We start from the raw sequence: 144,179 nt of genomic DNA, 5'->3' as shown, positions 1-144,179 counted from the left end.
CTGCAACAGTTTCGCAAATTTTGGACGGCTATAGAGGCAGCATGGCTCAATATTTCTGCAGGGGACTTCCAACGACTTGTTGAGTGCATTCCACGTCGAGTTGCGCACTATGCCGGACAAAAGAAAATGGTTCAAATGGCTCTGAGGACTATGGTACTTAACATCTGTGGTCATCAGTCCCCTAGAACTTAGAACTACTTAAACCTAACTGACCTAAGGACATCACACACATCCATGCCCGAGGCAGGATTCGAACCTACGACCGTAGTGGTCACGCGGTTCCAGACTGTAGCGCCCAGAACCGCACGGCCATACCAGCCTTGGCAGCCAAAGGACAAACACCAGTAGACATCCATCTGAGAATGAAGAATGTCTGTCAAAATCCGCCGTTGTGGAATGGCGCGTAATAAGGGGTGCTGCTGCTGCCTCATGATAATGCACGTCCGCATACCCCAAATGTCATAACGCAGAAGTTACACCAAGTCATGTGGGAGCTACAAGAACACTCGCCAAATAGTCTTCTCCATGCGATTACCTCTTAAAAAATGCCTTGAAGAGTCGACAATTTCTGTCAAACGAGCAGTGCAGCAGACAGTTACTGACCTCTTCACGCAGTAGGACACTGTGTTTTACCAGACGGATATCTTCAATCTGGTGCGTCACGGTGATGGTTGCTTCATTGATCACGGTGAGTTTGCCTGATTGACATACCGATTCCAGATTATATGCCTTTCGAATGGAAGCTGTTCTATCGCCCCTTATACTTTTTTATTACCAGGTATGTACTTAAGCGAATCCAACAATAGGTCATATTTTTCTTATATCTTTCGTGTCACCAACTTTTTCCACTTATGCACCACAATTTCTTGCCATTATCAGTACGTGTTATTGCTTCTGATTTCTAATGAATCCAAATAACTGTGATTTGAAGTGTCCCGTTCATCTTGACCCCCCTAAATAACTGTTTGTCAAGATGCAAATTACAAAATGTTTCAAGCAAATGTTCTTTAGCCGTCTGGGGGACATCGAGCAGCACGATTGCCTTCGTTGTAGCTTTGTTTTTTACAAAGATATGAACAGCGGTACGACCTTTTTAAACGGCACCCAGTATTTTTTATTCGGTAATTAATTTCCTCTCCTAAAGACCTATTAAAAATGTATCAGAGTGTACCATTCACTGAAACACAACGTTATTAATTACATAACACAACACTGACTTTGAGCCCGGGATCACAAACTCGTGCACTTGCTGGAGTTGTCAGAAAACAAAATTGACTTTGACTCTCCTGTACCACTGCCCTGGAGTAGAACATTCAAAGGTGCTCAAAGTGGTGACCCTGGACACCGATATACTGGCGCACTCCTTGAATGAAAAAAATTATTTACTGCTTCCAGTGTTGCCTGCTGAAGAGAATTACAAGCAAGCACGATGCGTTCCTGCATCTCCTCTGGAGTTATTGGAATATCGCGATAGACAACGTCTTTAATGCATCCCCAAAGAAAAGAAGTCCAGAGGATTTAAAACAGGAGACCTAGCAGGTCTAGTAACTGTTCCTCCTCGACCATTCCATTTGGCAGAATACCTTCGGTTCAGAACACGACGTGCAAGGAATGCATTATGTGCTGGACGTCCATTGTGTTGATACTGCATAAGGATTCTGGTTCTTAGCGACACTTCATCCAGAAGAGCAGGTAGAATTCGTCTGAGCAAGTTGACATACGCTGTTCCGTTCAGACTACCATTGAAGAAATAAGGGCCAATAATTGTAGTACCAAACATTCCACATCAAACGTTAACTCTCCATTGACGCTGGTGTTCCATCTGTCTAAACCATCGTGGGTTGTCGCTGTACCAATAATGCATGTTCCTTGTATTTACCTGTCCTTCATTTGAGAAGGAACATTCATCGGGTTGGCGAGGATTTGCTGCTGTGTTCGCTGACAGAACTGTACACCATTCTGTAAATCATTCCCATGCAATCCTTGATGTAGGTGTACATGGTAAGGATGGAACCGGTGACGTGTAAGAATACGATGTACACTGGTTTTTGGAATGCCAGTCTCGTGTTCAAGCTGTGGTGTGCTCACATGTGGATTCATACCAACGGAAGCGCGAACAGTAACTTCGGCAGCTCCGTCTGTGCGAATGCTAAGACAATTGCGTCGTCATGGGTTGAAACTTCCCGTTTCCTGAAGCGACGCAACAATACGAGAAAACATCCGTCTGGAAGGTGGGTTCTTGTCAGGATATTGCTCTCTGTACAGTTCCGCTGGTTGCGTAGCATTTCGCCTACCTTCAACAACAACAACAACAACAACAATAAAAGAAACGTTATGTCAATGTAGTTTGTAGGAAGGACAGCCTTTACTGTATGCCTACTCTACACAACAGTACTTCAACGGACTAAACTACTGTACTAAATTTACCCGTACGTAAGGAAACAGTATTGCAATTACTGTTCTGCTAACTTACATTCCCCTTAGATGAATAGCATTCTACCTTCTATTCGTTGGTGTACATTCTACTCACACAACTCTTCATCTGACTATGGTTGACGATATGATGGATGTGCACTCTACTTACGTTTACAATTGCCCTCTGTCACCATCAACACGTGGATATGTTCCATCACCCCGAGTAGCTACACTAAGTGCTGGCAGCGTCAACGTCAGTGTTGTGTTATGTAGTTAATAACGTTGTGTTTCAGTGAATGGTACACTGTGTTACATTTTTGAATAGGTCTTTAGCAGAGGAAATTAATTACCGAAAAAAATACAGGGTGCCATTTAAAAAAGTCATACCGCTGTTCATATCTTTGTAAAAAACAAAGCTACAACGAAGGCAATCATGCTGATTGATGTCCGCCTGACGACTAAAGAACATTTGCTTGAAACATTTTGTAATTTGCATCTGGACAAACAGTTACTTAGGGTGGTCAAGATAAATGGGACACTCTGAATACAGGAAAAATTGTGATAGGACACTGTTTGTATACTGGAAACGGTGTTAACAAGACATGATAGAATATTGTTTGAAACTATGTGTCATTAAGAGGCAGAGCGTGCAAATGAACTGGAGTAACAACGAATCTACAATATCAACAAAACCGCGAATCCGACTCAGGTAAAAGGTGATACACTGCTGCAACCTTCAGGCAACTAATACAGGGCCAATGAATCTCGAATAATCGGAAGCGCCAAATCATCTTTGTCGACGTCGGATAATCGAAAGTTCAGAAAATGTGTACTTGGATAACCGGGATTCTATTGATCTGAAACAGCCCCAGTGTGACTGCGTTTGACGGTTCCCGCTCTGAGAAACAACAATGCAGCAGCGGCCGGCCGACGGACAGAACATGTTTCTTGGCCGCCGCTTCGTGCGGAAAACCTGTTCTCAGGCACCTGGAGAGCTGATTCATACTGAACGAGTACAAGTGGTTTCAAATTTAGGCCCCAAACGTTAAGTTATGCTTATGAGCTTTCTTAATGTAAATCTCCTGAAAGTGACAACATTAGCACGAAAATGAATATTACAATCGGCTGACTGCCTCCCATTTCACATATTTATAGTGTGGCAACTGGCTTCTGACTTGTTGGTATCGTCTGTGTCTAAAGTGTTGGTGTTTTCTGTTGGCGATCACTATAAAGAGTGGCTGTTACCGAAGTCCACTGGGAGCGCCTCACATTTTCTTTGCTGCCACAGGAGTCTGAAGTTTCTCCCTTCCTCTTTTGCAGTTTACTTGCTTGCGAGAATGAAGTGCTTTGTGTGGGATGGTGCTTCCCGTACAGGTGCTGCGCACTCACCTGCCGCAAACATTAGGTCCAAAGCTGTGTGCTATCATTCCTCGACAAATGCAACGCGTCTCTTTCGAATGGAACAGACAATGAATATGTTGCTAGTGTACTGGACAAGATGTGCAGAGTACCGCTACACAATACGAAGGTGGAGAGAAACGTTTTTAAGCGAAACATCAGTAATGCCAGTTTACTGTATCATCTTGGTTTACTAACAGTCGCCAGATCATGAAAATATACCTTCTACAACTACGTCTACATCCACATGCACACTCTGTAAGACGCCTTAAGGAATCTGTTGGAAGGTACTTTCTACATCATTGTCACTTCTCTTTCCTGTTCCAGTCGTGAATAGCGCATGGGATGGACAATTGTCGATAAGCGTATGAGAGTGAATTTCAAAGGTCGTGGCCTTCGCTACAGGTTACCCACCTCAGTCCCATAATCCTTGCCACGAAGCACATCCGTCGAATGCTCACGAAAAAGTGGGAACATAGAAGCCAAAGCAAAAGTAAAATTTCTTTGATGTAGTTGTACTACAGACAAGTCTCACGACAAATACATCAGCACTAATTTGAAAACCGAGGAAGAGGTGATGTTAATGGATAGTTTCTCCTAAAACTGCTTTGTAATCTAATTAATAACCCAGTATTCAAATTAGACTACCAAGTCAATTCAAATTACGAGCGACACATGAAGATATGCGTGTAACTCAAACAAACACCAATGATTGTGTATTTAATAAGTACTTTTTCAATGCATGTCTACAGGGTGTTACAAAAAGGTACGGCCAAACTTCCAGGAAACATTCCTCACACACAAAGAAGGAAAAAATCTTATGTGGACATGTGTCCGGAAACGCTTACTTTCCATGTCAGAGCTCATTTTATTACTTCTCTTCAAATCACATTAATCATGGAATGGAAACACACAACAACAGAACGTACCAGCGTGACTTAAAACACTTTGTTACAGGAAATGTTCAAAATGTCCTCCGTTAGCGAGGATACATGCATCCACCCTCCGTCGCATGGAATCCCTGATGCCCTGATGCAGCCCTGGAGAATGGCGTATTGTATCACAGCCGTCCACAATACGAGCACGAAGGGCCTCTATATTTGGTACCGGGGTTGCGTAGACAAGAGCTTTCAAATGCCCCCATAAATGAAAGACAAGAGGGTTGAGGTCAGGAGAGCGTGGAGGCCATGGAATTGGTCCGCCTCTACCAATCCATCGGTCACCGAATCTGTTGTTGAGAAGTGTACGAACACATGTTCACATAACATCTTTTCTTTATTTGTGTGTGAGGAATGTTTCCTGAAAGTTTGGGCGTACCTTTTTGTAACACTCCGTATAAGCCCGTGAGAGCTATTTGCAATTTGTATGTGAGCTGAGCTCGCTGGCTGACTGTGAGAACGCGAGAGCCACAGGGGAACAATAGCATACGGGTCGTAAAAGTGTCTGGTAAGTATGAACTGAGCATTAGGCGTCGTTGGGCGTGGTGCTCGGAACCCCGAAGACGGACACAGCAGGGGGCAGGAGGCCGAACACGACGGACTGTAAACTCACAATGAGAACACTTTCTAAAATGACAGTTATCTATAAGGGGATGGGAAAACGCGAGACAGAGCGAAAGGAATCTGCTAGACGCAAAGGTCAGGAGAAGTTGATGTGTAAGTATTGTAAGGGAACCAAGCACTGGCTCACCAAAATTATTTTTGAAGCGGGTATGGAAATCCACTATTGACTACGTGCAATCTCTATCATTAACCGAATTGTGAAACCAACCTTATAGTGGGAGAGAACTTCTGCTTTCTGTCCCGCTCTAAGAGAGAATTTCTTGTTACTGTTTAACCACAGCAGATTATTTAAGAGGAGGGAGATTGCTAGTATTTTTATGAAATTTGCGTTGGGCAGATCTCGCAGGGTTCACAGTGACTGGCTAACGAGAAGCCGGTGCTGGCAGAATCTTCAGGATTTTTAGAAGGCGACCACATAGGGACTTGACTTTAGAGCTCCAGTGATGGAGGACTTCCAGCAGACAACACTTTAGCTGATGGTCGTTTTGAGACTCTGGCTCAGAACCTATCACAGATGCTGGGGCCAACCATATACTATAACTTTCACCTACCACTGCTGCCATTATCTGCATCTGAGTATTAGATTGATGGTAGGCATGTGCTGCATTTGCATATGACGTGTGGAGACGGATGCGAAATCTTTGTTTCGAGTTAGAGTCTTCCATTTGTGAATTAATTCACGCACTCAGCTAACTGACCTCAACCTATGGTTGGGCAAGAGAACTACTACACATAGATACTTTTCTGGGTCTTCACTTTAATCCGTCAGCTACTTCAACAATCATTAGTGCTTCACGTCATTATTGTTATTTCCTTTCTAGTTCCACCCTCCTGTGCCAAGGTATTGTCTTGATGTTTAATAATCTACTTGAACCATTGTATACTTTATAATTACTTATATTATGTAATCAACATTTGCACTCAAATCCATATGTTTTAGCAATAAATAGAACTGTGATCTTCAGCTTCATTCAACAGTTACAGGAAACCTTTTCTCATTATATCAGCGCGACCTCTGGCAACCACATTTCATGTTTAATTGAGCCACCCCAGTTGAAATTCAAATGTTCGATAGTATCCGTTGTGCCACTTTCTCTTAACACTACACATGATGTTATGGGAGCAGCCTGTTTACAGTATAGGTCATCAGGTAGAGTTCTTGATAGCTTCACAGAGGTATGCTTGAAGCTCAACTGTAGCCTCATACAGGCCCGAGAGAGTGAAAAGTCAGAGCGACAAATGGGCTCATACCGTCAAATTCTTCGTAAATGTGACTCGATTTTGTACTGACGTCAATAACATCACATACTTTCTGATCCCATGAAGTTTCATTCCATTTCCCCCTCCCCTTTATTTTGTCAGGGAAAAAAAAACTAAAATAAACTCAGCTGAATATAAGAAAAGTAGTGAGAAAACAACGTTTATTCTCCATAAAAGAATTTTCAGACTTAGTTTAGCCGTGGTTTCTTTAATCCATTTGAAGAGAATATCGAAATCACTCATTTGAAAAGGACTTGGCTGGTCCGAGCTTGTGTTCCTTCTGTAGTTACCTTGTGTCACCCGAACATTAGACCTTCAATATTTCGTTCATGGTTTGTGACACTTGCACGGAGTCACACTTGTGTGGAGAGGGAAAGTGTTGACATTTGCACGGAAGCCACGAAGACCAGGACACTGTAGACACTGGACAGGGTGTTCCAGAAGTAGGGTACATTAACCTGTCCGCCCTGCAACGTATTCTGGGAAGGCCAAAGGCCATTTCTGCACCACGTCCCCTGTCCTCGCATCTGTTCGTAGTGTGCGTGGCTTTCTCCCAGAGTTAAGTACTACCGTTCATCTCTGATGGCAAGTAGTGTTCTAGTGCTGAGTTAATGGAGTTGATTGAGACCACCAAAGAGAAACTTTTACTGATTTACAAAGGGGCATAGTGCATAGTGGATTATACAAACAAACAAAAAGTGAGTTACTGCCGTTGTGTAAGTTTTAAAGAGAGTAAGTGCAAAGGAAGACTATCCAAAAAAAACGCAGTTTTAGGGGAAGGTATCCCTGTTTGTATTCCAGATGAAGCAGCAAATGAAGTGTGAAAACATTTTGTCAGCGCAAAGAGGCGAGGAAAAGAAACGGATGCTAAAGTTTCATTACTTTATGTTGAAGAAGTAGGGCAGCTCTTCAATCGAGGCTACAACTTAGTAACATCTTTACCATTACGCAGAAGTGTGGAAGAATCGTTACATCGCTTTTCGCGGAAATACACTCCTGGAAATGGAAAAAAGAACACATTGACACCGGTGTGTCAGACCCACCATACTTGCTCCGGACACTGCGAGAGGGCTGTACAAGCAATGATCACACGCACGGCACAGCGGACACACCAGGAACCGCGGTGTTGGCCGTCGAATGGCGCTAGCTGCGCAGCATTTGTGCACCGCCGCCCTCAGTGTCAGCCAGTTTGCCGTGGCATACGGAGCTCCATCGCAGTCTTTAACACTGGTAGCACGCCGCGACAGCGTGGACGTGAACCGTATGTGCAGTTGACGGACTTTGAGCGAGGGCGTATAGTGGGCATGCGGGAGGCCGGGTGGACGTACCGCCGAACTGCTTAACACGTGGGGCGTGAGGTCTCCACAGTACATCGATGTTGTCGCCAGTGGTCGGCGGAAGGTGCACGTGCCCGTCGACCTGGGACCGGACCGCAGCGACGCACGGATGCACGCCAAGACCGTAGGATCCTACGCAGTGCCGTAGGGGACCGCACCGCCACTTCCCAGCAAATTAGGGACACTGTTGCTCCTGGGGTATCGGCGAGGACCATTCGCAACCGTCTCCATGAAGCTGGGCTACGGTCCCGCACACCGTTAGGCCGTCTTCCGCTCACGCCCCAACATCGTGCAGCCCGCCTCCAGTGGTGTCGCGACAGGCGTGAATGGAGGGACGAATGGAGACGTGTCGTCTTCAGCGATGAGAATCGCTTCTGCCTTGGTGCCAATGATGGTCGTATGCGTGTTTGGCGCCGTGCAGGTGAGCGCCACAATCAGGACTGCATACGACCGATGCACACAGAGCCAACACCCGGCATCATGGTGTGGGGAGCGATCTCCTATACTGGCCGTACACCACTGGCGATCGTCGAGGGGACACTGAATAGTGCACGGTACATCCAAACCGTCATCGAACCCATCGTTCTACCATTCCTAGACCGGCAAGGGAACTTGCTGTTCCAACTGGACAAGGGACGTCCGCATGTATCCCGTGCCACCCAACGTGCTCTAGAAGGTGTAAGTCAACTACCCTGGCCAGCAAGATCTCCGGATCTGTCCCCCATTGAGCATGTTTGGGACTGGATGAAGCGTCGTCTCACGCGGTCTGCACGTCCAGCACGAACGCTGGTCCAACTGAGGCGCCAGGTGGAAATGGCATGGCAAGCCATTCCACAGGACTACATCCAGCATCTCTACGATCGTCTCCATGGGAGAATAGCAGCCTGCATTGCTGCGAAAGGTGGATATACACTGTACTAGTGCCGACATTGTGCATGCTCTGTTGCCTGTGTCTATGTGCTTGTGGTTCTGTCAGTGTGATCATGTGATGTATCTGACCCCAGGAATGTGTCAATAAAGTTTCCCCTTCCTGGGACAATGAATTCACGGTGTTCTTATTTCAATTTCCAGGAGTGTATATGGGAATACACAAGATCCCACCAATTTTGGAGGAACTTTCTCCCAAGAAAGTAATGTACACATGAATGATGGTAACAATTTTTGACTTGCAAATGACAACAGGGGACCGAATGCCAGAATAGTGGTGTTCGCCAGCGAGAAGGGAGAAGTACGTTTATCAAACTGCGTATCAGCCTTTGTGAATGCATCGTTCAATAGTTAGAGCAAGCAGTTTGGACAGTTGTTTGTACTCCATGCCGACCTTTATAGATCTTACAAGAAAACAAACACTATTCCAGTTGTTTACGCTTTGCTGCCAAATAAAAAACGAGAAACAATGAACGTTTTTTTCAAGATATGAAAACTAACGTACTTGGATGAAACTCTGCATCTCTGACGATGGACTTAGAAATTACCGTCGTAAAAGCAGTTAACAATGTGCTTCCTGGAACAGAGATTACTGGTTGCAAATTATCGTTTTAATCAATGTTTGTGGAAACAAGTTCAGCCTATAAGGAAATCTAGGAAATACGTTGTCGTATAAGAATATGTTCTGCTCTAGCACATCTTACCCTGAGAATGTTGGACGATGTTTGGCCGTGTATTCAGGAGAGCACACCTGAGAACCTAAAGCTTCAGTACTTTTGTGAGTATTTTTGGATCAGTGGCTCGATAATAGAAATATTCCAAGAGAAATGTGGAATTCCAGTGGATGGCGCCATCGCAGTAATAACGTCTCAGAAGGATGGAGCCGAGGAATATTATTACAAAAATTTCATCCGAATATTTACTCGTTAGTAAAAAATATTCGAGAAGATGCATAGAACCAAAGCCTCCAGTTTGACCGACTAGTTTTAAACTTTGCTGACTTTTTTTCTTCCATCCCAATCAAAGAATGCTGACGAAACGATTGCAAAATCATTAAGGAAACTCCAAACTAAAGGGAAATTAAAATCACTTCTGACTCGTGTTGCATAGGAACGGAAGTTACAGTGGTGACGAGAACGTCAGAATCATTGAAAAATTTGTAAATATTGAAAAGTGGTTTCATTAAACCATTGGCAATCTTGTAAATAAATTTAATGGGGGGCTGAAAGAGACTACCTTCTCGTTCAGTTCCCTGGAAACGGCACAAAGTCGGCTAAACGTCTCTTGAAATTTGTGAAATATTTCCTAATGAATACCGGCAAGACCAAGTCGTTTCTAGGGAATAATCGCAGCATTCGCCTTGAGAGGTCCTTAGAATCAAAATCTGTATGGGTAGACACTGAATACAAAATGTTTACAGCGGAAACGCAGATAAATGTCATGCAGCTAAATCCATACTTCCTCCCTCCGTTATAAGATGAATAAACCAGCATGAAACAGGCAAAGACAAAATAAAATATAGAAAAGTAACTGATCGCAAGGTAGGAACATACAGTACATACGGCGCAGTGCTTGAGCGAAGACTCCACCCAAAAATTTAACTCCTCTTCTACTTTGCCAGCAGAACCAAATTTTAAAATCGTGTTTATATTATGTAAAGATGTAGCAATATCCAAGTTTTGAAGTCCATAACCTTTTTTGAATATCTAATCTGATTTTAACGCAAACCAGCTTTTGGTATTCAGACCACAAGTCGCGCGGAGTGGCCGCGTGGTTTGAGGCGCCATGTCCCGGAGAGTGCGGCCTCTCCCGCCGAAGCTTCGAGTCCTCCCTCGGGCATGGGTGTGGGTGTCGTTCTTAGCATAAGTTAGTCTAAGTAGTGTGTAAGTCTAGGGACCGATGACCTCAGCAGTTTGGTCCCTTAGGAATTCACACATATTTGAACATTTTCACATCACAATTTTCATATGCCAGAATTTGTAGGTACATTCACAAGACACATTTCAATGGTTCTGTGCATTCATTTTGTGAGAAATATTAATGACTTGTTTCCAGTGTTTATTTCAAATATAAGCCTTAAATGTACTTTAATTATCGGTACATAAATGTGATGATAAAACAAATAGCCGGCCGAAGTGGCCGTGCGGTTAAAGGCGCTGCAGTCTGGAACCGCAAGACCGCTACGGTCGCAGGTTCGAATCCTGCCTCGGGCATGGATGTTTGTGCTGTCCTTAGTTAGTTAGGTTTAACTAGTTCTAAGTTCTAGGGGACTAATGACCTCAGCAGTTGAGTCCCATAGTGCTCAGAGCCATTTGAACCATCTTTGATAAAACAAACAAATTACATTTTCGATAATATTAATTCATAGTAGTATGCAAACACATCAAGACTACTTCCTGCAATAATTTCATGCAGATTGGTTAATATTTACGATAAAAAATGTTGACACTGAGCTTAGAAAAGCTTGTGGCCAAATTGATTTTAACATTTTATCAAAAAATGAATGTTACTACAAGACATATGCCCATTATAATTCACCGGCACCCTTACTGTTTGTTTGAGGGTTCTTCTTGTAATTTCAAGTTCAGGATAGCCTTTTTCTTGAATTTTCTGAATAAAAATCTCTCACTGTAGTCTTGAGGAGTTACAGTGGTAGTGATATTTCATTGTAAGACAGTGCCTATTTCCTTGGAGGTTGTTGATTGTACTGAACTGGACTTCAGCGTGTTCCTTAAATTTACATTTACACAGTCTACAGGCAAAGTAATTGAGTTCCAGCGAATGGCTGGCAATTGTTTCGCTGCAGTTTCCCTGGAAATCTAGCAACTTGTTTTTCCCAGTTTGAGTTTATGACAAGTTTGGAGTAGAGATGGTTTCTGTTTGATGGTGATAGAAATCAAAAGTTATCTTTGGCATCTTTCGGTGTGCCCCTTATGCAGTCCGTATTTCAAACATTTCTTAAACGTACTTGTAATTCGAATACAGCGAAATCGTTTTGGGATCTAAGAGCAAACACTATAAAGATGTGAAATAGCCATTAATACAAAAAAATTGAAATTTTGTTTAGTGTCTCCCTCTAAAATGGAGATTAGCTGTTTTTAAAGGAACGATAAGTAGCATGATGGGCTGGTTAGAAACGTCAAAGCGATCAGACAAATCAACATTAACCTATCAGTGCAAGAAGCCTGGTTTTTATATTTATTGAATGAGATGGTCTCTTGATACGATTAGTGTTCTATTAATGTGCTTCCAAATTTTGAACGTAACGAAAAAATTCAGTTTACAATACCATTACAATAGATTCTATACGAATGACTGAGGACAGATGCAAGGTGAACGGCGTGAAGCCGACGAGCAAAAGTTAAAACAAAAAATAAATAAAATACGCTTTTAAGCGATATGAGTGAAGAAAGTATTTATCATATGGGAGCAGCAAAATAAACATTTTCAGTGTGAAAATATGTTTTTTTATTTTCAGGAGAAACACTCGACCAATGAATCTGCAGTTAGATCAAGCTGTCATACTACTTTTCAGTTTACAAAGGGTTGCACAGTTCCACTTGTTTTCGGGTTATGTTGACAGTGTGAAAACTCGGCTACAATTAGAGCTTGTATACCTACTGTGTGACGTTTGCGCTATTACTTTTATAGCAAAATTAATCGTGTAGACCTCTGTTTCATCAATTAAATTTTCACGACATTCCAGTTCTGCAGGTACGATTATGTCGATGTTTAGATTTATATGTACTTGTTGCTCTTTTAACAATGAAAAGATCGAAATCCACCCTCAGAAGCTCAATGGCAGACTTCAACATAACAGCTTGCCTTCGAATTATTTGAACTTGAACTATGGCGCAGCAGCAGAGTGCTGTAGCGGCAACAGAGAAGAATGAGAAACATATTGCATTAAATCTTCGTGAGATGTGGCGATCATATTCTGTAATAAAGAACTATCGTCTTGACCATAAGAATTTATTATTACAGTTCTTTCATCGTTACGTGATACAGCATTATTCCATTTTGAAAAGCACAAACGAAGTATCATATCAAGATTAACCACATCAAGCGAAATTTAAATCGACATATATATATATATCATGTAACGATGAAAGAACTGTGATAATAAATTCTTATGGTCAAGACGATAGTTTTTTATTACAGAATATGATCGCCACATCTCACGAAGATTTGATGCAATATGTTTCTCACTCTTTTCTGTTGCGGCTACAGCACTCTGATGCTGCGCCATAGTTCACATAAATCTCATCTGGAAAATCAGCTCATCGTAACCAGAAGTTGCTATTCATGGAGCCAAAAAAATTCTGCTTGGAAAAGGCATAATTCAAGGATATTAAGACAGGTCCTCGCCCATTGTACATTACAGAGTCAAAGAAAGTGGTACACTTGCCTAATATCGTGTAGGGCCCCCGCGAGCACGCAGAAGTACCCTCAGCGTGGACTCGACTGATGTCTGAAGTAGTGCTGGAGAGAATTGACACCATGAATCCTGCACGGCTGTCCATAAATCCGCAAGAGTACGAGGGGGTGGAGATCTCTTCTGAACAGCAGGTTGCAAGGCATCCCTGATATGCTAAATAATGTTCATATCTGGGGAGTTTGGTGGCCAGCGGAAGTGTTTGAACTCAGAAGAATGTTCCTCGAGCCACTCTGTAGCTATTCTGGACGTGTGGGGTATCGTATTGTCCTGATGGAATTGCCCAAGTCTGTCTCAATGCGTAATGGACATGAACGAATGCAGATGATCAGACAGGACGCTTACGTACGTGTCATCTGTAGAGTCGTATCAAATCAAATGTGTTTAAAATCTTATGGGACTTAACTGCTAAGGTCATCAGTCCCTAAGCTTACACACTACATAACCTAAATTATCCTAAGGACAAACAGGCACACACCCATGCCCGAGGGAAGACTCGAACCTCCGCCGGGACCAGCCGCACAGTCCATGACTGCAGCGCCTGAGACCGCTCGGCTAATAGTGTAGAGTCGTATCTGGACGTATCAGGGGTCCCATATCACTCTAACTGCACTCATCCCACACTATTACGGAGACTCCGCCAGCTTGAACAGCCCCTTGCTGATATTTCATGGGTTCATGGCTTCATGAGGTTGTCTCCATACCCGTACACGTCAATTCGCTCGATACAATTTGAAACGAGACTCGTGCTACCAACCAACTGGTTTCCAGTCATCAACAGTCCAATTTTTGTGTTGAAGGGCCCCGGCGAGGCGTAAAGCTCAGTTCGTGCAGCCACAAGGGTACACGAGTGGGCCTTCGGCTTCGAAAGCCCATATCGACGATGTTTCTTTGAATGGTTCGCACGCTGACACTTGTTGATGGACCAGCATTAAATCTGCAGCAGTTTGCGGAAGGGTTGCACTTCTGTCACGTTGAACGATTCTCTTCAGTCATCGTTGGTCACGTTCTTGCAGGATCCTTTTCCGACCGCAGCGATGTTGGAGATTTGATGTTTTATCGGATTTCTGATATTCATGGTACACTTGTGAAATGGTCGTACGGGAAAATTCCTACTTCATCCTTACCTCGGAGATGGTGTGTCCCATCGCTCGTGTGCCGACTATAATACCATGTTCAGACTCAGTTAAATCTTGATAACCTGCCATTGTTGCATCAGTAACCGATACAACAACTGCGCCAGACACTTGTCTCATGTAGACGTTACCGACCGCAGTGCTATATTCTGCCTGTTTACATATCTCTGTATTTGAATACATATTCCTACACCAGTTTCTTTGGCACTTCAGGGTAGCTAGGTTCCAATAAATAATAAGATGCTTTACATCTACAGTTAGGATGCAGATGCGATACTTGGTATATCTCGTTTTGCTTTGGATTATGTGTACTCTTATTAGAAATGACTGTCATCAAGACCATACTGTAAGTTTTTTCTTGCTGATGATATCATACATTAAATTCCGTCGGTGGTCGTTTTCACCCGTACAGCTAAGGCAAATGATGAGATCGGTAATTTTTTTGCATGTAAAATTTGCGCGATACCTTACTTGACAAAAGTTATCAATGCGTTGTTAAGTTCATCGACATGCTGAGAAAGTACTGTGCATTTTTGGTGTTTTAGTTCAAAGATTCTGTCCTCTGCAATTTAAACTGTAGGCTAGACGAGCCGTTTTGTTGGATCGCAGAAAGGCAAGGACTACGCATTAGTAAACAACTGCCTTTTGAAGTAACGCATCAGACCATTTGTCCGCCCCCGGTTGCTGAGTGGTGCCAGCACGGTCAGAGGGTTAGCTGCCCTCTGTAATAAAAAAAACTGAGTTAATGGATCAACAACGAACTGAAACGGGTGTCTTGCGACGTCCGCACCGAACAGATGAAACGAACGAAGACGAACAAAATGAGATTTAAAAAAAAAGTGGTCAGTGCGACAGAATGTCAATCCTAAGGGCCCGGGTTCGATTCCCGGCTGGGTCGGAGATTTTCTCCGCTGAGGGACTCGGTGTTGTGTTGTCCTAATCATCTTCATTTCATCCCCATCGACGCGCAAGTCACCGAACTAGCGTCAAATCGAAAGACTTGCACCCGGCGAACGGTCTACCTGACGGGAGGCCCTAGTCACACGACTTTTTTTTTTTTAGACCATCTCTTGCGACTTCATAAGGTAGTGTAGTAGTGCCCCAATAGGAAATGCATTCACCAAAAATCAGAGCGAAAAATTGTCGCCAATGGTGAAATAAACGGCTATGATTAAAGATTTGCATTAAAGTGAACATGTGTATCAACTATTTCGCAGTTTTCGTGGTGCTAACAATCTCCTGGATAAGAAAATTTTCTGGCTTACGACGGTGAGCGCCGAAGCACTGAACTGAGACATTTGTGGGCAGGGCAACACAATAAATATAAGCTAAACAGCCGATAAACATAAACGTGACTGCAGTGCAGAAACGTAGAACATCCCATACCAGAGACGGGAGAGAAAAGTAATTTTGTGTACTACGATAAAATGTTTTAAAATGGTTTGGTTCATTTCAGCCTTCATACAGAAATTATGAGATGCCGAGCAGAAACAATGCGTTTCTTCCGTAAAACAAACCTGATGTTGAAGCTCCCGGAAATTACACAAAAAGCTTTGTCACTCTCCAGTTTCATCATTGCCAAGATACCTGTTTGTTCTCTGTGTTGTCAAGAATCTGTCACGCGGCATTATTGGCATAGGGCAGTCGCTCTACAGTTTATAGCGTGTAGCATTTGTAAGGGGGAATTGTGTTAGTAACCACTTCATATCATATCGCCTTATACCCTGCGGAGCGAAAATATAATTATTCCCTATCTAATAGTGTGTTGGCCAATCTTTGGAACCTAACAAAGCAGCGACTATACATCGTATTGATTAGACAAGTCCTTGGTAGGTACATGGATCTATGTAACACCAGATATCTACGCACACTTCACGCAACTCCCATATATCAGGATAAGTCCTTGGTAACTATACTGGCTTATGTGAAACCGGATATCTATGCACGCTTCAAGCAACTCCCAGGTATCAAGATAAGTCCTTGGTAGCTATACCGGTTTATGTAAAACCGGATATCTATGCACACTTCAAGCAACTCCCATATATCAAGATAAGTCCTTGGTAGCTATACCAGCTTATGTAATATATACTGGATATCTATGCACACTTCACACAACTCCCATATATCAAGATAAGTTCTTGGTAGCTATACAGGTTTATGTAAAAACGGATATCTATGCACACTTCAAGCAACTCTCATATATCAAGATAAGTCTTTGGTAGCTATACCTATATCTACGCACGCTTCACGCAACTCCCATACATCGAGATAAGTCCTTGGTAGCTATACCAGTTTATATAACACCAGATATCTACACACACTTCACGCAACTCCCATTGATCAAGATAAATCGTTGGTAGTAATACCGGTGTATGTAAAACCGGATATCTATGCACATTTCAAGCAACTCCCTTATATTACGGTTGGTGGTTTGTGGGCAAGCTAACGCCGTCCGATAGAGTCCAATATGCGTTCCCTCAGGCGATTTAGTGGCCCAGACATCAACGTGAGTTTACAGTCATGCTCCTCAAACCAGTGCAGTACGACTCTCGCGTTGTTGCTGGGGTATTTATCTTGCTAGAAGATGTGACTGCCATAAGGGAAGACTTCAAGGATGAAGGGGTGCACATGGTCCACAATAATTTTCACGTAGTCCATTACTACGTAGTCGATTACTACCTCAGGTCCCGTAGAAGCCCACGTAAACGACCTCCACAGCTTAACACTGCCCACAGCGGACTGTCCCCGTGGCCCAGGACATGTTGCGATCATCCGTTCGCCTGAATGATGGGGAATCCAGGCGCGACCATCGTCCTGGTGATTTTTCCGACCAGCCGACACGTCTCCATTGATCCGCTGTCGTATCTCCATGATCCCGTACCGGCTGCTATCCGAACTTATTTGGTCGCTGTATCAAAGTCGGAACACGTACGACGGCATCACCTGCGGAGCCCGTTGTTGTACAGCTTGCGCCGAACATTGCGCTCCGAATCACCAACATTGTACCATGTCACCAGATCTGCACAGATCATCGCATATCATTTGACGCTGCTTCTCTACCCATAACTTTCAGACACACTTGATAAAGGCTTACTATAAAGGCCGACACTGGTCCTGCGAACTTAATGAGGTTTTTAAAAAAAAGCAATTGGAGCTACGTTTCCGAGAGCATCAAATGGTTCAAATGGCTCTGAGCACTATGGGACTTAACATCTGAGGTCATCAGTCCCCTAGAACTTAGAACAACTTAAACCTAACTAACCTAAGGACATCATACACATCCACGGCCGAGGCAGGATTCGGACCTGCGACCGTAGCGGTCGCGTGGTTCCAGACTGAAGCGCTTAGAACCGCTGGGCAAAAGCGGCCGGCTTCGAGAGCGTCATCCAGACATGGAGGAACTAATAATTGGAGATCAAGAATTAGCTGCTTGGCCCTCTTTCAAAGTAATTGTGAAGTCCGTTTCTGGCGACAGAAGAGATGGTAACTATGTTTCCATTGTGAATAATGTTTTACACTATTACAAGAATATCAGGTGAGAATGTCACGTTACATTTACGTTTTACATTCCCACCTCGATGTCTTGAAGGAAAATTTGGGCGCCGGAAGCGACAAGCTAGATGAACGCGTTCACCTAGATATCCACACGATGGAACACCGCTATTAACGTCATTCAAAGCCTCCGATGATGGGCGGCTATTGTTGCGTCTTGTTAGGGCGAGTGATGTAAGAGTAAACAAAACAAGAGCATTGTCGTCACATTTTTCGACTACCAAAGAAAGCTAAAGTTGAAAATTGTTTTGAAATTTATTGTTTTTGTTAAAGTTGAAATTTAGACCTTCTACTGGCGTCATGTGCATAGATGTATATTAAATAGTAATGAGTTCCAAAGCTACGAAAGTGTATTTTTTCTTTGTTGTAATTCCGTCAATGTTTACCAGTACGTTTTTGGAAAAAATTTCCTCCATTTCACTGTTAATTGTTCATTTATTTTACACAATAATTATTCCGGGTTTGTAGCCATTTTCAAGTGCATGTTCGATTGTTAAAACGTGTATTGTCTACCTGTGATATGTCATCGTCGAAAAAACATATTTATCGTCTTATGTATCAACATGAACGTGAGAACGGCTGCAAAACCGAAATCATAATTGTGTATAATAAATGAACAATTAACAGTCAAATGACGGAAATTTCTGTTAGAAACTTCTATATGACTGTGGTCCCCACGAAGGGAAGATCATTTACCAGTACTAGTTTCGATCCTGCTGTGTACCTAGGAAATGTGACGCGACAGAGAAAAAATAATTTTACCAATGAGTGCAGCTCCCCAAAATTAGGTGTGCTTAAATCCACCCATTAGCAAACTAGACGCTCGAAAAAGCTTAAATTTTGTTCACAAATTGCGACATATTCGCAATAATGTTTCACAGCGTTCCAAGAAATATTTGTTTTCTTATTACTTCCGTCATGGACCAAAAAATTTCACTAACCAGGTGGTTGATTTTGGTCAACTACGACCATCTTCAGATCTGGGTGAATCCAGTACATGATTTGTGTCAATGCTTATGTAGATGGTATAGTCACATTAATCAGATTCGCCATAAAATAAAAAAGAAATTCCGAGTACCATGGATACCTGTTGACTAGCACAATCTCATACATGTTACCGCAGGGCCAGTTCAGCAATTAAATTTTGCAGCACTATTGTAAAAACGGCTAAATTGTGAGGAGGAGAGATTTCTTTGTCAGTACCGTCTTTTTCTGCGGCACCTGGTGCCATAATTCGAGTCAGACCCAAAGCCATCAGTGAAAACGAGGTATGTGCTCCCCACCAAAGACAAAACCGGAGCCGCGCCAACCGGCCCCGACTGAGTTACGACTGTCCTCTTTGAATACAAGGGTCCGCAGCTTGTCGCTTTATTCGAGCAGAATAGCGGCCCACAACGAATTAGCAGCGCCGTGAAGATACTACACAGGCTGTGACGTGCTATAAAGCTGAAATTCCTTGGAATGCAAACCAGTGGCTTTGCCTTTCCCATCCACTGACTGGAAACTGCTGAGGGATACGCATCACGGCTGTGACAGGGAAATAAATCCACGTCATGTTGAACAGATTTGTTGCCGTGTGAATCTTCACGCCCATTTAGCCTGAAAACGAAAAGAAAATAAGAGCTGCTGAGATCACTTTTAGATGGATGAGGACATGTGTAATTGTGTATTGCTGGAAATTCTTCAGATACCTAAGAGTTACAGGAGATGGGACGAACCGTTTGACACATTGTGAATTACACTCAGAAACTGAGATCTGTCTTGACCACTGTATTTGATGATTTTATACTACCTTAAGCGTTTCGGCCTTAAGCCATCTTCAAAGGCTCTACAAGAGAAATACCTGAAAGGGTGTCAGTGAAAAAACATTCGTGCAGTTACATAAAACGCACTTCGTAAGAACGGAAGAATCAGGTACTCAGAAGAAAAGAAAATTGATAAAATACTTGAAATGCACATCGTAAAAAATGAAGAAAGATAGAACTCACCAAAATATCTATAACACATTCTCAGGTAAAACCAAACTGTATTTGTCGAACATGGATACAACGTATCTGGTCCACATTCTTTCATGATATAGTGCAAACTGACTCACTGTACAGATTGAAGTACTCGTATTAGGTGAAGAAGTCCACCAGATTGCAGTATAACACGACGTTTATGAAAGTTGCATCTTTTGTAATACAAACGTACTGATACAATTGACTGATACAATGTAGCTGTAAATGACAAATAATATTGTATTATATCTATTACATACCCAGTTTATTATGTAACAAATATCCATCTTGCGCAAACAGACGCAAAAATTATCACCGCAAGATGGCCTCAATGTATAGAAATGTAGTTTGAACAAGTAAGCGTCTACCTGTCCAATAAAATGGTAAATTACAACGGTTGCGTAATTATGATGGAACCAGCAGTACATAAGCGCCAAGGTAACAATACGTATAACTAAGATACAACAAAAATAGTAACAATATGCTGCGACATGTAAGTCTGAAGTGTTAATTTTTTTTCTTTTCCGAAATTGTTGTCCGTATCATTTAATAAATAATCTAATCGTTGTCTTGCTGAAAGCTAACCGTGGAAATATGGATGTTTCACATATTAACTAACAGGTGCGAAAACAAAAACATGTTTGCTGAGTGATAACATTCTGCAAGTGACTTGTATATTTGTTTTATCTTATGCTTGGAATACCAATACATCGATTATGCATTTGTTATAATTTATTATATATTATTTTATTGAACTGCTATATGTTCACTTATTTTTGATTATATTTTTGTACACTGACACCATCTTGCTGTGATAATTTTCGCGTCTCCTGCGCCATGGATATTTGTTAGATAATAAAGTGGGTGATGTAATAGATACAATGTTATATAGTTTGTAATTTACAACTACATTGTACCAGATTTCATTGTAGCAGTATTTCTATATTTCAAAACATATAATGCTGATAAACGCCATATAATACTGCCATCTGGCGGTCTACGTCACCTAACACTTTGATGTGTACTGGCAGTCAGTTTTCACTCGACTGTCAAGGAATGTAGACCAGATACTTTGTATCCATGTTTTATAAATTCAGATTCCTTTTAGCTAAGAAGGTGTTATAGATAATTTAGTGAGTTCTTCCGATGTTCATTTCCTGTGTTTTATGAACGTTTTTCCGCTAAGTGCTAGCTTCTTTCCTTTTTACGAAGTACGTTTTATGTAAATGTACCAGTGTTTTTTCACTAAAACGTTTTCATGCATTTCTCTTGTAGATCCTTTGAAGATAGCATAAGGCCGAAACGCGTTAGGCAGTACAAAACTCAATAAATACAGTGGTCAAGACTCATATCGGTTTCTGGATGTTTTAAAAATAGCCGAAACATCTCGCAGAGCATTTACGCATCTTGCTGCTGACACTGGTATATATGTTGCAAAACTGTTGAGACTCCATTTGTGATAATAAGTCTGGGATGACGCATTTGGCCCTGTTAAGTTTTCGATAGGCTAACAATTTTCTGTGACCCCGTCCCTGATCTACAACATGATATGTGCGGATCTTCGTTTAATAAATAGTACAATATTTCATATCCACTTTCACCACGATTTCCTGTTTCGAATTACGCTTCAGAAATTTCATTCTAGATTACAGTGTTTCATCTACATTTTTACTCAATTTCCTTTTCAGACTGAGCATTGGGATAATATTGAATGGAATTTGTAGTTATCTGTCTGTAGATAAGAAGAACTTGCTTGACAGACCTCGTGAAAGACATTAATTCACGGCTCTCTGCAGACAATGAGAGCGGCTGTGTTTACGATTAGACCATTGCCTACGTTCAGCAATAGTGACCCACTGAAATATTTACTTTTGCATACTTTAATTTCTTGATGTCATAGAGGTACTTCGAGCCAACAAATAACGTTTTGCCCACAGAAACAAATGATGGTTAAATAGAAGGATTTCATACTAATTAACACCCGTGTACTCAAAAATGCAAAATAATACTTCATCATGTTGCACAAGTGCCGCATCTTAAGTGGATTCTTTAATGTTCAGTGTGCAGTCATGGCTTCACTTTGGCATTAATCTTTAATTCACGTGACTAATGTATTATCAAATTGTTCGTTTCTCTAAATAGCTGTTTTTTTATCTCTAATTATTTTTTCTCGTGTAATATTTGTTATTATTTGTATTATCAACTTTTCGTTTCTCCACATAACTATTTTCATTTTTAATTGTTTTTCTCATGTAATTTTGTTAATTATTGCATAAGGTAGTCTCACTTCTATCCTTAATTAGCAACCCACCATCATACTTTAGTTGTTATCCTCATAAGTGCAATTAATATCACACTCTGTCATAACGTGCAGATTACTCCCGTTGTATTTAGCGAAATTCCTTCCCCTGCCAGCCCACGGCTACTTCCATAGCCGTTGCAGACCTCGCTGACCTTGGCCGCAGATCCCGTTGCCTCCCCGGGGACCTACCCCCTCCCCCTCCCGGCCGCTTTCACTGCACAGAACTGGGAGGACACTCCCTCACCCCCCTCCTTCACACGCCTTCCGCATTCCTCATGCCAGACCCTCTTGTCACCGCCAACCACGACCCGCAAACATCGGTCGGCAGCCTCCTCGGGCAATCAACACCCGAACGCACCAAGCTGCATATTGTACATGCAAATGTCCAGTCTCTGCCAGCTCACTTCGACGAGTTCAAATATATATTTCAAACTGCTGATGTACACGTAAAAACAAGTGGAATATATGTTCATAGAGATCAAATCACTTAACAGAAAGTGCTTAATATGTGTCCTTTACAAACCTCCTAAAGTAGGTGGGTTCGCCTGCTTCGAAACTGCCCTCTCTAGTCTCGAATCGTCATATGAACATGTAATTATAGCTGGTGACAATAACATTAATTTTCTGTGCAATAGTCCTTCCACTGGGAAATTTAAGAGGATGCTTTCTTCCTCAAATATGACGATACTTCAGCTGGCACCTACTCATCACACGACTACCAGTCACACTTTCATAGATATATTCGCAACGAAATCCCCGAACAGAATAATCCGCACCTCTCAAATATCTGCGCCTGGCATGTCTGCCCATGACATCATTTCCATGACGTATTCACTAGAATGCCCTAGAAAGAAACAAAAACTGTCTACATACCGATACCTCAAACGCATAAATTTGCCTGAACTCGAAACTGAGGCACAAGAAATAGTTTGGGGGATGACCTCTACTCCCCTCATGGACATAAACGACAAACTCCACGATTTCACTAACAAAATTACTCAACTATATGACAAATATGCTCCAATAAAGACCAGAAAAGCAAAAAGGCAACCTGCACCTTGGCTGACTGATGAACTAAAACAGCTCATGAATCTCAGAGATGCTGCACATCGAGCATACAAGATACACCCTACACCTGAAAATCACGCTGTATACAAGCAGAAACGAAACAAAGTCAGTCAAGCGGTGAGAAACGCTAAGCTCAGACATGCCCGTACATTAGCTGACAATAGATGTAGACCAGCTATCCTGTGGAAAAATCTCCGTAGTCTCGGTTTAGGCAAAATAAAAGTTGCAGAAAATCCCATGGTCCCAGCTGAAGAACTAAACCGATTCTTCACATTACCTGCAACCAAAATTGATCCGCAAAAAAAACAGAGAATCATTGATTACTTCATTGGGATGAACGACTGTAGCAAAGAAAAATTCTATCTACAGCACGTCACTTGCAGTACTGTCAAGAAAGCCATAATGCGGATTAGATCAGCATCTACTGGACATGATGGTATCACTATCCAGATGGTAAAACTTATTATTGACCAACTACTGCCCTCTATAACAGACATTTTCAACGATTCATTAATCACAAGTGTTTTCCCTGAGGCCTGGAAACTGGGACAAATTAAGCCACTGCCTAAAAAGGACATCGCCACAGCAGCCTCTGACTACCGCCCCATCTGCCTTCTTCCTGCACTATCAAAGGCCTTAGAATACATAGTTCATGACCAGCTCACCAACTACCTAACTACTAACAACCTATTAGACGAATACCAATCAGGTTTCCGTAAACATCGAAGCACAACATCCGCTCTGATAAAGGTGACAGATGACCTGAAACTTGCCATGGACAGACAAGAAGCAACTATCATTTGCTTCTTAGATTTCAGCAAAGCATTTGATACTGTCGACTTCGACATCTTACTAGCCAAACTTAGCGGTCTAAATTTCTCACCAAGCGCAGTGCAATGGTTTCGCTCATACATGACGTCTCGTCAGCAACGCGTCCTGTCTGGGGATATAAAATCACAATGGCGGCAGGTAGTGTCAGGCGTTCCCCAAGGCTCAGTATTAGGTCCTATACTCTTCTCTCTTTATGTCAATGATGTGTCATCGGTCCTGACCTATTGCAAATACCATATGTATGCTGATGACCTTCAGTTGTATCTAAGTGCGAAACCAAGCAATCTCAAGAAAGCTATTGAAAATTTCAATACTGACCTCGACGCACTGTCAAAATGGGCACAGGACATAGGTCTAAAACTAAACCCATCTAAAACCCAAGCGGTACGTGTTGGTCACTCTAAGCTCATTAGCCCAAAACATCGGGAATCCGTACCACCTCTTATCCTAAATGGAACAATTATTAACTTCTCGCCCTCAGCAAAGAGTTTGGGAGTAATAATAGATGAAAATCTAAACTGGACAGAGCACGTAACTGCAGTGTGCAAAAAAGCATCAGCATCCCTTCATGTCCTACAAAAATATAAAAAACTCTTCTCTTTCGATCTGAAAAAGAAATTAGTACAAACGCTTATACTCCCAATCATTGACTACAGCGATATTATCCTACAAGGCCTCTCTCAGGAAAATTCCCGACGTCTAGAACTGGTCACGAATGCCTGCGTCCGATATATCTGTGACGTTCGACTTTTTTATCACATTTCACCAGCATATGCAAAATTGTCCTGGCTGCGTGCAGACAAACGCAGAGATTTCCATACACTCTGTCTCATCTACTGCCTTATAAATGTACACTGTCCCTCATATCTCTCCTCGTCCCTAACACTCATGTCGGAACAACATGACAGAAACACACGTTCCCATCATAATAAAATCCTCTCCGTTCCACTGCATCGCTCAGTCACCTTCTCCAAGTCCTTTACAGTAGCGGGAACCCGACTCTGGAGTAACCTCCCTCGTTATGTTAGAGAACTTAAAAACATGACCGGCTTCAAAAAACAGTTAATGACGTATCTACTTAAGCAACAGTAATGCCTTCCTCTGTACATGAGTGCACTTCACCTCATTACTTCCCTCTCTCCCCCTCCTTAAACCTCCCTTACCCAAAACTCGCTATACTAGTAAACATCTACTTTACACACCAAAATATTAATGTACATCTGCACAAACCTTCATTACTATTGCGAATCTTTCTCATGTTTGTCATTATTATTTGATTTTTTTTTACTGTTATTATTATTGCTTTCACCATAATCTGTATGTATAGCACCTGATGTAAAAATACTGCCAGCATTTACTTTATTAGGTCTTAGTCATGTTTATCATTATTATTTGATTTTTTGTTTTACTGTTATTATTATTGCTTTTATCATAATCTGTATGTATAGCAACTGTTGTAAAAATACTTCCGCATTTACTTTATTAGGTCTTAGTCACTAGTCTTTATTCATATTGTCACTAGAGTAAGCTAATTTTCTCATTTAAACTATGTTCATGATGTTACTCTGATGTGTGAAATGCTGCATGTGTGGAACACTGGTCCGATGTAAGAGAGGGCCTGATGGCCCTAATCTGATCAGGTTAAATAAATAAATAAATATAACGAAATTTTTCACGGTCATCATGAATTTCACATGTTGATATCGAACATGAAGCCACATATCCACCGAAGTTTTATCTGTGCTTTTGGCTGAATGTTTTGAGAATTAAGAAATTAGGATATAGAATTTGTGCAAATATATATTTACTGACTTTAGTACCTGACGTACCTAGTTTATCTGTGAGAGTAGTGGTTAACTGTTTTGCTCTAACTGTGTAATTGACGTGATTTGTGCAGGAAGGATGGACAGGAAGGATGTGTTCCAAATCGTTTTGGCAAACAATACAATAACAAATTTCAAATGCACTTCTGAAGACTACTCTAAAAACAAACGGGAAGGATTGTTGCAAGGAATACACTGATCAGACAAAACGATGTGACCACGGCCCACGGCGTCGTTGATTGCCGTCCGGTGACGTGGGAGCGGAAGTGTGCAAGCGGTGCAGAAACGGACGGGGATCGCCGTAGCAAATAGGGAAATCCACTGAGATAAGCAACTTTGACAAAGGGCAGATGATTATTATTACGCAGAGCCTGTGAACGAGTATCTCGAAAACGGCGGAGCTGGTCGAGTGTTCACGTGCTACTGTCGTGAGCATCTACTGAAAGGAGTAGAAGGATAGTGAAATCGTCACCAGGCGCTAAATGATTGTATGTCCACGACTCTTCGCAGAATGTCGGGGTCGAAGCCTTGCCTGCTCTGTAAAGCTGGATAGATGGTGATCTGTGGCGTCTCAGTCGAAAGAGCACAATGTGTGCTGGTGCTCGCACACTGTTCATCTTACATTGTTGAACTTGGTGCTCCGCAGCAGACTATCTCCTGTGTGTTCACATATTGACCCAACGACATCGTCAGTTACGATTACAGTGGGCACGGAACCATCAGGATTCGACTGTCGATCAATCTAAACGTGCCGGCTCTTCGGTTTCGACTGTCGATGAATCGAAACGTGCCAGCTCTTCGGGTGAATCACTGTTTTGCTACACTAGGTCAATGGTCGTTTTCACAAACACCGTCATCAAGGCAAACGGCGGCTCGAAACGTACAACGCGCCACGGAGCAGGCTGGTGGGAGCAGTATTGTGCCGAGGGAGACATTCTTCTGCGCTTGCAAGGGACCTGTGGTAGTAACTGAAAACACGCTGACATCTGCGAACCATTTGCATCCCGTCTTGCTTGATGTCTTTCTCGACGGCGATGTCATGTTCCAGCAGTATAATCGTCCTTGTCTCAGAGCCAGAATCGTGCTGCAGTGGTTTGAGAAGCTGATGTCTCGGAGACCAGATTCGCCTGATGAAAATTCTATGGAACCCATCTGGGTCGCTATCGGACCCCATCACCGCTTACGCAAATAAGCGGCTCGTTATTTACGGGAATTGCGTGACCTCCTGCGTAGACAACTATGCCACACACCCCCACAAACCTACCGACAAACTGTCGGATCCCTGACACGCAGAATCAGTGATACATTTCGTTCGAAAGACGGACATACAAGCTATTACGCAGGTAGTCATAACGTTTAGGTTCATCAATGTATAAGTGTAGAAGTAATAGGATGTTACTTCAAAGAGGAATTACTTATCATTAGTTTCATCTCTCACAAACTTCAGAAGCATAATTAGACGAGGCATTAAAAAGAATCTATCAAGAAAGAGGGATAAAAAAATGGCTCTGAGCACTATGGGACTTTACATCTGAGGTCATCAGTCCACTAGAACTTAGAACAACTTAAGCCTAACTAACCTAAGGACATCACACACATCCATGCCCGAGGCAGGATTCGAACCTGCGACCGTAACGGTCGCACGGTTCCAGACTGAAGCGCCTAGAAGCGCTCGGCCACACCGGCCGGCGAAAGAGGGATAAGATAAAGTTCTTTTCAGAAGGAGACATCATTTCAGAAGTTACGAGTTTCGTAGGTAGCCTTACCTGCGCGTAGAAGCTTACACCGAAAGAGATGGCACACTGACAACACTCAGGATCCGTATATTGGAGGACAGTGGCATTAATCCCTTCCTCCTCCCCAGATTTAGATATTTCCATGGTTTTCCTAAATACCTTAAGACAGTTGAATACCTGCCGGCAAAAACGTTGTAACCCTCACTTTTCTAAGAAACCGGTTTATCACGTATAAACGTTGTATGTGGCAAGAGTAATGCGTGTATGAAGTTATGTTGGCAAACATGTACATTAAGCGCCATTTTTCGTTTGTTTCCTATTCTTCGCGAGGCGCTCGGATGCAGAAACGTCGTGAAAATGGAGCAGGAACGTTATGTGACGTTAAGTCAGAGCATGTGCGAAGATACAAATAGGGGCCGGAAACGGAAAATTAAGTATAGTAAATGGAAGAGGAATGCGAAGAAACACAAACGGAATTCGGGGCAATCATATTTGGCCCACAATAGCAAACCAGTACCTGGGAAAACCCCTGCTCAACAAGTGGGTACATAAACGTTGTATGCCAATCTAACACAATATTTCTGTGAAATGGGAGATTCCATAGGTTATTCGCAAACATTATATATTGTAATGCGCTGTCATAGCATTTACCTTTGATATTAATGTGGTTAACTATACTTATCATTACGTCGTGCTCCCTTTATAGATTGCTACCTGCAAATGTAGATACCAGTGTAAAACACTAAAAGTTGAGGACAACAGAGAGCTGTTTCAAGAATTCTACGCTTTAGACTATAATGCACAAACCAGACATTTGGCTTTGTCGTGCATTGAAATAGTAGACATGAAACGCAGGGAGACTGAGGAGACCATTTCGCACAGACACTGCATATTCAAGTACTTTTTAAGAAGAGGAGCAGAAAAAATTCAGGTATGTCAAAAAACGTTGTGCATGGTATATAGGATTACAGTTAGACGTGTACAAATGCCCCAAGGGAAGATGAAATGTGGCGTGCCGTTATAAGACGGAAGGGGTAAGCATGTGAATCGTCCAAATAAGCTGCAGGACAGCTTGAAGGACTTGATAAGAAACCACCTTGAGAATCTACCAAAACAAGAAAGCCACTACTCAAGACATAAGAATGAAAAGCTCTGCCTGAGATCCGATTTGAATATTTGTAAACTTGCCGACTCGTTAAAGAAGACAGTACAGTGCAGTGAAAGGGCTTACAGAGATATTTTCAGGGGGCGATATAATTTTCGCTTAGGAGAATCACGTTAGGATTAATGTGGGTATTGTGACAGACTGCTCCTGCAGTTAGTTAACAGTAAAAATGAGGGAAAGAAAATGGACGAAGAAAGAAAACTGCACCATTTACATGCGGAAGCAGCGTATTCAATGCTGGAGAAGGATATAGCAAAAGCTAAAGCAAACGAAACCTATGTTGTGATATGCACAGCCCTCCAACAGGTGCTGTATTGCCCTACCCTTACCCATTCTGTGGTTTTCTATCAACGTCAGCTGTAAACCTACAATCGGGCAATACATAATGTTGGTGACAATAAGGTGTGGATGTGTGTATGGAGTTACCGTGTAACTCGTAAAATTGAATTCACTGTGGAAGAAGAGAAAAATGGTGAACTGCAATTTCTCGACCTAAGTATTAGGAAACAAAATGGTAGGCATGTTTTTAAAATATGTCGGAAACCAACCACAACTGATGTTTTGATACAAGATAATTCCTGCCATCCTAATAGCCAGAAACTTTCTGCTTTTAGATCTTTGATAGACAGAGCCTTTAGAGTCCCTATGAATGAAGCAGACAGAATGACTGAGCTGAACATCGTGAAACAACTAGCCAGAGCTAACGGATATCACCAAAACGTTGTCAATACATTAATACGACAGAAAAAGCGCGCGAATGCAAGGAAGAATACCGCAAATATTATTACGAGAGTCACAATACCATACTTCGGTGATATTTCGCAAAAAGTGGCTAACATTTTCAAACCTTTTAAAGTTGATACCGCTTTTCAGACCAATAATATGCTGCGATATAAACTAAGAAATAATTTACAGCAGGAAAGCGATAAATATGAAAGAGCTGTTAAATTCAGTGTAACACGTGTAGGCCAAACTGGTAGGTCCTTTATAGTACGTTACAAAGAACATAGCGATGCTTTCCGGCTCAATAATTTCGAAAAGTCAGCTGTAGCCACGCATATGTGGGAAACGGGACACCCCATGTTGGGAATAGATCAGGATCTCGTTTTTTTTTACATAGACAGGACAAAGGCAAAATTACGATACATAGCGTGGATAAGCAGAACACACTGAATGAACAGCTAACCGGTGATACAAATAACTTATTCAAACATTTCACTGGTTTCTTTTAGTAACTACATTTTTAGCAATTGGCAGGATACCATCATTTCATGCGGTCCTTGGAACATGTATACGTTATCTGTTTGTATAGACATCTCTGTGACTTCATTGTTTACTTGTTCGTGAGCTCACTCGCGTTTCAGTGTCGTGTTTGGCTACGTGGTGTGTGGTATCAACGAAGACGCACGGGCGGTTTACGACGATAGAGGAGAGAGCCATGTGGTTAGATGTTGAACACCATAGGCGACACCATTTTAGATTTTTTGTATTTTGACGACTATGTGGAGATGCACCTTGGAAGACACGGCTGCAAAAAGGGAAGTAGCCATGATGTTTTAATTTTATTATCAATTTTGTTGTGCCTGGTGCATGTTCCATTTTAGCGAGTTTTAACAGGTTCTTTTACTTTTTATTATTCTGATGATGGAAGCTTGACTTCCGAAACGCGTCAATCTCAGTGTTTTACACTATAAACAAGTGGTTGAGCCGATATATTTTTTAACATTGACATTCACAACCACGACCTCCAATTCTGTATGGATAAAATGACTCTCGTTAGTGTTACAACGTTTTTGCATGGATGTCGAACGAAATTCTGTAACATCTTGCTTTTCAGGTCACGTACTGCCACAACTTGTACACGTTAATCAATAATGGACTCATTTCAAGTGATTGTGAATGCTTGTTCTGCCGTTCGTAAACCTGTTGCTTAGGTAATGGTTTTTCGCGCCTCTTGTACAATTTGTATTTTGAGGATTACAACGTTTTTGCCGGCAGGTATTCAATAGTCGGGATGATTTCTTTGAAAAGGTAATGGCCCATATCCTTCTGAGTCCTTCCCGTTTCCGAGCCAGTGCACCGTCTCTAACAGTCTAGCTGTCGACGGTACTTAAAACCCTAAGCTGATTTCTGCTTCCGTTCTTCATAAACTTCCGCGTCAAAAACTTTGACTTACAGTTTAGCAGCAGAAGAAGAATGAAGTCTGAGAGAGGAATGCTAAAAATACAGTCGACAGAGGACAGTATTAGAAAGGAAATATCATTAAGCGAGGGAAGAAAAAGAGAATCTTGATAGTGACAGTTGACGAAGAGATAGGAGATGTGTTATCGGCCCTTTGCTCCAACACGATACTGAAGTCAGCTCACCGCTTTGCTACATCTAGTAATGGTTGATAGCAGCACGATACAAGGGTAACTCATAAACTGCCCGAGAATGTCAGCCTTCTTAGCTGGATGGTAACGAGCTTGCCTCCCGTGCAGCAGGCCCGGATTCGATTCGCGGCCAGGTTGGAGATTTTCTCCGCTCGTGGACTGGATGTTGTGTTGACCTCATCATCATTTCATTCCCATCACCGGAGTGCAAGTCACCCAATGTAGCGTCGACTGAAATAAGACTTGCATTTGGCGGCCGAATGTTCCCGAATGGGGCCTCCCAGCCAACGCTCATTTCATTTCATTTCATTTGCCCCAGAATATGCTGTGTTGTCTCTTTGAACTGCCTACACTACCTCGCGATTGAGACGAACGGATTATAGATGGTGAATGAGTGTTTGGAGACTTTGCGGAACTCTCAAAGAAGAACAGACCTCTACATCAATTCTCCACAAGCCACCTGACGGTGTATGGCGAAGGGCGCTTCTGGTGCCACAAACTTATCTCCTCTTCCCTCTTCACTCACGAATGGCGAATGAAAGAATGATTATCGGTAAGCCTCTGTGTTAGCTTAAATTTCTCGAATTTTCTCGTCATGGTCTTTTCGCGAGATTTAGCTGGGAAGAAGTAGTATCTTGTCCGACACTTCCAGGGAAGTGCCCTCTTGAAATTTCAATAATAGACCCCTACGTGATGCGAAACGCTTCTCTTGTAACGTCCGCCAATGGAATTAGCTGAGAAACTCTGTAAAGCTCTCGCGGCGACTAAACGATCCCGTGACGAAACATGCCGTTCTTTATTGGATCTACCCTATCTCTTCTATCAGTCCTTGCTGTTACGGTTCCAGATTGGTAAAGAGTACTCAAGAACCGGTCCAACAAGCGCCTTGTAAGCCACTCCCTTCGTGGATGAGTCACATTTCATTAAGATTCTTTCTATGAATATCACTCTGGCATCTGCTTTCCTTACTATTTGTTTTATGTGGTCATTCCACTTAAGGTCGCTCTGAGTAGTTACTCTTAGATATTTTATGGTGGGTACTGTTTCCAGCAATTTATCATCAACAGTGTAGTTGTACAGTACCGGATTTCTTTTCCCATGTATGCGAGTGTGTTACATTTATTTAAGTTCAGTATCAATTGACAGAGCCGGTAGCAATCATCAATCATCTGTAAATTGATACTGTCTTCTACGAAAAGTCTTAAAAAGCTTCCGATGCTTTCTACTAGATCATTTACACACATTGTAAAAACTAACTGTCTTATCACACTTCCTTGAAGTACTCCGAAAATTACCTTTATAATCTGTCGACTCTGTGCCGTTAAGAGTAAGATTTGCAAGAAAGTCCTGAATGCAGTCGCAAATCAGATCCGATATTCGGTAAGCTCGTATTTTTTTTTCACTAAACGGCGGTACGGGACAGTGTCAAATGCTTTTCTGATGTCAAGAAAGACGGCACAAACCGAGCGCCGTTGACTACAGCGGTACGGATCTGATGGAGGAACAGAGCGATCTGAGTTACTCCAGGCCACTGTTTGCGCAGTCCATGTTGACTTTTGTAGAGGAGATCTTGTTTCTCGAAAAGCGTTGTAAATGTTGGGCGTAAAACATGTTCCTTATTTCTACAACAGACTGACGTAAACGATGTGGACCTATAATTTTGTGCATATTTCCTACGACCATATTTGAAAACGGGAATGAGCTGCGCTTTTTTCTATTCGCTAGGTACCTTTTTTTACTCCAGCGACCCGCGGTAAACTGTTGCTACAAGGGCAGCAAGTTTTCTTACATTATATTTGTAGAATATTATAGTTATCTCATCTGGGCCTGATAGCTTTCCACTACTAAGCAATTGTAGTTTGTTTTCTATTCTGCGATAGGTCGTCCAGTACCTGCCATTTCGATGTTCGTGCGGTGATTGAGAGGAGGAACCGCGTTACGATCTTCCTCGTGGAACGATTTTGAAAGACCGAATTTAGTGTTTCGGCATTCTCTCAGTTATCTCCCATTTCGGTGCCAGTGTGATCACTAAGTGAATGAGAGGGGATTTCGGACCAGTTGCTGATAAGACAAATATCTCTTAAGATTTTTACTATGATCGGTTGTCAAAATTTTAGTTTCAAAGTCATTGAACGCTTCTGTCATTTCTCTCTTTATGTTCATCATTGCTTCATTTAACTTTTGTTTGACAGCTAGGTTTTGACGTCTATTGCCTCTGTGATGAGTATCTCTTTGTTAACGTAAGAATTTTCCAGCACGGCTATTAAACCACGGTGGGTCTTTCCCATCCCTTAAGACCTTGCTCGGAATGTACCTGTGCAAGGCATACTGAACGATGCTTTTGAATTTTTTCTCTTTGTGCTCATCTTCCTCCTCAGCGCTGAGTATTTGATGCCGACTTCTTAGATATCCTGCAATTTCTATCCCGTCATTCCTGTCGAAGAAAAATTTTTTCCTAACATTCTCAACATTTCTTGTGAAACACGTAGTCATAGTTGCTATCGCCACTATAGATCAGTGGGAATTTTTGAATTCATTGTAGTGCGGCTTCGAAGCGTTTCCGAAACAGGTTCATTAGGCAGAACTGTGTTATTAAATAAGGAAGGGATTGCAAATAAGTAAAGTGTAGGACTATCGAAGGACGTAGAAAAAGAAGAAGAAGAAGAAGAAACCAAAGCTGCTGGTGCTGTTGACGATGACGATTATACTGATGAAGAAAACAGGAGTGGAAAAATCGAAGCCGCGGCAAGTGCATGACACTGGACATGTCTAAGGCATCCAACAAGATTGCAAATACTGCAACCGATGATGTGCAATGCTGGAAGAATTAGGTCCCACGCATGATGTAAAGAAAATGGATGAAATTAAATAGCAGCAAAGAGACGCAATTAACAGAGGAACTGATGTTGTTTGATGAACTTGGTAACTCAGCAAATTGCCACAGTTGCTGATTATGCGGAGACATCACCGCAGCAAGGGCAACGTACTCTGCTCGAGGCTTATGAGATACGATTTCTGAGAGAATCAAGTGGACCAGCTGCTGAGCACAAACTATGTTGACGAGAGGGGGACGGTGTGATAACAGCCTTGTCGGGGGCGGGGATTAAATGCTTTATCTTGTAGGATCAGTTATCATTCAGCAACGATAATTCAGCACATGATCACCGTGCGTAGGCTGGGTAATCCAATGATTACCTCCCTTTAATCAGCTAATGGAAGCGGCCTATGAAATTAACTGGTCGCTCGTTTGTTATTTGTGCCCTATCTCCTGCACTGTTCGCTCCAGTGCTCTCCCGGTTATTATTTGTTGACCACTTCCCCTCTTCATGAGGTTGAATTCAGTGACTACGAACGTTGGGAGCGTCGCCGCTTGCTAATCTAATAAATTAGCAATTAACAGTTATTTTCAGTTTTATTCAAGTTTAATTTACCAACTCTATTCCTATAATTACAACATTGAGGCAAGAGAGAGAGAGGGAGAGAGAGAGAGAGAGAGAGAGAGAGAGAGAGACCAATCAAAAATGGGTGCGAAATGGTATGGGACTTAACTGCTAGGTAATCAGTCCCTAAGCTTACACACTACTTAACCTAAATTATCCTAAGGACAAACATACACACCCATGCCCGAGGGAGGACTCGAACTTCCACCGGGACCAGCCGCGCAGTCCATGACTGCAGAGCTTTAGACCGCTCGGCTAATCCCGTGCGGCAGAGACCAATCACTCGGACCTATAATGACTTGTCCTAATATAAGTACGGATACTTCCACATGCTCGACGTCTAAATGAAATGTCTTCTTCACTCTAAATGAGAGGTTAAATCCTCAGAGAGTTTTCGTGATGTACACTAAAACTATGTACCAGAGCCGGATTGGAGGCCTTGAACGAAGGTCTGCCATCCAAAGCATTCCAAAATGCTTCAGCCGGCTCTATATGGGGAGAGATAGAATTTTGGTCTGCAGGCATATTGAAGCTGCGGGTAGAGCCGTGAAGCGTTCTTGGACGCTACATTTGCCAGAGTGTTGATTCATGTAGATGAAACTCGGACAAAGAACAGTGTTGCTCAAGTTTTATATTGGCAGGAAGATACGTTCCCGGAGGATCTTCACTTCAGAGAATTCACTGAGAAATCTGCAAGAATTTAGCTTATGGATATACTAATAACCGACAAGGTTCGAAGACGACGTAGCTGGCTTAGAAGATCTGTTGAAAGGAAGGGACAAAATACTTAGCACTGATTATAGCTAAAGGATAAGGAAAGAATAGACGAGTTGTAGCAAATACAAAAGAGAATAACGACTTGCTTAATATCAAAATTGGGAACGACGTCATAGTGGAAGGCGAAAAATACCCTTCTATATCTGATGTTAGCTAAAACAAGATGGATCAAGCGTGAAAGATATGGGACATAGACCGACAGAGATGCTGGAAGTCGGCCTTAGTGAAAGATCTCTGCCTGTCTGAGATATTCATGCTAAAATGTCCCCGAAACTTTACCAGCAGAGCACTGTATGGTAATGATACGTAGACCATTATAAATCCTAAGAAGAAAATGGAAGCATTTGAAATGGCTGTTATCGAAGAATGATAAAGAAATGCAGAAGTACTGAATAGAATAGGCGAGAAAAGAAGTCTAAGAAAGATTCTTACCAGCAGAAAGGACATATTATCAGGACATCGCTTGTGACATCCAGGAACAGCTGACTAGGCGTTGGAAGCAACAGTAAGTGGGAAAAGCAGTAAGCGTAGCAAATGCAGACTTATGCAGGATGTTGGGTGCTATATTTACCTAGAAATGAAGAAGTTGGCACAAGATAGCAAAAGATGGAAGACAGCACTTAACCATTCAAGAGATTGGCTTAAAATAAATTTCTTTTAAGTTAAAACGTTTACTTACACAGCAATCTTTAGAGAAAGACATTGTGCGCCAACCGGTTAGGCTATTGTAAAATTTCCAAAAGGAGATATTCCATAAAGAATCAAACAACACATTAACGATACGTTGTCGAATACTGATATTACTGAAGAACTATGGCTACTGTATGACACAAGGTTTTAATGGCCTACACCATAAATTGCCAAACTTTGCTTTTGGTTTACTTTACTGAAAAATCACCGTTACCTGTTTCGAATTTCATCGGTACATCGCCAGATGGCGCAAACATTTATCAAAACTGGGGTTGTAGAAAAATATCCGCAACCAGTCACAGTAACAAGTTGTTTATTTGTCACACGACTGGTATCGGCCTTGCGCCCATCTTCAGGTGTTTATACATTCACTTACATGTTTGTACTGTAGGAGATCACTGTATAAATACAAGAAAAATTATTTGCTGGTGACTACACAGATACAAGTGGGACAATTGGAAGCGGTAAGGCAGCATTTGACGAAAATATATCTGTACTTACATAAAGATGAAGCAACATTATTACAGTTATGCTGTGGTGATAGTTTTGCCACTTAGTTACACACTAATGGTCATTTTCATGTCCATATCTAATATGGATAAAATTCATTTATCAAAACACATGGTATCTTGCTCACTACTCACGGAGAAGGATTAAGAATAACATGAAGATATTACACTTGGCAATAAGGGAGTCACTATGGTTGTACTAGAAGAAATACAGGACACACACATGCTCGCGAGCGCTCGTGCATAGTCACACACACACACACACACACACACACACACACACACACACACACTGGTACACAGTCTTCCAGAAGTTACGTTCCAGACTGCAGTGCAAGAATACTTCTCCACCTATCTCCAGATCAAGTTTCTAATCTTATAATACGGAATGTCTGCTGAAGCCAATACGTATTATAGCATACGTTTTGTTGCACTTTGTATGGATTCAATCTCTATGTATAAAAGTCAGTGTGGTAACTGACTGACTGCCTCATCATCGCCCAACCCAAGCCACTTAGAATAGAAACTTGAATATTTGGAGAGGAGTTTAAGAAGGGAATTTTCGAAATTCCAACGGTAAGTGGATGAAATGTGGGATGAAGGGTATTTTTGAAAACTGTCGCTATTAAGGGAATCTTGAAGCTAGACACACGAAAACTGGTATTTCGTTTTTCGCTCAGGAATAAAGAAATACGTGTTTCAGCATTTTTGGAGATTTAACTCAGTGCGGGTGAAACGGGAGATGAAAGTGTTATGGAAATATTTTATTGTGCAAGCAATTTTGAAGCTAAATCTATGAGAATTTGTATTTGGCTCCTTTGTTAGAACCATGCGCGTGTCACTGTTTTTGGAAATTCAAGACTGACTCATAATCGCCCAGCCCTAAACGTTAAGGATAGAAAACTGAAGTATGGAGAGGATGTGGATCTTAAACTTTAGGCAACCTTCAAGAAGGGATTGTCCAAAACCCCACTCCTAAGGGGATGAATTAGGCGATGAAAGACTTTTAGAAAATTTGTCACTATTAAGAGAATTTTGAAGCTAGAACTAAGAAAAGTGGGCCGCGGTGGTCTAGCGGTTCTAGGCGCTCAGTCCGGAACCGTGCGACTGCTACGGTCGCAGGTTCGAGTCCTGCCTCGGGCATAGATGTGTGTGATATCCTTAGGTTAGTTAGGTTTAAGTAGCTCTAAGTTCTAGGGGACTGATGACCACAGATGTTAAGTCCCATAGTGCTCAGAGCCATTTGAACCATTTAAGAAAAGTGGCATGTGGTCTCCCAGTCAGAAAAAAAAAAAATGTGTTTCAGCATTTCTGTAAATTCAACCACTAAGGTGGTGAAATACTAAGTGAATGTTCTTTTGAAAATAAATAATTACTAAAGAACTTCTAAAGGATTTTTAAGGCTATATCTATGACAGTTGGTATTTGACTCTGCGGTTAGAAATTAAAAAAAAATAAGAAAACGTGAAAGTTTCTGGCAGATTAAAGCAGTGTGCACACAGTTTTAATCTGCCAGGAAGTTTCATATCAGCGCACACTCCACTGCAGAGTGAAAATCTCATTCTGGAAACATCCCCCAGGCTGTGACTAAGCCATATCTCCGCAATAGCTAGCTAGATCTGTAATGCCTGCAGAAGAGCTTCTGTGAAGTTTGGAAGGTAGGAGACGAGGTACTGGCAGAATTGAAGCTGTGAGTACGGGTCGTGAGTCGTGCACTGGTAGCTCATTGAGTTACGTTTTAGCCGCGCTAGCGGGTGGACGTTGTTTACTGCTGCGCTGTCCTTTCTTGTTTACATCTTGTGCATCACCGAGTGCTGTCCGGCCATGGTTAACCATGGCTACAGACCTCAGAGAGAATAACGTTGTATTTGCTTTCGTCAAGGAATCCCGTCCTATTCAGCCGACATCCCTGGAAATAGATGACTGTATTACACAGGTAATTGGTCTCAATTCTGCAACCGTCCATACCAGGCAACTGGATCATGAAAAATAGTGTGTTTGTGTCAAGTTATTCGGCGCTGCGACTGTTGATAAAGTGTTACGAAAGTGAGGCTATGAAGTAGATTTTGTGCATAGAAATGGTTATAAAATTAAGGTTTTCATCTATAGAGCTGACATTGCTTACAAAACCGTTCGTGTCTTGAATCTTCCAATTGAAATTGAAAATGATAAGATTAAGGAAGCTCTTTCAAACTACTGGGACGTTAAATCAATTGCAAATGGAACATGGTCGCCTCGCTTTAAACTGCAGTGTTTCAACGGGGTCCGCTGTGGAAAGATGGACGTTAAGACAAATATTCCGTCTCACATAACTGTTTGTGGGTAGAAGACACAAATTGTTTATACAGGTCAGGAAGCTACATGTCATATGTGTAACGAAACCGGCCACTTCAGACGGGAATGTCCGCGGCAAACTGTTCTTCTTAAAAGTAATTTGAAACAGCGTTAGAAACTTACCTTAAATGATCTGTTACCAGAGAATAGCCCGGATAACAGGTTGAGGATGTTAACGCAGCGGGCCACGCTTGTATACCCCCTCATGATAACAGTCAATTTCCCCCGTTAAAAACAGAGGGAAACCCTGTTACCACTACTTCTGAAACTGAAATGCAACTGAAGAAACGACCTCTGGAGACAACTGATAGTTGTTCAGAGGACGAGCTGTCCTGTCCAACTCCCTCACTTCGCAATCAAAAACAGTGCGATGAGGCGGCAGAGGATCCGGAAGACAGAATGCGAATGGAAACTGATGTAGAGAAAGATAATAAACATACGTTACCAGAAAATGAAGGGGGTGTAGTCAGTATTAATTTGCAAGAAACAACAGGTGAAGTAATTGATTGCAAAGATGAGCAGCTGTCTGTTAGTAAATAAATTCAGCGAGAGGATGCAAAACTACCGTCTCCGTTTGTTTACCCCGATCAGGAAGTAAGTGATATTAATAAAGAACAGGGAAGTGGTGGCCAACATGAAATCACAGTCAACACCGCAGGGCAGGCTCCAGCAAAAGATATTGAGAAAGCGTCTGCTGCTGCTCCAGATGAGCGGCGAAGTAAAATAACAACGCAACCAAACGTGAATGAAGCTCGTAACCAAGGGAAGGGAAAATCCGGAAAGGGCGATCCAAATCCAAAGAATGTTCGGTACGAACCGGTCCTACACGATTCACTGGTGGAAAAATCAGAAAGTTTAGAAGGAAATCAGTCTGCTATCGGTACAAGAGACAACCTCAGAAGTGAAAGAAACGGGACGATAACTAATAAACTGATTGAAGTGTAATTCCATGTTCAGCCTTGCGAGAAAACTGTTAATAGTTTAACTGAACCCTGAACCATAGGAAACTAAATTAGTTCCTCAAAACAACTACATAGTGACAGCACAATGACGCAATCTTATTCTCTCATCACTATAAACTAAATAAAATTACGTCCGGTTTGAAATTATCAGCACTTAAGGAATTTTTATACGACTGATATTGCCCTGTTACAAGAAGTTCTAATGTCGGATTTAGTAATTCCCGGTTATGTCAGTTACATAAATGTGTCTCACGAAACAATTGCTGGAACAGCTGTTTTGGTGAGGGAAGGGAATCCAGTAAGTGAGGTGGAACGACTGTAATCCGGAAGGGGAATAGGACTAAATATCTATGATGTGACTATCATTAACTTGTATGCCCCTTCAGGAAGTTCTCACCGAGCTGACAGGGCACGTTTGTTCAAAGATCAACTGATATACTCGTTAAGGGAAAATCCAAGACAGTTATTACTTGGAGGTGATTTTAATTGTGTTTTAAATCGAAAAGATCAGTCACCTAATTTTAATTTCTCAAGTGAACTAAAACAACTAGTTACTGGTTTAGAATACAGGGATATGTAGGAAAACAAATATCCCTCCATTGTTGAGTTCACTTATGTCACGGCATCTTGAAAGTTCCGTGACAAAGGTAGAAACCATTCCTACGTACTTTACAGACCATTCAATTGTCTTGGCTTACATAAATCTAAGAAGACAGCCAGTTCGCCGATTCAAGAATCAGTCTAATTTGAACATTTTCTTGTTAGTTAATCATGATTTAGAAGACCAGATTGATGAAGCATGGGCAATATGCCTGCGTGCCAGTGCTGTCGACTGGTGGGTTAAAATAGCGAATCCCAAGTTGAGGAAGGTTTTTACTCCGTACAGTGTCCAGAGCGCAAGAGAAATGCACTATAGAATATTACCATTCCGTTTTGAGAGATCTATATGATCAGGTCTCAGCAGGTTCCTCACTTCGGATAGCAGACATCAAAAAAGTCAAAGCCAAGTTACTTAATATCAACATAAATCAAGTGGAAGGGTTGAAAATAAAATCGAAGGCAAATTTGGTGTCAGAAGACAAAACTAATTCCCTGTATAATTTAGTGAAGCATACGAAAAACGAAAGAAGGACTTTTATTGATGAAATTAGAACAAAAAACACTACGATTCTCAGAACCCAGCAGGATATCATGGACGAGATTTATCGATATTATTGCGAGCTATATTCTGTAGATCAGTGATGAGTCCTTGGAAGAAATTCTTGGCATCCTAGCCCCACAGCTGACAGAATATGACAACGAAAATTTTCTCGAAGTAGTCAGTGAAGACATGTATGAGACACTGTGCGCCTCACCACCAAAAAAAACCACCAGGACCGGATGGTCTGCCAGCTGAGTTTTACATCTGTTACTGACCAATAGTGGATGCGAAAATCACGGACGTTGTAAATGAGGTTATTCAGGGTCAAATGATTCCGGCTGAGTTTAAAGAGATTAAAATTGTTCTTGTGCCAAAAACAATGGAAACAAAGTTTTAAATAATTTTTGTCCAATTTCACTGCTGAATTCTGATTATAAATTCATAGCTAGAACAGTAAACAAGAGAATTTCATACATTACAGATGAAATTATTAGTACACATCAGAACTGCGCGCAAGGCAGAACCATTTTTCAAAATCTAGCAGAATTCAGGGATATCATTGCTATGACTTCTGTATCAAACATAAAGTGTGCTTTATTTCTTTTTAGATTTTTATAAAGCCTTCGATGTAGTAAATCATGAATATCTTCTACAGACGTTGAAGAAAATAGGTTTCAACGATATGGTCATACACTTGACAAAGAGCGTAGCCACTGGAATAAATGCAAAAATAGCGCTGAATTATCAACAGTCCAAGCCGATACAAATAAATCTAGGCGTTCCTCAAGGGAGTCCTCTGTCCATGTCTCTCTTCGCCATTTCACTGGAACCTTTCCTCCGACATGTCCATGCTAGATCAAAAGGCTTAACATTATCAGGAATGAAAACAGTTATAAGAGCCTATGCTGACGATATAGGGGTCATTATAAGGAATAATGATGATGTAACCACAATAGCAACAGTGATTGCTACGTACTGTAGAGCATCTGGAGCCAATGAAAACGAAAAAAAGTAAGATATTAAATCTCAGAGGTTTTGATAATATCAACGTCGAGTGGGCAAAATTTGCCCGACAACATAAAACACTTGGGGTCACCCTGACAGCCTGTCCCACGAAAATGACGGCTTTAAATTGGAAAGTTGCAGCAGATAAAGTACAAGGAGCCATTATAGAGAATTTAACTAGATATATGAACCAAGTTGAGAGAAAAAGTATATCAACTCATGACCCCTTGTTGAAGCGTATTATACCGCCCAGCTGTTTCAAATACCGAAAGTGATAGCGAGGAGAATAATGTCCAAAATCACAAACTTGAAAAGTGAAATGTTTAGAGTACCTGCTAAAGTCGCCACTTTAGATCCTAAAAATGATAGACTAGGATTAACTGATGTAACGGATAAAGCCTCTGCACTTTTTATCAAAAGGCAAGTTAATTTAATAAGAAACTCGCGAGAAAGTATAACTAAACAACTTTTCGAGATCATTAAACCTCGAAGCCTGCTTCTCACGATTGACGTGCAGAATATCAACAGTTGTTTACAGCATGTGAGGGTTTTCTCTGTTGAGTTCAGTTATGTAAGTGCCAAATTCAGACAATCACGACACTTCACATTAAGAGCCATAATGCGGGAACGAAAGAAAAGCGAAGGATGCAACAAAATAGAACGACAGTTTCCAAACATTGGTTGGACTGAGATTTGGAAAAACATTAGTTCTAATGTGCTCACGTCTATTATAAAGACGTCGTGGTACAAGACAGTTAACAACATAGTTAGCGTCAACGAAAGACTGCACGCAATCGGATTCTATGAAACAAATTTATGTCAACAATGCCATCTAGTTGACACAATAATTCATAGATACACTTGCAGCGGTCACATGAATAGTTGGAAGTGGATCCGAGAGAAAATAGCTCTGATTACAAGGACATGAGAGTAAATCGCTGTCATTGATACACAGGGTCGACCGCTATGACCGAGTGGTTCTAGGCGCTTCAGTCCGGAACCGCGCGCCTGCTACGGTCGCAGGTTCGAATCCTGCCTCGGGCATGGATGTGTGTGATGTCCTTAGGTTAGTTAGGTTTAAGTAGTTATAAGTCTAGGGGACTGCTGACCTCAGATGTTAAGTCCCATAGTGCTTAGAGCCATTTGAACCATTTATTTTTTGATATACAGGTCTGAAGCATGCTATTTCCCAGTGGCAAAAAACGCTGTGTACTGGTTGCTCGGAATTTTTGTTAATTACGTCATTAACAAACTAGGATACGACAGCACCATAGAGTTCAAAGTACACATGCTGTGTGAATACTACAAAATTAGAAGGTATTTGAGTCCCAAGAAAAAGTTCGGTAATGTGTTAAAAATTATATTTGGAAGAATGGGCATTGGTTGATATAAAAAAAGAAGACTGTGTTGACAGTGATGTATTGTAGTTACCTTAAGGATATTATTTAAATTTTACTGCAAATTTTTGGTGTGTGCTTTTTCTACTTCAGAAAGTAGTTTTTGAAATTATATAAGCTAATGATAAGCTAATGTACAGAACTTACGTGACAGTCAGATTGTGTGTCTAATAGTGTCAAAACACAAAACATTAAAGCTGCATTATTGGTTTACAGAATAATATGAAAATTGACAGTTTTTTATGGAAATGTATTTATTGATTGGTTAAAACCATAAGATTGTATCTGATATAATGTAATATTCAATGTCTGGCAAATTGCCCCGTTAAATTTTGCACTGTGATGTGTAAGCTAGTTTTCCAGTGAAAGATCTATTATATAAGACTGATCACTGCAGATAATTAACATTCCATTAATGTCCAGAAAATGTAGTTGGAAGGCTAGTCAACTTTATAGCATTTCTTTTCCGGCTTTCTCAAGTATTAAAGAGCTTGTGTAAAATGATTATTAAATTTACTAAATGGGAAACAAGCAGTTATACGTATACAGGTGGATACAGAGCACTATTATTGTTTAATATAAATCTACAATTATTTTATAGCATAAATCAGATCACTTACTTAAGCTCAAAAATGCGAGAAATATCCTTTATCACTGCATCGAGCGTTTCCCACACAAGACACTGACGCAAGGAACCTCCAGACTGACGAGTGCTTCACACTATTGGCAGAGCGAAGCACTATGAATAAATATGCATCGCACCCCGATTGCCACTATGCCCCTATCCAATCTGTTAAGAAAAGAAGAGGTGCTGAAAAAGTCCTGCGAATGAGACACTGATAAACATACCCTATAAAAACCACGTCGTTTATCAGGTTACATTCATCCATCCATCTCAACTGAGCAAACAATGAAAGCTTACGTGTGCAAACCATACACAACACGTGTCTTCTGGAGATGTAACTATTTGCGCAGCTTTCAATGAAGTCAGATTACTAGAGATTAGGCGAGATAATATCTCCAGTAGATTTATATTTAGGTATAGATATTTGTTTAAATTTTTAAATTTCCTTGTAGGCAAGAGAGCTATTCCCTGCCTGCTGCATCTCTATCCGATTTCGACGGTCTTCTAGTGTTCTTTCGAGATTTTGTACGTCTTTTGATGAATCAGCGGGGCATCATCTATGAATATAATAGACGTTACTACACAAAACTGTACATTTCTCAACTTTCTGGTGATATAAGAATAGCCTTCGATTTTTGTCTCAAATTCCAGGTTTTTGCCCATCTTGATGTTCAAAAAGAAAATCATGTGGGAGGCGGTGGAAGCGGTATCTTGGGGATAAAAATGTCTTATCATACGAATGATAGTTACAAGAATGTAAGGGATGACAACAACGGAATCTAATGAGTGTATCTAGATTTCCGTTACAGCATATGCTGATGAAAGTACAATTAGCGAGATGAAAGTACAAGTAGCGAGATGAATCGTTTGTTCGTTTTATTTTCAAACAGCTACTCTTATTAACATTCAGTGGAAACTGCCCATTGGCACTTGAGTTTTAATATAAGAAACTGGTTTTTAATTAATACCTTGGTGTGACTACATAATTTTTTAGTTCATTAACCCCTCTCAAGCAGCGTTAATTTTATCTGCAGCCTAATTAAGGACCCACAATTAACATGCGTAATTGATGAGGGTAACTAATGCACGCTACCACAGACCAGCTGAGAAACAACTGTCTCCTTGGAATTGCGATGAATAAGTTATACATTTGTAGAAAAATAATCCGCAAGGGCAGTTGTAATGAAGGCCTAGTAAAGAATAGAGTGGCCTATATGGTAAAATCTGGAAGAAAAAATCTTATACGAATGGGTGGATCGGAAAATATTTGGCTACTTTTAATTCACTGGTGAAATACGTACACTAAAAAAATCTTTTCATAATGTGGTACCGTATCTGGTTTACAGAATTCTGAAAATTTCGAATAATTTCAGATTGCACATTATTATTATCTCATTGAGAATACCAGCAATATTGTTGTTATCTCCCTCTCGTGGATACAATGAAAGACTTAGGGCAACTAAGTTCCAGTTTACAGAACTAACTGTTAAGTTAAGCCTCGACAAGTAAAATAGTGTACTGGACAATTTTGCTTTGCACACGTGATAAAAATTCCTTTGATCACACAAATTAATCTGAAACAAGTCAGCAGCCAAAAGTCATTCCTTATATCGGACAATATCTGCATTAGCTTTCACAACGGGCCGGGACATACAGAACGATCATAATCGAAAGTGTAAAGGAAAGAGGCTTATAACTAAGGTAAGTCGAAGTTCGCATAAAATCGTGTGTCCTGCCATCAGAGGAGAACGTGTTATATTTCTGTTCAAACAGTTGGTGACAGTTCTGCAAAATTAATCAATATGTACCAAAATGACTGTATACATATTGACCTGAGTCCCATGATTGGTTCAAATGGCTCTGAGCACTATGCGACTTAACTTCTGAGGTCATCAGTCGCCTAGAACTTAGAACTAATTAAACCTAACTAACCTAAGGACATCACACACATCCTTGCCCGAGGCAGCATTCGAACCTGTGACCGTAGCGGTCGCTCGACTCCAGACTGTAGCGCCTAGAACCGCACGGCCACTCCGGCCGGCCAGTCCCACAATTACCAGTATGTCCTAAAGCTCTGTACGTAGTGACTATGAAGTGACTTTCATCCTTACAGTCCACGTAAGTTCGACATAGATTACAATGTGGGAACAGTTTCCAATGGCGACCAGTTCGAATATATTTGTGACCAGACCTCAGTCACATATTTGACTATAGCAACCATGAGCACTGCTGGACTCACGCTCAGGGGAGCGAGATCCAACAAGATCTAACCACTAACACGTAGGTTGTCCATGGTTTTCCTAAATCGCTTAAAGCAAATGACGCCACGATTCCTGTGAAACGACACGGTAATTTCTATTCCCATTTTCTTTAATTCCGAACTTATGGTTTATAGGCAGTGATTTTTATGTTTACGGGACGTAATTATAGTTCGTTTTCTTTCTTCGGAGTATATGTTCATGTAGACACAAGTAAAGGAGATCAACTGAGGTGGCGCTGTAGCCAAGGCACCTGCCTTTTATAGGAGCGGGTGTATGTGACTTCCGTTGGGTATGTACGCGGCAGCTTTGTTTCAGACTGAGGACTGCAAGCGCGAAATTATTAGTGGCAGCTATCAGCATGACAAGAGAGATATGTCACTGTTTGACACGACAGCTACGCAGACTCTTGATAGTGGGTTGCGATAGCGTTCAAGTAAATCGATAAGCCCGCCACGAGTGAAGAGCCCTCAGCGGTTAGGGTTCAGAAAGAACACATTTCTTAGACGCTGACAAACAACGACCAGTTTACGAAGTGCGTGATGAGCAAATTGTGATGACTGCGTTAGTACTACGCAGATGGACGGAACAGTTTAACGAAAGGCTTAATGAGGATTTCAGTGCACGACTGCCTCTGGTCCATGAAATTTTAGAGAACAGAAGCGCACTGGAAAAAAAAGAAATAGTCACTACGAAACTTCAGGGATGTTGACTACTATTTTTCACCTGCAGCTCCAAATAGTCCCAGATATTTTCTACGAGATTAAGATCGGATGCCTTAGCCACCCATTTGAGTTGCTGCACGATGCCTGAGTATTCATCGAACTAGGATTGTGTGCATGCGACCCTTTGAGCGCAGAAATTGTCAGCTTGGATGACTGGAGTACCCATTGCATACTCATGAGAGGATGTACATTGAATCCAACATCGTCGATCATGTTCAAGGCAATGTGAGATGGGAGACCGAAGTCATGGTACGAAAAAGATTCCTGACAAGGTGAGAACCGCCACTAGCTAGAACTACATCTTGCAAACACTGTGGGTTAAATGTCTTAATGGGTCGTCACTGATAAAATCGCAACTCGTCCGACTACCCTGTACGCTTCCAGTCAGCTGCTGTGCAAATTATGAGTGGGCTGGGGAGGAACAGTTCGGATTTCGAAGAGGGAAAGGAAGAGGAAATGCTGTTGGATAGTTAACAATCGTAGGAAATGTGTTGAGAAAGATAGAGAAATTTATGTTGTTTTGTTGATACAGAATAAGCTTTCGATAGAGTTCAATGGAACAAGCTGATGGATATTTTGAAGAGATTAGGAAGGGGAGACGACTGGTACGGAATCTGTATTTACAGCAGAGTGTAAGAATTAGGCTTGTAAATGAAATGTCGAAAGGAAGCAACACTGGGAAGCGGCGTTAGACACGATTATTGCCTCTCCCCTTTACTGTTCACCATATACTAGGAAGAGATTACTGCGAAGGGGCTAGACGGAAAAAGAGGAGCAAGCATTGGTGGAAAGAGAATAGAATATACTAGGTGGGTGAGAAAAGTTGGAAAGAGAATAGATTGTACGATGTATGTGAGAAAAGTAATGAGACTGATATTCAATCTACAAGTTTTTATATTTTTTGCAAACGATATCGTCCCCTTCAAAGTTGTTCCCTTCGGCAGCCATACACCGGTAGAGTCGTCGTTCGAAGTGTTGGCAGCAGTGCTGGAAGGCTTCAACTGCTAAGGCCTTTTACATGTCGGTCACATTCCTTTGAATGTTTTCCAGAGTCACAAAATGACGTCCTTTTAACACTCTTTCCATTTTGGGAACAGGAAAAAATCACAAGGACTCAGATAAGGCTAATAGGCAGGCTGTGGAGCAACAGGATTGCCTTTTGAGATAAAAAAAATTAGTGACAGAAGTGGCCGTGTGATATGAGGCGTTGTCAACACGCAGCATCCATTGTTTGCAGTGTTTGTTCTCACTCGATTCACCCTTTTCCTGAGTCTTTCAAGGACATATTTGTAAACCTCCTTGTTGACAGTTTGTCTCGGTGGAACAAATTCTTTGTAAACGATACACCTATCCTTTTTCATCGGTTTTTGAAGCTGAAGTTCTCCCTGAGCGAATTTCACCTTCAACGTGTTTTCGGGCTTCCAAAATTGGTATGTAAGCGACAAACTTGGCCTCCTGATAAGGAAAGTTCCGCATAGGCCTGTTTCAAACTTTCAATGGTCACATTTTAGGCTTCCCCAAATTTAACATAACACTTGATTGCATAAACGTTGCTCTACATTCCGCTGTTCCGTTTTCGTAACGCACAACAAAATGACATCTTCACTGGTGGAGCTCTCAAAAAGCACCTGATGGGGGTTCAGAGCTGAAACTAGGACTGAGCATCTGGAAGGGATGAGCACTCTGGCCTGCACAGGTAGAACAACACGGAGTTACCAAATAATTCGAAGTGTGGTCAGTCTCTTTACTTTTACTACACACCTCGTATACGAGTTGCTGATGACATGGTATTAATGAAGAAAGTGAACGAACTGTAAATAAAATGCTAAAGGATTTGAATGAAGCTCGTGTTGGTTAGGGGATGACAACCAATGCAGCAAAAACAAAGAGTTATTATTAGCCAGGTAAGAGCATTTAAATATCTTGGACGCACGATCACTGAATGTTTCAAATGTCTTTAGGAGGTCATAACTCTCACTGGAATAGTGAAGGAAGTATTCAATCGAAAGAAGAGGTTATTATGTGGCGAATTAGATGAAGGTCTGAGGAAAATGCTTGGCAAATGTGTTGTTTGGAGTGCTGTACTCTTTGGAGTAGAAATATGGACAGTGAGACGAAAGAATGAAGAGGTTAGAAGCACCTTAGATGGATGTGGAGGACATTGGAGAGAACAAGCTGTCTGAAAAGATGGGGTAAAGAAGGAATGTTGGAAGGGTTAGTGAGAGGAGAAGACTGCTGCAGGTTACAAGAGAAAGGAAGAATTGGATGGTTCATTTGTTGAGACGGGAGTGCTTGGTAACGGACGCTTTGCAAGGAATGGTTTGTGGGGGGAGATTTAGAGGAAGGAACCGGATTACAAAGATTTTGTTCTTAATTTCTAACTGATTTGTACTATTCTTTTATATAAAATATTGATCCCACTTTTTTGATAAAATATATTCTGTGTAATGGGTTATTTGAAGAAAGAGGGCACAGTGATGCCTACGTAATGTACAGATTTTTGATGCATGTGATTATCAGCTGCAATTTTGGAAATTTGTGGTAAGTCTTATGGGACTAAACTGCTGAGGTCATCGGTACCTAAGCTTACACACTACTTAATGTAACTTAAACTAACTTACGCTGAAGACGACACATATACACCCAGGCCCGAGGGAGGACTCGCAAAGTACACGTATTTAAAAAACCGGACAAAAATGCCCTTAACGCCTTTTTAAGAGAGAGTCTCCACTACTTCCGATCTTATCACGTAAGTGTAGAAAAGATGAATGATTTCAAAGAGATAGTATCGACGGTAATTGAGAGATGTACACCACATAAATTAGTAAGTGATGGTGCTGATCCCCCTTAGTACACTAAAAGGGTCAGATCGCTGTCGCAGAATCAACGAGAAAAGCATGCCAAATTTAAAAAAAAAAAAAAAAAACAACGCAAAACTGCCAAGATTGACAAAGTTTTGCAGATGTTAGAAATATAGCGCGTACTTCAATGCGAGACACTTTTAATAATTTCTACAACGAAACTCTGTCTCGGAATCTGGCAGAAAACCCAAAGAGATTCTGGCCATATATAAAGCACACCAGTGGCAAGACGCAATCGATACCTTACTGTCACTGATGATAGTTCCACTAAAGCAGAGTTATTAAACACGGTTTCCCGAAACTCCTTCAACAAAGCAGACGAAGTAAATAGTCCTGAATTCCAATTAAGAACAACTGCCAAGATGAGAAACATAGAAGTAGATATCCTCGGTGCATCAAAGTAGCTTAAATCACTTAATAAAAGCCTCCGGTCCAGATCGTATACTAGTCAGCTTCCTTTCAGAGTATGCTGATACAATAGCTCCATATTTAGCATTTATGTACAACTGCTCGCCCATAGAAAGATCCGTACCTAAAGACTGGAAAATTGCTCAAGTCACACGAATACTCAAAAAGTGAAACAGGAGCAATCTGCTGAATTACAGGCCTGTATCACTAACGTCGATTTGCAGTAGGGTTTTGGAACATATAGTGTATTCGAACATTATGAAGTACCTCGATGAAGACGATTTATTGACTAATAGTCAGCACGGATTCAGAAAATATAGTTCTTCTGGAACACAACTAGCTCTTTATACTCATGAGGTAATGCGTGCTATCGACAGGTGATGTCAAACTGATTCCGTATTTTTAGATTTCCAGAAGGTTTTCGACACCGTTCCTCACAAACGTCTTCTAACCAAACTGCATGACTATGGAATATCGCCTCAGTTGACCGACTGGATCGGTGATTTCCTATCAGAAAGGTCACAGTTCTTAGAAATAGACGGAAAGTCAATGAGTAAAACAGAAGTAATATCCAGCGTTCCCCAAGGAAGTGTTATATGCCCTCGACTGTTCCCGATCTATATTAACGACATAGGAGACAATCTGAGTAGCCGTCTTAGATTGTTTGCAAATGATGTTGTCATTTACATCTTGTAAAGTCATCAGATGACCAAAACGAATTGCAAAATGTTTTAGATAAGATATCTGTATGATACGAAAAGTGGCAATTAGCCCTGAATAAAGAAAGGTGTGAAGTTATTAACATGAGTACTAAAAGAAATGCGCTATATTTCGATTACGCGGTAAGTCACACAAATCTGAAGGCTGTAAATTCCATTAAATACTTAGGGACAAATACCCTAAACTGGAATATGGTTGAATGTATAAAGAATTTTACATGCCAAACGAGATGTCAATAGCACAACTGGCAGTATGTGAAGAAAAACCGCCGGCCAGAGTGGCCGAGCGGTTCTAGGCGCTACAGTCTGGAACCGCGCGACCGCTACGGTCGCAGGTTCGAATCCTGCCACGGGCATGGATGTGTGTGATGTCCTTAGGTTGGTTAGGTTTAAGTAGTTCTAAGTTCTAGGGGACTGATGACCTTAGAAGTTAAGCCCCATAGTGCTCAGAGCCATTTGAACCATTTGAAGAAAAACCCCACATGCACACGCACGCGCGCGTGCAATCACACACACACACACACACACACACACACACACACACACACGGGTGCGCGCACGCGCGTGAGCGGAATGCAGTCAATCAACTCAGGCACGTATATGCATAAACATCAATAACAAACAATCCGTACTACTATTCCACATAGACTTGCACACGTAAACTTTTCTCACAGATGAATTATTTGTTGCCATGGGACGACAGACCAAATTTCAGTTGGGATTGTCTACCACATGGTCTTACACCTGAATGATTACATAGCAGCCGACATGCTGAAGTTGAGACAGAGCACTACCAACATCACCAACATCGATCGTTATAGCGACTGAGACAGTACAATGCACACCCTTAATCTGACTTTGGTACCTTATCGACCTGAGACCCACAAGCTGCACAGTCTGTGACCCGTTCGCTTCGTCTTTCTTCAGGCTGATAACATTACTGTTTTGAGGCGTCATGTTATTAGGGTTACTGTTCTCACATCCAGACGTGTTGAATACGTCAGGGTGGCCCCATATTACTCAGTATGGATTGGAGCTTTCCACCCAGTAGATGAAAAGTGTCTCTAGCCATAAAAAGCAACTATGGACGAAGGAAATGAGGTTTCGAAAACTCATAGTGAAACTGGTATATGTGGAGCTTGGAAAGGTCCAGTATACACTACTGGCCATTAAAATTGCTACATCACGAAGGCGACGTGCTACAGACGCGAAATTTAACCAACAGGAAAAACATACTGTGATATGCAAATGATTAGATTTTTCAGAGCATTCACACAAGATTGACGCCGTTGGCAACACCTACAACGTGCTGACATGAGGAAAGTTTCCAACCGATTTCTCATACACAAACAGCAGTTTACCGGCATTGCCTGGTAAAACGTTGTTGTGATGCCTCGTGTAAGGAGGAGAAATGCGTACCATGACGTTTCCTTCTTTGATAAAGGTCGGATTGTAGCCTACCACGATTGATGTTTATCGTATCGCGAAATTGCTGCTCGCGTTGGTCGAGATCCAATGACTGTTAGCAGAATATGGAATCGGTGGGTTCAGGAGGGTAATACGGAACGCCGTGCTGGATCCCAACGGCCTCGCATCATCAGCAGTCGAGATGACAGGCATCTTATCCGCATGGCTGTAACGGATCGTGCAGCCACGTCTCGATCGCTGAGTCAACAGATGGGGACGTTTGCAAGACAACAACCATCTGCACGACCAGTTCGACGACGTTTGCAGCAGCATGGACTAGCAGCTCGGAGACCATGGCTGCGGTTACCCTTGACGCTGCATCACAGACAGGAGCGCCTGCGATGGTGTACTCAGCGATGAACCTGGGTGCACGAATGGCAAAACGTCATTTTTTCGGATGAATCCAGGTTCTATTTACAGCATCATGATTGTCGCATCCGTGTTTGGTGACATCGCTGTGGACGCACATTGGAAGCGTGTATTCGTCATCGCCATACTGGCGTATCACCCGGCGTGACGGTATGGGGTGCCATTGGTTACACGTCTCGGTCACCTTTTTTCGCATTGACGGCACTTTGGACAGTGGACGTTACATTTCCGATGTGTTACGACCCGTGGCTCTACCCTTCATTCGATCCCTGCAAAACCCTACATTTCAGCAGGATAATGCACGACCATATGTTGCAGGTCCTGTACGGGCCTTTCTGGATACAGAAAGTGTTCGACTGCTGCCCTGGCCAGCACATTCTCCAGATCTCTCACCAACTGAATACGTCTGGTCAATGGTGGCCGAGCAACTGGCTCGTCCCAATACGCCAGTCACTACTCTTGATGAAATGTGGTATCGTGTTGAAGCTGCATGGGCAGCTATACCTGTACACGCCATCCAAGCTCTGTTTGACTCAATGCCAAGGCGTATCAAGGCCGTTATTACGGCCATAGGTGGTTGTTCTGGGTACTGGTTTCTCAGGATCTATGCACCCAAATTCCGTGAAAATGTAATCACATGGTCCGGCCGGGGGTGGACGAGCGGTTCTAGGCGCAACAGTCTGGAACTGCGTGACCGCTATGGTCGCAGGTTCGAATCCTGCCTCGGGCATGGATGTGTGTGATGTCCTTAGGTTAGTTAGGTTTAATTAGTTCTAAGTTCTAGGGGTCTGATGACCTTAGAGTTAAGTCCCATAGTGCTCAGAGCCATTTGAACCAGAGCTTCGACCAGAAGTGCTTACCAGGCCAAAGTCCCACACCTGATTGCTTTGCACCTCTCCAGGAAAAAATTCCGTTTTCCTGCAAAGTGCACAAACGACACTGCCTTCACCCCATCTTGAGGCAATCACAAGGCCTTATAGGTGCTAAATCGCCCATCCCACATGACAGCACAAACTCATGTTGAACCAGGGCAAGAGTTAAAAAACCTGCATCTCTGAATAAAAAGAAACAGCCAATTACTGGCTTTTTAAAGTTTTGCGGAGGGGAAGAGGTGACTTTCTCCAAAGTCATGTCTCTTCCCATGGCAACAAGCGAACAGATACTATCTCAAAGATCTTCATCTAAATCGCCTGTGCTTTGGAGCTTGTTAGTGCTAACTATGAGGTGTAGTAAGGAATCTATCTCTAAACGGTTCGCAGATGCTGGTATTTTCTTATACAACCAGCTGAGGGAAGTGGTTCATTGACCTATTTGCACTATTGGTGAACATGGACACATGTGAATTTTTATTACGTGTGACTCTGCACACAATGCCCAATTTAAGACTCCACTGTGTAGACGCATTCCTTTAGGCCGTCGCCCTAGCCCAGGCTTCTTCTGGCGCCATGGCAGGTAGCACGGCATTGTTCTGCTGGAACCCTGTCTTGATGAGGGGCTGCCCTGTCTGCCCTGTACAGCTATTGGCCTGTCCGGCAAGATTTACTAAGGGATGGGCTTGCCACCAATTGCTTCCAACTACCAACATGCCTCATTCTTTTAGCGCCCTACCAAGCTGCATCAATGTCTGCTCAGGCCATCAACTTTCTAGAGTCTCGCTCAAGGAGTGTCAGGTTGTAAAGAAATCCTTAATTATTTTCCATATGAGTAACTTGTCCTCTCTCAAAAATTATCTGCGATTCAAATTCAATACGAATGTCTATTGGTTCAAGTTTTACAGTTACGATTGATGTTAACTTCTTAAATCACTATGGGCTGCATGTGCATCCAAATTCATCGTCCTCATAGTAAGAAGACCATAAACTGATATTATTACTATCCCAGTCAAGCTGTAGATAATCATATGGGCGAAATACAGAATTCAGACAAACTCTAGCATTGATTAGCTTACTGTTGTTGAGTACACTGGAATCATTTTCCAGAATAATAAATCAAGCTATTTGTAGTTGAACTGTTGTTTAATGGCCCATGTCTGTCTGGATATTGTTGGTGGAAATAGATATTCATACAGTTCCCATGAAATTAATAGCAGTTCCATACCTGATTTCAATACATGCCAAAAGTTTCAGACCCTTCCCAGCTTACATAGAGGCATGGGACATTTTGCACACCATTTTCTCCAAAACATTTATATTCTATTTTAGCTCTCCTTGAATGTATAAGTTATTGTTTATCACACTTTTAACCACAATCAATTTTTGTTTAGCATTCGTAATGATGAATCCATTATTCTCAACTTCTAGAGGGGCACAAACAAAATGATAACATATCGATTCATCTATGAACTACCCTGCATTTTGGAAACCATTCAAGTTTGAAGTTAATTTGTATGTATGTTCTGAGGGGCGATGTGGTACCAACATTTCTTGTGCAGTGTACCTCTACACCATTACGTTTGCATCATATTTTTTGCAACAGAAAGATGAATGCATTATGTGCAAGTCCAATGATGCTGTAGAACTTCGATTTTTCTTCATAAACGTTCCTGTTGCTTATGATTGTTAAATCATCTTGGTGTTGAATGAGATTCAAAAGGTGAAGATATATTTCTGGTGAATGATTCGCTCACCACATTCAGTTGGGGCTGTTTTATTGTGTCATTGTATTATTTCAGTACTATGGACTCATGGCACTTTTCACTGTCCTTTTTCATCATGTTGTATTACCACAGTGAAGTGATGTATTGATGACTGTATGCATCATGTTCACACTATATACCCATGCTGCTTCAAGTGGAGAAGTACAATGATTTTCTCTTCACGAAAATCGGCTAAATTCCTGTTCTGCTCCACAATGTAGGAGATAGTCACATGTCTGAACAGTCACTGGGAGGTACATGGGATTGCTTGGCACTTCAGTGAGTTTAAATCTTGATCCGACTGTAGGGAAGAATCTGTAGATTGTATGAATCAGTCTGTCACTGAGATACGAAGTCACGCAATATTACAACCAATATGAATTATGCCAGCTAGTAGTGTACCAGTGGTTGATCTGACTTGCAAACTTCAGCAGGATGCTTCCCAAACCATGACTTCTTGAAAAACTCACTAGTGGTTCTACTGAACCTTCTTGGCTAAAGTTCATTGTCTGGTTTGTCGTTTTTATCACTTTTTTAAACTGTTAATGTTTGCACATAACCCAAACTCTTTTACACATCGTTTTATAAACACTTTAAGTCGTCAACATCGTATGAGCCTTGGGTGTTTCCACAACTTTACCATTTCCTAGATGAATTTTATAATTGCTCAGTGATATTAGGAGTGATATATGTTTCCAGACAGTCAATGCTTAGATCGTTGACGGAACGTAATTTGTACATAATATTGATGATAGTACTTTTAGGGTTAGAGTGTATGACATCGTATCTAAGTGTCAACTAACGTAGTGATGTGCATGCTGCTTGTTTTTATGCAATCACCAGGCGGAACATCTGAATTAATAGTCACTCATTATTTAAATAAACCTATCGATTTTGGTACTGTGTTCTTCATAGACACTCTAAGAAATCATGTGGTTTTTATATATATCAACAATGCAAGCCCATTATTGTGTGGCTTCAAATGTAGTCTTTTCCCAATACTAACAGTTTTCATATTCCTATAATGCCTCTTTGCCTCATGTAGTGCACCTCTGCACTTTATACAGTCGTTGCTGTTCGGGCTAAAATATGTAAAAAGCAAGTAGCTAACAACTCCACAAGCGATGGAATTAGGAATGGGATAATTCCATTTTATGTCTTAGGTATTGGTAGAAACCCCGGGTAATTAAACCCATTTCCGTTGGCTGCTTCCTGCTTCAAGGCGTATTTCGTCGCTGACTCTGCAGTGTCGTCGGGAGAACTAAGTCCCATGGCAAAGTTGGTACCTCATGACAGGAGGACAATCGGTGCCTGACAAAGCAATGAATGAGAGACGTTGGCACAGACAAACCTTCAAGATGCTCCATGTACCACCACTCCTTGAACATTACAAACATCAGAGTGCAGTGCCACTCAGCCTCAGTCTGCCGTCATCATTTACGATGAAAGCATTGTCTTACTTCAGATCCAGCAATGCGAGATGTATTAGAAGTCAAGGCTGTATATAAGTTTATAGTCATTTTTATTCTGAGAAGAGGCTGTCATTCTGTATTGTGTCAAGTGATAAGTTATAGAGTTCAGTAACAGTAACAAATATGTAAGTGGAATCCCTGTAGACATGGATTGTCTCCATGTTAAGTATTTTATACCGTTCAAAGTTTAATAAAGTGATCTAACATTTCGTGTGTAGTGTAGTATCTACTCGACCTCCTCCAGCAGTAAATCTAGATTGTTAGAATCCGCTATAGTGCCAGCGCGAATTTCAAGTACAATTTTCTTCCGACACATAGACACCGCCAATTGGATGCAATTTTTTTTAAACATTCCACAAATTTTTTCTTCTGGTTCTTTAGTTTATGATGAACTGAATTCATAGCATGTCGGAAATTTATTCCTGCGCCCAATTTAAGTTTGGCATACATTTCTTTCACCAGGAAACAGGATTTGATGCCAACAGAGCTACTTTCTGCAGGAGCTCAACACTTACGTTGGAGTGGGCATTAAATGATGCAAACAAATGGAAAACCTTCTCTTCTAATCTGGTGACAGAAATAATGAACTTCACCAAACTCAATGGATGCACTGTTCTGGAAGTTAAAACATTATATATTATCTCATGGGGACTAGAAACAGATCCTCTGACAATGCTAGGCAACCGGTGGTGCAATCCACCATGGTTTTCAGAAGGTGACCAGTCGTGGCCACTGGACATCCCAGTTCCAATTAAATCAATGCAAGAGATCAAAACCTGAACAAATGTTATCCTGGTCACCATCAGGGAACTCTTATTCAGCATCGCAGAATTCAATTCATACTGCCAGTTACTGCATTTATGTGCCCTTGCATTTCGATTTATCGAGATAAAAAAGAACAAGATTAGAAGTGTTGGCAATCTGAGGGCTCTGGAAATACAAAGCGACCATCGGATCAGAACAGTTCGACAGGGAATATTCACTGTCGAACCATCTGCATTGCGTAAAGGGTACAGTTACCAAAAATATAAAAAGATTGCTCGACACAGTCCTTTCCTGTCTGATGACGTGATTTGGCTGTGTAGTAAACTACAGTGTGCTGCATAATGCAACACAGAAAAACTCCCAGTCATCATGGGCAGACATAATCATTTCATGGAACTTACAATAAAACTTTCACATTTATATCTCATTACCTTGGTGCACCCGTTGTGCCCGGATAGCTACGTGAAGAGTATTGGATTTTGAGAGGACAAGTTCTTTACTTTCGCCAGCCCTGCAAGATCATCGATACCCGTCGTTGTGAAGAAATTGAGGCTCTACTAGTACTGTAAGGACTTGGACCCGTAACAAGTTCATAGTGACAGATATTGATTTCGATGGTTCCCCGTATGTTAAAACTGAACACCCAACCGAGAAGTCATAAATAGTCCCATTTACACGTTGGGTATGACGTGCGCTCCATATCGAGTTCGTCACTGATATGTCAACCGACAGATGTTAGATGGGCATACAGGACTCACTACATATTCAGACACTGTTACTGCATTCCACGCAGGAAATACAGGACTCCTTAAAACAATCCAACACAATGAAATACAGTGCTACTGTACCAGTCGTGGAAGTACATACCACTATGATACCAGCATGATGGGGAGCCTGGTGAGCTCCGTAAACGCTGGTTGAGATAGGTACTTGGTTGCTATGTCGCTATTAACTACTGTTTAAAAGAACTGAAACTCAATAAACCACAGCACACACAATTTCACAGCCTCCATCACCACAGCGTCACATCGCCAATTTTGTATTCACTGTGTCCTGAAGCTACCATGAGCTTGATGAATGACGTTATTTATCTATATACACTCCTGGAAAGGGAAAAAAGAACACATTGACACCGGTGTGTCAGACCCACCATACTTGCTCCGGACACTGCGAGAGGGCTGTACAAGCAATGATCACACGCACGGCACAGCGGACACACCTAGAACCGCGGTGTTGGCCGTCGAATGGCGCTAGCTGCGCAGCATTTGTGCACCGCCGCCGTCAGTGTCAGCCAATTTGCCGTGGCATACGGAGCTCCATCGCAGTCTTTAACACTGGTAGCATGCCGCGACAGCGTGGACGTGAACCGTATGTGCAGTTGACGGACTTTGAGCGAGGGCGTATAGTGGGCATGCGGGAGGCCGGGTGGACGTACCGCCGAATTGCTCAACACATGGGGCGTGAGGTCTCCACAGTACATCGATGTTGTCGCCAGTGGTCGGCAGAAGGTGCACGTGCCCGTCGACCTGGGACCGGACCGCAGCGACGCACGGATGCACGCCAAGACCGTAGGATCCTACGCAGTGCCGTAGGGGACCGCACCGCCACTTCCCAGCAAATTAGGGACACTGTTGCTCTTGGGGTATCGGCGAGGACCATTCGCAACCGTCTCCATGAAGCTGGGCTACGGTCCCGCACACCGTTAGGCCGTCTTCCGCTCACGCCCCAACATCGTGCAGCCCGCCTCCAGTGGTGTCGCGACAGGCGTGAATGGAGGGACGAATGGAGACGTGTCGTCTTCAGCGATGAGAGTCGCTTCTGCCTTGGTGCCAATGATGGTCGTATGCGTGTTTGGCGCCGTGCAGGTGAGCGCCACAATCAGGACTGCATACGACCGAGGCACACAGGTCCAACACCCGGCATCATGGTGTGGGGAGCGATCTCCTACACTGGCCGTACACCACTGGTGATCGTCGAGGGGACACTGAATAGTGCACGGTACATCCAAACCGTCATCGAACCCATCGTTCTACCATTCCTAGACCGGCAAGGGAACTTGCTGTTCCAACAGGACAATGCACGTCCGCATGTATCCCGTGCCACCCAACGTGCTCTAGAAGGTGTAAGTCAACTACCCTGGCCAGCAAGATCTCCGGATCTGTCCCCCATTGAGCATGTTTGGGACTGGATGAAGCGTCGTCTCACGCGGTCTGCATGTCCAGCACGAACGCTGGTCCAACTGAGGCGCCAGGTGGAAATGGCATGGCAAGCCGTTCCACAGGACTACATCCAGCATCTCTACGATCGTCTCCATGGGAGAATAGCAGCCTGCATTGCTGCGAAAGGTGGATATACACTGTACTAGTGCCGACATTGTGCATGCTCTGTTGCCTGTGTCTATGTGCCTGTGGTTCTGTCAGTGTGATCATGTGATGTATCTGACCCCATGAATGTGTCAATAAAGTTTCCCCTTCCTGGGACAATGAATTCACGGTGTTCTTATTTCAATTTACAGGAGTGTATATACGAAGAACATTCAATAATTAAAGAGACAAACTGATATACAAAAACAACTGCATCTTGTTGTTGGAGCCAGTTTTCCATAAATAACCTCTTCGTTGTTTCTGAACTGCTCTTCACATAATGTCTCCTTCTGTGGTCCAAACAAATGAAAATCCGAGGGAGCCAAAATCTGGGCAGTGGAGAGGATGACGTAGTATCTCCCAACAATTTTTTTAAATATTTTCTTGTGTCAGCTGAGCAGTGTGAGGATGAACATTGTCGTGTAGGAATATAACGCATTTTCTTTGAGGTCTCTCATTGCTGTCTTTACTTTGTTCCTCAACATGCCTGAGTAGTAGGTACTGTTCATCGTACGCTGATCATTCAAATAATAAAAAAAAGACGACACCTCAGGCATCCCAAAAGCCAGTCGACATCACTTTTCCCGCTGATGCTTGCGTTCTTAATTTCTTTCGGACAGTGAGCTGGTGTGCCTCCATTCCATGCTTTGTCTTTTGGACTTAGGTTAAAAATGATGAATCCAAGTTTCATTACACGTTAAACTCTTGTTTAGGAAATGGTTGTCTTCCGTTTCATAGCTTTCTATAAAGTCTGACGGACTTTGTGTCTTGTTTCCTTGTGTGGCTACGTTAACTCTTTCGGGTTTTGTTGTGCTTAATTTTTAGTGTTAACATTATGAACAGTGCAAACAGTTACTGCGGCTGTTTTTGGTATATGTCTTCGCGAATAATATCGTCGATGTGGGTTTCAAGTGAAAGAGTTGACACTTCAACTGGCCACTCAGGACAATTCTCATCAGTCACTGAAGTCTGACCGTTTATGATTTGTTATATCGACCTATAAAAATTTCTGCGGTTCGTACAACTTTTACCACACAGTAAAATCACTCGAGAAATGATTTTAGCCGATTTTTCATCTTCAACGTTATTCGACAAATGTGGAAGCTTCAAGTGGACATGCCATTGTTAAATGCAATACTGGGTTTATTATATATCAGCTGTTCTCTGCTCATCTCAGTGATGCCAATCGAAAGACATGAAAGTACAAAAGTCCTCCAACAAATTGTTTCACTTCTACATCAATTTGTCTCTTTAATTATTGAATGTCCGTCGTACCAGCAAGACTGCTTGTTTGTTTTTATTTTTGCTACAGCGGTATGAAGCTAGAAGTTCACCTTCAGCCTTGGTAGAAAATATACACAATTATACAGTACATAATAATGTATGGTATGGATTTCTGGATGTGATTATAATTGAGCCGTAGTAAAAATTTGCTGTTATGAAGAGCGCGCCGCTGCGCGTAGTGTAAAGCAATCGCCTCCGTTTCTGGCGGTGGCGCCGCTGTGGCAATCGCAGCTTTGGTGTCTCCTCTGGTGGGAAAGGGGAAAAGTTGCCTGTTCACGTGCATTTAAGGGGCGCTATGAGCTCGGCAAAACTGTCAGTTTGAGTCGGCGAGTCTGGTCAGTTCGTAAGCCAAGTTAGTCTGGGTCTGTCTCTCGTCCGCATTGGTGAGGCGGTTAGTGTAGTGTCTGTCTGTCGTCCGGAGTGTTAGTTGTGCTAGGCCGCCAGTCTGCTCGAGTTTGCTCAGGCAATGGGCATCGGCAGTTAGATCGATCGGTTGGTCGTTCGCGCACAGGCACACAAGATGACTTGTCCGCCTGCAGCGTCGGCGCATGTGAGGTCGCCACTTGAGTCCAGTGGCCACGCCGTATAGCGAGGCGTTGTGGCTTTGCGGCCAACACGGGAGCAACAGGAGTCAACCCAGGAGATCGGTCTGACAGGGGCGAGCTGCGACGCCGTGACATGGGAGATCGGAGCGCCTTCCTGCGTCCGTTGAAGCGGCTGGCAGCGGACGGTTCGGGAGCCCGTTGGGGGTGCTGCGCCAGGTCTTCGCCAGAAATTGCAGTTTATTAGAAGTTAACTGGTTCGAGATATGTTGTTTCATTTACTTATTAAATTATACTTGTTTTCTTGGTGAGGTCACTAGCCGCTTTGTTTTGGAGTCGTCCCACCATTCTTCTCCGTTTGCCCACCGCGGGAAGGTGGTTATTTGTGAATTGGGTGGTCCGTTTTTCCCTTGTGGAATTGGGGAGGTTTAGAGCAATCTGCTGTTCGGGTTGTTTAGTAACCTCCCCCCCCCCCCCCCCCCTCCGGTCAATCTACCGTGCGTTAATAGCTGCTTCTGTCATGTTTGTCGGATTCGGCGTTAACGAATTTATAGAATTAAGGTAAAGGCCGAATTCCTTAAATATGTTTTTATCTTTCCTATCACCTTGCGAGGCGATATATGTGTAATGTAGAGCATGTTGTACACTTTATGTAAGTCTGAATTTCATGGGTTTTATTTAAATAGTCATTTTTATAAAGTTGCCACCCTTCCACCGTAAGAGCCCTTTTTAAAACAAATTGCACTTTTGGTCGCAAATAATTTCTTTGTGTTAGTGTCTGTACCATTTCCATTCCTCTTACGGGGTGCATAGTTAATGTGTTTGTGTGAGTTGCTAAAAATTTTAGTTTAAAGTAATCTGGTGTGTTGCAGATTTGCACCAGTGTAGTTTTTCAGAGGTCGTTGTGAGCGGCCGTGGTGAAATGCAGCGGAAGCTTGTCAGCCCGAAGGCTCCTACTGTAACAAAACAAATTTTTGTTACTCTGCCTCTGAATAATTGTAATTGATATTTAGAGGGTGCTTTCTGATTGTCATTTTAAATCTGTCTTTGAAAAGGCTTTTAGGAATAGAATTCTCATTTGTTAAAGGTAATTTTATTTTCCATCAGTTACTTCCTGACAACTACTTCCACGCTCACCTAGTGTGATTAAATGTGTTAATGTTCTTGGTGAATCGCTAGTAAATAAAGTAAATCCTTTAAGAAAAGATTTGCAAAGGTAAACTCATGGTTCAATAATAATGTATGAGAATGCCCAGTGCATATGTGTATTTTGCCTTTATGCTCTGATAGGACGACTGCAGAGGGTTTTGGAGATTTTAATTTACTTTTTCAGCTGGTTCACGTAGTTTTGTGGATGAGGCACGTAAACGTATCTTTCAATAACCAATGCTACAGACAAACCATGTTCGTGGAATTCTAGCAAATATATTCCTTCATAAAATTGGAAATGGTTTCTTCAATAAGAACACGTAATATAACAATATAATACAATAGTACCTAAACTATGTTGGCGATACTATAATTTAATCAGTGGAGTAAATCGAGAAATACGTACATTCGATTCACAGTTCAACAAATTACTTCTATATAGAGTACATCTTCGTATACCATTGTAAGGAGAGGTGAGCTACAGAGTGTTGTGCCAACTGTCGTTGTAGGAAAACAGAAGTGGAGCAGAAACGATTAGTGAAAAAGTTAACACACTAAAACTTGTATTTCTCCAAGCATACGAAGAATCATTACAAATATTGCAGCTAGAAATAGATTCCATTTATCACAATGTGAGTTGGGATGATTCTCTCCAAAGTAAGCGCGAGTTATTGGGACTTAGCGAAGCAGCTCCACGTGCAAGTGGGTTGAGTGGCTTCCGCCGGCCATCCTACATCGCGGCAGAAGAGGGGCGCTTGCATTCCGGAACCGCGGGGGGCGTATACCATTGGTTCCATCACATCCCGGTCAGCCACTATCAGCGTAAGTAATTCTGTTGGTATGACGCCCATCGGGTGATATCGATCCGTGATACAAGGAAATGGACAAAGAGAGGGGAAGGAGGAGATGAACTGGAAGAGGGGGAAGCAAGTGGTGGACAGAGAGACAGGTCGAGGACATGAACAGAGAAAGGTTTAAGGAGGAACTGGACAGAAAGAGGAGGGGAATGTGTGACACACACATATATGTGGACAAAGCCGCAGGTAAAAATATAACCCCTGCAGCAACTGTTTAGTACATGATCGACGAACAATGTTTTTCTGTTCGCTTTCTGACACTGTTCACAGGTTCTGTATAGTGCTACTCATGCAATGCTGAGGCTTTAGGGACTCCATAGCCATTTTCTCCTCGTTATAATTTTCATCAGCATCTACACCCGGAAATTTGGAGGACTCTACCATTTTCACTGACTCACCTTAATGTTCTACGTTAAGTTGTGGATTTCGGAGGTGTCGAGAAATAGTCTGTGATTTTGAGCACGTAAGCATGAGTACTAAATGCAGCCAGAAGTCGTAAAGGTAACTCATCATACCGAAAATACTCGCGAGGTGGGAAACTAACAAGAGAACTTGTAAGTGCGAAAATTTTAACAAATTTGTATGTCTCTATTGCTGGGATATGTAACTGAGTTGAATTGTAATATTTTGTTTAGCTAGGAAATTATTAACTAGTAAAAGCTTAAATTTGCGTAACGATTTTCTGTGTGTCCCAGAGAGAGAGAGAGAGAGAGAGAGAGAGAGAGAGAGAGAGAGAGAGAGACGGGAATTACATAATGTAGTTTGGTAGGTACGGTTGTATCTTTGGATCATTTAAATTTTGATGTAGCTCTTTTATATTTAAAATTACACTACTCGCCATTAAAATTGCTACATCAAGAACAAATGCCGATGATAAACGGGTATTCATTGGGCAAATATATTATACTAGAAATGACATGTGATTACATTTTCACGCACTTTGGGTGCATAGATCCTGAGAAATCAATACCCAGAACAACCCCCTTTGGCCGTAATAACGGCCTTGATACGTCTGGGCATTAAGTCAAACAGAGCTTGGCTGGCGTGTACAGGTACAGCTGCCCATGCAGCTTCAACACGATACCACAGTTCATCAAGAGTAGTGACTGGCGTTTTGTGACGAGCCAGTTGCTCGACCACCATTGACCAAAAGTTTTCAGTTGGTGAGAGATCTGGAGAATGTACTGGCCAGGGCAGCAGTCGATCATTTTCTGTATCCAGAAAGGCCCGTACAGGACCTACAACATGCGGTCTTGCATTATCCTGTTGAAATGTAGGTTTTCGCAGGGATCGAATGAAGGGTAGAGCCACGGGTGGTAACTCATCTGAAATGTAATGTCCACTGTTCGAAGTGCCGTCAATGCGAACAAGAAGTGACCGAGACGCGTAACCAATGGCACCCCATACCACCACGCCGGGTGATGACGAATACATGCTTCCAATGTGCGTTCACCCCGATGTCTCCAAACACGGATGCGGCCATCATGATGCTGTAAACATAACCTGGATTCATCCGAAAAAATGACGTTTTGCCATTCGTGCATCCAGGTTCGTCGTAGAGTAAACCATCGCAGGCGCTCCTGTCTGTGATGCAGCGCCAAGGGTAACCGCAGCCATGGTCTCCGAGCTGATAGTCCATGCTGCTGCAAACGTCGTCGAACTGTTCGTGCAGATCTACATCTACAGCTACATACATACTCCGCAATCCACCATACGGTGCGTGGTGGAGGGTACCTCATACCACAACTAGCATCTTCTCTCCCTGTTCCACTCCCAAACAGAACGAGGGAAAAATGACTGCCTATATGCCTCTGTACGAGCCCTAATATCTCTTACCCTATCTTTGCGGTCTTTCCGAGAAATGTAAGTTTGGCAGCAGTAAAATTGTACTGCAGTCAGCTCAAATGCTGGTTCTCTAAATTTCCTCAGTAGCGATTCAAGAAAGAACGCCTCCTTTCCTCTAGAGACTCCCACCCGAGTTCCTGAAGCATTTCCGTAACATTCGCGTGATGATCAAACCTACCAGTAACAAATCTATCAGCCCGTCTCTGAATTGCTTCTATGTCCTCCCTCAAACCGACCTGATAGGGATGCCAAAAGCTCGAGCAGTACTCAAGAATAGGTCGTATTCATGTTTTATAAGCGGTTGATGTCTTGCAAACGTCCCCATCTGTTGACTCAGGGATCGAGACGTGGCTGCACGATCCGTCACAGCCATGCGGATAAGATGCCTGTCATCTCGACTGCTAGTGATACGAGGCCGTTGGGATCCAACACGGCGTTCCGTATTACCCTCCTGAACCCACCGACTCCATGTTCTGCTAACAGTCATTGGATCTTCTCGACCAACGCGAGCAGCAATGTCGCGATACGATACACCACAATCGCGATAGGCTACAATCCGACCTTTATCAAAGTCGGAAACGTGATGGTACGCATTTCTCCTCCTTACACGAGGCATCACAACTACGTTTCACCAGGAAACGCAGGTCAACTGCTGTTTGTGTATGAGAAATCGGTTGGAAACTTTCCTCATGTCAGCACGTTGTAGGTTTCGCCACCGGCGTCAACCTTGTGTGAATGTTCTGAAAAGCTAATCATTTGCATATCACAGCATCTTCTTCCTGTCGGTTAAATTTCGCGTCTGTAGCACGTCATCTTCGTGGTGTTGCAATTTTAATGGGCAGTAGTGTATTAATTTCTATCGAGATTGCGATGACCGTTAAATCAATTCGTTAGTATGGAGGAGAGTGTGACGCGAAATAGCTGGCAGTTAGTGTCCACCGTAAGGAACTTCGTGCTAGTCGCAGTGTTGGTGAATTTGTGTACTGAGAGCTGGAGCCTCTAATATATCGTTTATAGCGGGACGTTCATGAACCGTAAACACCGTAACCTTCGTCAGAGAGAGGTGAACCACTTACCCGCTGTCTGCAGCCACATGTCGAGATACCATCGCTTAATGACTAAGACTAGATAAACGCACTACCTTATTCCATAGTCCCTCCTCATTTCTTTTAATTCTCTCTCCTGCTCTTCTCAGTCCCACAGTGCATTTCTGACTATCAGAAGATATTCATTTTGTAGCTTTTTCAGACTGACGTCATTGTAAGCTTGTGAAAACTGATTCAGTACTGGGATACTCTTTTCGTACTATTTAATAGTTAAAATTTGTTTGATTAGTAAATGTAAATTGATCTAGAATGTGTTCCAATTATTGTGACAAATTTCGGCTTTTCCCCTCGTTGTGGTTGTGGCACGAAACTTACTGGGCGTCACATTAATATGAAATATCTTCATTAATCATGGAAGCACTTTACTGTTCGCAAGAAATCATTGTTCGGAATGGGCTGTACATAAACTGTGTTGCACGCGGTGTTATGAACTGTCTGTTCATATTCGAAACATATCATATAAATGTTTCTATGTGGTTCCATGCGTTGCGGCATGTTGCTTAAAAATAATCTGTATCTTCCTTGATGATGACTATACAGCGAAAATGGTTAACAGCAAAAAGACTGAAAACTGTAAAGCCCACAACGGTCAATTCTTTCTATTGAAAAATAGTCTATAGGAAAAAATATAAAAAAACCAAAAAACGACGCACCACGACCGAATTATCTGAATGGGACGGATATTGTTAGATATGATGTACAAGTAGAAACAAACAAATGATTACAATTTCAGAAAAAAATGGCTTGATTTATTCATGAGAAAGAAGTTCATAAATTGAGTGATTGAACAGCGCATTGGTCCACCTCTGGCCCTTATGGAAGCAGTTATTCTGCTTACATTGATCGACAGAGTTGTTGGATGTCCTCCTGACGGAAATGGTCCCAAGTATTCTGTCCTACTGGCGCGTTAGATCGTCAAAATCCCAAACTGATTAGAGGGCCTCCCACATAACACACCACACTTTCTCTATTCGGCAGAGATTCGGCGACCTTGCTGGCAAGACAGCGTTTGGCAAGCGCGAAGACAAGCGGTACCAGCTCTTTCCATGTGTGTGCGGGTACTATTTCGCTGAAATGTAAGCCCAGGATAGCTTTCCAAGGAAGGCAACAAAGCGAAGCTCAGAATATCGTCGACGTACCGCTGAGCTATAAGGGTGCTGGAGATGGCAACTAATGCGGTCCTGCTAACGGCACCCCAGACCATCACTCCGACGTTGTCTGGACGTATGCTTTCCGTGGTGTCTCCAGACACGTCATCGCTGATCAACGGGGCTCAATTTGAAGCAGAGGTGGACTAAAACACTTTCTCTTGAATACATAATTTTTCTGAAATTGTAATAATTTGTTTTTCATTCACGCCTGCAAGTAGGATCAATTATGCTTTAGAGTCTGTGCCGAACGAAATATCTTTCCTTGCGTTCAACTGTTCGCCTTCTGCTCACAGAGAAATTAGCTTTTGGCCTTCTGTTTAACAGCTGCTTATTATTGATAATGCTTCTCTTGCAACTTGTATCTCTGTGTAAAGCACTCTCATCAAACCGCCAAAAGCGAAATCGAGTAAGTAGCATTTTGGCTATTTTCTTCTGTCGTTGTGTTCATCTAATCTCGAACCAAAGCTAATAGGCAGTCTGCTGTTTAACAGTTGGCGGCAGTTGTCACTTGTGCTTCACAAAGTGGTTCGTTTTGTAAATTTTTGCCAACTCTTCGCCAAAAGGAACGTAAATGTATACCCATGGATGTAAAATGTAATTAAATTGGATTATCTGTTCTGTAGAACCAGACTACTGTCCGAGATTCCCGTTACGTGAATTACAATTAGTGATACCACACCGTAACATCTGCTGTAGCAAGCGTAGTTGTTGATTTTTTGGCCATTGTTAAATTTGATGAAAATCTATTCGCAAGGTAAAAAATAGATCATCCTCACCTACGGGCTCTTAATTTCGCAGCTAAGAAATTATTCTAACGTTCATTGACGAAACAATGTAAGATGGTATTTCGTGTCAATATGAGAGCAGGCAGTCTTTCGGTTTGCCACACAAACCGTCAACATCGATACTTCTGCATGGGAGAAACAATCAAATATAGAACAGGAAGAAGCGTGTCACAGTGGAAAAAGATAACTAGAATCTCTTGCTATTCGAAGCAGTTCAACGCCATTCTGTGGGACAATTGGTATTTCAAAGCTAGTCGCATATCCTAGTTGCACTTGTGCTGTACGTTTTGATTTATATTATCTTCCAGACATGATGGAGTGGCGGAACACACGAGCGCACCACTTTACTCGTTTAGCGTGTTATGCAGAGGCGAATAAGTCTTTCAACGTGCATAATCGCCAAAGGACAGGAAACCATCAAGGTAAATGGCATCCGCTGCTAGAAATGTATGCATATTAATTTTAATTGCTTCAGGATCAGATTTACAGTTCAAGTCAGTGCAAATGGTAACAGATTGCTCTTATGGAGATACCGCAATTAATATGACAACGCTAAGGGTCATAAATTGTAAGTATTCTGGCTGTAGCGAGCGGGGTGGTCTTTCGATGCCGCAGATTTACAGCAAACCCAAGTTAAAAGATTTTTCGCATACATCAAAATGTTTGTGACGCACGACACCTTGGCACGACACCTTTTTTTGGTATGACAGAAAATGTAAATTGACCTAAGAATAAAACGGGGATTAATACAAGAAATAAAATTCTTGTTCTACTTCTACACTCAGAAAAGCACGTTGTAGTGCATGGCACAGGGTACTTCTCGTAGTACTACTTAGGAGGGCCTCTTTCTGTTCCATTGCCGCGCGGGATAGCCGTGCGGTCTCGGGCACCTTGCCACGGTTCACGCGGCTCCCTGCGTCGGAGGTTCGAATCCTCCTTCGGGCATGCGTATGTGTGTGTTGTCCTTACCGTAAGTTAAAGTTAGATTATGTAGTGTGTAAGCTTAGGCACCGATGACCTAAGCAGTGTGGTCCCGTAAGATCTTACCACAAATTTCCAGGATTTCCTGTTCCATTTGCCTACATTACGCGGGAAGAGTGATTGCTCTGTGCTCACCGCGGTTAGTCTAATCCACTCTTCTTAGTCCCTATGGGAGCGATAAGTAGGGGGTAGCAGTAGATTCCTAGATTCCTCACTTAAAGATGGCTCTCGGACGCTTGCAAGTACGCATTCTTGAGATACTTTGCGTCTATCTTCAACCATCTGCCGTTCAGTCTGTCCAACAACATCTGTGGCGCTTTCCTAGGGCCATCCGAATCTGTGATCACTTGTGCTGCCCTTGATTGTATACGTCTAATATCCGCCTATTCGTCGTATTTGGTACAGGTTCCACGCATTTGAACAATATCCTAGGATGGATCGCACGAGTATTTTATGATAGTTCCCCTTCATATATGTACATACTGTTCCGTCCACGTATTGGTATGAAATTACTGTTTCCAGTTTGAGACTCACTGGTATTGTAGTCATAGGAAACTAACTTCTTTTTCTGCAACTTACAGTTTCACATTTCCTAAAATTTGAAGCAAGTTGTCGATCTTTGTACAAATTATGAAATCGTTTCATCAGGACGGGTCTGAATATTTGCGCAGTTTTTTCGGACAGCACTTCATTGTAGATAAATGCGTCGTCTGTGGTTTTATTGTGTCTGCAAGGTAATTAACACACAAAATGAACAGCAAGGTTCCCAACACACTTTTCTGGGGCACACCTGAAGTTACTTCCAGCTCTATCAATGACTCTTCATTCAAGACAACATGCTGTGTATTTCTTGCCAACAAGTCCTCAGTATAAATGCTGATAATAACCACTGCAGCCATAACCTTCTATGACAAATTGTTACGACGGCCATTCGCGCCGGCCGGGGTGCCCGAGCGATTCTAGGCGCTACAGTCTGGAACCGCGCGACCGCTTCGGTCACAGGTTCGAATCCTGCTTCGGGCATGGACGTGTGTGAAGTCGTTAGGTTAGTTAGGCTTAAGTAGTTCTAAATTCTAGGAGACTGATGACCTCCCATAGCGCTCAGAGCCATTCGAACCATTTGAACCATTCGTTGGTAGTGTCACCTGATGACGTTCATTGAACGAAACCGGTCGTCACATAGTAAATTTAGCTTAATACACCTGTAGTGGTTCTCACTAACATTAAGATAAGTACGCTTTGGATACCAACATGAAAATTAAATCCTCAGTCCAGTTACGAATTTCGCTTACTTCCTCATTCGATCGTACTTGCGATAGCAAGCATCGAGGTTGTACTGTATCAAATCCTTCTCGGAAGTCAAGAAATATTGCATATAATTGCTCTGTAGATTCAAACAGTGGTTTTTACTTTTTTATGCCAGAATGATATTGATTTATTTCGCTATCGCACAGTCGGTTCTCGTTGTTACTGATTTAGAAAATAGAACTTTGTGTTTCATCACTCTAAACTGTTATTTTATTGCCTTGTAGTATGTCGTAATTACATAAGTGTCTATTATACATAGGGTTAAGAACAAAACTATTGCGATTTCAGAACTCCATCAGCAACGCATTAATCCTTCAGAAGCTAGCATATATTTTAGGGTGGGACAAAATATAAGCTCGGTGCCTTACCGTTTGAATCTTCAGTTTTATGTTATTTTATATTCGTTTGGTTTTCTTTAGTTTGTTAACAGTAGTTCCCAATGTGCGAGGGCGTCCAAGAAAGTAATACCTCCTACATCCGAATTTTTTTGGGAAAACTCTTAAAGCTTTTTAAATAAAACAACCGTGGTTAAACTATCAGTATCTGTATTCTTCATGTCAACATATTTACGCTACTGGCCGTTAAAATTGCTACACCACGAAGATGACGTCCTACAGACGGGAAATTTAACCGACAGGAAGAAGATGCTGTGATATGCAAATGCTTAGCTTTTCACAGCATTCACACAAGGTTGGCACCGGTGGCAACACCTACAACGTGCTGACATGAGGAATGTTTCCAACCGATGTCTCATACACAAACAGCAGTTTACCGGCGTTGCCTGGTGAAACGTTGTTGTGATGCCTCGTGTAAGGAGGAGAAATGCGTACCATCACGTTTCAGACTTTGATAAAGGTTGGATTGTAGCCTATCATGATTGCGGTTTATCGTATCGCGACATTGCTGCTCGCGTTGGTCGATATCCAATGACTGTTAGCAGAATATGGAATCGGTGGGTTCAGGAGGGTAATACGGAACGCCGTGCTGGATCCCAACGGCCTCGTATCACTAGCAGTCGAGGCATCTTATCCGCATGGCTGTAACGGATCGTGCAGCCACGTCTCGATCCCTGAGTCAACAGATGGGGACGTTTGCAAAACAGCAACCATCTGCACGAACAGTTCGGCGACGTTTGCAGCAGCATGAACTATCAGCTCGGAGACCATGACTGCGTTTACCCTTGACGCTGCATCACAGACAGGAGCGCCTGCGATGGTGTACTCTACGACGAACCTGGGTGCACGAATGGCAAAACGTCATTTTTTCGGATGAATCCAGGTTCTGTTTACAGCATCATGATGGTCGCACCCGTGTTTGGCGACATCGGGGTGAACGCACATTGGAAGCATGAATTCGTCATCGCCATACTGGCGTATCACCCGGCGTGATGGCATGGGGTGCCATTGGTTACACGTCTCGGTCACCTCTTGTTCGCATTGACGGCACTTCGAACAGTGGACGTTACATTTCAGATGAGTTACCACCCGTGGCTCTACCCTTCATTCGATCCCTGCGAAAACCTACATTTCAGCAGGATAATCCAAGACCGCATGTTGTAGGTCCTGTACGGGCCTTTCTGGATACAGAAAATGTTCGACTGCTACCCTGCCAGTACATTCTCCAGATCTCTCACCAACTGAAAACTTTTGGTCAATGGTGGCCGAGCAACCGGCTCGTCACAAAACGCCAGTCACTACTCTTGATGAACTGTGGTATCGTGTTGAAGCTGCATGGGCAGCTGTACCTGTACACGCCATCCAAGCTCTGTATGCCGGCCGACGTGGCCGTGCGGTTCTAGACGCTTCAGTCTGGAACCACGTGACCGCTACGGTCGCAGGTTTGAATCCTGCTTCGGGCATGGATGTGTGTGACGTCCTTAGGTTAGTTAGGTTTAAGTAGTTCTAAGTTCTAGGGGACTGATGACCACAGATGTTAAGACCCATAGTGCTCAGAGCCATTTGAACCAAGCTCTGTTTGACTCAATGCCCAGGCGTATCAAGGCCGTTATTACGGCCAAAGGGGGTTGTTCTTGGTCTATGCACCCAAAGTGCATGAAAATGTGATCACATGTCATTTCTAGTATAATATATTTGCCCAATGAATACCCGTTTATCATCTGCATTTCTTCTTAGTGTAGCAATTTGAATGGCAAGTAGTGTATTTCTCAATCTAGTCACCCTGGCAATGAACACATTCCTCCCAACGAGAGACGAATTTGTGAGAGCCTCACTGTCATTTGACTTTGTTAACGGAGCTAAAACCTCACCTCTGCTTACAGTGCTTCATCGCTGTCAAACCGAAGTCTTCTAAGGTCTTGTTTAAGTTCTGGATGCAGATGAAAAAGAGATGGTAGTCGGGAATTTGTAGAGTACGATCGGGGACAGCAAGCCCAAGGCGTCGGTTGTCGCAGCTCTCGTGTGTGGTGTGGTGGTGTCAAATTGACATAAAGGTTGCTCCATATGTGGGCGAACTCATCCAATTTGAAACTCGATTACAGTAAGCTGTTTTTCATGCACCGACACAGTTACGTTTAACACCACCACGTTACAAGCTACAGTTCGGAGCCCTAAGTGGCAGAGGGCTGCAAATATGTAGGCATGAAGAATAAAAATTTATAACGTTAACAACGTTTGTCGAAGCTTTAAGAGTTTTCAGACAAAAAATTCGAACGCATTAAATTTCAGCAAGCCCTCATGTACTGTTCTGTAAAGCTTAAGGATGAAATAGGTTACTTATTGACAACTCGGTAGAAATGAATAAAGGTGAGGGAGCATGTTGCCAGAGCTCTCCCAGTCGTGCTCAGACAGTTGGACTTCACATGGCTTGAGGTAAGCGTGGTTATGCGCCAATTACGGCAAGCCTCGCAGCACGAGGGAGTTGAAAGAACGGGAAAACACATTGTGCGTCAATCAGCGACCACTTATGGTGCGATGTGGTGGTGTTCTTAATTACAACATGACCTGGGTCACTTCACACGACGAAGAATCATCGAGAAACTTGAGAAAGGACGAAATGTGACGAGACTGACCCAGGTAATGCTCACAGCATCATTCCACATGAATGGGAAGCGTTCCGAGCAACAGGCAGTGCTACCAAAAGGAGAAGAGGGCGACGACCACAATCAGCTCCAGCTGCAGACGACCGCTATACTGCGCAACAGGCAGGAAGGAAACCATGTGAAAGAACAGGTGTAATTGCAGAAACAGTTAACGGGACTGCAACGCATGCGCTGTCATGCTCCACAGTGGTATGGCGACGCATGAGGGTTGTCTCTCTGCCCAACGACCAATACGTTGTATCCCCCTGACACCAGCAGTTTTCGATGGTGGCAAGTGTGGCATCATATATCGGTACCACACCAAGGGCGTCATTACGTTTACAAGTCACACGTGATCTGGCAGAGGCAGTGGTGCCACACCTGTAGCTCTTAGAGAGCCTATATGGGGAGAGAGTGGTCAATCGGCCCCGTGGGCGCCATGTTTTTACCAGATTGTGCGCGGGACGTGCAATTAGGTAGCGACGCAGGCAGAAAGCTAGCCACTTCACGAGTAAAATAAGGCATGTCTTCGACACATGAGACCAAAGCAGATCTTCTACCTTAATACTCGGTACATGATTAAAACAAATGCCATTCGTCTATGTTTACATAGGCCTAATAAATTTGTGAGAAAATGAAAGTATCGTGAAGCAGTATGTATGTCTGCTTAATTTCAACAGCTGTATTTTATGATGAAATATAACCATTGACAACTGATTAATAAGAAAAAGAAGTTTCATTTAATGTATCTCAGAGTACATGGTGCTATTTCAGATTTTTCCGTGCGGATATTCATCGCTGAAATTGGTAAACTCTTGTCTCTTTCCGTCCCCACGTAAAGCATTTTAAGTGTGTGTCGATCTTATAACATTTTCTTATGCTGGCAAAGCACTTCATTGTATACACACTTTTAGGAACTCTATACCACAGGAAATCGGAAAAATATCAGTACTTAGGTTCTCTACTGAAACAGCAGAAAGTAATTCAAAATAGGTAACTGAATATCCACACGATAATTATAATTTACAGGAATATGAATAGCCAAGACTACAGAGCCAAGTGCGAGTCGCCACTCGAAGTACGTAGACTTAGGATTCCGCATACATGTTAAAACACATCGTGTAGCATCCCCCCAGGGGGTCCACAACTCTTTTGTGGACACGTGCGTAGCGAGCACGGGACCCCGAGCTAATGTGGCCCTCCTTCCTTTCCGGGCTGCATACCTTCCCTTCCCTTCCCTTTCCGCATCCCTCCCCGTCCCCCATCTTCGCCAACCCCCTCACCTCTGGCTCTTTCCTTCCCCTTCTCCCCCTCTCGGAGTATGGTTTGTGCATACGTCCGGAGACGGACGCTCGAAACTGTTCCAAATTCCTTGCTTTCTACATGTGCAAGTCCCCCCTGCGGGTTCGGGGGTAAGAATAGGCCCGCGGTATTCCTGCCTGTCGTAAGAGGCAACTAAAAGGAGTCTCAAATGTTTTGGCCTTAATGTGATGGTCCCCCTTGGGGTTTGACCTCCATTTTTCAAAATTCTACAGAAGTACGAGCCTTTTGGGGAAGGACACCTTACATGGTGTACCACTGGTCCTAAGTGCACTAAGACCTTGGCACTCAGCATTGCACCGGCGTTGTCACCATACCCATTATTCCTCAAATTGGGCCTAAACGCCTGATGGGTTGTCCAAGTTACGCCCATAGTGCATCTCCATCTGCACCAGCGATCATGATGGACTTTCCATGGCACCAGACATCCAGCACGGTAGCCAGCCCGTTGTGGTGGGGTCGTCATGTACCCTCTAGGTTGTAGCCCCCTGACAACACAGGGATCGTACTTCCGATACCTGAGCTGCACCCTCCCCACGTCGGCCAAGGAGTAGATGCCCGTCTCCTTGGGGCATCAGGACTCCCGGCAATGGTCATCCTGCCAGGTGGCCCTTGCTGCGGCTGGGTGGCGCCCGTGGGGAGAGCCCCTGGTCGGAGTGGGTGGTATCGGGGCGGACGTTTCGCACATGAAACGTCAACACGTATCAGGTCGCTCTGCGGCGGAGTCTTCCAAAAGAAAAGGTACCGTTTCTAGTTCTGGTTCTCCTGCCCTTTCCCCCTTGGCCACTCCATGGGAGGAGGGACAGGCCCGCCGGCTTGGGGCGAAGTACTTCCCCCGCTATTTGGTCTGTTCTCGAACAGATGGGGGGACGTTCGCCACCTCCAAGCCCATGTTCTTTGTTCAGCACATTGAGGACGTCTTCGGGGAAATCGAGGCTCTCAGCAAGATGCGATCAGGGTCCGTTCTTATCAAGACCACCTCTGCCACACAATCGGCGGCACTCCAGGCGTGCGACCGCCTAGGGGACATCCCAGTCTCCATTGTCCCACATCTGGCACTAAATAGGACGCAGGGGGTTATTTTTCATCGTGACCTCCTGCTACAATCTGATGAGGAGCTCAGGGCCAACCTGGAGCGCCGCGGCGTGCATTTCGTCCGGCGAGTCCAGCGCGGCCCCAAAGACCGTCGCATCGACACCGGGGCCTTTATCCTCGCCTTCGAGGGGGACGTTCTCCCGGAGAAGGTAAAGGTGATGTGCTACCGGTGCGACGTGCGACCTTACGTCCCGCCTCCTATGCGCTGTTTTAGGTGTTTGCGCTCTGGGCACATGTCGTCCCGGTGTGAGGCTGAGCCCCTTTGTGGCGACTGTGGACGTCCTCTTCGTGAGGAACATACTTGCACCCCACCACCTCGGTGCCCTAATTGTCCTGGCGTCCACTCGCCTAGGTCCCCAGACTGCCCCGCCTATCAGAAGGAGAAAAAGATACAAGAAATCAAAACTTTGGATCGGCTCTCTTATTCTGAGGCCAGGAAGAAGTATGACCGCCTTCATCCCGTGTCACTGGCCACTTCGTTTGCCTCAGTTGTGTCCACTCCTCCCGCTGTATCCTCACCTCTATCCTGTCCCCCCTCCACCTCCTCTGCCCATCAGGGGGCTCTGCCTCCGCCTCCCACATCCCTCCCTTCCAACTCCTCCTCCCCCGCGGCCCCCACCCCCCCTGCCCCAGGGGCCACCCTTCCTCCTCCTCCTCCTCCCCCCACGCCACCTGAGAAGCGATCCTCTTCTCAGGCGTCCATCGGGGAAACGTTCCGGACCCCAGCTTCCGAGGTCCGGCGTTCCAAAACGGACCCCGCGCGTGAGGACCTTCTTCGGGTCCAGCCCACCATCCCTGTGCCTCCTCGGCCTTCCAAGAAGGCCTCCAAGAAGAAGTCTCTATCCCCCTCTCCACCCCGGCGCGTTTCATCTGACGCTTCATCCGTGAGTCGCTGCTCCCGGCCGTCCTCAGTTTCGCCGGAACGCTCTGCTGCCAGGCGTTCCGCCGGCCTTTCGTCGGCAAATGATGCGGCCCCTCCTACACAATCAGGGACAGCGGCCGCAGCTGGCGACGAGTCGATGGAACCGGATCCGCCTGCCGTCAGTTGTAGCGTTGTTGCCTCGCAACCTGGCCCTCCGCGGCCATCGAGGTGACCAGCTCTTCCCCGTCTCGTTCCCCCAACTTTTTGACTAGCAATGGCGTTGTTTCATTTGAACATAAGAGGTATTCGATCTAATCGGGAGGAATTACAACTGCTCCTCCGCCTGCACTGTCCGCTCGTCCTTGGTCTCCAGGAAACCAAGTTGCGCCCGACTGACCGTATTGCCTTTTCCCACTATACCTCGGAGCGGTATGACCTCGCCCCTGTGGACGGTATCCCAGCTCATGGTGCGGTCATATTGCTCGTTCGGGACGATGTCTATTACCATCCCATCCCATTGACCACCCCACTCCAAGCAATAGCTATCCGCATTACTCTTTCTGCTTTTACTTTTTCAGTTTGTACCGTCTACACTCCACCGTCATCTGCTGTTAGTCGGGCTGACATGATGCACCTGATCGATCAGCTTCCCCCGCCGTTCTTATTGTTTGGCGACTTCAATGCCCATCATCCCCTTTGAGGCTCTCCTGCATCCTGTCAAAGAGGCTCACTCTTGGCGGATGTCTTCAACCATCTCAATCTTGTCTGCCTCAATACCGGCGCCCCGACTTTCCTCTCGGACTCTAGTCATACTTACTCCCACTTGGACCTCTCGATCTGTTCTACCACTCTTGCCCGTCGGTTCGAGTGGTATGTCCTTTCTGACACCTATTCGAGCGACCACTTCCCCTGTGTCGTTCGTCTCCTGCACCACACCCCATCCCCACGTCCTTCGCGCTGGAACATACTGAAAGCTGACTGGGGACTTTACTCCTCCCTGGCGACCTTTCCGGACCACGATTTTTCCAGTTGTGACAGTCAGGTCGAATACCTCACGGCTGTTATTATCCATGCTGCCGAACGTTCCATACCTCGTACTACTACTTCTTCTTCACGTCGCGTTTCCGTCCCCTGGTGGAACGAGGCTTGTAGGGACGCTATCCGTGCTCGACGACGTGCTTTACGCACCTTTCGCCGCCATCCTACGTTGGCGAATTGTATTGAATACAAACGACTCCGAGCGCAATGCCGTAGAGTCATCAAAGACAGCAAAAAAGCTTGCTGGGCCTCTTTCACGAGCTCCTTTAACAGTTTTACTCCCTCTTCCGTTGTTTGGGGTAGCCTGCGCCGGCTGTCGGGCATTAAGGCCCACTCCTCAGTACCTGGCCTGACCTCAGGTAATGAGGTCCTTGTTGATCCTGTGGCTATCTCCAACGCCTTTGGCCGCTTTTTCGCGGAGGTTTCAAGCTCCGCCCATTACCATCCTGCCTTCCTTCCCAGGAAAGAGGCAGACGAGGCTCGGCGACCTTCCTTCCACTCGCTGAATCTGGAAACTTACAATGCCCCCTTTACTATGCGGGAACTCGAACGTGCGCTTGCACTGTCCCGGTCCTCTGCTCCGGGGCCAGATGCCATTCACGTTCAGATGCTGGCACACCTTTCTCCGGCGGGCAAAAGCTTCCTTCTTCGTACCTACAATCGCGTCTGGACCGAAGGTCAGGTCCCCATGCGTTGGCGTAACGCCGTTGTTGTTCCTATACCCAAACCCGGGGAGGATAGACACCTTCCTTCTAGTTACCGCCCCATTTCTCTTACAAGCTGTGTCTGTAAGGTGATGGAGCGCATGGTTAATGCTCGGTTAGTTTGGATTCTTGAATCTCGACGACTACTTACTAATGTCCAATGCGGCTTTCGTCGCCGCCGCTCCGCTGTTGACCACCTTGTGACCTTGTCGACATTCATCATGAACAACTTTTTGCGAAGGCGCCAAACGGTAGCCGTGTTCTTCGACTTGGAGAAGGCTTATGATACCTGTTGGAGAGGAGGTATCCTCCGCACTATGCACAAGTGGGGCCTACGCGGTCGTCTGCCCCTTTTTATTGATTCCTTTTTAACGGATCGAAAGTTTAGGGTACGTGTGGGTTCCGTATTGTCCGACGTCTTCCTCCAGGAAAACTGAGTGCCTCAGGGCTCCGTCTTGAGCGTAGCCCTTTTTGCCATCGCGATCAATCCAATTATGGATTGCATTCCACCTAATGTCTCAGGCTCTCTCTTTGTCGATGACTTCGCGATCTACTGCAGTGCCCAGAGAACATGCCTCCTGGAGCGCTGCCTCCAGCGTTGTCTAGACAGCCTCTACTCATGGAGCGTGGCAAATGGCTTCCGGTTCTCTGAAGCGAAGACGGTTTGTATCAACTTTTGGCGATATAAAGCGTTCCATCCGCCATCCTTACATCTCGGTCCCGTTGTTCTCCCATTCGTGGACACAACTAAGTTTCTAGGGCTCACGTTGGACCGGAAACTGTGTTGGTCTCCACATGTCTCTTATTTGGCGGCCCGTTGTACACGTTCCCTTAATGTCCTCAGAGTTCTTAGCGGTTCATCTTGGGGAGCGGATCGCACTGTCCTGCTTCGCTTGTATCGGTCCATAGTCCGATCGAAGCTGGATTATGGGAGCTTCGTCTACTCGTCCGCTCGGCCATCCCTCTTACGCCGGCTCAACTCCATCCACCATCGGGGGATACGTCTTGCGACCGGAGCCTTCTACACTAGTCCTGTCGAGAGTCTTTACGCTGAAGCTGCCGAGTTACCATTGACCTACCGGCGCGACATACTGCTGTGTCGGTATGCCTGCCGGCTGTTGTCTATGCCCGAACACCCCTCTTACAAGTCCTTCTTCGCCGATTCTCTCGACCGTCAGTACGGGTTGTATGTGTCTGCCCTGCTGCCCCCCGGAGTCCGCTTCCGTCGCCTGCTTCGACAATTGGAGGTTGCCCTCCCTACCACCTTCAGAGAGGGTGAGAGCCCGACACCACCTTGGCTCCAGGCTCCGGTTCGTATTTATCTCGACCTCAGCTCACTCCCGAAGGAGGGTACTCCGGCTGCAGTGTATTGCTCACGGTTTGTCGAACTTCGTGCTCGACTTGCTGGTCACACCTTTATTTACACCGATGGCTCCAAAACTGACGATGGTGTCGGCTGTGCCTTTGTCGTCGGGACCGCCACCTTTAAATACCGGCTCTTTGACCAATGTTCCAGCTTTACGGCCGAGCTTTTTGCTCTCCATCAGGCCATTCAGTATGCCCGCCGCCACCGCCATTCATCGTATGTACTCTGCACTGACTCACTCAGTGCTCTTCAGAGCCTTGGGGCTCCCTATCCGGTCCATCCCTTGATTCAACGAATACAGCAGTCCCTCCATTCTTTCGCTGATAATGGCGGTTCTGTCAGCTTTCTGTGGGTCCCCGGACATGTAGGAGTGCCTGGGAATGAGGCTGCGGATGCTGCAGCCAAGGCTGCAGTCCTCCAGCCTCGGCCAGCCTCCCATTGTGTCCCGTCATCTGACGTTTGTGGGGATGTATGTAAGAGGCTTGTGTCCTTGTGGTGGGATGCTTGGTCATCCCTCCAAGGAAACAAGCTCCAGGCAGTAAAACCGCTCCCAACTGCTTGGACAACTTCCTCCCGACCATCTCGGCGCGAGGAGGTCCTTCTGACCAGGTTGCGGATTGGGCATTGCCGGTTTAGCCACCGCTACCTGCTCTCTGGTGACCCAGCCCCGCAGTGCCCTTGTGGTCAGGCATTAACGGTGCGCCATGTTTTATTGTCGTGTCCCCGTTTTAGTCAATTTCGTGTTGTCCTGTCCCTGCCATCTACCTTACCGGATGTTTTAGCTGATGACGCTCGAGCAGCTGCTCGTCTTCTGCGTTTTATAACTTTAACTGGCTTGACCAAAGACATTTAACCTTTTTACTTATTTCATCTGCATCTTTGTCAGGTCCTTTTGATGTCCCCCCATCCCCTTGAGTTTTAGCAGGTTCCTTGTGCTCTAACACCAGTGACTGGGCTCTAATGACCTCAGCAGTTGAGCGCCCTTAAACCCTACCAAAAAAAAAAAAAAAAACATCGTGTAGCATGAATTGTGACTCAGGAACCATTAAAAGTCTAGAAAATAAATTCAAAAACACCTGGATTGAGCAGAGTTCGAACTTACGACCTTCGGATTACAAAGTTAAAACTCTGCCCCTGTGCTACAAGGTCACACTAGTAATACGGAGGTGTTCAAAAAATGGCTCTGAGCACTATGGGACTTAACTGCTGTAGTCATCAGTCTCCTAGAACTTAGAACTACTTAAACCTAACTAACCTAAGGACATCATACACATCCATGTCCGAGGCAGGATTCGAACCTGCGACCGTAGCGGTCACGCGGCTCCAGACTGTAGCGCCTAGAACCGCACGGCCACTCCGGCCGGCTACGGAGGTGTTCATTTACTTATTTTTCGTAGGCCTTACTAGCAGTATATCACAGGGGAAAATTACTTCACACAGAAAGGAACAATTTGTTGGTTTCCATTTTTCGCCTTTACGATTCCCGCCTTCTCGGTTGACTTTCACTGCCCATTGTTTACGTCTTTCTTCATTTCTTGGGAAAACGAGCATTATACTGTATACCCATCTTCACCTCGGTTTTTGCACCCAACAGCGGAGCAACCAGGCATTCCTCTTGACTGTCCTTGATGATTCATGTTATTAGTGACACTCAGTAAACCACTTTCAATAAAAATTTTGACTCTAAAATGTCTGTGAAGTTCTAAAAGTATCGTTACAGATCCGACCAACATAGTGACTGTAACGTAATTTACGTAAATAGAACCGACAGAGAAGATGCAAAAGTCCTTCAATACCTACCGTATTACAACCTGTACGTAACTGTACAATGGAATTGGCGTTCGAAGCGTTGAAGAAAACCAATAGTACCGAATCACACACAGTATCTATATTTATACTCGTACCAAGTTAGCGCCAGTTTGGTAAAAACATGGCGTCCTCAGCTCTCAGCCAATCAGCGACGCTATCACCATTGGCCACACTCTCCCTGTATATAGGCTCTCTGGTAGCTCTGTACTTCGAGCGCCCTCTGTCGCCGCAATATAGGACGGCCGGCGGCAGCGACTCAGCCCACTCGTGCCTGGAGCCACTTCACTAAAGGACCCCATGCAGACGCCACCTAGTCGCGGCTCCAACATCGTTGTTGTTGTTATTGTATGAGCTGGACTCCTTTTCTTGATGCATTATTTGCATTGAGCCTTCTTACGTCTGGAGAAAGTTAAGTAAATCTTCTGTTCAGTGTGTTTACTTGTTCGTTAATCATTTCTACTCCTGTTGAGCTTTCCTATGATGACAGTTGCTACACGACTCTGCAGTCCACCTCTGCTTATCATTATGTACGAAGTAGTACGCCTCGTGGGGTAGCCGTGCGGTCTGAGGCGTTTCGTCACAGTCCGCGTGGCTCCCCCTGTCGGAGGTTCGAGTCCTTCCTCGGGCATGGGTGTATGTGTCGTGCTTAGCGTAAGTTAGTTTAAGTTAGATTAAGTTGTGTGTAAGCTTAGGGACCGATGACCTCAGCAGTATGGTCCCATAAGACCTTACCACAAATTTCCAATTTCGGAGTAGTACATACCATATGGCTACGAGTTCAAATGGTTCAAATGGTTCAGATGGCTCTAAGCACTATGGGACTTAACATCTGAGTTCATCAGTCCCCTAGACTTAGAACTACTTAAACCTAACTAACCTAAGGGCACCACACAAATCCATGCTCGAGGCAGGATTCGAACCTACGACCTTAGCAGCAGCGCGGTTCCAGACTGAAGCGCCTAGAACAGCTCGGCTACAGCGGCTGGCAAGGTGACGAGTCACTGAGCCTGTGTGTAGCAGTCTTCAGGTCTCCACATTGCTTTCTTCCTTTTTTGTCGTCATTTTGTTTGGTTTTAGCTGTTCTTGCTTACCCGTGTTTATCTTCCTTACGCTCCTTATATACTAGGTTTTGCAGTTGCTGCAGTTGCACCAGATTTTGCTTTCTTTGCGCTCATTTGTCTTGCTATTTTTGGTTTTCGCTGTTTCTCTTACTCCATTGCTTAATTCATAATGACTACTGCGCCGCATTTGTCTGTGGCACCTGCAGTTGCTCAGATTCACTTTATTCAGTTTCAGAGTCAACAAAAATGGCGCAATTGCTTGATGTGATGAATCGCTTCGTGACGGCGCATATGACATCACACAAGATGCAGGACCCAACGGCAGCGCCACCGCCTGCTCACGTGCCGCTATTTCGTGAGTTTGACGAGACGAGAGCAAGCGTTCTTATTTCTTGGCCATAGTGTGAGGACTCTCTATAGAACTTGCATCAAAATTTTTCCTACGTCCCGCCCTGAACTACTGGAATAAGAGGAACCATTACAGGCGCACATAAGGTATTATGAGGACAAGGTTCCAGTGGCAGCTGCCTGTTCCAAATTCTATAGGTCGCGTAAGCTTAAAGAGCAAACATACCGTCAGTGGGCGACTGAATTGCAAGGCTTTACTAGACGGTATCGATTCAAATGTGACTGTGACTAATACAACAGTCATGCATGATTCGTGGCGCTATCACGCACAGTGTAGCTGACTCTCAAATTCTGGAGCAGATTCTTAAACACCTGGACGCTTCCTTACAGATTCTAGGCTATAAGGAGTCCTGTGAAAGTTCAGCAGACAGTTTTGAGGTTGTGCCCATTTGTTGTGTAGATAGCCGCTACAAACAGGCTTTGCGCCGGCTCGCAAACAGCGGCCAGCTGCCCACAATCACAACGTTTGAATAAACAACACAAGGCGCGTCCGGCGCGAGGTGTGAACTCGTGCCCTCGCTGTAATACGGCACACAATCGCCGATCTTGTCCCTCTCGTGAATCGGCGAACGGGGACATTTACAGTCTGTGTGCTAACAGAACCGGGAGACACCTCCTTCTGCTACTCCTTGGGACAAATGTAAATCACATACATAGTGTAGTGTGTTTTCATAGCCCCACAGGGTAATTATTGCGAAACATCAGTGCAGCAACTGCTTAGAAAAGCCTCCCAACTTGTCAGCATTGCTACATGAAGACAAGTTTCTTGTATCCCACTATTGCTGGACAATCACTCCGTTTGCAACGTGCCGCTTCAGTGACTGCTTAACGGTAGCACTTAAGAACTTCCTGGCAAACCTAAATCGTGCACATTGCACCATACGCTGACGGCGTGTAACGGCCAAGACATTCCTGTGTTAGGCACTTGTAGCCGTCCTGTAACTTTCCGAAATTTAACGAAGATAGTGACATTCACAGTGCTTTCCTCTCGAGACTGTGCTACTATTATTGATGTACAGTACTTTTATTTCTTTGGGATAAGCATTCAGGACAATGTACGCTCTGTTTCTGCCTTTGATCCTTAGGACTGTGTTGCTAAGTTATGTGCCGAATTTCAAGATTTGTTTTCTGAGGGTTTAGGCAAATCCAATAATTTTGTCGCCTATGTCACAACAAAGAACAATGCACAGCAACGTTTAGTTAGACCTCGACCTTTCTCCCATGTTATTCGAGAACAAGTGGTTCAGGAAATTACTACTTCACAAGACAGTGTGATATTAGCGCCCATTACTGCCAGTCAGTGGGCTTCGCCTCCTGTTATTCTAAAGAAACCATCCGGCAGACCGAGCGAGGTGGCGCAGTGGTTAGCACACTGGACTCGCCTTCGGGAGGACGACGGTTCAATCCCGCGTCCGGCCATCCTGATTTCGGTTTTCCGTGATTTCCCTAAATCGGTTCAGGCCAATGCCGGGATGGTTCCTTAGAAAGGGCACGGCCGATTTCCTTCCCCATCCTTCCCTAATCCGAGCTTGTGCTCCGTCTCTAATGATCTCGTTGTCGATGGGACGTTAAACACTAATCTCCTCCTCCTCCTCCTCCTCCTCCATCCGGCAGACTCCGGTTATGCGCCGATTTTAACAGAACTGTGAATCCTCATTCAGTGACTGACGTTATCCCAGCCGTGCCCGGAAGAATTATGCATAAACTGGGTGCGGTCCTTACTTTTTCAAAATTGATTTGCGCGACGCTTTTGAAAATCCCTGTGGATCCGTAGTTCCTACACATATTTTCATTAACACTCATAACTCTTCAAATTTTTGAGATTGTCGTTGGCATTGCTTCCGCACCCGCCACATTTCAGTGTTTGTTGGAGGAGCTGACTGCAATCCTTTTTACTCCAGTTATTTAGATAGCATTTGGTGTATCTTTACCGCTGCGCACCGAGGGCGTATGTGTTTGTTTGCATGGAAATAGTGGTCCACTCCTGTCCAAAACCAGGAGTGGAGGGTGAAGCTTCGCTAATGCCAGCCACTCATCCTGGCGAAAAAAAATCATCAAACATACGTCTACCGAAGAGCCCGAGACAATTTTGTTTTAAAATCTGTCCCTCACTGAACATCGTTGTCGTCATATTTGTCTCAAGAGTTCGTAGTAATTCTGATCAATTGTCTCTCCTGTCACGCCTATTATATTTATCAGTCACAATAATATAATTTTTTTTTGGGAAACAAGGATTGAAGAGTGTCTTTCTTTAAGCGTTTTTTTAGTACAGTGCTTATGTCTAGGAGATTTGAATAAATCACTTATAGTAATCTGGACTTTTCATTTCATCAGTTTCATTTAACAAAGTATTAAGACTTTCAGTTTCATTGTTTGCAAAATTTCACCATCTCTATTCATTGGAAAATTTCAAAACATTGTACGCATTTTTTCTGCTGTGAGACGTTATTCATTCGCAGCGATTTCTTTGTAGGCGTCTCCTTTGTACTCCTTTAACGAAAATAAGCAGTAGACATTCTGCAGTGCAGAAGAACAGTAACTGCTGCTGTACACAGGTGATCGTAACAGGGCAAGTTATACTTCCCCGGTCTGGCCCTTGACAGCTCGTGCGGTTAGATCCAGTATTTGGCGCTAGTAAAGATATTTCTGACAGGTAATATGCTGCATTTCCTTTAACAACGGTCTTACGTCGCAGAGATACGGCAGTAAATCTGCTTACGTTGCCAGCTACATTGGTTCAGCTGTGTTTCTTTTGTTTCCGTCCTGTGAGGATATATTTCATCTATGGTTCTCTGCAGGTGGGAATGCCTTAACTTTCGGTATCAGTGGGCTATTTGTCACGTTAAGCGATTGGGCAAATACACCACCTGACTGTAGAATCCTGTTTATCTGGTTTATAGCTCTTCTCTTTCGCGTGAGGTGGTTTCAGTACTCTTTAGGCAGCATAGGATTTCACACAGGTTTTGTGAGCGGTATTGTATAACTCGTTAAAATGTCATGCCTTGAAACTTTAGCAGAGGACAAACGAATCTTTCGGCTGATGTTTCTGTCCCAGTATATTCGGCACTGAAACGTGTATTCATTGTCTCTCAATCCTGTAATCTCCCCAGAACCAAGTTAATTAGTGTGGGATGGATTAATTTATGTCCTCCGGAAACAGCTCCACCTGTTACTAATTTTTTCCTGAAATTTTTCTCGGTTCTAGCGTCAAGAAATTGTTTCATGTTGTAGGTGTCTTCTGCATGCAGTAAAGAACCCACTGAGTAAATTACGGAATCAAGTACATTTATAGCAGCGAGGTAAGCTACATTTTTGTCATACGGTCAAAGGTATGACCGCTGAAAACATTCTTACCAAGTCCCGTAAGAGTTCGGCGATATGTGCGCATCCGCACAGAAGAAGGAGGTCGTGGCCGGTATTGCCAGAACTATAGACTTATATGGATATGGTGTCTTTTCTTTTGGACGTGACCCGTCTCGGGACTTGGTAAGAATGTTTTCCACGAGTAATGAGTGTGTTGGGGTGGGCCACTATGAATGTAGTGTGTGGAAATACAAGGTGAGAATGTGGGTCTCGCGGGAGGCGTGCGCGAGATAGTCCCTGCAGTCGCACTATCGTCTGTGCCCTCGGTGGCTCAGACGGATAAAGCGTCTGCCATATAAGTAGGAGATCACTGGTTCGAGTCCCGATCGGGGCATCCATTTTCGCCTGTCCCCGTTGATATAAATCAACGCCCCTCAGCAGCTGTAGGTATTAAATCAATTCTAATATTCAGGATGTGTAAGATGAACAGCCAACGTCACGGGCGGGCACACTTCATTAGAGTGCCTGATGGAAAATATTCAGTAACCATAGTCGAAACATTTGTTTCATATTAGTCCCAAGAATTTTGCCGAATGAACTACATTGGCCATAAATTACCATCCACCTTCCAGTATTTTCAACACGAGTTACTCCTTCTTGGTTTACCTCCCATGTTTATCGAGTTCACTTAATAGATATGAGTTACTAAATACATAGTTAAATAATTCTATACCAATAGGTATGATTTTGGAAGAGAATTTTCTATATGTGGTGATGGCGGCCAATGACGCCTTCAGTGCAGATGCACACCAGGTCTTACGGGAACCTGCGAGATGCCGTGAGTAATGAGGCCAACGAGCAGGGGCGCTACATCAGTAGTTTGTGGTATGGTGCGACTGTGGTGACCACTGTGTACCGATGGCATAGTAGCCAGTGCATGTTCCTAGTAAACGGGAGACTCGGGTTCGAAACCCGGTCCGTCACAAATTTTCTACTTACACGTTGGTATAAAGTAGTACCCACATTTTTAGCTTGCACCATTGATACAAAACAGTGCACACTGCCAGCTAATGTCGTTAATTCCTTTGTGTCTTGAAGAATTTTCTGCTGGACATTTTGTTTTATGTCACATTTAGTTATTTGGTTAGCAGGTTGTTTTCTTTTAATATACCAAGTCCCATTCCAGTCAACTGCATGAGATGAATACATTGTGTCATACTAGTTAGAGACAGTTAGTTTATACATTCATTTATCTCTTGCTGGTGGGGAGGGGGGGGGGGGGAGCAAATCCCAGCGTTTTTAAAATGGGCTCCTTTGATATGCCGTGTAAAATTCCTCATAGAACTTTCTGAAATTGTCTGTGCAAAAAGTCTTCGGACTCCCTTAGGTTGGCTTAGCAGCCCACGCTTTTTAGCGGGCGTCAGGAGTTCGTCACTTGCCTCCCCCCCCCCCTTCCCCCGCCCTCCGTAAACAACTAATCATAGACACTGCATCCAGGGTAGGGTTTTTGTGGCTTTTCGTTAGTCTCGTACCCGAGCAGCTGGTGAATACACATGTTCTGAGGGAGCGTGGAGTTACCTGTTGAGTCGGATTGAGATATGCCAGTTAGGATGCGATTAAACCTGCTGGGATCAGCCCATCGAGTAACTCATTTTACTTGCCTTGCTGTTGCGTGTGGATTACATCGCTTTGAACTTGAACTCATATGTTCAAGTTGTTGCGTTGGCTTGGTCACGCTATGAGATTACTGATTTATTGTGCACTTGTTCTTGTCCCGAGAGCCTCACATGTACCTAGGTGCTCGAAGAATTAATTCCGTTCGCTTTAAATTGATTGCTAAGGGAATTTTCAGAATTTTCTTGTCACGGTGTCGGACGACATGTGGTCACTGGCCACTAAAGTTTTGATTGTCACTCTCTTAACTCAAGGTCTTGTCTAACGAAAACCCATGTTCATCACACGTATAATTTGCGGCTTCCTAGATTTATCTTATTATAAAATGAAGGGATCTTCTCTGTAGCTAATTTGTCTGTCTGGATTCCCTATGCGAGAGTTCCTCTATAGATTAATTTCAAATTACATCACTATCCCAAGTCTACAGGATTCTCGCGCTGAATTCCCATGCAAAACTGATGAAATCCACACCCTCTTTGTGTATACGTAAGGGGCTATAATGGTGTAAGAATATCTTTACAATAAGATCACGATAATTCAGCACTCGTTAATCTGCAGGACACATTGGTCCTGCATGCATGAGAAATTTCCCCGTGTTTTTGGCTCAGCGCAGGTGGCAGTACAGTCGGGTATCTCCGAGCGCAGTTTTAACATTAAAGACGCTATTGTCACTGTTCTGGCGTAACCACGAGTGTCAGAACGAAGACGCGGAACGCAAAAGCAGAGAAGGCGGTGTAACACCCCAAATATAGAGCCCCTAATTACATCCCTTTTGACAGCAAAATATATAAAAATTAGCAATCCTGACCTTGACGGTAGCTACTGGCAACAAAATATTGACACTATTGAAAGTTTGACCAACAGAAATACTAGGGAATTAACAACATGGATTCCACGGAAAGAACTAAATGAAAGACTATCAGATGATCACTTAATCTACGAAGCATGAATCTTTGAATAAAGAATTCAAAATATACGCTTTACGAAGGTTAAAACCCAGACGAGATAAAGTGATCAGAGATAACATTTATCCAAGAAAAGAGTCGTAGCCGCATTGATCTGTAAGTTCGCTGAGACTACAATGAAAAACTTCAATGGAGATGTTAATTCGCTCTCTTGTAGACGTCGCGATAGAAGCACGCTTATTGACAGATACTAGATTGTTTCACACCGATTTGGAATTTTAAAGTTTTTCAAGTATCGTGCTGACGCATTAGTCAAAGTTCTGAAGAAAAGTGATAGAACATTTACCGTTTAGCCAGACAATGGAACAGATGTTACACGAGAGGGAAAAGTAACTCGTGTGACACTTAATCGATTCTGAGACTTAGTCGTCGTGATCTGTGATTGTCACGAACATTGAAGGACACAGCAATATACCAAACGCCGACATAAACTCTACAAATAGACTTGAGTACGAAACATGTACACGCAATCATGAGAATTGACAGGTACGCCATGATGTCGGAAGCTGTAGTCAATGTCAGAATTGCTGATGTAAATCGTAGCTTCAATTCCTTTGGCCGGCCGAAGTGGCCGTGCGGTTAAAGGCGCTGCAGTCTGGAACCGCAAGACCGCTACGGTCGCAGGTTCGAATCCTGCCTCGGGCATGGATGTTTGGGATGTCTTTAGGTTAGTTAGGTTTAACTAGTTCTAAGTTCTAGGCGACTAATGACCTCAGCAGTTGAGTCCCATAGTGCTCAGAGCCATTTGAACCATTTTTTTTTCAATTCCTTGAATAACAGATCGATGTGATTTCTAGTGCAGTGGTTAGATAATTCATAAATTGAATAAACTCAATTATAGCTTTAAATCTTCGTGTCGTCTACATCATTTAATTGAACTTTTAACTGCGAAATAATTATTTTCTTGATAGAAGACGGAAGCAAAAGGTGATTGAGTGACATTATTAACAGGGAACAGTAATTGAACATTTTATTACGACGCTTCTGTACGTTATTTAGAGAATACATCATCTCTGGATTTACGACGTAGGAATTGTTGAATCAGCACCATAGCGACGCATTAACGACACTACAATACTTCACAAATCAAGATCTTCGCAAGACTATAATACGGCATCGGCTTGTTTGGTGGAACTTATAATTCGAGATATCATATTATCTACGTTTGAACATTCATTTGCAAACCGGGCATAAAAACTACTGTTATCAAGTTTCACGTAAGCTTTTAAGCCCGTCGCGAACACGCGAAGGATATTTGGTTTATTGTTTCAGATAAATGGAGTTGTTGCGGTACCGAGTGGTGCAGTCGCTGTATGTAGCAGTAAAGAAGACAGACATCCTTCGAACACCATTGCTTCAATTATAAGCGAGGGTCGCTTGTACATTTCGGCGTGCTGCTCGCCGACGTCTGTTAGAGGGAGATAGTATCTGAAACTAACCAAACAAAGCGAGGAGTTTGTTTCAACAGCTACAGATCGGAGTTGTCGCGGTCGATAGACGTGTCGAACTGTGTCAACCAGACTTGAACAACCATCCCCATCGAGCCGACACACAAACACACACACACACACACACACACGACAGCGGTGAGTATACGGCGGCCAATGGTGCACGGACCTGGACAGCGCCGCGCCAAGAGCGACACCTGGAAGAAGGGAATATAAGCGACGCCCCTGCTATCATTGGCCGCTCAGATCGGCACCGGATCGCGGCCGTTAGTTATCAGTGACGTGTGTGAACTTACCTGAACAGTTCACATATCAAGGACTCTAAATTATATTGCAAGTCGCCCCTCGCCTGCGACTACTATTTGCAAATCTCCAAAGTTAAGAATTGTCAACTGCTTTCTAGAAATAAAGCTACTAATGTTATTTGTTTGAATTGTTGTATAGCATTTCGAGAACGCTGCATCCCGTAGGCACCCTTTTAGTGAGAGTGGGCAAGACCCCACAACTGGCGACGAGTCTACAAACAGACCTAAGTGCAGACGGCCACGAACTTTTATTTTTTTCTTGCTGGCACCTTAATTCTCTCTTGCCTTTACTCTGCAGGGGCGTTCGCTTTGCTTCAACAGTTTCTTGTCGTTTTCGCTAATTAATGTTTTCATGTGGGCATTGCAGAACATTTTTTTGGTTTTGTCATAATTTTTATCATTTTGTTGCATTTGTGTCGTTTTGGCCACACCACCTGTCCCGCCCCTTGCTCAGGAGCCACAGCCGCAAGCGTCAGGTACAATACAGCTAATGCAGTTCTTTCAGTTGCAGACGAACCAGATTTCTACCCTGCTCAACACGATGCAGCAGTTCGCCAATGCTGCGCACCTAACACAACAGCCACTGCCTGCTACAGCTGCTATACCACCTTTCCGACAGTGTAGTGAACAACACGAGGAATGGCTCGAGTGACTGCACCTTCAATGCCCATATGGTTGCTCACAACACCCCACGTACTGTGAAACTTCCTTATTTATTATCCACGGTAGGAAGTGCGGTGTTCACATTAATTCAAAAACTCTTTCCTAACGCCACTCCGAGTGAACTGTCATACGAACAAGTAATTGCTTCGTTAACAACCTATTACGATCAACAAGCGCATGAAGTAGCAACTAGATATCAGTTCTTTAATTGCAAAAAACGGTCAGAACAAATAAATCACGAGTGGGTAACATATTTGCAGGGTATGACAAGAAAATGCAAATTCAAATCTGGTTGCGGCTCTTTATATTCAGATGTTATGTTGTGTGATGCGATCGTGTACAATGTACCTGATGTCAAAATGAGAGAACAAATTTTGAAACAGTCCGATCCATCATTTCAGCAGGTGCCTTGTCGGCTCATACATTTGCACAGTCAGCTCTTTGCTGGAGTGAGTCCCTTGGTTGTGATCGCCCCATTCTGCACCAGCAGCGTGCACTGGCCATGCCAAGTAAACAACCTTCCATGCTGTATAAGCAGTTCGCTACACAGGCAAAAATGGCTCTGAGCACTATGGGACTTAACATCTGTGGTCATCAGTCCCCTAGACTTAGAAATACTTATACCTAACTAACCTAAGAACATCACACACACCCATGCCCGAGGCAGGATTCGAACCTGTGACCGTAGCAGCAGCGCGGCTCCGGACTGGAGCGCCTAGAACCGCACGACCACCGCGGCCGGCGCTACACAGGCAAACAGAATTAAGTCTTATCCAGGGTGCTATACACGGCACAAATGCCAAGACTGCAGCTCCCAACAAGCTCAGTGAAACGCTTCTGGCAGGAAAGGCCATGTGCAATCCATATGTTTGCAGCAGAACACACATAAGCATTCAGCCCGCTCACAAAACTCTAATCACAAGGCCTATGTGATTAATGTAGAATATTCTAAGTCTGCAAGCAGCAAGTGTGCAGTTTCTACAGTGATATGTCAGTCAAACTAACTTTTTCTTCGTTTACTTATTTGTGGGAAACAAGTGAAATTTCAGTTGGACATGGGTGCCCCTGTCAATTTGGTCAATAGTCACATATATGAAATGTTAGGCTCCCCATACTTGTCTAAAACTAGCACGCAAGTGACGGCTTTTAACTGACATTTCCATTCTCGGAGCAAGTACTTTGCCTGCAGTGTATTGCTCGCATATGCGAAGACTTACTTTTACAGTGCTACAATCACGTGAGTGTGAGAACGTTTTTGGTCTTGATTCTTTGATTTGTTTGGCTTTAACATTCAGGACAATGTGTTGTCAGTGTCTGCATTTAGTGCAAAAGACAGAGCAGCTACCTTGCTAAAAGAATTCCCGGAACTCTTTTCTGAAGGTTTACGCAAAGCTAACAATTATGTTGTACATATTATGCTGAAAGACAATGCTCAGCTGAAAGAACTGTTCCCATTGCATTACGGGACAAAGTCACGGCTGAACTTAAAGACTTGAAAGATACCGGAGTTATTGCGCTCATATCAGCTAGTCAATGGGCAAGTCCACTGGTTTTGCTCCCTAAACCATCAGGTCGCATTCGCCTCTGTATTGATTTTAAGTCTACAGTCAACGCACAAACGGTCACTTATCCACTGCCACGCCCTGAGGATCTCATGGACAGATTAGGCGCTGGGCGCTACTTCTCAAAAAATTGATTTGCGCGACGCGTATCTTCAAATACCGCTCGATGCAAAATCTCAAAAAGTGTGTATAGTAAATATTCATTTGGACTTGGTTAAATATTTGCGTTTACCTTTTGTCAGTGCCTCCGCACCAGCCATTTTCTACTGATATTTGGAACAGTTGACTGCACAAGTGCCACACTGTTAAAACAATTTTGAAGACATTGCTGTAGCAGGTCGTACACTTGAAGAACATATTGCAAATTTACATGCTTTGTTTTGTGTGTTCTCTGAGGCAAGCCTAAAGCGTAGACCCGACAAGTTTGATTTTATAAAACTTGAATTGCGGTATCTTGGTCGTGTCATAAACAGTGAAGGTGTCCATCCTCTGCAGTTGCATTCGTTAGCCATACGATACTTGCCAGTTCCTCGTAATATCACACAGAATTGCAATCAGTTTTAGGACAAATGAGCTATTATATTCTGTTCATACCGAATGCTGCCCAATTTGCAGCTCCATTGCGTCGCAAGCATGTCCCCTTTGTTTGGACAGATGACAGCCTAGCTGATTTTCAAAAAACTTAAGGGTGCGTTGCTCAGCGATATGTGCTTTTTTTTTTTTTTTTTTTAGATCTCATTTTGTTCGCATTTGTTCGTTGCGTTTGCTCGTTGCAAGACATCAGTTTAACTTCGTTGATGATCGATTAACTCAGTTTTTTTTTAATTACAGACGGCACGTAACCCTCTGACCGAACACGCTGAGCTACCGTGCCGGCGTGCTTAGTTAACTTTGAACCTGAAAACCCAGTTGTGTCGCAAGTTGACGATTCCTCTTACAGAATCAGTGTATTGCTTTCACACAGAATTGATGATAAAGATAGACCTACTGATTTCGCATCAAAAGCGTTGTCCAAAGCTCAGTGTAACTATTCACAAATTGAAAAAGCGTCATTTTCTATTACGTATGGTGTCACCAAATTCCACAACTATTTGTATGGCAGAAAATTCTACATAGTAACGGATCACAAGCCTTTCCAGTCCTTGTTTAGACCGACGAAATTGGTTCCTGTACGAACTGCCCAAAAATTGCAAAGATGGGCTTCGTTGTTATCTCAATACCAGTACGAGATCATATGATGGTTGGAACTTTAATGTCGGCAACTATTTATTTATAGCTTGTACAAAATAGATACCTGTTTCAAAGTTTTCCTGACCTTCAAAGTAGTCACCAGCATTGTGTGTAACCCGTTGCCAGCGATGTGGAAGTCGTAGGATACTCTTAGCAGTGCCAGTTGTGTTGACAGTTCGAGCGGTGCGGTCTATTGCCCGACGAATTTGTAGCAGTTCTGAAGCGAAAGACGTGAAGTGTTTCCTTCAGTTTAGAAATCGAGTGGAACTCACGAGGGCTTAAGTAAGGGGAGTGCAGTAGGTGGTACAGCACTTAGCAGCCCCATCAGTCAAAAAAAAATCAGTAACAGCTTGCAGTGTACGTGCTTGAGCATTGTCCTGCAATATGATGGTCACGTCCTGCAGAAAGCGTCATCACTTCTGTCTCTATGCTGTTCATTTTTGGAACACATCCTATGACTAGCTTAGAGACACTGAATAGCATAAAGAACCCTGTAGTGTGCCTGTACTTTACACGTTGGCGTAGCCTCGGTGTACAGAACGGTGTAATTCTTGTTCAAAATGACAATGGACAGTTACGTGTGTTGATCCCTAAAACTTTGCAAAAAGAAGTGTTGCAGATACTTCACCAAGAACACTGGGGGTTGTTCGAACGAAACAGTTAGCGCGTCGACACTGTAACTGGCAGGGTATGGACGCCCAAATAGAACAGATAACATCACAGTGTCACGCAAGTGCGGAAAATCAGGCCGCTCCGTCACAAAAGTTCTCTGCTCGGCCCAAGTCACAATCGCCAAGGCAATGTGTGCACATAGACTTTGTGGGACCCTTTTGGAACACTCGCTGCTAGTTGTGGTTGACTCGTATAGTAAGTTTCCTTTTGCTGTCTTAAATTAGAGTAACATAGAATTTTTGTTTGCCGCTGGAGGGGCTGTTGTGATATTTGGAGAAAGGGCCGAGGGAGACTGTTGCTCAGGACTTGATGACCAGTGCCGTCTTCTCTTGGGTGGAACAGTGTCTCATTGCTTATTTTAATAGGTACCACAGCCTGCGTGGGATGCAGATAGTTTTGAATGATTTACTATGTTACGAAAGTCGCCCAAACGAGATTGTCCCACAGATTCTCGATTGGGTTTATATCCAATGAGTTCGGTGGCCAGGGTAAACTTATTTTGATGATCTTCGAAGCATGCACATACACTGCGAGATACATGACACGTTGCACTGTCTAAAGTCATATACTACGGTGCCCAGGAAAAACAAATTTCATGTAGCGATGGTCAAGGTCCGCAAGGATAGACGCATACTTGAGTTGATCCATTACGCCTTCCAGAATGACGAGATCACTCAGGATGTGCCACGAAAACATTCCTTAGACCATAACGCTCCCTCCTCCAGTCTTGACCCAACCTTGCATGGTTGTTTGCTTTCAGATGTTTCATGCCACACACGCCAACTGCCATATGTCTGATGGAGCATAAAATGTGGTTCACCTGAAATGGCCACTGTCGCTACTCATTGGAAGTCCACATGCGGTGCTGGCGTTAAAGTTGCAGGCCTCGTTGCAGATGAACAACAGTCGGCATGGGTGCATGAACCTTGCGCCTGCTGCGGAGGCCCATATGCAACAACGTTCGCTGAACGGTCGTTGACGACACACTGTTGGTAGGTCTTTAGTTCACCTGGGCAGTCAGCTGCTTAACAGTTGCACGTCTTTTTTAAACATAGCTGCGCAACAGCAACGGTTCCACGTAATAAGATTAAAAACAGCCGACCAGTTGCAATGGATAAAGTAATCTTTACCTAGGTTTCGACAGATTTAAATCTATCTTCTTCAGAAGGCGGCAGTATTACATTAATATGGAATGATATGTCATTGTCGTTTTTACAAATATCTGCATAGATCCATTAGTCCAAATTAATTAGTCCATATTAATGTAATACTGCCGCCTTCTGAAGAAGATAGATTTAAATCTGTCGAAACCTAGGTAAAGATTACTTTATCCATTGCAACTGGTCGGCTGTTTTTAATCTTATTAGTTGCACGTCTATTCGCGGGTACACATCTCCATAGCCGTGGTTCACCCCTGCCATCTATGGCCCATGGTGAACAACAGTTACCTCGGCACCGGTTTCGGATGTCGCCATTTCGCTGAGCACTGTCTACTTTCAACCACGGAGGCACGATACCAGTTTACAAACACAGCCGTTGCGTGAGCGCTTCCACCCTTGTCCCGAAATCTAATTATTATTATTAAATCACTCCGTTTCTGCATTACGAAACAACGGCACTGTTTTCAAAGTCCTCCCTTCGACACACTTCCACTGCTAGTGCTGCCACCTATTGTCTGTGAGTGGTTATTTGCACGTTTACACAGGTTAGTTGTCACATAGATGTGACTGGATCATGTAGTTTTTTTGCTTATAACCATGCTTATAACCACCTTTCCTGTCTTCACTGAGTTGTGATAATTACGTATTTTGTGCCATAAAAAATCAGGAATCCATATGTGTGAAGGTATCGAAATTGTGGTGACATTAATTTTCTCGCTTTGTTCTCTTTTCATTTATATTATTATGAGTTTCGGTTTATGATATTTACGTATTCTCTTTCAAATTCAGCAGGTGGCCAGGCAGTGGGAGGTTATCTGCAACCTGTGTGGAATCCAGACAGCAGTTAAAATGGTCGTTAGATAGGGATGCGAAAAAAATAGTGGAGAAGGATGTGAGACAAAGTTGAGTCCAGCCCTTAGTGTTTTCCAGTCTGTCAACTGAGCAAGCTGTGAAGGAAATCAAGGAGACATTTTGAAAGGGAATTAAAGGGAGAAGAATTTAAAACTTTGCAATTTACTGATTAGATTACTTTAATACTTGTTCCATAGATCATGAGTACGACACTTCGTAATGACGCAGAGCGTTAAGGTTAGCAAAAGTTTTTTACATGTCATAATTCAACTTTTTTTAGTTGTGTGGCTACTAATTTAAATTTAAAAATTAATGTCTTGACTAGAAGGTGTTTTCCTTCATAAAGTTTTTTAATTTGCTTCTAAGTGCTGGTTGGCTGTCAGATTTTGGATACCTTCTTGTAAGTGACCAGACTTATGTGGCAGCACAATTAACCTCTTTCTGTGTCAAAATTAGATTTAACCCAGTACAGTGAAGATCAGCCTTTCTGCTAGTGTTGTTGCCATCAACATTGCTAATGCTTTCGAAATAGGATGGGTTGTTAAAATCAGATTTCGTAAGTGAATATGTATATTTTGAAGAAACTGTAAATATTCGTAGTTTCTTAGATAAAAATGATGTTGGGTGGGCTCCAGATATTATTCTGATTACACGCCTTTTTACAATGAATATCTTTTTCCTGAATGATGTATTACTCCAATATGAAGAAATACGAAAACAGTGAATGAAAAAAGGCATAAAATGGTTCAAATGACTCTGAGCACAATGGGACTCAACTGCTGAGGTCAGTAGTCCCCTAGAACTTAGAACTAGTTAAACCTAACTAACCTAAGGACATCACAAACATCCATGCCCGAGGCAGGATTCGAACCTGCAACCGTAGCGGTCTTGCGGTTCCAGACTGCAGCGCCTTTAACCGCACGACCACTTCGGCCGGCAAAAAAGGCATAGTAAGTAAATTTACTGAAATGTATATCACCAAAATTTCCGATAACCCCAACAGCATAAGTAGGTGAATGCAAACATTTCAGTAGATCATCAATGTGTTTCTTCCGACTGAACATTTCATCAACGCACACACCTAAAATTTGGAACATTCTGCCTTAGCTACAGACTTTTGTTCAAATTATACATTTATTAATGGTGTTATGTCACTGTACAGAACTGTATATACTGTGTTTCATTAAAACTGAATGAGTGTCCATTTGCTGAGAACCACTCAATAATTTTCTGAAAGACATTATTTAGAGTTCTCTCAGCCAATCTTGTTTGTTGGATGTGATTTCTATACTAGTTTCGCATCTTCGTGAATATAGAGTGGAAAGTCATTAATATAAAGAACAACAAGGGAGTGAAGACTGAAGACTGTGGGACCACTTTCTTGATACCTCCGCAGTTTGAGAAGTCTATTGATATTTTCTTCCACATTGTGTGAACTATTTGTTTCAACCTTCTTTACTTTTCCAGTTAAAAATGAATCCAACCACTTGTCCACTGTTCCACTCGCACCGTAATATTTAAGCGTACCCAGAAGAATTTCATGATTTACGTAATAAAAAGTCTTTGAGAGATCATAAAAATCCCAATGGGTGACGTTCGGTTATTCAAAGCACTAAATATTTGATCAGTGAAGGGCATTTTCTGCTGAAAAGCATTTCTGGAAAGCAAATTGACACCATTCAGTCATAGGCGACAAAGGACTTGGCAGATTAGTTGAATGGGCCGCGTCTCGAAAACAGGTTGTATGACGAAAAACAAAAGTAAAAGTAGGGTAATCCAATGTAATCTAATTTAACCTGTGCGACGCAGAGGGAATTGGAATAGCAAATGAGATACTAAAAGATACGGCTGAGTTTTATTGTTTTGGCAGCTCAATGTGTGACGATAGCTTAAGTAGAGAGGACATAAAATGAAGACTGGAACAGAAAAAAAAGCATTTCTGCTAAACAGAGATTGTTTAACATCGTATTAAATTTTAGATGTTAGGATGTCTTTACTAAAAATACACATCTGGACTGTAGTCTTGTACCAAAGAGGAACGTCGACGATAAATAGTTCGGAAGAAAAATGGAAATGAAGCATTTTAAAATGTTGCTACAGAAGAAAGCTGAAGATTAGGGAGGTATGTCGGCTAAACAACGACTAGATATTAACTGAATTGGGGAAGAAGTAAATTTACTGATCAACTTGACTAAAATGTGGGAAGGTTAATAAGAAATGTCTTCAGGCATCAAGAAATTGTCAATTTGGTGATACAGGGAGGTATGAGCGATCAAAATAGTAGAGGGAGACTAAGACTTGACTACAATAAGCTGGTTAAAATTGATGTTGGCGTAGTGGCTATACGGAGATGAACCCGCTCGGACACGATAGTCAAACGTGGACGTCTAAATCAATCGGTCTTTGTAATGAAGCCCACGACAAAAACAAATACCCGCTTCCTTTATAACACTCGTTATTTTATTGTGCTGAATTAACTGTTATCTTCATTATTGCATTACTGAAGCCATCATCATCCGGGCCAAGGAAGTAAAAGTTGACCTGGACGTGGACGGGATGTCCAACCTCATGACACACAGTGCCAGCATCACATGGGACGTGTTAGTTAACGTGATTTTCGACTCTAGCTCTCTCCTGCGGCAGTTATATCTGGTTCGCATACCTCACAGTTGGTTTACGAAAAAGGACTCGTGTAAAAATCTTACATTATTACTATTAAATCACGTATATCCTCCCTTTTCCACATGATACGTTTGTTTTTCCGTCTGTGATATGCATAAATAAAAAATTAAATATCCGTGAATAATGTTGCAAGGCAAAAAGAGAAGTTCCATGCCCACTCAGTAAGGACATCAGCTTATATACCTTTTCAAAATAGGACAAACTCATTCCTGAGAGATAGCGCACTTAATATTTGCTGGGCATCCAATTCTACAGAAAATATTTCTATTAATTGAAAAAGGAAATTCCACAACCGTCTAGAAAACGTGAAAATGAGAAAAGAAAGTTGGGATACATCAAGACGCAAACCCACTAAACATTGTTTCGTAACGCCGTGCCCCCACGAACTACGCTACGTTCAGCTTGTACAATAAATGACCTATTTTATCTTACGATCTTCTAACGACTTTAATAGCCGACACGCTATTAAATGACAATTATAACAAATCCTACATATATATTCACACTATGTAAGTTGTAATAACCCCCCCCCCCAAAATGGGCTTCAATTGAGAGCGACAAATACAATATGGCGTCTCGCAAGTCCTGCTTGTGCCGAAATATCGCAGAACTTACTTTTTCACGCTAGGCAGTGGCTCCTCAACGTGAAACAGGAAGTGATGTCACAAAACTCGTACAGCTCCACATCAACAATAGTTAAACTATCCCGTGTGAGACTGACTTAATAACGCTGAATAGAAAATAAGAGGAAATTCACTGTAACAAATGTGTTTCACGACCTGCCTTTGTTACACAAAAGATCAGGTTTTCAAGAAGCAAACAGTATTAAAAAAGTAAACGACAGCAGTGGGGTGAGATCCTTTGACCATTTGGAAATAGCAGGTGGTCCCCAGTCCTTGTATATGTGTGTCGGCGGGGCTTTAAATTCCATTGTCGCTGTTCCGAAACAATTGACCAGACCGCTCGCTGGTGTTTCAATGGGCGGCTGTCCACCGCTCCTGTACAAAGATGTTGTGTGACGTCCGATCGCTTGCAAAACAGGTTAACAGGCTCCGCTGAGGTGGAAAGCACCCGCATTTCAAGTGCCTCCTTAAAGCCAGTTTCTCATTCAAATGAGCAGAAAATAGACTAAGTTTGAATTTTTTTAAGATAATGAAAAGACATCCAAAGGAACTGTTTGGGCTTTATGATTGATCGTACTATGAACTATATTTTAGATTTTTAGTACAAAAACAAAGTGGCACACGTAATTATGATTTGATCAAGGGCCATCCAGTTTGAAGTACGCGGACTGCGTGCAGTGTAGCCCCTCAGGAATTATCTGAAATCAGAAATGGATAATGTAAGTCGATACTAAATTAACTTTATGGGAGCTTACACCTAACCACAATAAAATAACTTTAAATTTAACGGTATAGTGCTAACGCGACCTTTGAGTTCGATTTTTGGGCGTTTGTTTCAACGTTTACGGCTTTACGAAAAGATACTAAATATTAACATATTCTATGTACAATATTATACGTATAAGCTCTCAAGAAAAGTGTTTGCTTTTTGGGCTCAAAGTTAGAGGTTAATAGGTTGAACTGTTTTTATCGTTTCTCGAGGAAAACCTGTTTAAAGTTTAGGGAAACTTTTAAATATATTAATACTTCAATTTGCATAAACTACATGTCATTATATATTTTTGTTGCCAGAAAACACGAATCTGAAGCTATATTTTCAAAATTCAAAATGGCTAATCCAGAAGTGCGGACCAAAAATTGTTTACCAATTTCGAGCAAAATTTGATAAAAAAAGTGTTTTCGTTACTTACATTTATTCTGCAGTTCCAGGACCCTATATAACCCTTCATAGAACTCGAATTGTTTCTGGGGAGCAGTTTCCTCGTTCTTGTTAGCGAAGAAAGCCGATCTGGCTTGAGCTGTATATGCTGCGTTCGGCAGCCTGCTAACGTTCGTCAATTTTCTTGACGAATATTTTCTCATGCATACTGCAGTAAAAATCGTTTTGTGATGTGCGTCACGGCACAAGTTTTCTACCTGAGCCTGGCGTCTCCGGCGGTGGCGACACTGCTTCGAACAATGCTGTAGAAACTTTTGTACTGCATGGATTAAAAAAATCTTTTCACCCCAACATTCACATACACATTGGCTCATCTGGGCCAGAACGCGGAGCTCTGCTATTATACCACAGTCCGAGTTCTTATGCCGTGTCATCGGGGGTCATCGACTTTTCGTTGTTGAATTCTCGCTTAAATTTTCTCCTGTCGTAAAAAATTCAGAGGTAGTAACTGTGATGAGTGTGTAGACCATTTTGTGTTCCTCGAATAACCGATTCAGCTGTCTACTAATATCCTGTCGGTCCCCACCCACCTCTGCCAATGGCGTTACTGGATGCGGTATGGAGGGCCGTGTGATAGGAAAAACCGCTCTCCCGGTCGATGGCGACTTTCTCGTCCGCTACCAACCTGATCCTTGGTTGGCCACACAGGGCTGAATGCACCCCTTACCAGTTCCCCACCAATGAAAAATATCTGTAATCGCTCTTGTAGATTCCGACAACTCAAGAGAGCGAACTTACACTAAACGTTCACGTGCAGACCGTGAAAGTTCCCGACCGTGCGACTACTGGCATGTGTCCTACGCAGCGCTCTTATAACCTTGTTCACAATTCCCACCAAAATACTAGCATTAAAATGAGGTCAAATGACATGAACATTGATTTAATAAACAATCGATTTATTATGCTTATGTCACAAGTCATACGCCCCTTTGTACCTGTATTTTCGCGCATGTTCTACAGTCACAGTCATGCAATAAACCCTACCTAGTCTGAGGTAGCAGTTGCTGTCCGAATTAAGTGACACTTCCTGGGCTACTGGGCCCGGCTTCCCGGGTTCGATTCCCAGCGGGGTCAGGGATTTTCTCTGCCTCGTGATGACTGGGTGTTGTGTGATGTCCTTAGGTTAGTTAGGTTTAAGTAGTTCTAAGTTCTAGGGGATTGATGACGTCAGAAGTTAAGTCCCATAGTGCTCAGAGCCATTTGAACCTTTTTTTTTTTTTTGCATTCCGACCTCTGTTTTCCTCTACAGTTTATAGCCTCTATAGCTTCTTCTAGTGCCATGGAAGATATCCCCTGATGTTTTAACCAGATGTTCTGTCATCCTTCTCCTTCTTGTTGTCAGTGTTTTCCACATATTCCTTTTCTCACCTTATCAGTCCATCTGATTTTCAACATTCTTTTGTAGCACAACATGTCAAATGCTTCGATTCTCTTCTTTTCCGGTTTTCCCACAGGCTGTGCTACTTGACAGCACAAAATAATGTGGCATCCCTGAATTTCTAATGTATAGGCAGCACCAGACTGTATGCAACCAACATAGAATAGTTGTTCAAAATGGCTCTGAGCACTATGGGTCTTAACATCTGTGGTCATCAGTCCCCTAGAACTTAGAACTACTTAAACCTAACTAACCTAAGGACATTACACAGATCCATGCCCGAGGCAGGATTCGAACCTGCGACCGTAGCGGTCGCGTGGTTCCTGACTGTAGCGCCTAGAACCGCTCGACCACCCAGAATAGTTGTATAACAGTACAGTCATCCGACTATACACAGTGGGTACGACAAAAAATTACTAGAGAACACTGCTCTTTATGGCATTATGGAAGCATACTAGAGGCAGAGTTTCTACAATACCATCATACAAAAGAAATACTAGAAAACAAGTTACGAGAGATGAAACAGTCCTTAAAGTTTGTAAATTAACTTCATTACAATGACACTGCAAAAGTCTTATCACACTCATTAAACAGGATGACGAGTTATCGTGATCCGAACTTGCCTCTTAGAAGTGACCACGAAAGGAATACAATAAAGTGTGAAACGCCATGAAGTAAAGTTATGGTGATGGACGGGGAGTAGAAACCAGTGCCTATATGAACTGTTCACTAAGCACAATCAGAAGTCAGTTATTAAATATGTTCGCCAAGAGCGTGATATTGGAACCCGGAACGACGGTAGATATGATTTATACCTGTCGGGGATTCTAACCTGGCAACTATTACTATTATCTTTTAGTTACGAATAGATATGAAATATTTTTTTCTTTACCAGTAGCGAGATGTGTATATGTTCGGCTAGAGGTAAGGCAGCGAATATTTCTCTGGTGCCTGGGACTCCAACCCAGTGCATATCGTCTTTGTTGACCCCACACGAAGAGATATCAACTATGAAATAATCATTCACTTGTAGTTAGGATTCCGCCGTTCTTAGAGATCTGGAGGAATTTGGCCTCTTGAGGAAACAACGATACAGTTGGACAGTATCGTCTTGAAGGGTTTAAATTCAGAGAAAAATTGGAATCGGAGCTGGAATCCCACTCCCGTGCAAATATACTCAAAATCTCAACGTCACTTAAAATAAGAAATGGAGGTCCTATGACATTACATGACTATTGGTTCGTGAACTAAAATAAAATTACTAGTGTAAGAAAGCTTACTAGAGACAGAGTTTCTACAAGCAGCGACTTCAGGCAAAACTAATCCAGCTCTGTTCCAGTCAGTAGCGAATGGACATGTTTTATGTTGATTTGTAACCGCGGCACAGTCCTGCGTTCCTTACTTGGTGATACTGGAGATGAAGAGGGCATGTTCGTGGCTGTTCAAAATTGGTACCCCAAGCGCGAATCGAACTCACACCTTAGCCATTATAAGCTAGCCTCACTCCATCCATCCATCGAATTTCACATGTGTTAGGATCATGTTTTTGTCATAATGGAGTACGCTGAACGTGGTATGAGCCAGCCCTTGTGGCCGAGCGGCTCTAGGCGATTCAGTCCGGAACCGCGCTGCTGCTATGGTCGCAGGTTCGAATCCTGCCTCGGGCATGGATGTGTGTGATGTCCTTAGGTCAGTCATGTTTAAGTAGTTGTACGTCTACGGGACCGATGACCTCAGATGTTGAGTCCCATAGTGCTTAGAGACATTTTTTGCACGTGATATGAGAAGAGTTGACTTCCACCTGAACCTCTGTGAATAAGCCAGTCGTGGTCTAGTAGTCAACGTATGCAGTGCGAACGCAGTGCCGTGATATAGAACCCATTCTTTTATTTTATTTTTAAATCTGTATTCCTGCAGTCTGGCAGAAGGTCAGCGACAGATTCGTTCATTTTCTGAGCAGCCAGTAACAGAAAAATCTTGCTGAAAAATGTTTGTGAAAGGGCTCATTTGTGTGACATTGTAAGACCAGTTTCAGCACCGTCAGAAAGCGTCCGCTTTATACAGACCGGCGCCCGCCCAAGTGTTTTGCGACGCCTTGGGGCATAGAACCTATGATCTCCAGCGGACTTTTTTGCGCTCAAACTAGCAAGTGCAACATTATGTAACATAGCGTACAATACTATGTTTCAGCACGCTCCGTGGTGATTCCGTATGGCATTTTGTTATAAGCGTTTTTAATTGTGGTCCTGTTTCGTTCAAGTTTATAGTACAGCTCATGAAATAACATCTTGAATATATCCAGTTTTTGAAGTTATGAGGACTTTCGTTTATGCATTAGAAAACGGTGTATAAACTGGAGAAAAGTCGAATATTTGTGACGTTGTGTTCTCTTGTGGGGCGAAAGCAGTGGATCAATTCGAAACACCTGTGCCCTGTATGGGGTGAGAGTCAAGTTGTATCATTTCAAGCACAATCGCTTTGAGATAAATTAATCAGCACATTCAAAAACACAAACAGGTATTGATGAAGGACTTTTCTGCGATTACTACTATGATCGATGATAGTGTGTCTGATAATCGACAAGTCTGACGACTAGTTAACCCTCGTGCGACACTTCCCTTCAGCAGTCATACTGAGATTAAAAGAAAGGAAAGAGGGTTTGCGGTACAACGTATTCTCGAAAACGAGATCGGAACCGAAGCAGAATCTCGAACTGGGAAAGGACGGGGAAGGAAGTCGTCTGTGCCCTTGCAAAGGACTGATCCTCAGATTTGCCATAATAGATTTAAGGAGGTAACTGTAAACCTTCGTCAGTGCAACCTGATGCAATTGGAAGTACCGTATGGTAACTTCATAAGGAGAAAGTAGAGGGTAACCCATAAGAAACATTATCTCAAACGATGGTCTATAAATGTCTACAAAATGTATAGTTATTGATATTCATGAGGTGACACAAAGAATAATTAACGAAAAATTGCGTTAAAGAATACACTCCTGATAAATGTAGTTACCACAAAATATTTTGCCTGGCTAGCAATGGCACGACGCAGGAAACTATTCTTTCTTTTAAGCATTCCGTACTAGGTCTCGCCTAAACAAAACACGTATTCTACCAAGATAATTAAGAAGACTGTAAAATTGGTGGGAAAGTTGCCAAATAACTGTGTATACATAAAGTATAATTCAAATTTTGAGCACTTGTAAAATGTATTCACTGTCTCTGAAACGAAATGCTGCACGGCGGAAATTATGTTCCGCGGAGGCACTTCATTTACATCACAGTGATACTGGATTACTCTGTAATTCACAGTTATGTGTGTCCTAAAGGGTTCACAAGATCGAGTAAAACTAATTCTAAACTCTTTGTATGAGTTCTAATTTCTCCTATGTTATTGCAGTTATAATATCACCCTTCGTACAACGGTGACAAGAGAAACTGTATGCATTCGGAGGAGAACGATAGTGGTTAAAATGCCGTGGAAATAACGCGCCACAGTGAAAAAGCGTTTGTTTTAATACTGCTTCCCCAACTCGTCCCCCTCTCCTTCCCCTCTAACCTAAAGGAAAAAAAAAGAATCCGTGACAATCTCTCCCCTAATTCGATGTGCTACAAAATCATTTGATTTCTTACAACAATTTCGATGCCCTCCATCAATCCCGTCAGCAAATGATCACACGGCGCTCACCAGTATTCAAGAAAGGGTCGAACAACCGGAAGTCTCCTTACTAGACTTCTTGGGTTTCTAAGTGTTGTGTTAATAACCCAACACTTCTTTCATTTTAGCCACAACATGTGATATTTTCCAGTTACGTTGTTTATTTGTAAACCGTAGGACTTTCGTTAGATCGGTAGCCCTAAAATTTGTTTTACTTACGGATTTATCGAAGCTTGACGAAACATTCTTAGTAATCACGTGGAGAACCTCACACATTTGATTGTTTAGGGTCGGTTGCCACGTTTTGCATCGTGAAGATATATTTCCAGCATCATTTTGCAATTCGCTTTTCTAGTTTACTAGATGGCACAAATCTAAGGGAAATATTGTGATTATCGGCTAAATAGTTTACATATATTAGAAATAGCAGAAAGTCTACATATCTTTTCTTGGCGAATCACACTCATCATTTCCATTTCACTAGGTAACGTCCTGTCACCTCCTGCAGACTGTGGCCTTTCGAGCAGGAAATCACGAATCCAGTCACATAACTGAGGCTATAGCCCATAGGAAAACAATGTGATTGGAAGTCGCTTATGAGGAATGATATCAAAAACTTTTTTGAAACTCTATAAATACAGAATAAATTTTAGAGACCCTGTACCTAGTACATCACGCGAATAATGTACCACCTGTGACTCAAAAGGGCGATGCTTTCAAAATCCATTCTGATTTTATGTCAATTTCGGGGTGTTTCACAACGTTGGAACAAAGTATTTGCTCACACGTTCAGCTATATGTCGATGTCGATGAAATGGATCAGTAACTCAATGGATTATGTTTATTTTCTTTTGTATGAATAGCGGTGGTCTGTGCAACTTTGCATTCTTCGGCCTCACCAAAAATACTAGAACACTTTTCATGACGTCCTGGGAAAAGTAATGATGCCGCAGCATCGTTGATGTACAAGATGCACTCCTAAAGTGTTAGCCCACTCAAGAAAGACATTGCCTGTAGAAACATTGATCGTCCTGATACGGCTATGATAGGGTCACAGCAACATAGTGCAACATGTCCGGTGGCGCTGTAATAGTTTTGTTACTTCCTGGAATAACACAGAATTATCTTACAAGACTCACTTGATATATTCGTTGTATCAAAGATTCTGAATGACTTCTACTTTGGTGTGTCATTGATGTGGTGTCGCCGCCAGACACCACACTTGCTAGGTGGTAGCCTTTAAATCGGCCGCGGTCCGGTAGTATACGTCGGACCCGCGTGTCGCCACAATCAGTGATTGCAGACCGAGCGCCGCCACACGGCAGGTCTAGAGAGACTTCCTAGCACTCGCCCCAGTTGTACAGTCGACTTTACTAGCGATGGTTCACTGACAAATTACGCTCTCATTTGCCGAGACGATAGTTAGCATAGCCTTCAGCTACGTCATTTGCTACGACCTAGGAAGGCGCCATTATCATTTGCTATTTATCTTGTGATGCATGTACCGTCAGACCGATGTTCACCAATTATGGATTAAAGTTAAGTATTCCAGCAGCTACGTACTTTATTTGCTAGTCTCAATTACTTTACCTGTTCCAGACCTCACGCCAGCCTGCGTGAGTTTAAGCGCGTGCCTTTCGGCTACCGGTCATAGTGGATTGGCTGTCTGGCCAGTCCACAACAATCGACTTATCAAATATGTGTTTACAGACATGGGAGCTTACTTTCACGTAGCAACTACAAACTAATTCCCTTGAACCCCACGTATTGGCCAAACAGCTATTTGCGTTGAGGAGAAAGATTAGAGAGGCGATAGAAATAGCAGAATGACCTCCCCCAACATGAATAGAGACGAAGGGTATGGACTTCCGACGTCCTGGCTGCCATCAGTGATGGCGCTAAGGAAGCACAGCGCGTGCAAAGCAACTCAACACAGCCGCTGTGAAACCGCGGTTGTAGTATGTACACACAGCGCAGGCACGCCGCATTTCGCACCTGGCGACAGCTACACTGCTCTACGTCACAGCTACCACTTGTTTCTAATTTGCCTGTTTCCACTAATGTCAAGAAATAATGTAAACAATAAGCAAGCGTTTCTTTATCCACCAATGACAGGGAATATTATAAAGACGAATAAAGAACGCCTAAGCTGCGCTGGGTATCCGTGTGGTCTAAGGCACCTTGCCCCCCCCCTCCCCCTCCCATCGATTCCAAGTCTTGCCTGGACTTGAACCCTTCAAAACGATACTGTCTCATTGTTTCATTGTTTCCTCAAGGTGTAAAGCTCCTCCAGTTTTCTACGAACCGCGTAATGCTGACTATGATATGATAATCTCATAGATGACACATGGGTCAACAACGTTGGGTCAACAACGACGATATGCACTGGGTTGGAGTCCCAGGAAGCACATAAATATTCGTTGCGTTACCGCTAGCCGATCATGTACACATCTCGCTTGTGGTGAAAGAGTCCCAGGCAGCACAGAAATATTCGTTGCGTTGTCTCTAGCTGAACATGTACACATTTCGCTGCTGGTGAAACAACAAATATTTCATCCCTATAAACTATAAGACAATAACAAAAGGTGCCAGGTTCGAATCCCTGACAGGTAAAAATCATTTGTGTCGTCGTTCCAGTTTCCAATACCACACTCTTGGTGAACATATTTAATACCTGACATCTGATTGTGCTTAGTGAACATTTCATGCAAGCAATGGGTTCTACTCCCCGTCCATCACAACTTTACCACATGGCGTTTCAAGTTTGTGCATTTGTCTTTATTACATTCCTTTCGTGGATACTTCTCAGGGACGATATATGCTTCATGGTTTTCCACGTGCAGTGCTAAACGTATCGTTTTTCGTTTTCTGGTTTGTACATTTGGGCCTAAAACTGATACTGGTGAGTACTTCAATATTTTGCGTCACTTTACGCGTAGTCGAGTCACGATCAGACATGCAAATTTTGTTTGGTTGGCAGTAGGTACACATTCTGATGACGAACAACAACTCGTCGTGTCATTTAATGAGTGTGATAAGACTTCTGCAGTGTCACTTACTGTAATGAAGCTAATTTACAAAAAAATGGTTCAAATGGCTGTGAGCACTATGGGACTTAACATCTGAGGTCATCAGTCCCCTAGAACTCCCCAGAACTACTTAAACCTAACTAACCTAAGGACATCACACACATCCATGCCCGAGGCAGGATTCGAACCTGGGACCGTAGCGGTCGTGCGGTTCCAGACTGTAGCGCCTAGAACCGCTCAGCCAAAGCAGCCTGCGAACTATCAGCTCATAGGCTCGTGGTTCATAGATAGAACACAGAACGCGCACAAGTATCGCAGCATCCTAAGAAACCACCTTCCACGGATGCTAAAAGACGTTCCTCTGGAGACTGGAAGGAATCTGTGGTACCAACATGATGGCTGTCCACCCCATAATGACTGAAGAACTACAGCATGTCTTCACAAACTGTTCTCCAAACTGTTAATTTGGACGCTGAGAACCCGTACCTTTGCTGGCCCGTTACGCCTGTTTCGACGCCTGTAGACCTTTCTCAGTAGTGAACGCTGAAAGACCGTTTCTACAAGGACGTACTGACTACACCATATTACAGTAGCCTACTCGGACATATCCACTAAAATGCTAGCACGTCAGTGGCAGTCGCTCCATAGCAGATTGTAAGCGTGTATTACCACTATGAGGGTCATTTCGAGCACAACGTATGTTGCTCAATTGTCTCGTTGCTGCTCAAAATCCACTTGTGTTCTTTACCTCACAAACTATGTAAGAGGTGTATATTTCTATTGCCTATTGTCAACTCACAATTTATGAAAGATGTTTATATTTTATTAATAGGATTAAGTAGGAATAATTAATATTTGTCATGTTCGAAATAATTGTGGTAGCAGGGAATGTCTGCACCAAAGTATTGTTGACAAGAGAGACTGCAAATTGATACAATTTTAAAAAGGGCGGGAGAGACCGCGTTTGGATACATTTAAGAAAAGAGCGGGAAAGACCGCGCATTGATACATTTTGTAATGGTAGCAGGGATTGTCTGCACCAGAAAGCATTGTTGGCAGGAGAGACCGCACTTTAGCGTTCGTAGGAAGTCAGTAGTAAGAGAAATGTGAAGCGAGTCGGTAGCAGGTCTGAAGCGAGAGGTTGAGAGGAACGGTGTGCCTGCCAGCCACCAGCTGTGATTTATAAGAGATTATAAACGGATGTACAGACACATCAGCTAACTATTATAATAAGAAGAACTAATATTATTGAATTATTTTTTCTGAGAAACTCAAGACTACTGAAGGTATGTTTGCGCAATGCTAGTTGTAAGATTATTGTAAAAAGTAAGTCCCATTTGAACGTTTGTAAAATCATTTCATTCAGAATATAATTAATTTTTGCCAGCAATATTGCATTTCTGATTATAATCCACCCCAAAAACCATCAACGCAAAACTTTGCAAAATTTTATTGTTGTCAAGAAAAAGTTTATTCTTTAATTACTTTGACTTGAGTAATTCATAGTTAAAGTCAGCTTTGATATTAAAGAATAACGTCAGCTTTGGTAATAAATATAGCCACTTATTATGACAGCCCACCAGCAGCTAATAGAGTATAGTAAAACAGAGTAAGTATAGAGTAAGTATATTCATGTCGCTGTTCGATGTAGCAGTCAGATGGCGATACAGTAACAGTAACAGTAAAAAGGTAAGGAACAGTTTTGGGTTATAGCAGGTAACGACTGAGGGCCACGACGACGACACATTCTATGTTTCGTCGAAATAATTAGCACATCACTTTTAATAAGCAGCATTTAAATTTGTATGCGAGGATTGCATTTATTGTTATTGAGAAAGAGAATAAATTTCAAAGGGAAGCTTTCAATTGTTATTATTAAGCAAGCGGTAGAAATCCTAAGGGAAGGTTTCATATGTTATTGTAAAAGGGAAGATTGCGTAACAAAAGAGATATAGAGGAGACGGTTATTGCGTAACAAAAGAGATATAGAGGAGACGGGAAGGTTTCACTCGGCGATATCCAATCGGTAAGACTTTAGTGAATCTACAGTGAAAATGAATATAGTGACTCTGACAATTGTATGAATAAGCTAATGTTAAGTGGCGCAACGCTTACATTAAACTGTATACCTTTAACTCACAGCCCATCGGCAATTCTGTTTGCTCTGTTGATTCTGCGTTGATCAGTGTTTGTTCAGTGTTGAATCCGCTTTAAACACTGATATATTTTGTTGCGTGTGCTAATTATAGACAACGTCCTGCAGAGTTATTACTCGATCTCAAAGTGATAGAAGTGTAGAAAATAGTGACGAGAAATTCTTTTCAGCAATAGACAGAAATAATAAGTGTGAAAAACCTGATAGTGAAACGTTAGGTGAACAGATATTCGAGAGTAGTAATAATATGGAATCTTTTGACGAACAATCAACTTCAGATATGCCAACTAATAATGAGACGTTAGTGCAAAATAATTTGTTTTTAAATACAAGAGACGCTACACAGCCACAAATTAGGCGTAGCAGACATAATAGTTTCAGTAACGAAACCACTATAGTGCAGTCAAACAGTGTGACTCCATTACGTGCCGAAACAGATTCAAACGGTACACAGCTACACAATCTGCGTAACTGATACCACAGTTTTATTGACAAAAATTCCGAAACCACGGAAAAGATGACACGATTACAATCGTCTGAGGATGTTCAAATGAATACAGATGTACAACCTTTAACAACGAATACAAATACAGACAGAAGTCAATCCGAAACGGATCCAATAATGGCATTTTTGCTACAAATGAGACAAGACATGAATCAAAACTTTAACAGAAGGGCACAAGAATCAGCAAACCTAAAAAACGAAATCAAAGCAGAACGCACACACACAGATCAGAAATTAGACAAAATGTACAAAAATCTAAAACACGAAATCAAAGTAGAAATTCAAGCATTCGCTGAAAAATCAAACCAAGAATTACACGCCAAGATTCACGAAATAGCAGATAAACAAGAAGCATTCGCGGTAAGCATACGAGAAACAATGACAGAACTTTTCTAAACAAAACGCTCGCATTGATGAACGTTTTAACAATCACACAGAAAACTGTTTGATACGTCACCGCAAACTGGTGCGATCGCAGGATAAAGAACGAAAAGAACTACCACGATTAATAAACAGCGACAGGACGACAGAAAGAAAGTGCTTGCTCCGGGAAAAACTTACGTGGACAATCACATACACTCGATTTCGGAAGAAATCGAAACGGTTAAGGAGACAAATATTCAAATACAAGAGAGTCTCACGGAAATCCAATCACATACAATTGAGGCGAAAATTTCTACACACACTGAAATCCGGAATATTAGGGATAAATTAACAGAAGAAGTTCTGACACTAACTGACAAAATGAAACACACAGAAATCAATCGAGACTCAGAAAATTTGAAAGCAGTTTTTAAGAAAATAACCAAAAGCAATCGTAAATTACGAAACGAATTGACAGAAAAGATCAACGAACTCACTACAAGAATAGACCTGTTAGATACTACCAGTGGCAGTAAATCAGATGACAGTACACCAGTCTCAGTTCAACAGATTTCTAATAGTAAAGACACGCAAATTACAAATGTGCAACAAACAATCGCAGACCTAGAATCACGTAATAATTTGTTACATCCGAAAATTATTTCTTTACAGCAAAGGATAGCTGATACACAAGAAACAATTGCAAACAATCAATTCCAACAGAACACACACCATTACGACATGCCTCAGATGCACAATACATATAATGTCGGTAGACTTCAGATAGTAAGAGTTCTTAACCAGGCAGAAATACACACAAATTCATATTCACAACATTACGAAAATAATTACACGCAAACATATGACGGTTTCGACCACAAGCATTTCCTTTCAGCGAGAAAGTTTAAAACATTTACAAACAACTGGACGCAAATACATCCACTGGACTGGATCCAACAATTCAACGCGGCACTCCCACCATCATGGCCAGTTAAACATAAGCTAGAATTTATTATTAGTTTCCTTGAAGGGGAACCAGCGAGAAGAATGCGACCAATTGCTAGACAGTGTTTTTCAGTAGAACCATTCCAGGAAGCATTTCTAGCAGCATATTGGTCAGATACCACACAGAGTAGCATTAAAGATCTGCTAATTAGTCTCCCAAATTTCGAGAATTCTACTTTCCCAACAATCACACAATTTTTCGAGTATGTGGCTGATCAAAACCAATACCTCAATCAGCCATACAGTCAATCCGCATTAATACAGCTGTGTATTTCAAAACTCCCCAGAGCATTAAAAGTGTCATTATTAACAGGCCAGCAAAATGACAGTGTGTACGCATCTAGAGACATCCTGCAATTGCTAGAGGTACACCAAGCAGATTATGCGTTTGTTAATAAGAACTTTTCACAACATAACGCAAACCAGACAAACAATGCTAATTATGAGCAAACACGATTTGGCAGTAACAATCGTAATAAACGCTTTCGCAGCGAAAATGAAAATTTTAATCGAGAATACACACAGTGATTTAATGAACAGCAGTATAATAACAATGTACATTACAATTCAAGACAGCAACAAAGCCTCCAAATAACACGACACATATACGACAGGAAATGCCGGACCGGTCGAACTTTCACGTGACTCATCGCCCAGAAAATGCGACAGGTGCAAGACATTACAAGGGTCAGCCGCAAAATACACAAAACGAACAAAGACAGCCTTTTCAGAGAAACACGCGTGCCGCCGTATAATGACAGAAGGAGAGAAAACAAACACCGACCGCAAAGGACATTCTACAATGATAATTCTTATAGAAATTCAAACTGTGCACAACAACCAAGTCATCGTATGAATGTACCAGACACAAGATTTCATCCGCCACCTACCGTTAATAATCAAAACGGTAGAACAGTACAGCTCATAGAAAACACACAACACTCCCCGACAGAAAATGAAATGTCAGAACATTTATGACAAGAGATAGCCTGTGATGAATCTCTAAATGACGACACTATGGATAAGGACAGAGAAAAGATAACGATAGGAAATGCCATTACATTCGACGACGTGCGAGACACATTGTTACACGAAAAACCGATCATGCAGAAAACTATATGCCACCCAATAATCCAGATAAATTTAAAGTCACAAAATAGTTTAGCAATAATTGATTCAGGCTCACCAATGTGCCTGATTAACGAAGAAACATTTAACAGATGCAATAGCAATAATGATTACCCATTATTCCCATTACACAAAACTAAAGTTAAGGGAGCATTTCCAGGAAAAGCATTGAAGTCAAAAGACAGATAGAATTAACGTTTGTTTTTGCAGGGCAAACTTTCCACAGCAATTGTTGGATAGTTCCACATTTAACAACTGATATGATATTAGGAATGAATTTTCTCGTACAGTACGACGCAAAGATTGACTTTGAATCGTCATACCTAACATTACAGAAGGAAGACAGTGAAGTGGTAGTGAGATTTCAAAACACACTATCCCTAGAAGAACAAAATATGCACAGGATCGAGATTATTGCAGATTCTAAAGATAACGATTGTTATCTCACACTATACATGAATACACATAATAACGACATGGCAGAGGAACAGGAGTAAAATGAATTAGAGACAATTACACGCAAGGTTGGAGACAGTATAGCAAAAGACGACACAGAACGCATAGAATTAGAACATATTCTTGTGCAACATAAAACAGTTTTTAACAGTGTTCCAGGAACGATGACAGGATTTATGTACGAATTTCAGGTAAAACAACACGAGACATTCAAAGCAAAACACTATCCAATCCCGCATATACACACAGAAGCAGTTAAGAAAGAGTTACGATCAATGATTGATCAGGGTATAATTGAACTTGAACCAGCAGCAAGGCAATATATAAATCCATTACACATCGTTGAAAAGAAGGATGGAACGCTCCGTTTATTTTTAGATTCACGTCAGGTTAATAAAATAATCATTACAGAAACTGACCGACCACAGACGTTAGAAGAGTTACTGCAAAAGTTTCATGGCACCTCTATATATACCACCCTCGATCTCAAATCAGGATTTTGGCAAATCCAGTTGCATCCAAATTGCCGAAAGTATACTGCATTCCTTTGCTTTGGTGAATGTTACCAATTTTGTAAACTTCCGTTTCGACTAACGATTTCGTCTACAGCCTTTATACGAGGCTTGAATACAATTCGCCCACAGGATCCTAAAAACAAAATTACTACATATGTAGATGACATTCTAATTGCAGCAGAAAACTGGGAACAGCACAACCACACCCTTCAACAAGTACAGAATACATTCGAGCAGAACGGTGTAACTATAAACCTCCGTAAATCTGAATTTGGAAAAGCCTCAAGAAAATTTCTAGGTCATATCATTTCACAAAAAGGTATTGCACCAGACTCCGACAAATTGCAAGCATTGAAAGATATCGACGTGCCAACAAATAAGAAAGAACTTCCGAGTTTTTAGGCCTTATTAATTATTTTAGAAAATTCATTCATTATAAAGCATCAGACACACCCTTGCTATACCAGCTCACAAGTAAAAACACAATTTGGTCATGGAATGAAGACGCTGAAGCTGAATTCGAGAATTTGAAAGAAGCGTTACTAAGGGCACTTCTGTTATCACATCCTGACCAAACACAAAACTTTTCCATTGCAACAGATAGCTCAACTACAGCACTAGGAGTACATATTTTCCAGGAAGCAGAGGAGGAAGGTAATACAATCGTTAAACATATTGCGTTTGCAAGCAGGATACTTTCTCCAGCAGAGCGCAATTATTCTGTAACAGAATTAGAGACGCTATGCGTAGTATGGGCATTTAAGAGATTCCGTCATTATCTATATGGAAGGCACACCACAGTACATACCGATCACCGAGCAATCCAGTTTTTATTATCAGCATAACTTACGCATGATAGATTAAGACGTTGGAAATTATATCTACAAGAGTTAGAATTTACTATTGTACACATTCCAGGCACGCGGAATATTGTTGCCGACGCACTATCGAGATCTATACACCATAAACGTCTAGAGAAAGAAAATACCTTCTGCCACAACAACCATAGTATTAAGTGTATCAAACAAGTAGCTTTCGAAAACTTCATATCATCAGCATTACAGGACATAGAGAGAGAACAGCAGAAAGATGAAACACTAAAAGAGATTGCAACGCTTTGGCGAGACAAGAGCAACGCAAAAATCAGGCATAATTACACTATACATCACAATATTCTGTTTATTCGCTCATACCCAGAAGGCAACAATTGGCTTGTATGCATTCCAGAAGGGATCAGAAAGAAATTGATATGGTATACGTACCTAAGCTATGCACATTACAGAGCTAGGAAATGCTGATTCTTCGACAAAATTGTCAATCGCAGAGTTATAGCATCAAAATGGTTCAAATGGCTCTGAGCACTATGCGACTCAACTTCTGTGGTCATCAGTCGCCTACAACTTAGAACTAATTAAACCTAACTAACCTAAGGACATTACACACATCCATGCCCGAGGCAGGATTCGAACCTGCGACCGTAGCGGTCACGCGGCTCCAGACTGAAGCGCCTTTAACCGCACGGCCACAACGGCCGGCGTTATAGCATCCTGCAAGATATTGCAGAAAGCTAAATCATCAACAGTATCACATATTCCACCACTATCCCATCATACCGGCTAAGACACATGGCAGCAGTAGATCTTTTCAGTCAAATCCCCAGAACATGTAAAGGTTATAGTTATATTCTAGTAGCCGTAAAACTGACATCCAAATTTGTAACATTTTATACACTAAGGAAAGCGACAGCTAGATCAGTATGAAGAGCATTTGTAAGAGATTTTCTATCAATAGTAGGACATGTAGAGAAGGTTGTTTCAGATAATGAACCGCCGTTTAGGTCAGACATATGGAAACAAATGTTAGAGAGTAAGAACATAACACCAATTTACATATCAAGACATCACAGTTCTTCTAACCCGTCAGAAAGAATAATGAAAGAGATCGGGAAACTAAGTAGAATTTATTGCCACAGAAAGCATACAATATGGGACGAATACATTTCACAGTTTCAGGAAGTAATAAATGCAATACCTAATGAGTCAACGATGCTCTCACCAACTGTAATACTGATGAATAAAGACCCACCGAATAAACTTGCTCAAATGATTCCTTTTCCACAGAAGCGTAGACTTCGTCATTGTGAGATAATAGACATGGCACTAGCGAACATTAAAGAAGCTGCAGATCATCGGAAGAGACAGCAGAAGCAGGTAAGTCGATTAGGCAAGTACGAGATTGGCGATAAGGTACTAGTCCGTATCCATTATCTGTCACATAAAGGGAAGAACCGATGCAAAAAATTTAAACTTCTATATGAAGGACCGTACAGAATTCGAAATATTCCGCACGATAATGTAGTACACATTGAGACACTCAGATCAAAAAAATCTAGGGGAAACCACTATATGTCAAACATAAAGAAATTTTTAAAATAGAAAAACCTTCTTACAGGGATCATATAGACAGAGTACAACAGTGAGCTTTTTGTCACATCCCAGCAAGCCCGAACACAGTGAGCTACTAATGGGTTATTTACGTGCACAACAGGTCACCTCGACTCGACCGCAGATAAATACACTGAACATTAATAGCAGTCTTAGAAGCGTTCTCGCAGGACAAAAATGGTTCAAATGCCTCTGAGCACTATGGGACTTAACTTCTGAGGTCATCAGTCCCCTAGAACTTAGAACTACTTAAACCTAACTAACCTAAGGACATTACACACGTCCACGCCCGAGGCAGGATTCGAACCTGCGACCGTAGCGGTCACGCGGTTCCAGACTGAAGCATCTAGAACCGCATAGGCACACCGGCCGGCTCTCGCAGGACATTTATTTCACAGTATGTAAGGTAAGTGAAGCAATTAACAGGACTACTTTCAATGTAAATGTATAACACGTACAAATGATTTTCATACAGTAGTAGCAATTAGATGTATTATTTAACTCGTGCATGCAGCATTGTTGTCGTAGTTCACCAAATTAAACGTAGTTTTAATTATAACATGGACAAATATGGATAAATGCTTTACAGGCCATGCCGAGAGCTGACGCGATTTTCCAGATGCAGAGAGATGTTGAAGTCATGCCGTGCACTGACGATTATTAACCATGAATATTTTATTATAGGTAATACAGAGAGATATTGAAGTCATGCCGTGCACGGATGATTATTAAGAATGAATATTTTATAATAGGCTATGCAGAGAGATGACACGAGGTACAAAGGAGAGAGGAGAGTGAAGATGTTAGTATGTAAGGAATATAATTTAGTAATGGTTTATTTTGATAACAGGTGACACAGCGCAGCACTACGGATGGAGAAACCACATTAAATTGCTTACTATATGTACTTTGATATTCGAAAAATTTTTTCTGCATTGAACATGATATCTTTTACATCAGATACATACATAGGAAAAACAGATCACACTAAATGTCAGTATACCGATTCGCACTCTACGTAAAATACAAATGTTTTCCCTTAAATAACGATGACGATGTGTGCTACACAACATAAACATAATATATAGTCGACTGACAATATGACTCGTAACTGACGACCACATTACTGAGCATACTGAAGTCACAGAAAGTGGTATAGTTTGTCAAAATGTACTTTCATATTTCAAAAACTGTGAATTCACGACCTGTGAAGTAATACAACAGTGTCTTTATGTAGTTATTTATATGAGCACCAGATTATGATTTATTTAGGGGAAATGTATCTGATAAAGTCACAGAAAGTGACATAGTTTGTATAAAGATACTTGTCTATTTTATTTAAAATTCCACTTACAGGAATGTTTGTTTATGTTCTGGCTGTCACGTAACGTCATATGTACTGTAGGCTGAATTCACTACAGATGGAAAATGTGTTTTTTATGTAATTGTTTAAAACTATAAACTTTTTCTACAGTCACACAAGGTGACATATTTTGTCCTTTTAAACGTAAAATAAGAATACGATAAAGATAATTCTTATGAGCACAGAGGAAAGAGATGATGAAAAATTTGGTAATAACGGTATCAACCATATCTGTGAACCTTTTGACAAAATGATTATACCTGTACCTTAATTCCTGTGCCTCCCAATGGTTATGGAGCACAAACAAAGTGAATAGTGAACCACGTTACTTCAATTTACGATGTTTTCTATGTGTCGGCATACCAAAATGCACACCACAGTCATGATGTACGTCAATAAGTGCTTGCATACCAAGATGCGTACCATCACTGCTAATGGACAATTGGAGCTGGAACTCTTACCTGATGTAGCTGCGGCAACTCAGGCAATTCCACGGGTAGCTTAGTATTTGGTTACACTAAAACTATGGATCAAAGAGACGACGGAATCACATGGCGAAACCTGGTGTTGTGCTATGTGAGAGAAAGAACGAACTTTTCAGTGCATTCACAAACAGTTGCCAGTGCTTTGACCATGCTATCCAATTCCTTTCTTTTCCCCTTCCTTGGATATGGTACTAATAGATGCTAATTTTACCAGAGAAAAAAATTTTAAAATGAGACATAAACTATGTTCTAATTTTTCTGCCATCAATAACTATTAGAGATATAAATAACTTTTACTACCCGATGTACACTTCCAACTTACTGACTCATATTATTTGTATATTTTAATGTATACTCTTTTGAATATTCTCTTTGTTAGACTTAGGAAAACAAATTCTGATGACAGTATATGTATGTGCTTTGTGGAAAGAAATATTCTATCAGTAACTTACTTACTACACACATATTTCTAATATCAAATTTTCTCCTTATGTCAAGTCCAAATTAATTAACGACGTAGGAAAATTTTAAGGAAGCCCAGTGGAGGGTTATGTAAGACGTGTATATTTCTATTGTCTATTGTCAAATCACAGTTTACGAAAGATGTTGATATTTTATTAATCGGATTAAGTAGGAATAATTAATATTTGTCATGAAACTTCCTGGCGGATTAAAACTGTGTGCCCGACCGAGACTCGAACTCGGGACCTTTGCCTTTCGCGGGCAAGTGCTCTGCCAACTGAGCTACCGAAGCAAGGTTCGCAGGAGAGCTTCTGTAAAGTTTGGAAGGAAGGAGACGAGGTACTGGCAGAAGAAAGCTGTGGGTACCGGGCGTGAGTCGTGCTCCGGTAGCTCAGTTGGCAGAGCACTTGCCCGCGAAAGGCAAAGGTCCCGAGTTCGAGTCTCGGTCGGGCACACAGTTTTAATCTGCCAGGAAGTTTCATATCAGCGCACACTCCGCTGCAGAGTGAAAATCTCATTCTGGAATATTTGTCATGTTGGTAGCAGGGAATGTCTGCACCAAAGTACTGTAGACAAGAGAGACCGCAAATTGATATAATTTTAAAAAGGGCGGGAGAGACCGCGTTTGGATACATTTTAAGAAAAGAGCGGGAAAGACCGTGCATTGATTTCTGAGAAACTCAAGACTATTGAAGGTATGTTTGTGCAATGCTAGCTGTAAGATTATTGTAAAAAGTAAGTCCCATTTGAACGTTTGTAAAATCATTTCATTCAGAATATAATTAATTTTTGCCAGCAATATTGCATTTATGATTATAATCCATCGCAAAAACCATCAACGCAAAACTTTGCAAAATTTTATTGTTGTCAAGAAAAAGTTTAACTATGAATTACTTAAGTCAAATTAATTAAAGAATAAAGTCAGCTTTGATATTAAAGAATAACGTCAGCTTTGGTAATAAATATAGCCACTTATTATGACAGCCCAACAGCAGCTAATAGAGTATAGTAAAACAGAGTAAGTCTATTCACGTCGCAGTTCGATGTAGCAGTCAGATGGCGATCCAGTAACAGTAAAGGTAAAAAAGTAAGGAACAGTTTTGGGTTATAGCAGGTAACGACTGAGAGCCACGACGACGACACATTCTATGTTTCGTCGAAATAATCAGCACATCACTTTTAATAAGCAGCATTTAAATTTGTATGCGAGGATTGCACTTATTATTATTGAGAAAGAGAATAAATTTCAAAGGGAAGCTTTCAATTGTTATTATTAAGCAAGAGGTAGAAATCCTAGGGAAAGGTTTCATAGGTTACTGTAAAAGGGAAGGTTGCGTAGCAAAAGAGATATAGAGGAGACGGTTATTGCGTAACAAAAGAGGTATAGAGGAGACGGGAAGGTTTCAACTAGAATCGTGCAACGAAAACCACTGATATTCTAATTTACCCAGTTTTTAGATTGTTAATGACAATAGTCATTGTTACTTTGAAAAAGTTACGTTTGCACAAAAAATACACTTTGTAAGAGTTACTACAATCTGTTGATTGGCTAACAATACGTGCCCCTGACTACTAATCCATACTGTGAAAACCGCACATCTGTAACACTTCCCATTTCCGCAATATTTGCTGTGCAAGTTTTAGGTTATTCACCGTGTATACACCTTAATATGTACAAAATGGTGTTTAGTCACTGATTTGAATTTAATTACAAATAACTGTTTGAACAAGTTTTCTGCACTGGGGCTAAAAATATTGGAGGTAGCATAATATACAAATCTAAAGACATTTCATGAATCTAAAAAATGCCTGCAGTCAGCAGCTGGAGAATTATGGATGCAATGGGAATCATACAGCGAACGAGATGTAGCTTGTCGGCTGTATGATACCCATTATACCCATATTTTTTGAAATTCTCGATCGTCAGTGTACAGCAAACTATTGACCAACCATCAATTAACACGTTAATCGACTGCTGTCTGTGGGACTTTGTGTGTACCACAGATGGCTGCAGGAAGGCGCTAGCTGCCTAGCGAAGTGGATGACGTTACGCCGCTGCCGTACTAGATTCGATTCGGCTTCGTATGGTGTACATATCTGCATTGGTTGTGAAAGTTGTCCTTCAGCGCCAGTCGCGATCAGTACTATTCTCTACAATGTTTTATTACTCTCCATTGTGATCGCTGCTATGCCCAATATGCTTACAAAGTTTATCATTCTTGGCCATGTATTCGAGAGCGTTCAGGCTTTCATCAACAATCACCAAATCACATATTATAATATCCAACGGCTTCACACACTATGATTCATGGAGTTGGTTTATTATGCTTCTCAGGAATCGCTGCTCCCTGTGAACTTCAACCAGATCGGCTACGTAAGCGCTGGCGTCGACGTGACCGCTACGAGCAGAGGCGAGGCACATCGTTGAACGCCACGGAGTGACACTCAGTGCCCCTGTTGACCATGGTTCTACACAATGAAAATCTAAGTCTCTGTTGTCTGTGGTACGATGCCAGCTGTAAACGACGCATTGAAACTCGAGGTCTCAACCCAGCTTTCAGTAATCTGTTCCCTACAATTCTTAGTGACGCTCTACCATTAACCACTGCCAAAATTTCATGTCATCCATTTATTCGTCAGAATCAGTTGAACAATCCTACGATTTTCTTATGTCTTCTGCTTCCAGAGGGCTTCTTTCTACTTACCAAGACACAAAGTTGTCCCGAGTTAGTCTTACCATCGCTGCTTCTGCGGTCATTGCTGTACTACACCGAACTGCCTGCGATTTATCGGTATAATGCTCCAATGTCTTGATTGCTAATGATTCGAACGTTATCTGAATTCAAAAGGTGGTGAGTAACTGAATTTGCACGTCAACTGTGAATGCTATATTGCAATCTCCATCTGAGAAGTTCCAGTAACGATACACAAAACCAATGACCAAACACACACTCACTTCACCTGGTACGAATGAGTTTTTTATGTATTGAAAATAAGCAGGTATAAAGATGGAATTTTAATCAAACATATCCCGCGCATGAAAATACGTAATAGTTTGCCAAGATTCGGTCAAGATATTCATGGTGTAATGTTATCTATTCCCGTCAATATATTTTTATGCAGCCACTTTTATTAAATACACGACTGGCCATTAAAATTGCTACACCAAGATGAAGTGCAGATGATAAACGGGTATTCATTGGACAAATATATTATACTAGAACTGACATGTGATTACATTTTCGCGCAATTTGAGTGCATAGATTGCATGGGGGCTTAATTAAATAAAATGCAAATAAAAATAATTTTAGTAGCTCTATGTCCGGTTACAAAGTCTCGTAACAGGTTGGCCCAGAGTAGTATTAGTACGCAATCTGACTGCATAGAATAATAACAAAGAATGAAAGGAAATTTCCGTTAACACAATTGATTAATTAAGCCCCCAGCAACTGTAAAAGCTACGAAACAACAAAGCACAAGTGTAACTGTTCTCTGTGTGGAAGTGTGATTCAACATACACATCTGGCGCGGTTCTTCCTCAATACGACAAGATATTTTAAACACCATTTACAATGAAGTAATTAAAAAAACCAGAAATACTATAATTGCATATAGAAACCAGAAATACCGTCTAACACATGAACACAAGCCAGATGCTTTGTTGACTGAACCTATGACCAAGAGGCATTGTTACTTAGAAAATTTGAAAAATAAAAAATAATTTGTTATCTTCATATATATTGACGGAAAATAGACAATGATCACAGGATCTTTACAACATCCCCAATCGAACAGCATCTGATGTCTCGCTCAACAGAACAACTGCACACGACATGCCCTTAAATAGTACTGCTATGGACATCCTCTCAACAAGCACTGCCCACGGCAACCTATGAACTACTACTGCTCCAGTGGAGGCGGCAGAATAATACTCTTTGGCGCAATCTCTGGCGCTGTGACTCAGTGTAGCCACCTTTCAAGATCCTGAGAAATCAGTATCCAGAACAACCACCTCTGGCCGTAATAACGGCCTTGATACGCCTGGGCATTGAGTCAGAGCTTGGATGCGTGTACAGGTACAGCTGCCCATGCAGATTCAACACGATACCACAGTTCATCAAGAGTAGTGACTGGCGTATTGTGACGAGCTAGTTGATCGGCCACCATTGACCAGACGTTTTCAATTGGTGAGAGATCTGGAGAATGTGCTGGCAGCAGTCTAACATTTTCTATATCCAGAAAGGGTCGTACAGGACGTGCAACATGCGGTCGTGCATTATCGTGTTGAAATGTAGGGTTTCGCAGGGATCGAATAAAGGGTAGTGCCACGGGTGGTAACACATTGAAATGTAACGTCCACTGCTCAAAGTGCCGTCAATGCGAACAAGAGGTGACCGAGACGTGTAACCAATGGCACCCCATACCATCACGCCGGGTGATACACCAGCATGGCGATGACGAGTACACGCTTCCAATGTGCGTTCACCGCGATGTCGCCAAACACGGATGCGACCATCACGATGCTGTAAACAGAATCTGGATTCATCCGAAAAAATGACGTTTTGCCATTCGTGCATCCAGGTTCTTCGTTGAGAACACCATCGCAGGCGCTCCTGTCTGTGGTGCAGCGTCAAGGGTAACCGCAGCCATGGTCTCCGAGCTGATAGTCCATGCTGCTGCAAACGTCGTCGAACTGTTCGTGCAGATGGTTGTTGTCTTGCAAACGTCCCCATCTGTTGACTCAGGGATCGAGATGTGGCTGCACGATCCGTTACAGCCATGCGGATAAGATGCCTGTCATCTCGACTGCTAGTGATACGAGGTCGTTGGGATCCAGCACGGCGTTCCATATTACCCTCCTGAACCCACCGATTCCATATTCTGCTAACAGTCACTGGATCTCGATCAACGCGAGCAGCAATGTCGCGATACGATGAACCGCAATAGCGATAGGCTACAATCCGACCATTATCAAAGTCGGAAACGTGATGGTACGCATTTGTCCTCCTTACACGAGGCATCACAACAACGTTTCACCAGGCAACGCCGGTCCACTGCTGTTGAGAAATCGGTTGGAAACTTTCCTCATGTCAGCACGTTGTAGGTGGCGCCAACTTTGTGTGAATACTCTGAAAAGCTTGTCATTTGCATATCACAGAATCTTCTTCCTGTCGGTCAAATTTCGCGTCTGTAGCACGTCACCTTCGTGGTGTAGCAATTTTAATGGCTAGAAGTGTATACTCTTTTTATCGTAGGTAGCATAGGATCATAAATCTCTAGTCTCTGGTTTTAAACTTAATTTTGATGCGAAGCCTGAAATACAGTTTAGGAGAATGGAGTCGCTACTCGAATGAAAAGTAGACGCCTCAACAGAAATTTTGCATCTCCCCGACATGTCGCGCAGGTGTGCTGCTATTGTGACTGATCCTGTACCAACTGGTAGGTCACTCCTGACATTGTTCGTAAAAACAGACAGTTACCAGGAGTGGTACCTATTGGTAGAACGCCGGAGCCGAATGGATTGCAGCATGACAGTTAAAACGGAAACACCAGCAGGGACACATTGCAGACATCTGCGGAACAATGGCATGAGTATCCTCCGTGACACGAAGGACAAATGCGACCAATGATCGGTTCCGAATCATCACGTTACGTGCAGATGCTTTGTCAACCAGGGAAGTTACTCGGCCGAATTCAATGCGATGTGGTACGGACACGATTTCCGTTCCAGTTGAGGGCTTACATTGCACAGGCTACCAACGTTCGACAGATGCACTAGACGATCGATATCCATGACTTTCGAGTCAAAGTAACCGTGAGATGATTGCTTCAGAACTGAATTAGGAGTCTGAAGAAGCTAAAACAACGTTATGTCTCGCATGTTAGAAGATTGCGTGGTGCGAATCTCCACTCCCAACGATTATGTGAGCATCACGTCGTAATCCATAACACCATGGACTCAGTTACAAGCAGGCAAGAACTCAAGCAAATGAACGTCCCAGCATTGGCGTCGGGTATTGTTTGCGGACGGAACTCTGATGTGTTTGTACCCAGATAATCGCTGACAACGTGCTTGGAGACAACCCGCTGATATCAACACGTGTGGAACAATTTAGTAGTGGAGTGGTGTTCTGGGGTAGGACTGCATGGAACCACTGTACACATCTCGTGGTTGTTGAGGGCAATCTCACTGCTCTACGGTGCAGGAATGAGATTCTTCAAACAGTTGTGGGTCCGCATTGTCAACATTTTCGTGAAAACTGCATTTTGATGGAAGATAACTCGAATGTTGGTCTTGCTGTTCTAGTGGACACGCGCTATCAGCATGCTACGGACACCAGAAAGGAGTGTCCTTCCTGTACCGAGACAACCGAAAGATCCATTGAAACCAGCTGTTTTTGGACGTCGATGTACTCTGCGCAACTTACGCAGAACCACGATTGAAGAGTGGGACAATTTGGACGAGCGCTGGCTTAGTGATCTCATGGACTGTTTGCTATGACAGAGCGAAGCTTGCTTTCGACCAAGGGGACGTTCCATCACGTATTGACTATAGACGTTGCCCCCGTCCCACTCCGTCCCCCCAACTCCCGTGAGACATAGATGATCATTTCGTTACACAAACGCTTTTTTTATTTAGTTACTTAGATACATTGCAAGTTAATATAGAGGGTGGTCCATTGATAGTGACAGGGCCAAATATCTCACGAAATAAGCATCAAATGAAAAAACTACAAAGAACGAAACTCGTCTAGCTTGAAGGGGGAAACCAGATGGCGCTATGGTTGGCCCGCTAGATGGCACTGCCATAGGTCAAACGAATATCAACTGCGTTTTTTAAATATAAACCCCCATTTTTATTACATATTCGTGTAGTACGTAAAGAAATATGCATGTTTTAGGTGGACCACTTTTTTCGCTTTGTGATATATGGCGCTGTAATACTCACAAACGTGTAAAGTAGGTGGTATCACGTAACATTCCGCCAGTGCGGACGGTGTTTGCTTCGTGATACATTGCCCGTGTTAAAATGGACCGTTTACCAATTGCGGAAATGGTCGATATCGTGTTGATGTATGGCTATTGTGATCAAAATACCCAACGTGCGGTCTTATGTATGCTGCTCGGTATCCTGGACGACATCATCCAAGTGTCCGGACCGTTCGCCGGATGGTTACACAATTGAAAACGTCGGTGTTGAGAATAATACATCAACATCGATTGCACCCGTACCACATTTCTACGCACCAGGAATTGCATGGTGGAGACTTTGAACGTCCTGTATAGTTCTGCCACTGGGCACAAGAGAAATTACGGGACGATGACAGATTTTTTGCACGCGTTCTATCTAGCGACGAAGCGTCATTCACCAACAGCGGTAACGTAAACCGGCATAATATGCACTATTGGGCAACGGAAAATACACGATGGCTGCGACAAGTCGAACATCAGTGACCTTGGCGAGTTAATGTATGGGGCGGCATTATGGGAAGAAGGATAATTGGCCCCCATTTTATCGATGGCAATCTAAATGGTGCAATGTATGCTGATTTCCTACGTAATGTTCTGACGATGTTACTACAAGATGTTTCACTGCATGATAGAATGGCGACGTACTTCCAACATGATGGATGTCCGGCAGATAGCTCGTGTGGTTGAAGCGGTATTGAATAGCATATTTCATGACAGGTGGATTGGTCGTCGAAGCATCATACCATGGCCCGCACGTTCACCGGATCTGACGTCCCCGGATTTCTTTCCGTGGGGAAAGTTGAAGGATATTGGCTATCGTGATCCACCAACAACGCCTGACAACATGCGTCAGCGCATAGTCAATACATGTGCGAATATTACGGAAGGCGCACTACTCGCTGTTGAGAGGAATGTTGTTACACGTATTGCCAAATGCATTGAGGTTGACGGACATCATTTTGAGCATTTATTGCATTAATGTGGGATTTACAGGTAATCACGCTGTAACAGCACGCGTTCTCAGAAATGATAGGTTCACAAAAGTACATGTATCACATTGGAACAACCGAAATAAAATGTTCAAACGTACCTACGTTCTGTTTTTTAATTTAAAAAACCTACCTGTTACCAACTGTTCGTCTAAAACTGTGAGCCATATATTTGTGACTATTACAGCGCCATCTATCACAAAGCGATAAAAGTGGCCCAACTAAAACTTTCACATTTCTTTACGTACTACACGAATATGTAATAAAAAATGCCAGTTCTTAATTTTAAAGAAAAGCAGTTGATATTCGTTTGACCTATGGCAGCGCCATCTAGCGGGCCAACCATAGCGCCATCTGGTTTCCCCCCTTCAAGGTAGACAAGTTTCGTTCTTTGCAGTTTTTTCGTTTGACGCTTATGTCGTGAGATTCTTGGCCCGGTCACGATCAATGGACCACCCTGTATATGCATTCGTCAGAGGCAATTTTTGTTTTCTCTGTCATGAATGCACAGATGTGAATGCAAAACTGTTATTGATAAGTGTATTAAGAATACTTCTTATTATAAGACGATAAGAATCTTAAGGTAAAGAAAACAGTAAACCAGTGTCTTGCGCAACGTGTATTGCGAGTCACAGGGAAAGAGGCCTCTTATGTAAACGAGGCGACCCCTACTTTCGGAATTCCGGGCGGGTGCCGGCGTTCATTAAATGGACATAGTACGGAGCTCGAGCCGGCCGATAGCGGAGGGGCTGCGTACCTGCTCAGAGACAATTATATCTGAGAGGGACGGGCGTTGCCGCGGCCGGGGACGCCGGCGAGATAACGCACCCCAACTTTGTGGATAACGCTGACCCAGACTGCAGATGCACGTCGACCGGGAGACCGTTCATCAACTGGCGGGAGAGCGCAGCTACACCGTACAGCACTCCTTTCGTAATGTATGCCTCACCTCGGACGGGTTAGGGGCGCATGTTCCCACAGGAACAGACTGATGGAAGAAATCTGTAGATTTTCCCAGGATGCCGCAGGGAAAAATCTTATCTCATACACTAAAAAAGTAACTTCATAATCTCTTGAAAGCACCGTTTATGCGCACAGTGTAACGTGTACTCCGCCTTAAAGTGACGATTTATTTTTAAATCAGACAGTAAAACATTGGCGAAGGAAGGAGACATCACATTGCTAGCAAGAAAAGGAATGCGCGCAGTAATAAAATTTGGAAATGACGCATTGACCTTTAAACGACTTTCTTGCTGCGTGAACTGATTTTGCTCGTGAGAATTTAAGTTCAAGCTAGAGGTCGACATTGGAAAGCGGCGAACTCGATGAAAGAAGACCGTGTTATTGTTGACCGCCAATGAAAGGAAACGGTTTGATGGTAATAGTAACTGCAAACGGACTTCGTTAAAAAATAAATTAAAATGAAAAAAAAAAATACAGACAGCACGTTACTGACAAATGTTGGAACATGGAAAACGAGAGTGCTCTTATAGTGACTGGTCGTTACGTTACCAAACCGACAATTTCCAATTGATTTAAAAGGCGAAAAGCATTTACAAAATATTTCAATAACAGGAATCCGGGTTTATGCACTCTGTTACCAAATAAAGTTGTAAATATGTTAAAGAGTAGTTAATATGAAGACAGTCATCGTTTCCGAGTTGTAATAATAATAATAATAATAATCCCCGTGGAGGCCCGGGAAAAGAATAGGCCTCCGGTATGTTCTGCCAGTCGTAAAAGGCGACGAAAAGAACAAACCACTAATAGGGCTAACCCCCCTCTTAGTGTGATTAGTTGGTTCAGGACAGAACTAAAGAAGTCTCGGACAAGCGCCGTCATGGTCGGGGACGACGCTTGAACCTATGCCCGCCCACAATGGTAACGACACTGCTAGCCAACTGGAAAATGATTTAAATCCAAATAGAGGTGTTTTGCAGGATATGCTTCCTGCAACCATCCTAGAAGGAAAACAAAGACAGAGGATGAGATGCTCAGATGAACTTAATCGACACCTCATGTTCTGTTATTACCAAGCAACAAACCTAGGAACCAACAAAACTGGATACAGATCACAAGTATACACAACATTTATTACCAGATACCCAGAACTAAAATTTTTAACACAACAACGACTAGCTGATCAGATCCGTGTAATAATCAAAAATAACAGGATACCCCAGTCAGAATTAGAAAACATCAAACAACAAGTACAACAAATACTGGAACAAAATAATGTGAAATCAGAAGAAGAAGAAAATACAGTAATGGACTCAAACATCCCAGAGCAAACAAACAAAGACCAACACGCATCAATTAAACAATCAGAGGAAAACGAAATCTTAAGACAGCCACCAGAACAAGCACAAATAGAACACGAAGTGACACACATGTTAGATATAGAAGAAAAATTTCAGCTGACATATATAGAATACAAAGACACAAATACAGACATTAGACCATTCTTGCATAGACCGCCAAATAACCCACAAGTCGAAACAACAATAAAAACTATCAACACAATCATACACAACAAAATAAACGAAAACACAACTATGGAAGAGTTACAACTACTGGTTTATATAGGAGCACTCACTACACTAAATATACACACTAGGCAGAGATCAGAACCAACCAACACACAGAAGAAACCCACAAAACCAGCATGGCAACACAGGCTACAGATCAGAATAGAAAAAGTGAGAAAAGACATCGGACAGCTAACACAATTTATAAGAAATGAAATGTCAGAAAAAAAACGAAAAAGGTTGGGTAAAATCTCACAACAAGAAGCGATAGAGCAATTAGATGAAAAGATGCAGAAATTACAAGCATTGGCCAAACGACTTAGAAGATACAAAAAAAGTGAAAATAGAAGGAAACAAAACCAAACATTCAACACAAACCAAAAGAAATTTTACCAGACAATAGATAACACACACATTAAAATAGACAATCCACCAAACACAACAGACATGGAACACCTCTGGAGCAACATATGATCAAACCTGGTACAACATAACAGGCATGCATGGTGGATACAAGTAGAAACAGACACATACAAGATGATACCACAAATGCCTGAAGTGATAATTTTGCAACATGAAGTCACCCAAGCAATTAATTCTACTCACAATTGGAAAGCCCCTGGAAAAGATAAAATAGCAAATTTCTGGCTAAAGAAGCTCACCTCAACACATTCAGATCTAACTAAATTATTTAACAGTTACATTGCAGACCCATACACATTCCCTGATACACTTACACATGGAATAAGTTATCTGAAACCTAAAGATCAAGCAGACACAGCAAACCTAGCTAAATATCGCCCCATAACCTGCCTACTAACAGTATACAAAATATTAAATTCAGTCATTACACAGAAATTAATGACACATACAACACAGAAGAAAATTATAAATGACGAACAAAAAGCCTGTTGCAAAGGAACACGAGGATGTAAAGAGCAACTGATAATAGATGCAGAGGTGACATATCAAGCTAAAACCAAACAAAGGTCGCTACACTACGCATACATCGATTACCAAAAAGCTTTTGATAGTGTACCCCACTCATGGTTACTATAAATATTGGAAATATACAAAGTAGATCCTAAATTGATGCAGTTCCTAAACATAGTAATGATAAATTGGAAAACCACACTTAATATCCAAACAAATTCAAATACTATCACATCACAGCCAATACAGATTAAGCGTGGAATATACCAATGAGACTCATTAAGTCCTTTCTGGTTCTGTCTTGAGTAATACAGACCTAGAAGCACTCAATACACTTACACGATCACAATGCCACAAATATAGAATACATCACATACATTCAGCAATAGAAAGATTCACATTAAGCAGAAAGGAAGGAGGACAGGTAGACAATTTAAGAAAATTCTTTATAGAACGAGCAGAAACTAGCAAAATACACAAAGCAATCACTCATATAAATACATCGGCTACACCACTGCAATTTCATAACCGCTTCTACAACCCTTTAGATCACATAACATCAACAGATACGAAGAAAGTAAATTGGAAAAAGAAAACACTACATGGCAAGCACCCATATCACCTAACACAGCCACACATCGATCAAGATGCATCCAACACATGGCTAAGAAAAGGCAATATATACAGTGAGACAGAAGGATTCATGATTGCAATACAGGATCAAACAATAAACACCAGATATTACAGCAAGCATATTATTAAAGATCCCAATACCACAACAGATAAATGCAGACTTTGCAAACAACAAATAGAAACAGTAGTTCACATCGCAAGCGGATGTACAATACTAGCAAATACAGAATACCCCAGAAGACATGACAATGTAGCAAAAATAATACATCAACAGCTTGCCTTACAACACTAACTTATAAAACAACACGTTCCCACATACAAGTATGCACCACAAAATGTACTGGAGAATGATGATTACAAATTATACTGGAACAGAACCATTATAACAGATAAAACAACACCACATAACAAACCTGACATCATACTCACCAATAAAAAGAAGAAATTAACACAACTAATCGAAATATCCATACCCAATACAACAAATATACAAAAGAAAACAGGAGAAAAAATTGAAAAATACATCCAACTGGCTGAGGAAGTCAAGGACATGTGGCATCAGGATAAAGTTGACATTATACCAATTATACTATCAACTACAGGAGTCATACCATACAATATCCACCAGTACATCAATGCAATACAGCTACATCCAAACTTACATATACAACTACAGAAATCCGTAATTATTGATACATGTTCAATTACCCGAAAGTTCCTAAATGTAATATAACATATACCGTACAGTTAAAAGGAAGTCACGCTTGATCAAGGTCCGCGTCACTTTCCATTTTTGACCAGACATAACGTCTGAGGATAGAAAGAAATAATAATTATTATTATTATTATATTTACCACTGAAGAGTCTCGCCTGATTCAGGAATCCTCGTACTGGCCGATGTTAGACGGTGTTAGGCACATAGGATCCCGAACTTATAAAATGTCCCAGAAGGTAACAGTCCTCGTCAAATATTCAGAAACATTGCGCGGCGTCCTTGTTCAAGTATCCAACGTAGTCCAGTGATTACAAAACACGGCCGGCCGATGTGGCCGAACGGTTCTAGGCGTTTCAGTCTGGAACCGCGCGACCGCTACGGTCGCAGGTTCGAATCCTTCCTCGGGCATGGGTGTGTGTGATGTCCTTAGGTTAGTTAGGTTTAGGTAGTTCTAAGTTCTAGGGGACTGATGACCTCAGAAGTTAAGTCCCATAGTGCTCAGAGCCATTTGAACCATTTTTTTTTAACAAAACACGACCATGCCTTCAAAACCTGCCACCATCTAAACATGTGGGGGGTGTAGTTTCCCATACTGGGACTCCGCAAAAAATTTTGAGTAGCCTCAATATGAGAAACAACACCCCCAACGTGTTTAGATGGTGGCAGGTCTGTGAAGGGATGGTCTTGTTTTATATTCACTGGACTAAGTTGGATGCTTGAACAAGGACGTCGCAACGTTTCTGAATATTTGACGAGGACTGTTTCTTGCTGGGACATTTTATAAGTTCGGGGTCCTATGTGCCTAACAGCGTCTAACATCAGCCTGTCTGACGATGACTGAATCAGGCGAAACGCGTCAGTGGATTAATAAACAATAATAGCTCTACCATCCTCGTTAGGGTGTGGAAAAAGGAATGGTTATTATTTTGCAACATAATCACATTACAGAATGAAACAGCACGTTTGTTTCCAGCAGGAATAGCGTGCTCCACGACGTATTAATGAGATCAAAGATAGGGGGAAGGCCAACGTAAGTCGTATTTTTAATCTGTTTATTGCATATCGATTTCAACTACGACCGATGCTGCCCTTCTTCCTACCTTGAACAGAGAGTCTCGAAGGACGACTCTAAAGTAACAGATATATTATTTTTTTAACAGAAGAGAAACGAAAATTACATAGAAAAGTAGGACACTCGGAGGAAGTTTATATTCTGCGATGTAATCACACCTCTAATATCGTTGAACCACAATGTTTTGCTTCACCAGGAACTAATGAAATACGGCAAGAGAGAACATGTTAGGTACTGAGGCATATAGACATTTTCCTGTTGTTCCACACGTGAATGGAATAGGACTGAAAGTTAGCAACATTCACACGAAGTACCATCATCTAAGTAAAGTAAAGTGGCTTGCGGAGAAAAATTGGATCACGCACTACTTTTCGAATAGTTATTCGATGGTACCCATTTTCAATTACGTACACTAAATATAGAACAACAAATTCTCAAATTACTTTATCGTGTGGCACTGAAAGTACTGATGTATTTCCCAAAATTTATCAGCCGGATATTATTAAAAATTATTGTAACTTGATTAGTGACTGGACTGAGCGTGTTGTAATGGCATTAATTTCTCGATACTTTATGCCATATTTGTCTTCACCAATCTTACATCACCACGTTGCTGTACTGACAATGTTTGGTTTTCCTCTGCTAGTAATTTTCTGTGTACGCTAGATACTCTTTCGGCTAAATATGGTGAATCGAATACAATGGAGAACTTCTTTGCTGGAGTCCACAAAGGGTTAGAAAGGATGTCAGTAAAGGAAATGTTAGAATTCCATTATTGGCCAACTGGAGCAAGTATTTCTGTCTGATGCCACCTAGACGACTTGCCCGTCGACGGAGATGGGACGAAATAATGAGCACATCTCACACGGCCATTCCCTGAGCGAAGAAAACCTCCAACGCGGCCACAAATCGAAGCCGGCACAGTGCCATCTATTGGCAGCGACGCTAACCTTTTTATCTTTTTATTTAAAAAAAGTTATTAGTCCTCTGACCGAACACGCCGAGCTATTTTGCCGGAACCATTAGACCATTAGCTGCGGCTTTTCCCTCTTCGATTCACCTCTAAATCAGAGAAGCGATAAAGTTAAGCAACTAAAGTGGGAGTAAATTTCAGGCTTAAAGGATATCAGTGATAAGATACGCTCGTGAATTGTTGTCATCTATGAAAGTCAGAAATAATTACAGGATCTTTCGAGTTGGATGTCCGTCTCCGACACTGGTAGTGGTCAACGCGGCTGAGCGCAGTACGGGTGGCCAAGGTATGATTCCCCTTTTCGCAGGGGATTATTATTTGGTGAGAGGACAGATAGGGGGTGCAGTCAGGCTCGTGATGCCATCTGAGGAGATAATTGAATGAGAAATAGCGGTTTTAGGGTCAAGAAACCCGACAACGATCAGGAGAGCGAAGAGAGGACCCCGCATCCCTTCACATCGCATCCAATGACGTCATTGGTCCGTGGGGGGTCGATTGGCCCATCTAGATCCAGATCGCGGAACTTTTGAATGGGATGGTCTACTGAATATAGAACTACAGCTACACCTACATTATTAATCTGCAATCCACAATAAAGTGTCTGGCAGAGGGTTCATCAAATCACCTTCAAGTTATTTCTCTACCATTCCACTCTATAACAGCGCGCTGGAAAAACAAACGCTTAAATCTTGCAGTGGAAGCTCTGACTTCACTTGTTTTAAAATGTTGATCATTTCTCCCTATATACGTGGGCGCCAAAATATTTTCGTTTTCGGAGGAGTAAGTTGGTAATTTTATGAGAATGTTTTGCCGCAACGTTCAACGCCTTTGTTTCAATAACTGCCACTTCAATTTGCATGCATATCCGTGGCACACTCTCCCCTATTTCGCGGATAATACCAAACAGCTGCTTTTCTTTGAAATTTTTCGATGTCTTCCGTTAATCCTATCTGACGCGGATCCCACACCGTGCAGCAATTCTCCAGAAGATGACGGATATGCGTAGTGTAGGCACCCTCTTTAGTAACCCTGTTGCATTTTCTGAATGTTCTGCCAGTAAAATCCACTCTTTAGTTCGCTTTTCCCACACTATCATTTGCGTGATCCTTCTAATTTAAGTTATCTGTAATTGCAGTCCCTAATAATTTAGATGAATTCACAGCGTTTATACTTGTGCAGTTTATCGTGTAACCGAAATTTAGTGCATTCCTTGTAGTAATCGTGTGGGTGACCCCACAGTTTTCTTTATTTAGAGTCAATTGCCACTTTTCGCACCATACAGATATCTTATCTAAATCATTTAACAATTGGTTTTGATTTTCTGCTGACGTCAGAAGACGGTAAGCAACAGCATCGTCTGCGAAGAATGTAAGACGGCTGCCTGGTTTGTATTCTACATCGTTTATATAGGCCAGGAACAGCAGAGGGCCCATAACACTTCCTTGCGAAATAGCAGATTTTACTCCTACTTTGCTCGATGGGCTTCCATCAGTTACTACAAACTGCGACCTTTCTGACAGGAAATCAGGAGTCCAGTCGCACAGTTAAAACGATACTCTCGATTTCACAAGAGATCGCTTTTGAGGAACGTTGTCAAAAAGTTCTGAAAATCTGTAAATATGGAATCAATTTGGCATTTCTTGTCGATAACTTTCGGTCGTGAGAATAAAGAGCTAGCTGTGTTTCATGAGAATTATATTGTCTGAATCCCTCTTGGCTATTTGTCAATAAATCTTTTTCTTCCTCGTGTTCTAATAGAGTACGTGTTCCAAAATCCTACTGCAAATCGGCCTCTGCGATATGGGTCTGTAATTCAGTAGGTTACTCGCATTTGCTTTCCTGGCTGTGGGTCTGTTTTGTGCAATTTTCCAGTCTTTTGGTACCGAACATCCTGTTGTCTGTGTTTGCTATGTATGGGACTATTGTATCTGCATGCTCTGAAAGGAACCTGACTGGAATACTATATGGGCCTGTGGCCTTAACTTTATTAAGCGATTCAAGCAGCTTCGCTACACCGGCATTATCTAGGTCTATGTTACTCATGTTCTAGATTCGTAATCCGGAATATTTAATTCGTCTTCTTTTGGAGAGGCAATTTCGGAAAACCCTTTTCAGTAACTCTGCTTTAGTGACACTGTCATCAATAACATCACTATTGTTATTGCACCGTAAAGGTATTGGTTGTCTCTTTCCAGAATCACTGTGTTTTCTGCCAAATTTCGGGAAACAATTTCGTTGTGGAAACTGTTAAAAGCATCTCGCATTGAAAATCGTAATAAATTTCGGTCTTCTGTACAAATTCGCCTGTCTTGGGCGTTTTGCGTTTTTCTAAGTTTTAAATTCTGCTTTCGTTGCTTCTACAACAGTTTCTGACCTGTTTTGTGTACCACAGAGGATCAAAACCATCTCTTGTTAATAATTTGGTATATGTATCTGTATTGCCGTAGATACTATTTCTTTCACTATAAACCACATCTGGTCTACTGTTATATAGTCAGATTGGAAGGAGTGGACTCTGTTGGTGTGAAGCTAATTTTTATCTGCTATTTTAAATACATATATTTTCCGTTTATTTTTTGTTGACTGAGAGTTAAGAACGACGGAAGTGTCAGCAGCAGGAGTGATATCAGCTACAATCGGTGGATCGGAATATGGAGCCATGTTGTTAGTAGACGAATTGAAAAAATTCTGATGTATTGAAAGTGTGACGGAACGAGGCTAGGAGGACAAAGGAGGCGGACTAGTACAAGAAAACGAGAGCGTTCGTTGCCAAAATAAGGCCTGAAATAGAGAAAGAAATGTCCGAGAAAGTACGACCGTAGTACATCATGGTATGGAAATGAGTAATGGACTGTGGGAAAGTTGACAAGAGATGAGAACCGAACCGTTTGTGGTGAGCGTTCCAGAAGGATCTTTGAAATTAAAAGCAAGGTAAAAAATGACAATATCTATTCAGATCCGCCGAGGAAAGGGTTATGTGCAAACGCACTAACTAGAAAAAAATGGCTCTGAGCACTATGGGACTCAACTGCTATGGTCATAAGTCCCCTAGAACTTAGAACTACTTAAACCTAACTAACCTAAGGACATCACACACATCCATGCCCGAGGCAGGATTCGAACCTGCGACCGTAGCGGTCGTGCGGTTCCAGACTGTAGCGCCTGTAACCGCTCGGCCACTCCGGCCGGCTGCACTAACTAGAAGAACGGACGGAATTGTAGGAGGCTTGTGAAGACTAAGGGAACGACTTTCATGGTACTAGTGGGAACCGTAGGGTGTTACGGTATGGGAAGACACAGGTGTATAAAAAAGAATCATCCGATTTAAAAAAAAGTCATAACTATTGTGTTATTTGAGATCTGCGTGAACGTCATACTGTTGGAGAGAGCAAACTCTCGCGTTTTACATGGTTTCAGCTGAGTAGCAGCAGGGTATGCTCACTTCAGTTCTAGTGAAAACGCTGTCGGGACAACAGAAAGGTTTCTGTGTTCTACGTTTTGAGCAGTGCGGGTCTGTAATAACTGTTCAGCTAGACTTTCGTATTGGGTATGGTGTGGTTCCTGCAATAGCACAGAGCATTAGACGATGGCGTGAACAATTCCGAGAAACAGGTTGTTTGTGTAAAGGCAAATCACCGGGCCGTTCTCGAGTGTCTGAATATCCGCCAAAGTTTCACAAGGAGTCCGAAGAAACCCGTCCACCCTGATGTCCGTCTGGCGTGCGTTGCGTCGACGTTTACACATGAAACCATACAAAATTCAGCTACTGCAAGCTCTTCGTGAAGGTGACAACAACGTTTAGTGTTCTGTAATTTCGTTCTTGGAAAGATGCAGGATGACAGTTATCTTCCACGTTTAGTCTTTTCTAACGGATAAACATTCCATTTAAATGGAAAGGTGAACTGTCATAATTTGAGAATATGGGGTACGGAACAACCACATGAAGTTGTACACCATGAGAGGGACACTCCTAAATTTTCTGTGTTTTTCTTGCAGTTTCACGGGAGTAGGTGAATGGTCCATTTCTCTTTGACGAGAACACTCTTACAGGAAGCACACATCTCGATATGCTTGAGAAATTTCTTTTCTCACGGTTGGAGACTGATTCGAAAGACTTCATTTACCAGCAGGATGCGGCACTGCCGCACTGGCATCTGGAAGTGCGGGAATTTTTAAATCGAAGGATTACTGAACGATGGATCGGTCGCACTGGACCAAATGATTCAGCCTTACATTTCTGGCCTCCAAGGTCGCATAACAGCATCTGTGGAAACTTTTACTCAATACATGCTCGCTGCAGTGTGGGAACAACTTGAGTACCGCAATGACATATGCAGCTGGAGGGTACAAAAAAAACCTTTTTTGATTTTCCCGCTCATCAAAAACAAAATTCATTGTATATTTATTAGTTTCAGAAACATAGACGTGCTAAATCGGCTGATTCTTTTTGATATTGTAAAAATAGGTGTAAATACATACGTATATGTATCTCCTCCAACTAAACTTGGTACAGCTATCTCTTACTGTCTGGAAATCCTCGCTGTTGGGATAAGAACCAACTAACTATCAAACGAGTGTGTATGGGGCTGATGAAGCAATGTAATGCAAGACGCGCGAATAGCCATACTTTAATTATCAAATATTTGAGAATGAGAGGAACTAGTGACTGGGAACAAACTTTATACATCACTTTAATCCGATACAAAAATTTTTCTCGCTTACAAGCACCACAAAATGATGATAGGAGAAAGGTTTATCTCTTACTACATTTACACTTTTCATACAGTAAAACTGCCATATGAAGCCCGATGGTTTAATTTAGTACTTCTCTACTACCGAATGTATTCGAGACAAATTTTTCAGACAGTATTCACACATACTACTGAATATACCAGAAAAATTTCATCACTGCACAACACGTAGCTCAGGAGATTTGACGTCATACACAAGAAGATGTGAGAAAAACTGCGCAGCATACATGAAGTTTTAATGTAATACTTATTTACTTCTGTTTGCAACACATTTGGCAGACAGTATCCGCACATATCGGTGAATGTACCTAGAAAAATATATTATTATGCGACACATAGCTGATGAGTTATGACGTGATGAAGACTAAAGTGCATTAAAAACTGTTGGGTCGTGCAGAACTTACACTAAACAGATTAACAACACATTTAGCAGACAGTAATCACTTACACAATTGGATGTACCTGAAAAATTACATCGTTGTACAGCACATAGATCAGGAGATGCGACATCATGAACTTTAAGCAGCGTTAATATGAAACTGCAGGGCGAAATTTTCTAGGGAGTCCTGTGAAATATGTGAACAAATACGTGTGAAATATATTAAATATACGTAAAAAGTTGACATGAGCGTACGCAGGAAAAGCCATGGGTAAAATGCTCATCCTAAATTCCTGGAACGATTTCAAACGTATTTGGTACGCATGTCGGTTATGGTCCGGAAAGAAATGCTGCGGGAATAAGAACTACCAGTGTGCTACTGGGCTGATTGTGATAACGTGGAGAGGGAAGGGGAAAGAAGAAATGGGCTAATAGATTGCAATAAATACATATCGGGGCAACGCCGAGTACTCGGCTAATATAAAATAAATAACATGAGGTCGTTCGGTGTAGGAGCACTGCGAGATGGTTGGCACAAGAGAGGGCTGACAGTTTTCGATGTCATGTCACAGAGATTTAAACTTCTAATTGTATCACATCGGGCTCTGAAGCATACGGAATTCTCATTGTTAGATCGCGGTAAGTACCGTGACCCTATTCACTTTTATAATCTCGTGTACCTGTTCTGTGGTGCAATATTAATTTGTCAGATTCCTTTTCCTCGGGGACAAGTTTCTAGAAATTTTAGCATACTTTATTAGCCAGTATCACTTTCCGTTTGTACGTAGTCGACAGCGCAGTGGAATATTTTCATTAATCTTGACAACAAAAATATTCGCTGCTCTACGTTGCCCGAGGTTCTTCATGTACGTGTATTTGCACCTGGTGCAACTAGTCATAAACGTCTTGCTAGAAACCGGCTTGGGTTTATAAAACAGAAAACAAACAGTGATTAGTTACAAACTGTTTACCGTAGTTGCAAAAAAAAAAAAAAACATTAAAGTTATATCGACAGAATCCCAGTAAGACGAGGTCAAATACAAAGCATGTGACAATGTTTTATGTTGTTGTATTCAAGGTGTGTTCTTGGATAACTACATTGAGACCAGTTCTCTCTCCAAAGTAGATCGTTTTTTGTAATCTGAGGCAGTTTGTTCGTTAGTGTCAGATTCTAAACTCAACTTCGTAGTTCAGTTTTTCACCTTTTCATTCCTTGCTTTACACAGTTTCATATAAGCAGTTATTAATAGTTGAGCCGTCAAGTACGTTTTCTCTTATATTTTATTTTCTTGCTACGCCGGTTTTTTACTTTTATTAACGTCGTAAGTGGCGTACACTGTGTTGAGAACTGATCTACTATCATCAGACAATTAGTCAAAGCCATGATCTATAAGCTGTCTCTGTTACATGAATTTTCATGATCTAATATCAATTTTTAATCGCTGTCTGACCACAAGTAGATAAAAGAGTATGACAATAACACACACTTACGTAAATCTTCGCAACGGAGACGATCAGGTATAGCTGGGGTAACTGAACATGCAACAGGAGATTAAAAACTAATTTCCACCAAAATTACATTGTGTGACGATTTCAGCTCCTAGCTAAACGCTGTGCAATGAGAAAGGTTTCTCTTGATTGTAATTATGGAAGTTGTACTTGAATACGTCGTCAAACCATCGGAATCATAACATTATTGAAACACAAAAGGTGTTCGTTCTGTTGAAAATGGGGCTGCGGGGAAGGTGGGAGAGGGCATCACCATCATGCGCTGTTCAAAAATATCGTTATTATATGAGTGTGCACGCTGCTAAATCTTCCACAGCAATCAGCAGTTCGGAAATTGTATTCAAAGTTACGTCTACATCTACGTACGGGGGTTGGAACTTAGTGGAAACTATGTATTCACAAGCGATATAAAAGAGTTACAATTTTGCACCTGTTACTGTCCTTTAAAGCAGTCTCCAGCGTTGTGTAGAACCCGTTGCCATCGATGTGGAAGGCGTAGTATACTGTTAGCAGAGTGTGTTCTGTTGATGGGGCGATTGGAGCAGTCTACTTCTTGTCGAATCTGTGGAACAGTCCTTGTAGACAGCGTCTTTCAGTTTTCCCCACAGAAAAAAAATCTACAGGTGCAAATCCGGGGAACGGGCCGACCAAGCTAAGGTTCTCTGCGTCCAAATCAACGATTTGGAAACAGTTCAAGACATGCTGTAGTACTTCAAGCATTATGGGTTGGACAGCCATCATGTTGATACCACAGGTTCCACCTAGTCTACAGAAGTACGTCTTCTGGGAGACGGTATATCAGGAGACTGCTATACTTGGACGCATTCAGTGTTCCGTCTATGAAACACGGGCCTATGAGCTGATGGTTCAGTACCCCAAACCACTCGTTTACATTGCATGGACACTGGCATTCCGCCTGAAGCAGCCAATCGGGATTGTCAACAGATGAGTTGGTGCATGTTTCCGCAGCTGACCTGGGCATGATTGGTAACTGAACAAGAAACATTTGGAGTATCCTAACGCCCCTTTACAGAAGTTAACAGGATTCTCGGAATCATTTCCGTGCAGCTCTTCATGGAAAGAGATGTGATAACGATGGAACTTACGCCGATGGAGGATGCGTAGGACACTTTTCTGACTCGTGCCGCTTCCCCATGTGAATGCGCGGGTGCTAACGTGCGGATCAACTGCAATAGCAGCAAGAACGTTAATTTTGCGCTCTTCTGTCGTAACTTATTTCCTTCTGTTACTTTGTCTAGGCGTTACACCAGCACTTTCACGTAACTGATTGAAGAGGTTGATAAATGATATTCACATCTGTTGGGATATCTTGCCGCGTATACCTTACAAGAATGAACTGTAGTCTTCCTACACTCTCCACACACCTTGAGTATGTTGGCTTTCTCTTCTTTGGTAAATCCCATCGTCCTCTCACGACTGTCACTCACCAACTGACTAACAAGACGCAATGCA

Source organism: Schistocerca americana, chromosome 7 (assembly GCF_021461395.2).
Source record: "Schistocerca americana isolate TAMUIC-IGC-003095 chromosome 7, iqSchAmer2.1, whole genome shotgun sequence".
In the NCBI taxonomy this organism is placed as follows: domain Eukaryota; kingdom Metazoa; phylum Arthropoda; class Insecta; order Orthoptera; family Acrididae; genus Schistocerca; species Schistocerca americana.
This window is presented reverse-complemented; position numbering follows the sequence as displayed.